We start from the raw sequence: 116,933 nt of genomic DNA on the forward strand, positions 1-116,933 counted from the left end.
GAAGAATTCGCTAGTCCCACAAGGGACAGTCTCCCCAGTCAGGAAGATTTTTTTCGGAAGATGCCAAAACCTCATAATACACAGAAAACAAAAGCTATGAACAATACAGAAGCCAAGTCAAATTAGGAAAGGCAGAGGGGAGGAGACTTCAGGAGAATGGGAACCAATGATAGGAACGCCAGCCGCCCTCTCTCCCCTCCTCCCTGTTGCTTTCTGAGAGTGTGTTGGCTTCATTCACGCAGACTAGCTTCTCCCCTGGGTGGAGACGTGGCGGCCTCCTTTCCAGGACCAGGGGCAAAGCCCTGGCACTCTGCTCCAGGTGAAAGGAGCTCCTCCTGACCTGGGTTGGGTCGAAAGTCCCACCACACCCCCTTCCCCGCCCCCTCCACCTACACACACACTTCCAGATCCCTGTGACCAGGGCCAGGTACTGTGATTGACCCAGCAGGTGTCAAGGGCCTGAGGTAGGGGAGGGCAACTCAAGGGCATAGCTAAGAACAGACCCCCTCTTCTAGGTCTTGCCCTTGGTCTTCCTTCAGCCTGGAAGGCTCTTCCCCAGACAGAATGGCTCCCTCTCCTGCTCTCCCTCGGTCTTTGCTCCAATGTCCCCTTCTCAATGGGACCTGTTCTCACCCCCTCTCCTGCAACTGCTGCTCATAGTCCACTGACACAGCCTTTTGTCTCTCCACGGCACGCTCCGCCACCTGGCTCCCATGCCTGCGTGCTTGTGTTCGCCCTGTCTCCTCCTTCCTGCACTGGAATACAAGCTCGCCGGGGCAGAGCTTTGGTCCGGGTTGTTCACTGCTGTATCAGCAGTGCCTAGAACAGTGCCTGGTGCGTGGCAGGTGGTCAGCAGACATGCAGATCATGTGGTAGAACAAAGCAGCGCATAGAGGAGAATTTCCTCAAAAGAAAGAGGAATAGTGCAAACATGGTGCTGGGGTGTCGTGGAAGAAAGGACACACCCTGAGCAGTGTCTCCTGGGGCCGGGGTCTAGGAGCGCCTCACCCTGAGCTAGTAGTCTCCTCGGGCTTCAAGGCCTCTGCCCTATTGGGAAGGCTCCTTCCACTTACCCTCCCTTCCCAAGGACAGAAGCTAGTCTGGGCACTGGGGATGAGAGGTGGGCAGTAAGGGAAGGGTGGGGGCTGTGTCCATTGAAGCAATGGATAGCCACCTAGCTGGCCCCTTGCAGGAGTCAGCGGTAAAGCCACGTGGACTTCTGGACACCTGTTCTAGCTGAGACATTCGTCTTTCATGGACAGAAAGCTGTCTTGGGACCAGCTGGGGATGGGGTCATGGTGGGGCGGATGATATTAGGTGAGGACTCAGAGTGCCCCCAGACAAGCCCCTGAGCACGTGGGAGCAGACTCCGCCCTGGAGAAGGGAGGGCAGGTAGGAACAAAAGTTAATGAGTGGTGTCTCTCCTGGTCCTCTGCCCTGCTTGGTCTTGCTCGTGAGGTGGGCTTTCATCCCTGCTGCTCCAATGAAGACACAGAGGAGCTCAACCTGAAACACCCACCCCCACCAGAAGATTAGCTCCAGGGGGCCATAGAGCTCTCTCCTTTGCTCACAAAGGTGTCCCAAGTGTGTGGCATGGGGTGGGCCCTTCATTGCTATTTGTGGGACCAGGGGAAGTATCTGGGCTGCTTGCTAAGCAACCAGTCCAAAGGGACCGTTGGGTATCCTTTGGGGGTGACCCCAAGGCCATAATATGTGGTCCATGCACCTTCTTTTCAGAAGACCACTTTCCAGCAACGGGGCTGCCCGGGATGGCAGAAGCCCACCCTGACAGTGGTCAGATCTTGTCTCTGGGGGTGCTGTGGGGGCCTTGACACCTCGGTGGGCCTATCTGTGGTGAGCTCCAAGGGCTCTGCCCTTGGGTACGCTTCTGGCTCCAGGCTTACCTGTCAAAGTGTGCGTGCGGCTGTTCCTGGTGTTGGGGAGGTTCTGTTTGACTCACCCTCCTGCCCCCGCCCCCGAGCTCACAGGACCCCCAAGTTCCTGACCTGCAGAGGTGAGCAAGAAATCTCCCGGAACCCAAACAGCCCCCAGGACAATGCTCTTCAGGGGAACCCTTCACTCATCAGTAGAGGGGAACTACACCTCAATACTCTTCTGACTTCTTTCACACCTGAGTCCCCTGGGAGCTTGTGCAAGACCCCAATTCCTGGGCCTGGGAGTCTGCTTTCCTAAGAGCCACCCCATGGGGCCCTGTTCTTCAAGGCTTTGTGTCAAGTGGCATCAATGTCTCTTGGCCACTCACCAGGAAGCTCCTCGGCCTGGAGCTGCAGCTGTGGTTCACCATGCTTCGGGTGGCCTCTCAGGCAGCATGTGGGGTGGAGGCCCTGGTCACCCCCAGTTGGAGGGTGGGCATGTCCCTCGGAGCTGCCTCCTCCTAGGAGCCCAATCTTAATGCCCACTGTGCTGAGAGACCCCCCAGCTCCACACAGAGGGGAGGGTAGCGGGCTGAGTAATAGCCCCCAGAGATACCCGGATCCTAATCCCTAAACCTATTAACGTCGCCTTATATGGAAAGAGTCTTGGCAGATGTGGTTTGATTGAGGATCTTCATGTGGGGAGATTACCTTGGATTATCTGGGCAGCCCTACAGACAACTACAAGGGACCCTATACGCGCAAGGCAGAGGGAGATTAGACACAGAAGAGGGAGAGCTGATGTGACTCTGAGGCAGAGATCGCAGCCACGTGGCCACAAGCCAAGGGATGGATGCCTGAGGCCCCCAGAAGCCGGGGGAGGCGAGGAACAGATGCTCTCCTGGAGCACCCGGAGGGACCCAGCCGTGCCGACGGCTGGACTTCGGCCCAGTGAGACGGATCTCAGGCTTCTGGCCTCCAGAACTATGAGAGAATGAATGCGTTTTTTTAAGTCTCCGGTTTGTGATTTGTTACAGCAGTCACGGGACATCTCCTCCAGGCAGCTGGGACCTGGTGTCCAGGCTGCTCTGTCAGCTGGCTGCTGGGGGGGACCAGCAGGGGCCTGGGGAGGAGTCCTCTGGGGGTGGAACCCAAAGCCAGAGCCCCGAAGACCTCCATTCCCGCTCAGCATGTTGTTTTTTGTTATCGGACAACCTGGGGGCCACCCAGACTGGCCCCAGAGCAGATGTCAGCCTGTTGGCACAGCTGGTTACCAAGGTCATCTGTAGCCCCGTTCCCTGGACCCCTGGGCCAGGTGGGTGACGCCCCCCGGGGCAGCTGTCTCCCGCTCCAGGCCCATCTGGCCATTTCACATTTCAGGGCCTCCACATCTGCCTTGAGACGGGGCCTCCTTGAGACACAGACTGTCCCCTCTGCAGCAGAAGGGTAGAACTTGGTGCTTGTCATGGGATTCTTGGCCCCCTCACGTGTCCGGGCTAAGCAGGCCTTGCTGTCTGGGGCCACGGGAGTGCTGGGCACCTGGCATGAGGACCAGGCCTGCCTCCTCCTCCCATTCTGGACCTGAAAGGCAGGGTCAGATCTAATCGGGTTTCTACATCCACTACCTCCCAGGGATGGGGTGAGCCTGAGTCTTTGTGGAAAGAGTAGTCCTATAGACCCAGAGAAAGCTGATTTATTCAGGAAAGCGCCCGACGGATCTGGGCATCAGCAGGAGGGGGGAGACCCTAGAACCCAACTCTGTGAAGGCTCCCTGGACCTCTCCAGGACCCTGCTTAGGGCTTCTGCTACCATCAGCAAATTCCTTCATTTCTTGGCTCAGGCCTCTGACACCCCCTGCTTTCCCCATCCCCCTGCGGGCGCACGCGCGCGCGCACACACACACACACACACACACACACACACACTTCTGAGACCACCTTTCCCTCCGCTCAGCCTCCACCTAGAACTTTTGTGAATTCGCATAGCCATGCTCCTTTCCTGCAGGACAGCCAAGCTCTAACCTCAGCCCATTGGGCCCTGAGCCTTGCTGGGCTCTTCTGGGCAGGAGCACAGGTTGGACCCAAGACAGAGGGCATTCATTGCTTGGGTTAGCTGAAACCCAGAGGGTAGACAGCAGGCATCCCCGGTCGGTGGCTGATGTCCTACCCCGAGGCCTGTGCGTCTCCTCGCCAGCCTGTCCTCTCCCCACTTGGCCCTGGCTTCACACTCAAGCAGGTCCGAGCATTGAGATTTCCTGTGCCCAGCTTAGCAAGCCCACAGGAAACAGTCCCTACAAAAGTCCCTAAACGATGGGACATTTCCTCCTGGGTTGAACCTCTGCCCACCTCAGAAGCAATAGCTTTGGCAGGGAATAGAATTCTCTGAGTCAGCCTTTGGGCCTGGGCCCTGCACCCATGGGTGCTGGGAAAGGCAATCTCGCTGGAACCCCATTTCCCGAGAGTGGGGCTGGGGAGATCTGGCTATGGGGCTGCGGCCACCGGATCCGCCCTTTGGGCTATAGAGCCTCGCCAGCACCTGCCTCGGCCCCAGCACGCCGGCTTTGTTCCTTTGTAGGGACCAGACCGAGCCAATCAAGTCCTACCACGGGACCGTCCTCACCTTCCCCAGCTGGAAGAGGCAGTGAGAGCAGCAGGACAGGGAGAGATATGCCTGCCACGTGAGACTGGAGAATTCAGTCTCAACCTTGCTAATCTTACCAGGAGGGGCAGTAATCCCGTTTACCCGCCTGCACTAGGATGAGGACAGCTGTGGAAGGATGCTTTGCAGGCTGAGTGCACAGCTGCAGTGTGTGCTGGCCAACGGGCCTCCAGGCAGTTCCCCTAAAGTGGCACTGAGCTTGGAGAATTTCCCCGGGCCTGGGGGGGGGGTTCCCAGATTGGCAGCTCCAGGAAGGATTGGTCCGTGCAAACTCAACGCCTACCTACCTGTTCATTTTCAGTGCAATAGACACCGGTCCATGAGAGGCTACCGGCAGAGGGCGTTCTGGAGCCTTCTTTGCCCTGCCTCTCGCCTCTGGGAAGGGCTGGGAGAGGCAGCGTTTGTCTTGGCTTCCTTGACTGACCAACATCCCACTCAAGCTGAAAAAGTCTATATTTCAGCCCTAATGCACTCCCAGGGGCCAAGACTGGAGGGTCGAGAGTTTCCAAATGTTTCCCTCAGCCCTGCATAGGCCAACGAGGTTGCTCACGAGTGTCCCTGATCTGTCCCTGAGAGCGGGATGCCCTGGAGGGTCCCTCAGAGCACACCAGGCCCACCAGCCAGTGTGTAGGCAGGTGGGGAAGGGGCTCATGGTAGCCACCTAGCCCTGAGCACTGGGCCAGGCATAAAGGAGAGACCCCGCACCCCACAAAGCACCGAATCAATGAATGGAGTTTTGCATAAGGCCCGATGTTATCCATTGCAAGTGCTATAAGTGGCACAGATAATTGGAGCACGGTCCTCAGAGGAGAGAGCCCTGGGGGTTAGGGTCATCAGGGAGGCTTTCCAGAGGACAAAGCTGGGCCTGGGGCTGAGAGAATGGGGAGCAGCTGAGGGGGCTTGTGGGCAAGGCCAGGGCGGTGTTGGGAAGGCAGGGTGTGGCGGCTCTGGCTGGAGCCCACGATGATCTTGGAATTCCCCAGGGCTTTCCAGATGCCAGAGAGCAAGGGTGGAGTAGGTTGTCCCTCCTGTCTTGCTCCTTCTGCACCAGCCACAGCGGGGAAGCCCTGGGCGGTGCCCACAGCCAGCTGGCACATTCTGCCTTTCCCGGAGATGCGAGGTGGGCTGAGAGGAGTGACGGAGAGGTATCTGGGGCTGTGCACTCCAGATAAGAATGGAGGCAGCTAAGGGAAGAGGTTGATGAAGAGGGACGCACCTCCTCCTGCCCCGCCGAGCTGTTGTGCAAGGAGAAAGGCATGTCTCCTGTCAAATTTCAGGGCCGGTGGGGATCATTTTCTGGTCACAGATCAGCCCCAGCAGGTGTCCTCCCCACTGGCCCAGAAGATCTAAAGTGGGGAAGTTGCGGGAAGCATTTGGCACTCATGGTCAGAGAGGAGATGCCTTCACCCCAGTTTACAGAAAACTGGGGCTCAGAGAAAGGATAAGGCACCTGAAGGTGCAGGTGGGAGCTGATTGCCGACACCCCATGGGGTGGAGGAGGGGCTGGATGGGCCCCGGATGGGAAAAGGCAGACCTCGGGAGCAGGTGTCATTACCGATCTGTATAATGGCATCTGAACGTCACAAAGCCTGACAGCAGTCAGGGCAGAGAAGCCAACGTGCGCTCAGATGGGGGTGTAGCAGGTCAGGAGGAGCAGAGCCTGGCTGTGGACTGGGCCAGAGGGCAGGGCTGGTCGGCGGGCTCGGGGCAGGGCCGGAGCAGGCAGCCCAGGAGCACTGCCTGAATCCAGCTCAGAGGCCTGGAGGCTTTCTGGGCCGGGCCTCATCACCCTTGGCGTTGACATCCCAGAACCCCCTCCAGGCATGTTCCACGACTCCTGTTGGGACACCTCAGTCTCTTCCCTCTCCATAAGCACGGTCCAGTCTCAACTCACAGTTGACCCTGCCTACGAGTCTCTGCTTACAGACTACAGCTTAGCTTTGCCCCCCTTTCCTCTTTATCTCAGGAAGGCCCTCCAGGAAGTATTGCCTGAATTTCTCAGGATCCTGGAACAGGTTGGCCAGTCACTGGACACCAGTAGAGACGCAAGAACGTGGCGGGCAGCCGCCGCCCTCACTGACAGTTGTGGGGTAAGACAGCCGACAGCCAGGAGAAGGAGCAGATACACGGCGGGAACTCTCGTATCTGCGATGAAGGAGAGGCTCAGTGTGTCAACAACGGAGCTAAGAAGCAAGTCATTTCCGAGCTGGGGATGCAGGGAAGGAGCCTGCTATGATCTGCAGGCACCCCCCCCCCCCGCCGAGCAGACCTGGGGTGCAGAAGGACGGTGGGGAGTGGCCCAGGCAAGTGCGACAGGCTGCTGGGCCTGGCATCTCACACACCGAGGACCTGGTGACAGGTTTGACTTTGTTCTTAGAGCTACGGAAGCCACCAGTAGACTCCTAGCAAAAGTGTGTGGTAACGGGTTTGCCTTTGGGAAACTCGCTCTGGCTGCTGTGGGCAGAGGGAATTGGAGAGGTCAACACTGCACTCCATTATACCGTGTCAAGCCATGGCAGTCCTCTGTTTAAAGATGATGTTCTTGAGAAGGAACGGTGGGAACGCGAAGTGGATGGATTTGGGGACCAGAATCAAGTAGGCTTGGGGGATGAGGAAGGGGAAATGCCCAGGTACAGCCTGCATCACTACGGGGAGGCTCAGACAGCAGCAGCCTCGGGGAGCAGTGGGCAGAAGGCCGTGAGTTCCGTGGGATGGATGTCGCAAAACCGGTGTGAGGGGTCAGGCAAGGTATGGGTGGAGAGGGCAGGTGGACTAGAGGTCACAAGGGATTGGCTACTCAGAGGAGGGGCCCTGGGCAACTGACACAAGCCCCAGAGTCCTCGTGGCACTAAGGACACTTGTCTGAACCACAAGGGAGTCCTGGCTCTCATCCCAGAGTCAGAAGAGCTGAGTTGAAGTCCACTCCATCACATCATTGGCTGGGCCACCCAGACACCCTCCTGGAGGGATTTGCATCTGCGCTTGGGACTTGAGCTGTCACAGGGGTGCTCCCGGCTCCCACACCACACCTGCACCTCCCGCTCCCAGGCTCAGGCACATGCCCTGGTCCTCCCAGACAGTGCGCCTGGGTGTCCTCAGGCACCCCCACATCCCATGGCCCCAAATGAAACTTACACAGTCTCTCCCACCCACACCTGCTCCCTCCTGCATTCTTTCTCAGGGGTGATGTCATAACAGCCAGAAACCTAGTCAGCACTCCAGATCAGGGCTGTACCAGACTTCGAGGTACGTATAAATCACCTGGAGGTCTTGTTAAACAGCAGGTCTGACTCACCAGGTGGGGGAGGCCGGAGATTCTGTGTTTCCGACAAGCCCCTGGGTGTTGCAGCTGCTGCTGGTCTGGGGAGCGCAGTTGGAAGCGTGTGGCTTTTCTAGGCCCTTCTCCCCCGCCCCACCCCCCGCCCCCTGCATCCCGCACACTTCCCAAATCTGTGCCCAGTGTTCCCCTTCTACCTCATCCCATTGTCTCTAACCTAGATGGTTGCAGCCACCTCTTCAACCAGAATTCCTTTGGTTCCTGTTGCTGATGGGTGTTCCCAGGAGAAACCAAATGTTCCACCATCAGTATGACTCATCCAGTCGCCTTGGCCAAAGTCAATGACATCAGGGGGACGGTGGGCCCAGGCAGGCTGCAGGGTCCAAGGTGCTTCTCACTGCTCACTGACTCTCTGCCAAGATCCAAGCCAGGAAATCGACTCTAACAGGGTCATCCCATCAATCGCAGGGGGGCATGTCCGATAGTGGGTCTGAGGGTCCGGAGCCAAAGAAAGGAGAGCCAAGGATGAGGCCCCACTCTGGAGGGAAGGAGGGAGGGAGGCCCCGACTCCCGGTGCTCTAAATCAGTGGTTTCAGATTTTCATCATGTGGACTAACATCCTAGCCACGGGCCCAGAGATCCTGATTCTCTCTCCCCGGGGGAGCCATTATTTTTAAAGAAAAAAACAACAAAGGAAAGGAACTCAGAGATGCAGATGCCCACCGGGCTGAGCGCCGCCGCTCTGGGTCACTGATGCCAATGGCCCCATCTGGCGGCCATTGGGAGAGTTACACGGCGCTCCTCAAGGAAGGCTCTCAGCGCATCCCCTTAGCCCCAGGATCCGCTTGCTACGCACAGAACCTCTTCTGATATCTCCAACAACCCTTTGCATGAGGGGTCCTCCTCCTCATGTCACTGATGGTGAAACAGAAACTCAGAGAGTGGAGTCGACGGCTCCAACATCACACACCTGGAGGTCGGAGAAGTCAGGGTTAGGTCCCAGGTCTGTCTGAACCCCAGCGCTGTCATGCATGCCAGTGGCTTGTAGATCTGGCTGGTAGGCAAAATCACCCAGGGAGCTAGAGGGGAGGACTTCAGGATCAGCCACGTGCCTGTGGCTACTTGCCCTCCCCAGCAAAGGCAAGAAGACCATGGCCCCCCAGGGCAGAGGCTGGCCCCGGAGCTGGGGTGGGCTCTGGACAGCCCTCCCAGCTAAACCAGGCCTCACCCCATCAGTTTCTGGATCATTAGGGGTGCCTCGGGGTCTCAGGGAAGGGGCAAGTGCTGTGGGGGACACTCGGGGGGGGGGGGCAGGGCAGCATCAATTTACCAACCAGAGGCGGGGAGGACACATATTTCAGCATTTTAACAACTGGCATATGTATACATAGAGAGAAATCTACATGCATGGGGAGAACAAACGAGGGGACAATAATAATGGCATTTCAGAAGCCAGAAAGCAGACACTTGAGTGGCAGCTGACCTAGTAGTGTGCATTGGCTGGGTGTCTGCTGTTTTCCCAAGACGCTATTAACATGAGAGTAAAGGAGTAAAGGCCCTGTGAGCCCCTAATACAAAGAGAAAGGGGGTGTCCACAGCTAAAGATTTCCACAGAGGAAGAGGGAATGGGTGAATTGAGTTGCAGCAGCATCTCCTGGGGTCCCCAAGGCCACCCAGCCCAGAAGAAGTTTGGGTGCCCAGGGCACAAGCTGCCTCCTGCAACCCTGGTCTCCAGGGACAAAGCCAGCCCCGTGATCATGGCTGCCAGCCAGCAAGCCCTGCCCCCCAATATCCTGGTTGTTTCTTCCCCTATATGTGAACGGAAGAACCAGAGCCACCGGACACTCGAGGAAAGCCAATTTCCTGACTGGGACAGATGGAGAGACAGAAGCCCACATGGACTCCCGGAGACACAGGGACAATTCTGGGAATGGGGAAGGGATCAGAAAGGAAACCTCTAGAATCCTGAGCGGTCACAGACACTAATGCATATTCTATTTTCACCTAAAAGATCTCTGCAACTTGCTTTTTCCTCTGAGCATTGTTTTTGAGATTTGTTCATCGTAAATGAATCAAGCAGTTAAATTTTTCAAAGTTCCTTTTATGCCTATTCCCCCAATTTATTGAATGACACTTAGGTTGATTCTGTTTTGCTTTGTTTTGGTTTTTCAGTTACACATAATGCCTAATTGCCCTGTGCCTTTGGAAAGTTACTTTGAGCCTCTCTGGGTTTCAGTTTACAGATACGTTCTCGGTTTACGGATACTTATCTGTAAAAAGGGGAACAGTAGAACCTACCACATCGACTTGTGATGACGATTCAATGCATTCATAAAGGTAAATCCACAGGGGATCTCAATCAAGGGCAAGTTTGTACCCCGGGGACATTTAGCTATGTCTAGAGACATTTTTGGTCATCGTAACTTGGCTAAGGAGACCACAGCTATTACCAGCATCTAGTGGGTAGAGCCCAGGGATACTGCTAAACTTATCCTACACTGCACAGGACAGCCTCCCACACGAAGAATTAACCCAGTCCAAAATATCAGTAGTGCCAAAGTTGAAAAACCCTGGAATAGTGCATGGCACAAAACAGGTACTAAGTAAATATTAATTATTTTTTTAAGGGTTGCAATGAAAATTCCTTTTCTTATCTTTTTTTTTTTAAGATTTTATTTATTTGACAGAGACAGCCAGCTTGAGAGGGAACACAAGCAGGTGGGGGTGGGAGAGGAAGAAGCAGGCTCCCAGCAGAGAAGCCTGATGTGAGGCTCGATCCTAGAACGCTAGGATCACGCCCTGAGCTGAAGGCAGACGCCTAACGACTGAGCCACCCAGGCGCCCCTCCTTTTCTTTCTTTTTTTTTTTTTTGTATTTCTTTTTTTTTTTTAATAATGATTTTTTATTATATTATGTTAGTCACCATACAGTACATCCCTGGTTTTCGATGTAGCCCCTCCTTTTCTTATCTTCTATAGGCAAGTGTAAGATCTCTCACAGAATGAGCACTGCCTTCAAATACTCATGGAACTTTTACCAACCTTGCTTGATTCCCCCATAAAGAACACCTCAGTAAATTCTAAAATGTAGAAATTACACAGAGTATTTTCTTACCTTGAAGCAATAATTGAGAAATTAACTACAAAAGGAGAGCTTCTTCCTGACTCACCCGTACCTACCACACCTACCAGAATTCCAGAGCCATCCAGAATTTTTACAATTTCATAAGTAACTGTTTTTTAAAGAAGAAACATAAAGTAAAATATTATTTTATAAAGTTTTATCAATGATAATATCTTATATTAAAAGCCATTGCATATAGCCCAAAGGAAAACTTATAGAAAAAAAAGTCTTGAATAACTTTATAAAATAAAAAAAAGAAAAAAGAAAAACAAATGACCTAAGCATTCCTTTCTAGAAAGAAAATAAATAATGAAACAAGTACCAACAGAGTAGTAGGAGGAAATTAGTAAACTTAAAAAAGAAATTAACGAAATAAGAAACGAGAGTAGCCCCAATAAATATTTTCCGAATATGAATAAAATGGGCAAAAAACTCTGACAAGTATGTCAAGAGGCAGCACCTGTCCAAGCTCATTCCCACGAAACCGCACGAATACTCCAGTGACAGGATGAGGACAGGTAAATAAGCCCACAGTGCAAAAACGGGGAGGACAGGGGCGCCTGAGCAGCTCAGTTGGTTAAGCATCTGCCTTCTGCTCAGGTCATGATCCTAGGGTCCTGGCATCGAGCCCCACCCACGTCGGGCTCTCTGCTTAGTGGGGAGTGTGCTTCTCTCTCTCCTCCCTGCTTGTGCTCTCTCTTGCTAGCTCTGTCACTGTCTGTCTCTCTCTCTCAAATAAATAAAATATTTTTTTTAAAAAAAGAGTCCCCTCACACAATAACCAAACTATGAAGGGTACTATAGAAAATTGCCCGTCATTCCCAGAACAAGGAAAACCACAACCCAAGTGAAAGAAGACAATCAAGGCAAGCCAATACTGAGATAAATCAGATGTTGGAAATATCTGAGAAAGATTTTTAAAGCAGCCAGCATAAAAAAACACGACTCAACAATCAATTACAGATTCTCTGGAAACAAAGGAAAAAATAGAAAGTCTCAGCAAAGAAAAAGAAGTTATAAGAATGAAAGAATCGAATGAAAATTATGGAACTAAAAAATACAATATCCAAAATAAAAACTCACGGGATAAACCCAAAGAACTCCACATCAAGACACATCATAATTAAACTTTCAAAAACCAAAAACGGAGAAAGAAAAGAATTTTTTAAAAAGATTTTACTTATTTATTCAAGAGAGAGAGAGAGAACATGAGTCGGGTGAGGGGCAGAGGGAGAAGCAGACTGCCCACTGAGCAGGGAGCCCGATGCAGGACTCGATCCCAAGACTCCGGGATTATGACCTGAACCAAAGGCAGACACTTAACCAGCTGAGCCACCCAGGCCCCCTCAGAGAAAAAAAATCTTAAAAACAGCTGAAGAGAAATGATGCACTGCCCCACAAAGTAAAAGTGATTCAACGGACAGTGGATTTCTCATATGAAAGAAAAACCGTCAACTCGGAAGGCTATATCTAGTAAAATTGTCCCTCCAAAATAAAGGGGAAGTAGAGACATTCTCAGATGAAGAAGAACTATGAGAATTTGTTGCTAAGCAGACCTACCCTTAAAGAATGGCTAGGGGTGCCTAGCTGGCTCAGTCCAGAGAGCATGTGACTCTTGATCTCTGGGTTGTGAGTTCGAGCCCCACGTTGGGTGCAGACATTACTTAAAAAAAAATTTTTTTTTTGAAAGAAGAAAAAGAATGGCTAGAGGAAGCTCCCCAGAAATAAAAAATATGATGACAGGGGTGCCTGGGTGGCTCAGTCAGTTAAGCGTCTGCCTTCGTCTCAGGTCATGATCTCAGGGTCCTGGGATCGAGTGAGTCCTGCATCAGGCTCCCTGCTCAGCGGGGAGTCTGCTTCTCCCCCTCCCTCTGCCTGCTGCTCCCTCTGCTTGTTCTCTCTCACTCTCTCTGTCAAGTAAATACATAAAATCTTCTTTTAAAAAATGATGACAGAAGAAACCAGGGTCCTCAGAAAGGGGAGGAAAATAATGGAATGGGTAAACAGAATAGAATGTCCTTCCCCTCGTGAGTTTTCTTCATCGTATCTTATGGTTGAGACAAAAGTTACAGTACAATCTGCTGTGTTGCTCAATGGATGTAGAGAAAATACTTCAGAAAATTATATTTTATAAATTGGAAAGATCAAGGAAACTGAGTGGAAGTAAGTTTTCTACACTTTGCTCAAAATGATAAAACGTTGACACCAGCAGGGTATGCATTAACTTACATGTGTAAACACATACGATAACCCCTCGAGCAAATGACTAAGAAAATTATACAGTGATACACTCAAAAACTTTATCGAGAAATCAAAATGAAACTCTAAAAAAATGTTCAGGGCACTGAAAGGAAGGCAAGAAAAAAGAAACAGAGGACGGAGAGAGGGAAGGTGAACATGCAGAAAACAAAGTGGCAGACTTAGCCCTAATGTAGCAAAAATTGCTTTAAATGTAAATAGTTTAAATACCCCAATGAAAAGATTTGGAAGAGTGGCTTAAAAATAATACCCCAACTATATATTGCATATGAGAGATTCACCTCAGACATAATGACATAAGCATGTGCAAAGTAAAAGAATGGGAAAAATAGTATCTCAAAATTGCCATGCAAAAATCAATTACACTTCTACACACTGACACTAAACAAGTAGTAATCAAAATAAAAAATACCAATTAAAATTGCTTCAAAGCAATGAAATGCTTAGGTATAAATCTAGCAAAACATACACAAGATCTGTAGGATAAAATATAAAATGCTGATGAAAGAAATCGAGAGATTGGAGAGACATACCATGTTCAAGATTTGAAAGAGTCAATATGGTAAAGATGTCAATTTTCCTGAATTGATCTATAAATTTACCTCAGTTCCTATCAAAATTTCAGCAAGGTTAATTTTATAAATATAAATATGCTTATTAAAAATGCTTATTATTTATATGGAAAGGGAAAGGCTTTACAATGGCCCAAACTATTTTTTTAAAGATTTTATTTATTTGAGAGAGAGAGAGAGAGCACAGAAGTGGGCGGAGGGGCAGAGGGAGAGGGAGAAGCAGACTCCCCACTGAGCAGAGGGCCCACCACCATGGGGCTCAATTCCAGGACCCCCAGGATCATGACCAGAGCTGGAGGCAGATGCTTAACTGACTGAGCCACCCAGGCACCCCTGGCCCAAACTATTTTAAAAAAGAAACATAAAGTGAGAGTAACCATTCTTCTGAATGTTTTTTTTTAAAGATTTTATTTATTTATTTGACAGAGATAGAGACAGCCAGCGAGAGAGGGAACACAAGCAGGGGGAGCGGGAGAGGAAGAAGCAGGCTCATAGCTGAAGAGCCTGATGTGGGGCTCGATTCCATAACACCGGGATCACGCCCTGAGCCGAAGGCAGACGCTTAACCGCTGTGCCACCCAGGCGCCCCCATTCTTCTGAATGTTAAGGCTTTACTATTAGCTACAGTAATTAAAACACTATGATATCAGCAGAGGGATGGCCACATAGATCGATGGAACAGATAGAGAATAAAAAAATAAATAAATAAATAAATCCGGGGAGCCTGGGTGGCACAACGGTTAAGCTTCTGCCTTCGGCTCAGGGCGTGATCCCGGCGTTATGGGATCGAGCCCCACATCAGGCTCCTCTGCTGGGGGCCTGCTTCTTCCTCTCTCACTCCCCCTGCTTGTGTTCCCTCTCTCGCTGGCTGTCTCTATCTCTGTCAAATAAATAAATAAAATCTTTAAAAAAAAATAATAAATCCACATCAATATGCTCAATTAGTTTTTGACAAAGGAACAAAAGCAATTCAATGAGGGAGGGACAACCCCTGCAGTAAATTGTGCTGGAACAGTTGGGCATCCATAGCCAAAACAAACAAACAAATAAAACCCTTGAACCGAGCCTCCCATTTTATACAATTGTTTTTAAAGATTTTATTTATTTATTTGATGGAGAGAGAGAGACAGCCAGCGAGAGAGGGAACACAAGCAGGGGGAGTGGGAGAGGAAGAAGCAGGCTCCCAACAGAGGAGCCTGATGTGGGGCTCGATCCCAGGACCCCGGGATCACACCCTGAGCCGAAGGCAGACTCTTAACGACTGAGCCACCCAGGCGCCCCCCACTTTATACAAATTTTAACTCAAAATGAATCATGGACTTAAATGTAAGAGGTAAAGCTATAAAACTTCTAGAAAAAAAAAAAGAGAAAATATTCTGTATTCTGGCAAAATATCCTGGCAAAGGGTTCTTACCATTGATACCGACAGCATGATCCGTAAAAGGAATAACTGATTAATTGGACCTCACCAAATCTTAAAACTTTTGCTCAAGAGTAGACCCTGTTAAGAGTATGAAAACAGGGGCGCCTGGGTGGCTCAGTCATTGGGCGTCTGCCTTTGGCTCAGGGCATGATCCCAGGGTCCTGGGATTGAGCCCCGTATCGGGCTCCCTGCTCCACTGGGAGCCTGTTTCTTCCTCTCCCACTCCCCCTGCTTGTGTTCCCTCTCTCACTGGCTGTCTCTCTCTCTGTCAAATAAATAAATAAAATCTTAAAAAAAAAAGAGTATGAATACACAAATTACAGACTGGAAGAAAATATTTGCAAGTCACATATCTGACAAGGGACTTGTACCTAGAATATACCTAAAGAACTCTAAAAACCTGACATTAAAAAGACAAAGAATCCAATTAGAAAATGGGCATAAGGCACACAGAGGCATTTTATCAAAGGAGACGTATAGATGGCAGATAAGCAGATAGCAAACGGAAAGATGTTCAACATCATTCACTGGTAGAAAAATGCCAATTAAACTACAATGAGACATACCCATCAGAATGATCACACTAAAAACTAATAATAATACAAATGCTAATAAAGACGGGGAGAAACTGATCACTCATACCTCACTGGTGAGAATGTGACTTAATACAGTGTAATATAATTTTTAAAAATGCTGTCTGACTTAAAAATGCTGGCTTGAGGCTAGTCTGTTCTCCTGTCACCTCTTTATTGGGGGCTGTCCGTCTCCTGCCCACTATACACCTGTCCTAATCACCCCAGGGCCAGGTACCAGACAACCAAGGACAGCCCCTATGCCCTAGAGCCCATTGAGATGATTCGGTTCAGCCAATCCAAGACTTGTTTACCGTGCCTTGCCCTTTTTTTCCAGCAGAAATCACAACAAAGCTGCTTGCCCACAGCTGCCCCCTCTCTCTGCCTCCTGACGAATCCTGGTGCTTCCCCGTGTGGCCCAATATGGAGTGTCATATTCTCCCCATTGACCTTTGAGCAAAGACAGTATAAAATTCTTTGTTTTTTCTCTCTTGACCTATGTCCAGCCTCCCCATGCCTCACCCAAGGTAATACAATTAAAACATACAGCCACTCTGGAAAATAGTTGGGCAGTTCCTTTTAAAACTAAAAATGTAGTTATTACGTAAACCAGCAATGCCACTCTTGAGCCTTTATCACAGAAGAGTGAAACTCGTTTTCACACGGAAGCTTGTACATGAATGTTCTAGTAGCCTCATGCATAATAGCCCCAAAGTAGAAAGGACCTCACTGTCCTTCAACAGATGAATGGTTAAATAAACTGTGGTATGTCCATACCATGGAATACTACTCAACAATAAAAATGACAAAACGATTGCTACAACAACACAGATGAACCTCAAGGAAGTTATGCGAAGCCATCTCCAAAGGCTACATACCACATAACTCCATCTGTGTTGTATTTGTGAAAGAACATAATTAGAGAGATGAGGTTAGCGGTTGACCCAGGCTAGGGGTGGGTGGGGGGGGGGGGAGATGCCGCTGTAAAAGGGCAGCACAAGGGAGTCTTGTGGTGATGGTACAATAAAGTATCTCGATTGTGGTGGTGGCTCCATGAAGCTACCCATGTAACAAAATTGCAAAGAGCTACACACACACACACACACACACGCACACACACACACGCATGTGCATGCACCTGCACACACAAGTGCATGTAAACAGTGAAATCTGAATAGCACACTCAATGCACTCAATGGTTTGTGCCTAATGTCATCTTTCTGGCTTTGATATTGCACTATAGCTATGCAAGATGTGAGCATCAGGGAGGTCAGGCGAAGGGTGCATGGGACCTCTTGGCACGTTTCCTTGCAATCTCACGTGAATCTATAATTCACTCAAAATAAAAAGTGTTTTTTTTTAAGTTGGAAAGGAACTCCTATGAAGGAAAATAAGCAAAGCCAAACTTCAAAATCCTCAAAAGTCTCAGAAATTGGCATCAGCTACATATTCGACTGAAAATGATACTTTTTTTTTTTTATTGTAAGGGAGGCTAAAACCAAGAACAGAAGAAAGCGCTCAGAAGAAATTAGACCCCAGGTCCCCTCCCCCTCTCCACTCAGCTGGCCGTCTGCCCCTCCCCCACCCCGGGGTTGTTCTTCTCTGATGAGAATAAAGCAGAGGGTGTCTCAATATTTATTCCTACTCCGCTGTAAGGATGCTGGCACGTGAAGGGATGTTGGAAAATTTCATCTCTATTCCTGAAGAAGAGTTATCCTGTGGTCCCAGGACAACTTACCCTTTTCGCTTCTGGAAAAACTTTAAAAGAGGAAAGTGGGAGGATGGTGGCTACTTGGGTGTCACTGGTTCTTGCCCGTCTGGTTTTCTAGGAACACTTCTCTGGAGGTAGAGTAAGTTATTGGCCCAACCACCTGGCAGTACTTTGCCCACTGGCCTCTAAAGCTTTATCCCAACCTTCTGGAAGGTCTATTTTCTTTTATGATCACATTTGACTTGGGAATTAGAGCGCTGGCTTCCTGCTGGTGCAGGTTTGAGAAACCGGGTGTTGTTTTCAGAGTTAAATGATGACGGGCCATATTGGGGGTTCCCTTGGCATATTTCCCTCCAAAACCTACGAGGCTTCCAGTCTATTCGCCCTTTATTAATTCCACATGAAAGTACTCATAGCCAAAGATCTTGCCTGGACACAGTTTTAAAATCTTAACACTTGAGTCATTTCCTTGTTTGCTTTTGTGGTCTCTGCTCATCACCAAATTTCACAACCTAATGAAATTGAGGCTATTTTTTAAATAATCAACTTAGTTTGGAAGGCAGCACTCTTGATCTTCTTTTCTGCCAGCAAGTTTTTGGTTTCTGCGTGACAGGGCATCAATCTTATCTCCTCGATTCTGGAGGAATTCAGCCTAGAGCTGGTATGGTGTCTCTCCTCCATGGAATGCTCAGAAACCAGGCTTCTTCCAGCTTCCATTTTTATTCTGACATCGTGGGCTCATTCCCATGGTCTAAGACAGCAGCTTCAAGCTCCAGGTGGCAGGACAGCAGAAGGGCTAAGGGAAGGAGGCAATGATAGATGGGGCCTTCCTTGGGGACAGGAAGAGGAGGTATGCTTTGTTGGAAGAGGTGTGCATGTGGATATCTGGTACACAGAGTGGTGACCGTGGCTGAGATGGTCGTTCAACAAAATTCATGTTGTACCTTCCATTTTATAGATTCATTGCTGAGAAGCAGCTGCTCAGACCAAATCAAGTAAGTTCTTTCCAAGCTTGTGAAATCTTTCCCCATCGTTTTTTGCACTTGGGATATGTGACCAGCTCTCGCCAGTGAAGTATCGGAAGGAGTGCTATGGGTGGCTTCAAGCTGATCAAGTTCTCTCCATCTCTGCCTTGTTTGCCAGGTGGATACAGAGGGCTCCAAAGCCTAGGGCAGGGATTCTTGACATATTTTATGCCATGAGCCCTCCCGGTAGTCTGGTAAAGTCTACAGACCCTTGTACAGAACAATACTTTTTTAAAAAAGATTTTATTTATTTATTTGACAGAGATAGAGACAACCAGCGAGAGAAGGAACACAAGCAGGGGGAGTGGGAGAGGAAGGAACAGGCTCATAGCGGAGGAGCCTGATGTGGGGCTCGATCCCATAACGCCGGGATCACGCCCTGAGCCGAAGGCAGACGCTTAACCGCTGTGCCACCCAGGCGCCCCAGAACAATATTTTTTAACAAGCATAAAATAAAATACATAGGATTACAAATGAATTCAGTTACACTGAAATACAGTTACCAAAATATTCTAAGTATTATGACATAATATTTACGCATTTGAATGGCATATCAAATAGCAAGGTCTACTGGAGGCTCTAATAGCTACCACATTTTCAAAGTATTAGATGAATGAAAATAAAATTTCAAGATCTCCCCAACATTTTCCGTTAGGATGATGACAATGGTTTCCAATTAGAGAGGGTTGCTCAACATTGCAAATGTACTAAATACCATTGAATTGTACACTTTAAAATGGTTAATTGGGGGCGCCTGGGTGGTACAGTGGGTTAAACGTCTGCCTTCGGCTCAGGTCATGATCCCGGGGTCCTGGGATGGAACCCGCATCAGGCTTCCCTGCTCCGAGGAGAGTCTGCTTCTCCCTCTCCCTCTGCCTGCCGCTCCCCCTGCTTGTGCTCTCTCCCTCTCCCTCAAATAAATAAAATCTTGAAAAAGAAAACGGTTAATTTTAAGTTATGTGAATTTCACCCCAATCAAAAAAGAAAAAAATTAATTGGGGGGAAAAATCTCCCCAATGACTATGATAGGATATTAAACTGTCAGGCTGGGGTTTCCACTGGTGAGAGTTATAGGTACTACTCATTCTCCTGGGATCGTTACCTAGATTCAAAATGGCAGGAAATGTGAACGTTTTCTGATCTGGGTTCACAATATCCCATCTTGACATCTATGCACAGATCCCTTGGGAGTATAAGGACCCTCCCCCTCCCCCCATAAGATCTTTTGTCCTAGGGGATGACAAACCCACAAGAGGAAGGGGCTCAGGTCTCCAGGTCTTTCCACACGGAAGAAAGTCATCTGCTGAAAGGGTTGTTACACAAGCAAGATATATTGTATCTGTTTATTAAAGCAGCTAGCATTACCCCGAGGCAGTAAGTTCCTATTTCTGCTTGAGTTATGAGTCAGGTTTCTATTCTAGAAACTGAAGAAATCCTAAATCCTAATGAATTCAGAAAGTGACCCACAAATCAAATGAAACATAAAGAAACTTGAGACTGTCACCTCAGCCCGGACTGAAGAAGCCCCGTGGCCCCAGCCATCTCTGGAGGGACCCGCATTCAGTCTCCTGCCATCACTCCAACACCCACATATCCCACAACAAGTAGCAAAGGAACAAAATGTTTCTCGTCCAGGGCAGGATCAGCGATTAATCTGCCCATAGGCTTTAAATCAAATAACCCTAATGGCCGTTCTACATTTGGATTTTCAGTCTCAGAGTCAGTAAGCACCTCATCCAGTAAGCATATTAGAAGGTGTTTGGGTGTGTTTGTTTGTTTTGTTTCGTTTTAAAAGGCCAAAGCATTGTAATCAATTCAAATCTCTAGGGAGTGTGGCTGGAGTAGGGCCAGAGATGAGATGTCTACTTTCTTTCATGCCTTTCTGCTGTTTGGTTTTAATCATTTTTAAAACCATAACCGCAAATTACTTTTTTAAAAAAGATTTTATTTATTTATTTGACACAGAGAGAGACAGCCAGAGAGAGAGGGAACACAAGCAGGGCGAGTGGGAGAGAAAGAAGCAGGCCCCCAGCGGAGCAGGGAGCCCAATGTAGGGCTCGATTCCAGGACCCTGGGATCATGACCTGAGTCGAAGGCAGATGCTTAATGACTGAGCCACCCAGGCACCCCCGCAAATTACTTTTACAGCAGGGAAAAGGGGGTTTGATCTTAGGAAAAGAAAACAACAACATACACTTAAAAACAGAAATGATTTACAGCTTTTTCCTGTTCCCATGAATTCTCTAACAGGAGTCTTCAGGGAGAGTGTCCAAGCTCTGAAATGGGAGGGCCCCACCCTGCCTCCCACATTCTGAGGCATGGAAACACCTTGTCCTCACTCTGTACTGAGAGAGAGAGCAGGACTAGATGGGTTCCTGGAGAAGCAGCTGGCAGGGGAGCTGAGCAGGTGCAGTTGGAGGTTTGATCCAGAGACCCTAGACCTCTGCTTCTTTCTGCCTTTCTTCATTATTCCTCTTTCTTCTGGCAACAGCATCCTCAGTTTTTCGGGGGACCCTCCCCCCGAATTCTTTCCATATGTGCTTTGAGTGAGCTTGAAGACAATCCAGATCCAAGAGTGGGCATGTGACTTCTTCCTGGCCAGGGTAGGACATTGCTATGAACGTGGCATTTGGTTCAGGGACGAAAATGAAGAGTCAGACCCAGGATGTCTATTCATCTGTTGAGGGAAGCTCTCTCTCCCACTGGGTTTGAACCTGGTAGGAGCTGGCATCAATTCTGCTTCAGTGTGGCCCCTGATGATAAAATCAACGTGGAAGTGAGCAGAACTGAGGGTGACATTAGACCCCAGAACAAGTCACACCTAAAGCTGGTGTGTATTTCCTGGCCTTTTAAAGCTATTTGGGCCAGTGAACTCCTCTCTTATCTTAAGCTATTTGAGTTGGGTTTTCAAGCAATTGCAAGTTAAAACAATGGACAAAGGACCTATCTGAAGAAAACTGTGGCCTGGAGGACTTGAGGCCAGAAAAGAAGAGACAGATGGCCAGGGTGGATCCATGTCTTCAGCACTGGGTGGGGATCAGGGATCTTGGTCATCGGTTCTGGTCCCTAGCCAGCGAGTCTCCACCCTGAAAGAAGGCATCCGACAGTCAAAGCTGAGTGGCCAGGGCCCATATTTCAGGCTGACCAAGCAACCCCTAGTATGACTCTGTGCTTCCTTATGGGCTGAAGATGTGTGAAGCCTCCACTGCAAACATTCTGGTCACACAGTGGTTGGCCTCGTCTTGCTGATAAACCTTGGAACCTACTTCATTTGACGGCCTCTTGTGAATTTTAGTTACTGTAGTCAATCTGACCAAACTTGCCCATCTCTTGACAACTCTAGTTGCTGGACCCATAAAATTATAGTCCACGTCCTACATTGACCCTGAGTTTAAAGTCCAATGCTCCAGCCACGGGTGAGATATAGACACCACGGCAACATCAGTGATCATGGCCAGCATTCAGTTGTCTATCTTTATTATTTATCCAATACATTTAGTGAGCATCAAATTAGAAGTATTTTGATCACAAGTGGCAGAAGCCCAACTCTGAAGCAAAAAATGCATTTACTGGACATGTACTTGGGATAGGTCACAGGTTAAAAGTAAAAACTACCGAAACTGGGACCTTGGCACCCAGTACCAAGGCTTTGTGTCACCAAGACATTCTCTCTTCATCATCTGTCATCTCTCCACATGGTGGGGAAGATGCACTGGTTGCCACCAACTCATACTGTCCTCACTTAGCATCCCAGTGGAGCCAGGATTCTCTTCCTATATCCATAAATCAATCCCAGATAGGTTCTGCTTGGGTCCCATGCCTACTCCTGGACCTGAGGGGCAAGGTTCTCATAATAGAGGAAGAACCTGGGAAAGCCTGTGTGTTGGAAAGGCTCAAAAGCAGCCCCAGTTGGTGGCATGAAGGCAACAACTTAAGTCGGACTTAGATGTGCAGCTCAGAGACTGGCAGGGGAGGAAAGAGCATCATCTGCTAAGTTCCCTCATGGAGGGAAAGATTGGGTGGGGGGGGAGGCTGAGGAGACAGTGACCAACTCTACCAGAGAAGCCTTCCCCGAGGGGTGCTCCTGTTCTCTGGCTATCCTCAGCTGCCCCTCAGGAACCCCTTCCCCACTCTCAATACATCTGGTTCACATGGGGCTGACTTCACACCTCACTGCAGGGGTAGAGATGGGGCTTGGGCCAGGCCAATGACAGCCTGTTCTGAGCTTTTTGCCGGAACAATGAGGAAAGAGGTACACTCTCTATCCATGTGGAGAAACTGGCAGAATCTGGAAGAAGGTGCTAGTGGCCATCTTCCCTGCCTGGTCACAAAGCCTGTGTGAGGACACTAGTGTGGGGGGAGCAGAGCAAAGGGGTGAGATCGATTCTTGATGACATCTCATGATGCCTGAACTTGTCAATTACAGGACCCCTGAATACATAAATGACCTCCTTCTTCATAAAGCCTATTTGAGTTGTGTTTTTATAACTTGTGATGGGAGGTCCTGCCTAACACGAAGGTCTCTTTGATGTGGACCTGGAAAGGTGAGTCACGTGGTGGTTTCTCTTCAGAAAGAACAGGATGTGCTCGGACAGGGCCACCACTGGGACCCTCTCTGTGGTACCTAGCCAACTGAGATGGCCCCGAATAAGTCCATTGTCCCTGTATGTGCACACAGTTCCTTCCTTATGTCTTCTCTTCCTGAATCTGGAAGATTTGCTTTGACCAACAGAATACAGAGAACGTGATATTCCTCAGAAAGGCCTGCCAGCTTCCCCTTCCTCCCTCATGGAACCCCAGGTTGCCAGGTAGGACATCCAGGCTAACCCACTGGGGGTAGAGGCCACAGAAAAGCAGGAGGATGAGACATTCATAACACAGAGATAAAGGTCTCAATGGGGGGGGGGGGCCTAAGGTGGCAGATACTCAGTCCCCAGCTACCACCTCAGGTATAGACATGAGACCCCCCAGTGAGACCGGTAGAACTGTCTAGGTGGGCACCAGAATCATGAGATATAAAAAAAAGTTGTTTTATGCACTAAGTTTTTTGTTATGAGCTCCCCTCTTCCATACACACTGTGCCAATTATAAAAAGCAGCTTCCTCTGGGCAGATGAATTACAAGGCTAGAGCACAGGCTGCCAGGGCATAGTACTCAAGGGGGTAGAGACCTAGATGGATGTCGGCCCCTCAGCCAGGTGATACTGAATAGCAGGGGCCACACAAGGCCAGTACTCAGTGGTCTGGGGTTGGAGGATATAGCGGGATGCCAAGAGCTCAGTCTGCACTTGTTTCATCAATCCCTCATCCCTGCTGGGCTTTGCTGTTGCCCTGCCCTGTCCAGTGTCCTCTGGCACTTGAATACTGGGCTGTCATTTGATTTCTTGGAAGAATACAGGTAAGGACCACCCCCAGGCCATGCTGGAGAGAGGGAAGCACGGAACTCCAACAGTTTTGGTCCTTCAATCTTTTTCCTGCTCTTTCAGCTCTCCAGTGCCCCAGCAGCAAGCAGCCAACCATTTCCCATATCCTTGTAGCCTAAGTGGGCCTTCAGTGAGGGGGTGTGTCTCACTTTGCTGCTATTGTTCATTCCTGGAGCCAATTTCACACCCACTTCTGCAGGGTGGATTTTCCAGGAAGCAGCCCATGGCTCATTCCCCGTAGGTGGGCAGGTGGCTATCCTTTTCCTCTGCACCATGCCCCCTCACCCCCCACAAGCGTCTCTAAAGGATTTGTTTGTTGGGTGTCTCTCTCTTCCCTAGACAGTGAGCTTACTCAGGGCAGGGCGGGGCCTGATTCATGTCTACATTCTGGCTTCAGCACAGGGCCTCGACCACCAGCCAGCTAACGTGCACTGAGGCAAGCACCATCCCCATCGATCTCTGCTCACCTCCAACCCCCACCTGAACAGAACAGTGTGATTCCTGAAAGCAGCCTCGGACAGTTGCTCGGACTAGGATCCAACCAGCATTACTGTCCCTTAACTTACTGAACTGAATGACCATTAACGGACGGAAACGGGCCACTAGTGAACTTTTTTTCTGCATATTTGAGGCAGAAAGCATCATACGACTGACTGTTCACGATTGAATGTCTCATCTTCAGGCAGATGGAGACACTGGCTCAAGTCTGAGAACTGGTCCGCGTTTCCACGTGACTGGCAGGAGAACGAAGGGGAAGGAGACCGAGGAAAGGGAGCGAAGAGAGGAGACAAAAGTGAACAGCCTGGGACATAAAAAAGGGCGGGGGGAATAAATGGGAAAACAGAGGGCGGCGAAGAAGAGGAGAGAGAAGGGACGGAGCGGGGAAAGAGCGACGGAAAGCGGGAAGAGCAGCGGCAGAGCTGGCCCAGGAGCGCGCCGGGCCGGTCCACCGCCACCCAACGCGGGGGGGGTCCGAGGGGGCGGGGCTAGGGCACGGCGTGCGGGAGCGACCCACCCCGCCGGACACCGAATGGTCGCGCCCGGAGGCGGCGGCCAATGGGCGGCCGGGATGTTGGAGCGGCGGCGGCGGTCGGGGTGCTCGCTGGCTGGGGGACGGCGGCCGCCGCCATGATGCTTGTTTGCTTTCAATGAAAACGAGGGGGGCGCGAAGGAGGAGGCGGCGGCGTCGGTGGCGGCGGCGTCGGCGGCGCGGAGGCGAAGGCGGCAGTGGGCGCAGCGAGGAGGGCGAGGCCGGGGGCCGAGAGGGCGGGAGGGCGTAGTGGCGGCCCGTCGGGGCGGCTGAGGCGGGCGGCTGACGCGGTGGCGCTCGGAGGGGGAACAAAGAGCGGCGGCTGAGGCGGCGGAGGAGCGGCGGCGGCGGCGGCGCTGCAGCAGCGGGCGGGACTGGTATGGTGGTTCCACAGGTCAGACCCCGCTGCACTCACAGGGAGGAGGCGGCGGCAGCGGCGGAGGAAGGCGGCGCACCCCGAGAGGTGAGCGAGACCGGCCCGAGGCCCGGCGGGGCGCTGCTCCCCGCACTGGCCGCGCACGGGCCCCGCTCGGTCGTGCCCCCCGGGACCGCGGCGCGCGGGGCCATGGCGCGGGCAACTTGAGTTTTGTGGGTGGCGGAGCTGGCGGCTGTTGGGGGTCTTCCGGACGCGCAGCCTTGGTGATCCGGCCGGGTCCCAGGCCGCGCCCCCCGCGCCCAGCCCGGGGGTGGGGGGCGTTGATTGACGGCGGGGGCGGGGGCGCGCAGGGGGCGGGGGCAGGGCGCCCTGGCCCTGGGACCCCGGCTGCGGCCACTCGGAAACGGCGAGTGGGTGTCCGGGACTCTTGGCCACGATGGGTGGCAACTTTGGCGGAGTGGCTGTGTGGGATTGTGCGTCGTGGAGTGTGGAACTTCGCAGTTACCGCAACGCGGGAAACCAACTGTTGATCCCCCCCACCCCAAAAGTATTTAAAATTCAGTTTAACGCAGATTTGGGGGGAGGGGATGGGAGTGACAATGATCTGGTTAAAGAGGCACTTAGCACCAGATGAAGAGATTTCTAGTATTGCTCAGAACTCGGAGATAGCCCTAATTACTTGAAGTAGTTTTCTCCCCTAACCCCAAGCAGTCTCTCCCTTTTTATTTCTAAACGCCAATCGTTATATTCTTTGGAAACTTTTTTCCCCCTGGGACTCTTTTCCTCCCTCCCCTTCCCCAGAGAGCCTGCTCACGAAGACCTGTAACCTTTTCTTTAACTGTTACTGCAGATGTCAACTTTGTGAATAGTCCTCTTGCTTGACCTTCTTGGATTTACTGTGTTAAACTGACGTGGTTTAAATAATCTGCTTGAATTTGAGTTCCTGTACTTACCTGTTTTCTAGGTGGATTGTCTCATTAGTGCTAGTGCGTAATTTCTTGCATTCTTGTGTCTGGAAATTTAATTTTGGGGAGGAAGAGAGGGAGTATGAACTAGTGAAGAATTAAACGGCCATAATAGCACTAGGTGTGTTTCACAGCACGCTGGGGTTTACCATTTCAAAACAGTTTTGTAGGCTTTCCGGGCTGGTATGGTCATGGATCAAAACGTTTTGAAGACTTTCTTTTGTAATTGCTGTCAGAGCAGTTATCACAGACTTCAGAATGTGATGACTTTTAGAATGAAAATTGTGTACTGTTTTTAGATCTAGTCCAGTCAACGTGCTGTAAACAAAATATTTGAAAAGCTACGAATGTGGAAACTGTGACCCAGAAAGATTAGAATGACTTGCCCAAGGTACTTGCTGTTAGGAGGGAAAGCACATGAGAATGTGAGGTATTTGCTGGAGATTACTTCTTTTGGGAGGGCAGAAGTGTTTTAATGGGTAGAAGTTATTTGTGGTCATTGTATCTCTTCAGTTTGCAGGTGAACAAGATACTAAATGAAGTAGTCAAAAAATAAGGATGGGATAGAAGATATTTTCTCATGAGACTGAGAGATTCATTCTGAAAGTTGATTCTTGCATAGTTTCAAAAGTATCTTGATCAGCGGTAATGTAGGGGAAGAAGCCCTTTTGAATGCCTGTTTGGTTTGTAGGTGTTTTCAGGTTTCTTAAATCTTGGTGGCACATTAAAACTACAATTATTGGGAAATTTCAGACTATTTTCTCTTGACTAGAAATGAAGTTGGTTATAGAACTTGGTCCTGACTTCAAATAAAAAAAAAAAAAAGGCATTGAAGGAATTTGCCTACTGTACTTGTAGTTTATAAATATGCATTTTGGTCAGTGCTTAGGCATCCCGCTATACGCACGTTAACCTTCTTATATTCTTTGAAGCATAAGGTTTTTTCATATCTTAGTGCAATGGAAAGGGATAATATATGTAAGGCATACTGGTCAGTGCTGCTCACAGCTGTAACCCTTGGGCCGTGGGGGGTGAGGGACCAATATCTTCACACTTGTAACTTTCCCAGATGCAAGGTACACTGGTTGGGGAGCTTTGCTTTTAAAGTGTTTATCACTTTGGAAAAGTCCAGATAGGTTTGGCTAAGGACATGTGTTTTAATGCAGAAAGACTTGGATTTGTGGGTGTGCAGTACTTATTTACACTTTTTGGTTGCGAGTGGAACTTTTGTTAATGTCTAGAAAACAGTTCCAATTTCAGTTTTCAAATCCTTAGCTTCCACTTTTGACGTACTTTTTTCTTTAACCTTGCCTGCTACTCACTTTACGAAGGTAGCCATTTTACAACAAAAGTGTGGTTAAGAAAACGCTGTGAAATTAAGAAATACCAAATAAATTAAAGTGTAATCTTATGGTACACAGAGTCTGGCGCATTAGAGTACAATGGAATGCACCATATTTTTGTGTTTGAATGAATAATTAAAGAGGAGAAAGTTATTTACGTCCAGAGTGGGGACTCCTATATACACTGCCTTAATCTTACCCTTCCCTGGCCTTTACCTCTCCCTCATCCATTTATATTTTCTTGATAACCTAATTTATATGTCAAGAAATAGTATATGCTGGACACAGCGTTGGACCCTGAGAATTTAAAAATGAACTTTACCCAGTTTTTGCCATGTAGTCTGTCGGTGTTTGGAGGCGTACAAAATGCTATGAGAGAACGGAAGAAAGGATGAATAAATTTGTGGAAGATGTGGGAACAGTCTACAGAAAATAACAACAGAGTAGGTGTTTGTCAAACTGGGGTGAGGGGGTCATTTCAAACAGGGAATGGTGGGTGCACTGAGGTGCCAGAAGTTGGGGTACGGCCAGTGGTGAGGGACAGGGAGAGTGACTGAAGATAAGCCTGCAAAGCTGTGTCCTAGATTTTGAAGGACCATGCTTGCTCAACTAAAACTGAAATTTGTATCTTTATCCCAAAAGAAGGGAGCCAAAATATTTTTATTAGGGGAGCAAGGTGATTTATAGACTACTTTGGCATCAGTGTAGAGGATTGAGTGGAGGCCCTACATATAAAAAAGTCACTTAGAGTATGGAGTTAGTGACTCTTAATCTTTTTAACTTGGTTATAGTGTATTTTGTGTTCTGTAGTTCCTTTTAAAATGGACTCGAGGGTTTGGCCAATTGCTCTACAATACAGGGTAATTTAAAATCAAAGTGTCAGAATATTTTAGAAGTTAAAAGCAGTCAAAACAATGAAACCCATAACATGGCACACTTGAAAATTCAGGCACTGAGAACTTGTTTTTTGAGTTAGGTTTAAGTGGACTGTAGAGCTTAAGAGAAAGAAAGAGAAAACTGGAGAAAACCACCCTCTGTTGACCAGAAGTGAGAGGCACCAAGTTTAAAGGTTGTGACTATCCTAATAGTTCACTAGGACATGGGCTGTATGTAGGTGAAACTTGGGGGAGGGCAGAGTTTCTCTCCAGTAACTTACTGCAGTTGGAATATTGAAATTTTCTTGAAGTCTAAGAGCTCATCATCATAAAGCTGATAATTTCTGTAGTTCATTCTGCTGCGAAGCAGCATGTAGGTTCCTGAAAGTTATCATGGTATGCAGAATTGTGCAGTAAAAACTACAGGCTCACAGGGAAAAATGAGATCGAAACACAACACTCAAAAACCTAGTGACTTACTGTTAAAAACGAACCTGATGAAAATGGTAACACAGTTTTACATATGTGAAATGGCTAAGGAATATATAAATACTATAATAATGTGGCACTTTACATTGAGAAAAACGTGGTTTGCTTGTGGAAATGGGCATGGAAAGGTTTGCTGCTTGTGAGTTCCTGTGAAATGGTAGAAATCAGGTTACCTGAAATCAGATGAAATGTTATAGTAACACCAGATGTGGGTGGGTGGGTGTGGCTCATATCACATGGAGAACTGAGGGGGCGGGTAGTGTTTGAGGTGTGTGTGTTTTGTGTATTTCTGCACAGCTCTCTGTTCAGCTGGGTGCAGTTTTCTACCTTCATCTAGTGTGGTAGATGCAAATGAGAAATGTATGCAAATTAGAATTTTGCATTGTGCTCACATTCCCTGATATATCAATCACGTTGGAACAAATTCATATTTCAGAACAAGCAATATAGCAGAACTAATTATACTTGAATACAGCATTTTAAAATAGTGCTAAAACTCGGTTCCAAAAATACTCAGACACCCATATGTCAGGCGCCATGTATAGGCTTGCTATCCTTGTGGGGCTTATGGTCTTTTGTCCCAAGTAGATTTATAGTGGGATATAAAGACGAATGAACCAATAAAGCACTCATCATGTTATACAGTAATGAGGAATATACAAAGCATTTGGGTCATACTAAGGAAGGAACAGCTAATTCTGCTTGGGAAACTTGATGGAGTCATCTCAGAGGTCTTTGAACTGAGTTTTGAAGGGTGAATAGGCACTTTTCAGGCCGAGTAGGACTTTTGATGGAGGAGAAGCATGTGCAAAGTCAGCTTACATATAACTTGGGCTGTGAAACATAGGATGCAAGAATGTGAGGGACAGGAGGAGTGGCCAGAAACAGTTTGTGAATAGTCTTAGGCTTTTTCTTGAAGTATTGGGACTTTAATGGGGATCCATTGAGAGGTTAAGTGGATAGGGGTGGGGATATTGTAACACACTTTTTTGGGAGAGACATAGTAAAATGTGGAGGTTGGATGAAAGGGGTCAAGAAACTGGGGCCAGAGAATTCTTTTAAGTCCTTGTGAGAGGTCAAGGACATAATAGGAGCTGGAAAAGAATAGGATAAAATTTGAAAGATATCAGAATTAAGGACAGATAAGCAATGAGTTATAAAAATAGGGTACCATTCAGAAGTTTTTTCTCCTGAGTAACTTGGTATGATTTAACTTGGGAAGTAGAGGAAGAAGAGCAGATTTGGGCAAGGAAAGTGGAATAGCTTGCTTTTGATTCTAAGTTTCACAGGGCCTGTTGGATATTTAGGTGGATATATCTAATAGGTATCTGGACCAGAGAGCGGTTGGGGATTTTATAGATTTGGTCCATATATAGTTAGTATTGGAAGTTAGAAGATCAGTTGGGAAGAGTGTATGAACAAATGCTTTTCACCTTTTTGGGGGAGGTATGGTCCCTATTTGAGAATAAGTTGAGAATTATGGCCCCTGCTGAGGAGAATGAAAGTATGCATACACTTAAGTGTGAAACTTACTCATGGAGCTCAGCTTAATATAGGACAGGAAGAGGAGAGGACCAAGGGAATCCTTAGGAGCAGCCAACATTACATTTTGGACAGGACTGCAATAAAATGGGTAATGAGGTAGGAGAATAGGAGCGAGCAAAATTACAGATGCCAAGAGTGCTGAGCAAGAGGGACTTTTCAGTGGCGACAAGTGACAGCCAGATTTAGGGTAGGATGAGCCCTGAGAATGGTTTAATAGGATTTGGTGATTATGTGAATATAAGCAGAGCAAATTTTTCTGGGACTGGGGAGGTAGAAGTCAGACTGTAGATTATGTTTTAAGCAAATGCAAGGTTAGGAAAAAGGTTATAGACTGCTGTTTGAAAAGTTTAAAGTGGAAAGAGGGTAATAGTTTAAAGAAGAGACAGGGTTGAGGGAAGGTTGACACCTATGTTGGTTACCAGCCTTATGTTTTCTTTAAGTCCAAAACAGGAAATACATTTCTAATATATATATTTATATATCAGACTCTCCCCTGATATATTGGCTTGAATGATTGACTTTTTATTTGGTTACATAAAGTTATTTTCTTTGTGGAATTTTATGGGATTTCAAAAACAGGAAAATCTTCCTCATTGGACATGGAGCTGATGTAAAATCATACTAGAACTTTCAGTCCTAAATTACTGGAAGACTAAAATGTAATTTTCATACACCTTGCTAGGTTTGTATTTGTCCTGTTCTCAAGAGTCCAAAGTTGAGTTAAATGTTTGATGCACTTTTATTTTTATTATTATTTTTTTGAGAGAGAGAGAGAGTGTGTGCACGTGAGAGAGCGGGGGAGGGGCAGAGGGGGAGAGAATCCCAAGCAGACCCCCGCTGAACATGGAGCTTGCCCATATCCCACAGTCTAGAGATCATGACCTGAGCCGAAATCAGGAGTTGGTCCCTTAACCAACTGAGCCACCCAGGTGCCCCTAAGTGTAGAATAGTAGCAAAGAAGGAATCATTAGGCATAGTAATTTTTCTTTCAAAGTTATTTGCTACAAATGTATACTTTACAAAGTAAGCATGTGGCAATCTAACAAAACAGAAAATAGGTGGTGATCTTTGTATCCAAAAAGAGTATTAAAGTTGATTCTTTGGATATGTCTACCTGTTGTAGATAGATTTTTTTTTTTTAAGTAGGCAGATTTTGAGTGGGGGAGGTGTGGTGGGATAGATGAAAAAGGGTATTAGAGGAGTCCCTGCTAATTGAAGACCAAACAAATGAAGATTTATTCACGGTAAGTCAAAAATATTATGTGCACTCAGCTTTTTGGGGGGGCAGTTTTTTCTTTCATAAGATTGTGTATAGTTGTATGCAGACACCGCAGCATCATAAAGCAGGGTCTGATGAAGCCAACTGCCATGTTTTGTGGAACAATAGCTCTTCATATATTTCCATCTAAGATTGTTGAACGTGAAAACTATACTATATTGGGGACAGCTAAAGAATTATCACTTGTTTTCTAATTTTAGGGAAACTAGAGAAACTCAGGGATTTGTAGTCACAGAAAAAAAATAGCTTTGTTGAATGCTAATGATGTGATAGGCGTTGTGCGTTACGTGTGTTAATCCTCATACCAAAATTGTGAGGTAGATATCATTTTATAAATGAGGAAGCTTTAGCCTTAAAGATGAATGTAAACATCCTCTAGACATAGGTCTGTTTGACTCTAGTTTGTATTCTTAATTTCACTGTACTCCCCCCCCCCCCTTCCATCCTACATACACGCATGGTGATGTGGCTTGGAATGGACCTTTGATACAGATTTGATAATACGGAGAGACCTAGTTTCTGCTCACTCCAGACTTAAAACCATTTACTTTAGTGGCTAATCATGTTGATAGACGAGAGCTACCTGTCCGATTCTTAATATTTGTGATTCTGTTTTAGGTTATGGCGCAAAAACCTCATGAAAGTCCCCATGAGAATACTATTCATGTTGGTCAAAAACCCAGTTTTAAACATGTCACTGTTTTAGGAAAAGGTGGTCACATAATGCGGTCAAAAAGCAGTGGATAGAGAACTCCCATTTGAACAGAGTTGCTTTAGATTTCTTTCCAAATCTTCTGAAACATCACTCTGTAGCTTTAGAGCAATATTCTAGTGTTCTTAAAGGCTTCTTGCTGATTTTGTAAGGTCAGCATTTCATGAATAATTTTCTTTTAGGGGAAAAAAAGGTCTAGTGGGTTAAAACTGATGGCTAGTACATTAAAACCTCCCAAGTGATTGTATATATGAATTAGCAGCTGGAATAAATGTCGAGTGCCTCACGGGACCAAAATCCTCTAAATAGTGGTAGTTAGACTATTATGAGTCATTGTAAGAGAGGAAGAAACAAATAGATTATGGAAAGTCTGACGAAAGAAATGAAAAGATTTCTGTTGGCATCTGTCGCTTGATGCTGAAGCCGTGAACCAGGTGGTTGTTGCTGATCTCATGTTAAGGAGCACATTTAGGATTGATGGCCTCGCTTGCCTTACTTTTTTGATCTTGGTGAGGTTTTACCCCACAAATCATGGCTTTGACTTAGCACCCTGCTTGTTAGTGGGCACTCAGCTTTTGCTGATTAGATGGCAGATTGTGTTTGTCTTAGGATGTTGTTCATTCTGTACTTTATGTTTGACTTCAAATACAGAGAATAAAAATCTAACTTGACAAATATTTGTATTTATTTTGAGTTGAAATTTGTGGATGACCTGTACTTGGGATATCTTTATAGTTGTATTTTGAGTTAATTTATTGGGTTGGATGAAATTGCTAGTATTTGAACCATTTTTGGCCTTTCAAATTGGTGGTTTTCTATGGGTTGTTGCATAGGAAACTTCTCTCTGTGCTTCTCGGACGGTATTTTGTATTCACTTGTGTGTTATTGGGCACATACACATGGTTAGACTTGCGTTTTAACAGCAGTGTAGTCACAGGCCGGGCACTGAGGATGCAGATGGGTATGCCAATCTTTTCCTTTTCGAGCTTAGTACTGACTACTATATCCTGCTGTTCAGCTCTATGTTTTGGAGGAATATTTTACCATAATTTCAAGATCTGTTTTCAAAGAGGTCTTATTGATTAGAAATTTTAGTTGAACCAATTTGTACTGAAACTTATTTTTGTACTACTTGATAAAGGATTTAAGGAAATTGTGTATGAGGTTTTGCAGGGAGGAGGATTTGGCTATAGAAACCTTAAGTTCTTAGAGATATTACTAAGATGTTATTTGTCTTTTTCATTCTTACTCTCTTACGAGTGTACAGTGGAGTTTTCCAGAAGCTAAAAAAATGATGTGTGATATCTGATCAGACTGACTTCAGAGCATATATGGGAATCCAGCTGTCTTTTAGTATGTCATACATTAAAGAGATTTACAGGAATGTAAGACAGTGTCCTCATGACATTTGACTTTGTTTTTGAAAGTAGTTACTTTTCATGAAGATGTTTATGAATGTATGGTAGGTTTGGAATGTCTGGGTGGCTGAGTCGGTTAAGCATCTACCTTTAGCTCAGGTCATGATCCCAGGGTTCTGGGATCGAGCCCCACATCAGGCTCCCTGCCCAGCGGGGAGCCTGCTTCTCCCTCTGCCTGCTGCTCCCCCTGCTTGTGCACTCTCTCTTTCTCTCTCTCTCTTTCTCTTTCTCTGACAAATAAATAAAATCTTTAAAAAAAGTGGTAGGTTTTATATTTAATGAGTTAATACATATTTTAAATTTTCTTCTAATTTCTTCTAATTCTGAATGGCAAATGTTGACAGGTATAGTCCCCAGAAATGAAAGCTCTTTGAGGTACTTGTGAATTTTTAAGTGTGTGTAAGTGTCCTGAGGTGATAGTATTTGAGATCTCTCTTAAAGTCTTCGGCAGAGTTTGGGAGTAGAGCAGGCAGGTGTGGAGTAGCTCGGGAAGATGATACATCTGAGAAGGAAACTAGAGGGCTCATGGTCTCAGCAACACAATATTTGGAGAAGGAACATGAGATCTTGGCTTTGTCAGTGACAGTCTTCTAGAGTTGTGTGAGGAGCTTTATGGCTGGATTGTCTGAGGTTCAAACCCCAGCTCTACTACTTTCGGAGTGTGTGTGACCTTGGGCAAATTATTGAAACCCTGTGTCTTCATCTAAAATAAAATGAGGATAGCAGCTACCTCATGGGTTGCTTTGAGAATTAAATTGAGGGTAATACAGGTATATGACTGTGTAGTGGTTGAGAGCACAAGCTTGTGATCAAACTTGGGTGAAAATCAGTTGTGCCACTAGTATCTCTGTGACCTCAGGCCGGTTACTCATTCTCAGGACCTTCCCTGTGTTTGTAAGGAGAATAATATATTTACTTACAGGAGTCCTGAGGGTTAAATGAGGTAATGTATGTGAAAGGGCCAGATAGGCCTGTCACGTGGTGTGTGCTCAAATAATGTTGGTTGTTACTGCCTAGTGCCTTGTGGCAGATTGGCACGCAGCAGTTTTGCCGTTACCCCCATCTGTGCAAGGTTTGCCTTTATTATGCTAGAGCATGTCACTGAGGTTATGTTTATACAATTTAAATTCCTTTAAGTCTGTCCCCTTGATTCTTATCCTGGGCTATCTTAGAACCAGTACTCTCAGTTTTTGGTCCTTTCTGTCTGGTTTTTCTAGATTTTGCCTTCAAGATTAGAAACCTAGATATTAGTTTTTCTTGTTGCTGGTGAAATGGGCACTGCTGATGGTACACTTGCCTCTTACAAAATGTTTGCTCTTTTACTTTTTAAACTATCGCAGCTTCTCTCTTCGAATTCTTACAGTTATTCACCAATTACTTAGCGATTTGTCAGGCTCTGAAGAGATAAAAAAGTATTTAAAATACAAAGGCAAGGAGCTATATTAGAGTAGGTGAGTGAGACGTTAAAAAAATTGAGGTGGAGTTAAAGATACTATTATAGAAATATCTTCAAGGTTCAGAATATCTCAAAGCAGGGAATGGTAATCAGCTCCTGTGTTTGGGAGGGATAGGGAAGAACGACTTTTTTGAAGTTGGATATCTGATTTGGCATTGGAAGATGACTAGAGTCCCTAAGGTATCTAGAGGGGAGGGAGAATGGCATTTCAGGCAGAAGCAATAACATATGCTAAGGCGTGGAGGGTTGTGAGAGGTAAGTGGGAGTTGGATAAGACTGGAGAGGCACACAGGAGTCAGGTCAGAAACTTTGTTTTGTAAATGAGCCTAGGTCTCCTCTGTTTAGTTCAACGCTAAAAAGGAGGTCTTTGAGCCTCCTTTGTGTCAGGTGCAGTGTCAGTCCACGGGTACAGAGATGAAGGAAATGTGCTTTTAGGACCCCAAGGTAAGTGCTTGTATTTTTAGGAGATAACTCTGGATTGTGTCTAGGCTGCATTTGAGTTGGGGGACGGCAGAAGAACATGGGTCTGAGGCTGTTGAATTAGATCATATCTCAGGGAAGATCCCAGGAAATGGAGGCAGAGTGGGCCAGAGGAAGATTTAGGAGGTTAAAATGGGCTTGTATCTAGGGACTGGATGTGAAGGCTGGGGTTGGGTGGGAAAGAGTTAAGCATAGTACTCTTATTTCTGGCTTGGAAAACGGGTGGGGATCATAGGGGAAGGGCAGGTTAGAAGACCAAGATGACAGTTTCACTTTTTAGTAAGATCCTTTTGGTACCTTGTTTTTTTCACTAGCTTTTGATTCTGTCTCCTGTGCAATTCAAATACCTGTTTTGAGAGATTACACGAGTTGTGAGATACCTGTGGTAGCATCATTGGCCGTTTATGAGAGTAGCCCTTGAACTGTACAGGTCCACAGTTAGGATTTAAGTTTGCTTTTTAGATAAGGATAGTCATCTTTGCAGAGGTTTTTTTATGCTTGCTTTGCCTGCCACAGGGAGCTAGTGATAGACCTGGTGAAAGTTTTGCCACTAAGGACAGCTTCTGAATGAAGTTTATTGTCTGTGTAAACTTTTAATTGGCCCATCAGTCATGGTGGAAACCTGGATAGAAGAAAACAAATTGTGATCACATTGAGAGTCAGGATGATTGGGGTTTAAAGTGAGATGTAGCAGTGCCTTAACTGACTTGAGGCTCTAACGAAGACTTGAGAATGTTGTCCAAGGGGTCTAGCTGGTTTTATTTACAGAGAGTCACATGTTTTTCATGTGCAGAATTCAACTAATACGCCGGAAAAAACAGAAGGTAGGTAGTTTACAGTAATTTAGGCCTGCTATCTCAGCCATAATTATTATCAGCTTAAAATTTCAGAGTATTTTCATTTTTCAAAGTATCAAATTATTATCTTTATATGACATTTTAAATGTCTTACGTTTCTTGGAACAAAATCCAGGTTAAATTAGTATTTATTGTTATGCACAATTTTTTAATGTACCTATGAATAAATTATTATTTGGGATGTATTCAAAGAGAGGTTTTTTTTTTTTTTTTTTAAGTGGCATTCGTGTAATGGCTTGGTGTTTTTGTAATAATGGGGAATAGAAAGAAGATACTGGAGCATATTTGAAGGATGGCCAAGGTATGTCTGCCAGTTGTATCAAAAGAAACAAAAGTATTGGAGTAAAGTATGGAAAGGTAGAATATTTTGAATTCTAAACTGACAAGTTTGAATGCTTTCTAAGCAGTAGAAAGGGGAGGTGGGGGCAGTGATGGGAGAGAGGATGCCATAGAATCATAGTTTTAAAGCTGCTATAGGACCAGAAATCATTCTAGGTGACTTTCCAGTTCTTTACAAAGAATGGTTCTTTCTCCTGAATTGTGCAGTGTAATGAGAACTCGATTTTAGGAAGAATAATTTGAGAGTGATACGTAGGTAGGTTAGTTGTAATCTTAAAAGCATAAATACCAATTATAATAGTCCATTATATTAGTTGAAAAAAGGTGAGTAAAGTCCTAAATTAGAGTGATGTTTGTAAAAATCAGGGTTGTGGTGTGATTACATGGTTGTGAAACTTTCGTTTGCTCCCCCAGTAGATTAAGCTCCATGATCATGTATTTCTTATTCTTTATTCCTAGCACCTGGCAGAGTACTTGGCACATAGAAAGTGATAAGTATTTGTTGAATGAACGGTTCCGTAAAGAAAACTGCCTAAGGACGCATAGTTCAGATGTACTGAATTGCTTTTGGATTTCTCTTTTAGGAAAAACTGATTCTGGGTCATGAAAGAAAGAATGTTTAGTCCAGTTCATTAGTGTAATGTGCTAGAGCTTACACAAGATGCTGGGAGATGCAGACTGTGGGTGATAGATGCTGGAGTAAATGTTTGGTGTGCAGAGAGAAGAGAGAATGTGTGCTTTTGTTGGGAAGGACTTTACAAAGGCTTCACCATGTGGCTTGAGTTTGCTTGAAGTTCGAGTAGGAGTTGAGGGTGAAGCTTGTCTGGTGAAGGGATTAGCCATACTGGAAGACTACGCCTTAGAGGTAGGTTTGCTTTAATCAGTTTAGGACTTTATAGGGTGGCATGTGTGTAAGTGGATGAAGAAGAGTGAGAAAATAGTTCGCTAGGTCTAGGTTGTAAAGACTTGAAAGTTTGGACTTCAGGTGGCTAGGCAGATTGGCCATCTTGGGTTTTTAAGCAGGAGAGTGATATGGGCAGCCATCTATCTGGAAGGTGGATGTAGAGGAGTTTGTTAATACTTGAAGCTGAGAAATGAGGAGGGTCTAAATTAACCTCAGTAGCAGTGAAAATGGGAAAACAGATTTAGAAATCCAGAGGAGGTAAAAATTAGTTGGATTTAGTGAAAATTTAGATTGGAAGAAGTAAATTGGCACTGAAGTTCGTGTCACTATCTTTTTCAAATATAACTGACTCTTGAACAATATGGGTTTGAACTGCATGGGTCCATTTATGTGTGGATTTTTTACAGTACACGTCTATAACTGTATTTTCTCTTCCTAATGATATTCTTAACATTTTCTTTTCTCTAGCTTGCTTTATTGTAAGAATGCCATATATACTGCATACAATATACAGAATATGTGTTAATCACATGTTTATGTTCTCAGTAAGGCTTGAGGTCTACCGTAGGCTACTAGTTGTTTTTGGGAAGTCAGAAGTTACATGTGGATTTTTAACAGTGTTGTTCAGGGGTCAACTGTATACTTTAACTCATAGCTCTAAGAGGAGTCTGATCAAATAAAAGGTTCTTTCTGCACAGGAGTTTATTTCTTCCTGGTTCCCTCCCTTCCTTTCCTCTGTCCCTCTCCCTTTTTCCTCCTTCATGTTTGAGAAAGAAGTAAAACACAAAGAATGGAGAAGAAAATGTAAAAAGGAAAAGAGATGTTTAATTTAGCATTTTATTTAGTCGGTTGAGAATGGCTGTAACTCCCGTTTCCTTGAAAAAGATCTGGCCAATATAATTAAAATAAATTATTTAACTTCAGAGTGCCTTTAACAACAATTTTTTATATGGCCAAAATAACATGATCTCATAATTATTCATTAATATTTTAAATATTAACTAGGCATTAAGTGTTTCTCCAGCTGTCCACAAAATGTCTTTCATTGCTGATTTGTGGATCCTATGTAGGGACCATTTATTGCATCTGATTATATCCCTCAATTCTTTTCAAATATAAAATAGTCTTGACACCAGCTTGTTGAAGGCAGCATACCAGTTCTCCTGCAGGAAAGTCCTGCATTCTCATTTTGTCTGATTTTTTCTTTGGCGTCATCTGGCCAATTCCTCTATTTCTTAGTCAAGGTAAACATTTGATGTGTGCTTCATGTTCCGTCATTTGAGAGACAAAGTCAGTGGCTGGTTCTCCCCCCATTAGTGTTGCGAAGATTGATGAAGAAGGTAACCTTTTATTCCTCCCTTGAACGTTTTCTCCCTTATGATCAGAAGACAGTTCGGGTGATGGAGTTACCTTAGCATTATACCAGTGCCAGTGATTCGTCTAATGGTTTTAACACAATTTATAATCCTTGCCTAAAGAAGGCATTATAAAATGAAGCTTTTTAAAAAAAATTTGTTTCATTTCTCATTTATTAGCTGTCGTTCTTTTGTAAAATAGGACTATTCAGCTGGGGCTCTTTGTTTGGTCAACTCTGAAATGCAGGACCTGCTGAAAAGATAAACACTTGAATCTTTCTCTTTAGAACTTACCGGTTTTCTTAGTTTAAAAGCTGCCTCAGATGGTGGCTGACGTGCACCAATGGCTTTCCCTTTCCTCACCTCTCACCTCTTGCTTTCTTCATGCCTTGGTTACTGCAGTAGTTTCCTCCTGCTACTAATCCCCCCTTTACAGCACCGCCAGCTCTGTTTTCTGCAGCACTGATAATGATCGTGTTATCCACAAATTTTTGATTGAACGTGTTTCATCCCATTATAATTATGATTCTTTTTGCTCCAATCGTCACAGCTTTGGCCAGCGAGGACCCCTTTTAGTAGGCTTCTGTGTCATGTTGACTTAGGTTTTTGGCACCAAAGGATGTCTCAGGCTTTACACATTTTATACATTTCTTGCCCCAGACTTGTAGTTGGCCATTTTACAAAGAACTTTGCTTTCTCAAAACTGAGGATTAGGGGTGCTGTTATTCCAGAGATAATATTGTTTCTAGAACATTTCAGTGTAGTTAAAAACAAGTTTAAAATCATGAGTGTATGGGCGCCTGGGTGACTCAGTCAGTAAGCGTCCGACTCTTGATTTCAGCTCAGGTCAGGATCTGCTGGTTCTGAGATCAAGCCCCCCTCTGAGGTCAGAGTGTGCTTGGCCCTCTCCCTCCGCCCCCCCCCTTGTGCAGGCTCTCTCTCACATAAGTAAGTAACTAAATAAAGTCTTAAAAAATAAAATCATGAATTTATTTTGATATTCTCAGGTCAACTTTGGTGTTGTTTTCTCCCAATTTCTTTGATTTATAAATGTTTTTTTACCCTGCAAATCTTGGTTCCTAACAACTTTAACCTAAGTACTTATTTGCTTAATCCTAAACTATGAAGTGAATAATCCAGTATAATACCAATAGTTAACATCATTCTTTTCACAGCTGCATGATTTTCCATAGTATGGCTGCACAGTAACTCGTTTAACCGTACATTCTTATTAATGGTCGCTTAAGTTGTTTGTACTTTGTCATAAACAATGTTGTAAAGAGTAGTTCAGAAAAGTACATGGTGTTGTATGTTTTGTTAGTAATTGCTTGTCTGCAAATGTCCTTTTGTTTGTCTTCACACTTGACCAAGTGTTTGAGTACAGAATGTTTTTTAGTTAAGGTAGAATTTATATAAAGTGAAATGTATAGAGTTTAAATGTACAGTTTGGGTTTTGATAACTATATGTACCAATATAAATCACCCATTGAATGCTTTCATCGATTCCCATAAGGGCAGCCACTGTTATCACTGCAAATTCATGTAAATGGAATCTTTTGGGTCTTTTTCATTCAGTGTAATGTTTGAGATTCATCTATATATGTGTATGTATCAGTAGTTCATTCTTTGTTTTTAATTGCTGCATAGTATTTGTGTGAATATATCACAGTTTGATTATCCTTTCATTGTTGATGGGCTTTTCAGTTTTCAGTTTTTGGCAACTCTGATTAAAATTATTATGCACATTTACATAAATGTATTTTTATGGAAATACATTTGTATTTTCCTTTGGTAAATACCAAAGGGGTGGTTTACTGAGTTACAGCATAGGGAATTACTCTCTTAGATGTTACGTTATCATCTCTTTTGTTTTTCCATAAAAACGTATGCTTAATTTTTGCCAATGTTTGCCTTGTTTTAGTAGGAATTATGTTTATGTATTCTGTGACTTTCCTTTTTTGCCTCAATCTTGTTTTAGAGATTCTAATATTCAAATACTTGTTCCCCCACTAGATCTGCATTCTTACCTTTTTATCTCAGTTTGTGTTGTCCCACAGTTGACTTATTTATTTATAGTTGTTTATCAGTGTTGTGTTCTCTTTAACTTCTTTAAGCACAAGAAACAATTTTTTTGTGGAATATTTTTCTATTTCTGTTGCTTCCCTTCCCTTTCCTTTCCTTTCTTTTGTAGTAGTGAGTTTGTATAGTCATTGTGCTGTGTGTGTTACACTTAACTTGTATTTGACCACTCTATGTTGACTTGCTTTTTATTCAGGTGTGGCACAGGTGGGTTCTTAGGCACTTGTTGGTTTCCCCTCAGATTGATTTTGAAGGTTAGGTGTAGATGAGGGAGAGGCAGGCTGTCGGCACACCGTTTGTCTATGGGTTGTTACGATTAGTGGATTTCAGGCCCCAATTGGTGGTTTTTGTCATTACATATTTTTTCCCTGGGGGAGCATTCAGATATTTGATTGTCCCTGATTTTGACTGAGCGTTAAGTTTGATTCCCGGCAGAAAATAGACCAGAGGCTCCTATCCCTTTCCTTAAGTCCCTGTCTCCAGCGGCTGTTTTCTTTCCACTCTTAGCCAGAGGATGGTTAAAATATATTTAATATAAAGGCTGTAATTACGAAACTATGAATCTATTTGGGGCTGTGGGATGGGGTATAAGTTTTTGCAAGGACCTTTGTGAATATATTCATTCTAGTCTGTTTCTGTAGTTGTTCTTGTCTCCTTTTCTCTCTTAGATTCTGATAAATCCCTCCCTGTGGGTTTTTATAAAAACCCTCCCTCCCTATGATTCCTGTCCCAGCCCCCTCACTGCACCTGTCCAACACACACAAACGCACACACGTGTGCATGGCATTTCTGGAATTGTAGTGTAGAGAATATGTGGATTCCTAAATTTTTTAACCTATCTAGATGGCAGTTTTTCTGTTTATGGTATGCAGTTAGGTTACTCTTAGTTTAAATGCTCCAGGATACTCTTACTAGTTATGTTATGGTTTGTAACTCTGCTTTGCAACACTAACTTTCCCACGATGGTTATAGTTCTGTGTTTTTAAGCCATTTCTTAAAATATTTAATTATGAAAGCATATTTTTCGGTGTTGGTAAATAATGTCCTGTGTTTCTTTAAGGTAAATAATTCTTCTAAGATAATGAAAAACTGTTTCTCTGAGATCTAGAGTGGGGACGGACTTCATGCTGCCAGGATCAGTAGTGACGCCTGGCCCTGGATTGGAGGAATAGGGGATTGACCAGTCAGGTGCTACATACCTGCTGACTCTGGCGCAGCTGTTTTTAAGTCTTTTGTAATCCTTGGCAGTTTTAAAGTCTGTTTTGGAAACCTTTCAGTCTTCTTAGATAAAAATACGGTATGTCAGTGCAGATTATTTAGAGGAGAGATCTGCTTGTTGATTTCAAAGTCTTGGGAAACATCCTAAATTGTATGCATTCTTATATCCTTTTCTCTACCAACGCTATGTTTTGCCAGACTCCCAAAAAAATGGGGGAAGGGCGTTGCTCAGTGGGCGGATGTACTCCTCTTGCTGCTTCTGGAATTTGCTACCTTTTTTTTTTTTTAACTTGACTGTAGTTGACACACAGTGTGATATTAGTTTCAGGTGTACACTATAGTGATTGGACAACTTGTGTGCCACCATTTCTTTTATTCTGTCATACTCTTTTCCCCCCTACTTCCAAATCGTCACTCTCAGGGATTTGGAAATAAAGATGATATCCTTGCTGCTTTTGAGTTTAATGAGCTGTCTCTTAAATTTTAAGACCGTCTGTCTTACATTATGAAAAACCAAGAAGAGGAGTGGTTGGCTACCTAGGCAAAATTATGACTCTGATGGTATGACCTCAGGTCCAGGGCCTGGTTTTCAGATTTCTCTTTCTTTCTTTTCTTTCTTTTTTCTTTTTAAAAAATTTATGAGGGAGAGAAAGAGAGAAGCATACCCTCGCTGAGCAGGGAGCCCGGGCTCCCTCCCAGGACCCTGGGATCATGATCTGAGCTGAAGGCAGATGCTTAACCAACTGAGCCACCCAGGTGCCTCTGGTTTTCAGATTTCTTAGCTTGGTAACACTTTCATCCATTCTCTGAAGTGTGATCAAACTCTGGACCTTGATTCAAACTAAGCTTACATGAGGTTGATAAATCAGACTTCTCAACTTCCACTGAGAAGTCAAATGAGAAGTCAAATGATTAATACTAGGACCAAAATACTAACCTCAGCTGGACAGAGCCAGTTTCTTACCATTTTTAAATTTTATTGGGAAAAATCAATGAAGATCAGATTTTTTTTTTTTTAAACTAGAATCTAGTTAGAATAATGGCATTTGGGTGATAGGCTGTTCTCATCAAGCTCTGGTAGCCTGACTCAACATTTTATATTTTCTAGGTTGTTACTGGAATATTCGTATCATTCAAAAAGGGCACTTGCTTTGCCAGGTAGTCCTCTAGAATAGGAACATTTTCTGACTCTGTAGCTCTCTGTGTTAGGTATTTTGTATCATTGGTCTAAAAACTTTAGTCATTGTATTTTGTTCTCAAGAAGTTAACATGTAAGAGAACAGTTTGTTTTATCAATAATATTTAACAAAACAAAAAATAGAAATGCTGTTTCTTGTGCAGATGATGAGTCTCACCATTTATATTTTTTCAAGCAGCGTTTTAAGGATTATTTACCTCCTTCTGTGTTTTGACTACCCAGTCAAAGCCCATTTCTATTTCAAAAATAGCTCTGCTTCCCATCACTAGGGAGGCAGCATAGCATAATGAAAGTTGCTTTGACTTTTTTCCAGTCTTTTTTTTTATTGTGGCAAATACACATAAAATTTACCGTCTTAAAACATTTTTAAGTGTAGCATTTAGTAGTATTATATACATTCATAATGTTGTACAACCATTACCATCATCCATCTCCGTCATTTTTCTTTTGTAAACTGAAACTCTACACACGTGCAGTAACTTCCCTTCCCAGCCACTGCAACTACCGTTCTATGTTCTGTCTTTCTGAGTTTGACTACTTTAGTACCTCATGTAAATGAAATCATACAATATTTGTCTTTTTGTCATTGGCTTACTTCACTTAGAAAGTGGCTTTAACTTTTAATCAGACACAAAGTCTAACTCTGCTACTTCTCAACCTTATAATGCTGGTTAAATTACTTAAACCTTTTTGGGCTTCAGGTTTCTGTTGGTAAAATGGAGTTAATTCTGACTCTGCAGGAAGAACTAGCAAAAGACTAAATTTAGTGAGATAACGAAAACCAAGATAAAAGATACCCTGGAAGCCAGTGACTAAGTGTCTACAAGGGAGTGATCATCTCCATCAAATGCCGACCAATAGGACAAGCAGAAGGAGGTCTAAGAAACGACCATTGGATAGAACAATGTGAGGTCACTGGTTTTCTTCTTGGCAGGTTTTGGTGGAACATTAAAAGCACATACTGATTTGAATGACTCTAACTGGGAAAAGAGGACTAGGAGACAGAGAGCATATACAACTCCTGGGGATAATTTTTGTGTGAAGAGAATGAGAAAAAAGTGTAACTGGAGGGGGAGATGAGGTTAGGACTTTTAAATAGAGGAAATAATACCATGTATATGTATACTGAAGGTAAAGATCTAGTATAGAGGGAAAGAGTGGTGTAGGAGAGACTCACCAGGTAATGTCCTTGAATAGGCAAGATGATGGGGTGGGATTGAGTGTTCAGAGGGCAGGCAATTTGTCCTACTGAAGGAGAGTGTAGATGGGTGGAGGTGGGAGTTCATAGAAAGGGCTCTTGTGTTTTCTGTTTCAATGAGAAAATAGAAGTAAGAAAGGGAAGATGAAGGAGTCAGTGTTGGAGGTTTGAAGAGGGAAGTCACGTAGAAGGGACTAGGAGAATTTACAGTATAATTTCCTGGCAGCATAAATAGTCCATTTGAGGTAAATGATTGCTGACTGGCTCACTTTAAGTCCACATGATGGTAGGTTTTTCTCCAGCTGTATTTAGCTGAGTAGGTATCCAGAGAAGGTGGAGAGAGAGTTGGCTAAAGTGGGTTTGGGCTCATCCAAGTGAATAAGGTGAAGTGAGACTCAGTCAAGGAGTTTGGGGGAATATGCAAAGGGAGCGAGACTTCATTTCACCTAAATATTTCGGAATGTATTGATAACATAAGGATTAAGGAAGTAACCACAGCTGAAATGAACAGTAGTCCTCCAATGTCAACTTATATTTATATAGTACTTCAAATTGTCTGATTCTCAGAAATGGTTTTTACACTTGGTTTTTCCAGATGTACCCAAACAGGTGTATATAATGCATTTGATTGCTGTGCCTTGTAAATTGTTTAAGCCATGTCAGTTTCCTCTTGTCTTATTTTTATGTCATTTATTTGTTGAAGAAATTGGGTCTTTCTCATATAGAACTTTCCACATTCTGCATCTGGCCAGCTGTATTTTTGTGGAGTTATTTAAGATTTTTAAAAAAATTTTTAATTGTGGTTAAAATATAACAAAATTTATGCCTTGACCATTTTTAAGTTTACAGTTCAGTAGTGTTCAGTATGTGCACGTTGTTGTATCTTGTGTTATTTTTAACATAGTCCTCTGTCTCCTTTATTTTGTTCAACTGGTAGCGGAAGTAGAAGGGCTTGAAATGATTCACATTCAATTTTTTGTTTTTAATATGTTTGATGAGGGGACAAGGGCATAATAGTGTTGGCACATAGATCTAGTTGTCCTAATGATGAGATTGGCCATTGGGTTTCATAGCCTAGATATCCATTTATAATTTATCCATTGAATTTTTTTTTTCACCTAATGCTTTTATTAATCATTGGCGGTCATTGCCTAGATTCATTTTTTTTCATTAGGGGTTGTGAAGTAGTGATTTTGTAATTATGTAACTCTTTCTGCATTTATTAGTTGGAATTCTGTTAAGAACATTCCCTTATCTAGTTTTGGCCAGAAATGCAGGATAAATGCTTGGTTCTTTCCCTTTTCCCACTTTTTTTTTTTTTTTTAAGATTTTTTTATTTGACAGAGAGACAGCCAGTGAGAGAGGGAACACAAGCAGGGGAGTAGGAGAGGAAGAAGCAGACTCCCTGATGAGCAGAGAGCCCAAGGCGGGGCTCGATCCCAGAACCCTGGAATCACGCCCTGAGCCGAAGGCATATGCTTAATGACTGAGCCACCCAGGCGTCCATTTTTTTTTTATTAAAGTTTTGAATTCATGCAGTTTATAATGACTCATAGTCATTCTTTTGATGTTCATGTTGTCTCACCTGTGGCTGCCGGGGACTTCTTTAGGCTGTGTGCTATGTCTTCCCCAGCCACAGCATCTGTTAGCATCCATCCCTGTTTTGTACTTTTCTGATCCTGGACCTGAAATCCTCCATTTCTCCAAGAAGCACCTAGTTCTTTTTATTGGGAAATGGTATTTAGAGATCATAATACGGGTGTTTACTTTTAAAAAAGATGTTGTTGTTTTCAGTTATTTGGTTCTTCAGAATACTGATTGGTTTTTTTTAATTCAACAGGCATGCCCAAAGAAAAATACGAGCCCCCTGACCCTAGGAGGATGTACACAATTATGTCCTCTGAGGAAGCAGCAAATGGAAAGAAATCACATTGGGCAGAGCTTGAAATAAGTGGTAAGACTTGCATGCATACATTTATGGTATGGAAATCAAGATATGGTAGAAAATTAAGTTTTCTAATGCCAATACACAAAAGTGGCAATGCTGTATTTTACCAGTGCTAATTTATCTTAGGGTGGGAAGGTTCAGTGCAAGGAACATGGTTTCAGTCACAGTTCAAAACCCATTCATTGCTTATTCTCTAAGTATCTGTGCCCTTTTATAAAGTGTGTTGGGGGGTAATAACAAGGATGAAATGAGAATAACACATGTGAGATGCCTAGTCACAGAGGTTTGTTCTGATACGTAATTTTTTGGTAAAGTAGGCTTGAGCTTTTGTATTATCAAATACCAGATTTCCAGTGGGGTGGGAAATGCCTGTCCTCGTATAGGTTATGTGATAGATTTGTTTCTCCTTATTTTCTTTATTTGTTTTTCAGTCTGAGTCCACAAGGATGGCCTTATTCAGAAACACAAAATCTTAAGAGAATTTAAAGCAGATCTCAAAGTTCCCTTCTACCTTAATGCGGTCTAGACATAGAGAAATAGATGAGCCTCCAGAGATATCCCCATAATCCCTGCCAGTGGGCATGCAGCCTCTTTTTTTAATACTTCAGAGGTGGTGATAGGACATTGTTACCTCTCAAGGCAGCCAGTGCTAAAGACGTTTTGTGTTAATGTTGGCCTGATAGGCCTCCCCATACTTATATTCCAATCTGTCTTGATTTTTGCCTTCTGAAATAATGAAAAGTTTTCTCTTCTTTTTCCTGGCGGTCCTGGATTTTCTTTCTTTTTTTTTTTTTTAATTTAATGCAGCAAACATACTGAGCATATGCTATGTGTAAAACATTTTGCCAGGTGCTGTACTAGGTATATGGAAGATAGATAGATGGGAAAAAAAACACAGTCCCTGTCATCCTGGAGCTTATGCATATTAGGGAGTGAGAAAAACAGAGTATACCAGTATAAATAACTAATAGACAAAATATAGATGCCAGTCTAGGTAGAAAAGTATTTACAGGAAGCAAAAAAAGGAAGTAATAATAGTAATATTCTTCCTTGTCAGCTCAAAATTTCTGGTTAACCTATTCAGTAAACCTAAACACTCTCCCTGGGTACCCACATTAGTCTCTCCTGGTTTCCCTCTCAATTAAGGTGATAATTAAGTTGAGTTCAGTTTCATAGAGTAGGTGTGGTAGAGTAAAATTTTTCTTTTTTCCCCTCTCTTGTCAGATTTGACTTTCTGGGTCAGGGTAGCCCAAAGGGAAATACGCTGTCTGATTTACCAGTTACCTTCAAAGCTTAGGCAGTCACCCATTCCTGCTTTCCCCTTTTAATTTCTTCAGGATTGGTATTTAATTGTATTTTTCTCTTTTTTTACCCTGTATTAGCAGTTTTTAAATTGTATGTCCTTTGCTTGTAGGGAAGTTTCCTTTTTTTTTTTTTTTTTTTTTTTTTACAATGTCAGGATAAGCTTAGAGAGTACTCACTTAGTGAGATGATATCTCTGAGGTTAAGGGCATTCTCCTCTACTCTTTCCTCCCTCTACCTCTTGTTGGGAAGTCCTTGCAGATGAGCTTTGGGAAGAAATCTGTATACAAGGTAGGAAGGAAGTATCATGGAGGATCAACTGTTGATTGAAGTAGTCTGCGGAACAGGATGTAATAAAGCCACTATCAGGAAGGTCAGTTTATTTGTCTTAGCCAGTCTTTAATACATACGCTTCTATGTGTAGAAATTGTCAAGACTGACTTCAGTTCATGCAAAGACAGTTCATATATATGCTTTAGCACCAGTTCCTTAAGATCTATGATGCAAAGTTCTAGGGATCTGAGGTCATTGAATTCTAGACCCACAGTTACCTCATGCACTCCTCTGTTTCAGGGTGGTGAATGGGTGGTGAGTTCCTTTTGCCATTTGGAGGTAACCAGATAAGTCAAATGACTACTGATCATTTGCTTTTTAAAGAAAGCTTTTTTTTTTTCCCATTGTAAAATGAAACACGTAAAACCACACAGACAAATCTATTAATGAATTGTTATAAGGCCAAAAGCTTTGTAAAACCACTATCCAGGTCAAGAATTAGAACTTTTTCATCTACCCCAGAGGCCCTTCCATTGAGCTTTAATACCAAATTTTGTATATCCAAGCATTATAGTTTAGTCCCCTACCCCGTTTTTATTTAGTATGTTTTAATTTACAGGTTCCCCCTCTGTGTTGAACTTGGGTGGTTTGACTTGTGTCCCCACAGTCTCTGTTTTGCTTACTGAGACTCGTGCACTTCAGCATGTTTTTCATCCCCTGCAAATGGGCATCTGGATGCAGAGGCTTGATCAGGCTCATATTTAACCCCCCGGCAGGACTCAGGGTGGTGCTGTGCTTTGTCTTCAGACAGCACGTAAAGTCTGAAGGTCATCTTTTCTACTGATGTTCAGTCCCTAGAGCCATTAATTCCTTCAGGGTGCAAAATAGTGATATTCTGATCCTGTCATTGTTTTTCATTAAGTGAGCTACATCCATAAAGAGATGTTTTTCCTTATTTACTGATTGATTACCCAGTGTACAGGTTATATAGGGAAGGCAGAAAAGAACATTTGTTTATTTCCTTTTATTTACTAGTTTTCAATATAAACCATCATCCTTTGAGGGTGACTAATTAGGTTTTTTAAAGTGTCATCAGTAACTACTGTGTCTGAACTTTTGGGTTTCAGATGTACGTCATGAATTCTAATTATTACTTCTATTGTGGTGCTTAAATTGTCCTGTTGTTGACTAATGGGAGAGCTTCTTAAATGATTTCTGAGTTTTTAATACAATTGTCTTTGGTGGTTTCCTTGCAGTCTGGTACAGCAAGATTTTCTTGACTCATCTTGTGTATTTCCTGCCTCAAACCTGGAATATGTAATTTTTTCCAAGAAATCTGTTTGTTTGGTTTTTTTTTTTAGTTGGAAATCGTATTTTAAGACCAAAATATCCGTTGCTAGGAATGCTTGTTGCTATTGGGTTCGTCATCGTTTCTAGATCTTTCCACTGGACAGAGCTAGGAAATAGGACTATACATATTATATCTTTTCATCACATATATATATATATAGAGAGAGAGAGAGAGAAAGGGAGTCATACATATTTATGATGGAAGGATTATATTTTTGTGATAAATATACATGCTTAGTATAAAATATTTTTAAATATATAAAATATAATTGTATATGTACAGGTAAAATATAAAAGTATACTGATACTTTTGATTCAGATTTAGAATAGCAGGGATTTTTAGTTAACTTTTCTATAATTACATGTGTGTCTCCTTTAATACCGAGTGTCCTAGTTCTCAGGGACATGGGATGATAGAATTTGAATATCCTGTAATTACTTATTTGGTTTATCCCATATTACATTGCAGTCTCAGAATAACAGTACTAAAAACACTACCACTACTATGAGTACTGAAAGCAGGTAGAACTGCTTAGAATATTATTCCCATTCCCCATTCCCCACCCCACTCCCATTAAATAGTTGTACTCTATATTGTGAGAGTATGTAGTCATTACATACTGTCAGGCTTCCCATTTAACCTGCATACAGTCCCCATTTGGACTTTGTTTTCTAAGTAAGTGTATATTCAGTGCCTCCCACTAGTTCATTTATCTCTAATTATTTTGGTTTTCTGGAATCTTATTCTCTAGATGTTTCCTCAGGAAGGACTCATGGGAGCAATATTCTCTGAATTTCTTGCATGTTGATAACAGTTTGTATCCTTTATATTTGAATGTCAGTTTGGCTGAATGTAAAATCAGTGGCTTACATTCTTTCCTGAAATATTTCAATTTTGTGATAGGCTTTGATGACAGTCTAATTTTCTTTCATCTATTAATTAGTTGTTCTTTTTGCCTAGATGCCCAAAGGATTTTTTTTTTTTAAATCATTAATTTTACTGGCGGTTTTATTCTACCTTGATATTCTCAGGTACAGTATATTAAGAAAAATGTGTACATGTGTAGTTTGAATTTTTTTTCTTTTAATTTCAGGACAGTGTGGATAATAACATTCAGTATTCTGATTCCTTTGTGTTCTTTCAGAGATTTAGTCTCTGAATTTGCATATATGTCTCTTGAATCATTTTTTTAAAAGATTTTATTTATTTTTTGAGAGCGAGCACAAGTGGGGTAAGGAGCAGAGGGAGAAGCAGACTCGAGTGGGGTGAGGGGCAGAGAGAGAGAGGAAGAAGCAGACTCTCCACTGAGCAGAGAGCCCGTTGTGGGGCTCAGTACCGGGACTCCGGGATCATGACCTGAGCTGAAGGCAGATGCTTCACCGGCTGAGCCACCCAGGCGTCCCTCTCTTAAATCATTTTTAAAGCTAAAAAAAAAAAAAATTAAGGTATAGTTTACAGGAAAATAAAAATAAAATGCGGTAAAACTCACAACACTTTACTGTTGTACAGTTCTTTTATAAATACACACAGTTGTGTAACCACCACCACAGTTACAGTATGAGTTTCTTCACCCCCAAAAAACTTTCCCATGCACCTTTTTTTTTCTTTTTTTAAGATTTTATTTGAGAGTGAGAGAGAGAGCACGCGTGCACTCTCACAAGTGGGGGGAGGGGCAGAAGGAAAAGTAGATGCCCTGCTGGGCATAGAACCCCATGTGGGGCTCCATCCCAGAACCCTGAGATTATGACCTGAGCTGAGGTCAAGAGTTGGATGCCACCCAGGCAGCCCTAAAATGACTTCATTTTTTAGAGCTGTTTTAGGTACATAGCAACTGTGACACAGTATTATGCATGACTCCCCCCTCTTTCAATGTCCTCTACCAGAATGGTGCGTTTGTTACAATCGATGAACCTACATTGACTGACACATTATCATCCAAAGTCCATACTTTACATTAGGGTTCACTCTTGGTGTTGTACGTTTTATGGGTCTAGACAAATACGTAATGACGTATATCCACCATTATAAATCATAGTATTTTCACTGCCCTAAAAGTCCTCTGTGCTCTGCCATTTTGTCCTCCTTCCAAGCTCTCCCTGAACCCCTGGCAGCCAGTGAATTTTTTTTTTTTTATACCATTTTCATAGTTTTGCCTTTTCCAGAATGTCACATAGTTGGAATCATATAGTATGTAGCCTTATAGATTGACTTCTTTCACTTAGTAATGTGCATTTAAGTTCTTCCATGTCTTCCCATGGCTTGATACTTCATTTCTTTTTAGTGCTAAATAATACTCCATTGTCTGGATGTACTGCAGTTTATTTATCCATTCATCTACTGAAGCACATCTTTGTTGCTTCCAAGTTTTGGCAGTTATGAATAAAACTGCTATAAACATCCATGTGCAGGTTTTTGTGTGGATGTAAGCTTTCAGTTCCTTTGGGTAAATGCTAAGGAGTGCGATTGCTGGATCATATGGTAAGAATATGTTTAGTTTTGTAAGAAACCACTAAACTCTTCTAAAATGTCTGTATCATTTTGCATTTCCGCTAGCAGTGAATGAGACTTGTTGCTCTGCGTCCTTCCCAGCGTTTGATGTTGTTGGTGTTTGGGATTTTGACCATTCTAAATGGTATGTGTAGTGGTATCTCCTTGTTATTTTAATTTTCATTTCCCTGATGACGTGTGATTAGGAGCATCTTTTCATATGCTTGTATACTATCTGCCTGTTTACTTGGGTGAGGTGTCCACATCTTTTCCCATTTTTAAATTGGATTGTTTTCTTATTGTTGAATTTTAAGAGTTCTTTGTATATTTTGGATGACAGTTCTTCACCAGATAGGTCTTTGTGTTTTCTCCTAGTCTGTGGCCTCTCTTATTCCCTTGACAGTGTCTTTCACAGAGCAGAAGTTATTAATTCCAATGAAGTCTGGCTTATTATTGCTTTCATGGGTTGTGCTTTTGTTGTTATATCTAAAAAGTCATTGCAGAGCTAAATCATAGATTTTCTTCTGTGTTATCTTCTTATCTTATTATGGCTAAATCTGTAGTTCTTCATTTATTTGTGAGTTTTAAAAACGTCTTTTTTAAAGCATTCCGCTTTTGTGGTTATTCATTATTAAGTTCTTGGTAGTTTAGTTTTCCTTTACTGAGTTTTTCTAATTCTTATTTATGTTCTTTTATTGCTTTTATCATTTTCTTAATGCCAAACTTTTAGCTCAGTTTGAAATTGTAAGTCGTAGTTTTGGGGGCATGTTTGTGGTATGCTTTCCTTGTCTGTAGGGAGTTATTATGGTAACTTTTTAAAAAATATTTATTTACTTTTGGAGAGAGAGTGAGCACATGCGCATGGGTTCGAGAGCACACACATGGGGGGGTAGGGGCAGAGAGAGAATCTCAAGCTAAGTACAGAGCCCAACTCTGGGGCTGGATCTCATGACCCTGAGATCACGACCTGAACCGAAACCAAGAGTCAGACATTTTGATTGAGCCACCTAGGGGCCCCATATTTTGGTAACTTTTAAAAAATACTTAATAACTTATGAGATTTGAGCATATAGCTTTTCTGTTCATTTTTATTTAATCTTAGTTTTTCCGAAGTTCCTGAAGGTGTGATTCAGGATTGTGTTTCTAACTTCAGAGCTCCCTCTTCTGGTTTTTGCATTGAAACTTTCTGATTGTGTTCCCTTCTCTCATTTTTATTCGGACCTTTTTTTCCCCTTCATCTTTTTTATGCCTTTCTCACTAAATTTTAATTGTTTTTTTTGGAGGTCCCCCCCCCCCCAGTGAGGGACCTTGGCTGATCAGTTTGTGGAATTCCTGCTTTCACACTTACTGTGGACACTGCACTGAGCTCCTCCTGGTTGCAGCGATGTTTTCAGATGGGTGCTTCCAATGGACACTACCTGGATTCTCTCTTCTTAGTTCCGGTAGTTGGGTTTAAATATGTTGTCATGTAATTTATCTTCAATTTTCCTGTCTGCTTTTTGTTGCCTTTTCTCTTCTTTTTTCCCCTTTTGGATTAACTAGGTATTTTTGGTGAAATTGCATTTTATCTCCTTTGTTGACTAAGAAGCTATAATTCATTTAATAACGGTTGCTTTAGGGTTTATAATATAAAGTGTATCAAGAATATGATATTACTTCATATTTTGTGTAAGAGTCTTAACAACAATCTACTTCTGTTTCTTTTCTCCTGATGTTTGTGTCATTGCTGTCATATATTTTCCTTATACATGTTCTCTTTTTTTGTTTTTTTCAAAGATTTTATTTATTCATTTGACAGACAGAGAGAGAGCACAAGTAGGCAGAGCAGCAGAGGGAGAGGGAGAAGTAGGCTCCCCGCAAAGCAGGGAGCCCAATGTGGAGCTCGATCCCAGGACCCTGGGATCATGACCTGAGCCAAAGGCAGATGCTTAACTGCTGAGCCACCCAGGCGCTCCTCCTTATACATGTTCTAAATCTCACACTGTATTGTTATTTTTCCTTTAAAGGGTGAAGTATTAGGAAAAGTTGTTTTTATTTACCCACGTACTTACTGTTTCCAGTGTTCTTCATTCCTTTGTGTATAGGCAAGTTTCTGTTATCCTTTTTCTTCCCATTGAAGGACTTCCCATAATATTTCCTGTATTGGAAGTCTGTTAGTGATTTTTTAATTCATGTTTCATGTTTGAAAAAGTCTTACTTGCTGTATTTTTTTGCAAGATTTTTTTCTGGGTATAGAGTTCTAGGTTGACAGTTTTCATCTTTCAGTACTTTAAAGATCCTGTTCTACCATCTTCTTACTTGCATTGTTTTTGATGAGAAGTTTCCTGTTGTTCTTATCCTAGTTTTTTTTTTTTTTTTTAATGTATGTCCTTTCTCTGGCTGCTTTAAGACTTTTTCTTTATTACTGGTTTTAAGCAATGCGATGATGATGTACCTTGGTGTCTTTTTTTTCCTTCTTGTGCTTTGGTTTTGTTGAAGCTCTTGAATCTGTAGGTTTATAGTTGTCATGAAATTTGCAAAAGTTTAGGTCACTCTTCAAATAATTTTTTATGTTCTCCCTTCCCCCACCCACCTTTTTTGGAGTACAGTTACTTGTATCTTGAAGTTGTCCCACAGCTCACAAATCCTCTGTTTAATTTATTCCCTTTCCTCCCACCCCCTTTTGGACAGTTTTTATTGCTGTATCTTCAGTTTCATTAATCTTTTTTTTACAGTATCTAGTTTGCTGTTAATTTCATTCAGTATAGTGTATTTTTCATAACTTGAGTCTTAGAGTGGTTTTTTTTTTTAATCTTCCGTGCTTTTACTTAACATTTTGTCTCTGCCTTTTTGAGGGTATGTAACACAGTTATAATAACTTTTAATGACCTTATTTGCTAATTCTATCTTTATCATTTCTGGATTGCTTTGATTCCTTTCTACTCCCCCTACCCATTTCTCTTTTTCTCTCTTTTTGCATGCCTGGTAATTTTTTATTAGATACAGTGCATTGTGAATTTTACTTTTTTAGGTGCTAGATGTTTTTATACTCCTATAAATACTTCTGAGCTTTGTTGTGGGATGCAGTTAAATTATTTGGAAACAGTTTGATTCTCTCAAGGTTTGCTTTTAAGTACCACCTCTCTAAATTCTCTGAGTTAGGAAATTTTCTGTCTGGTGGAATTGTTCCCTTTGCTTTTTCAGTTTGTCCTCACTCCCCCATCTCTGGCCTCAGATTTTCTTCACATGCATTTGCTTATCGGTACTCAGCCGAAGACTCAGGACGGTCCTCAGATCTTTAGAGCGTTTTATCTGTGTGGCTCGCTCTCCTCTTTGGCACTAAGCCCTGTGAACTCTAGCCACCGTGGCGCCTCTGGACTGCCAGCTTCATCTCAGTTTGCATGGACTGCCAGACTCCACCTGGTTCCATCCCCCTGCACTACTCTGAGGAAACTGTCCAGGCAGAACAGTCTCAAAGGCTCACATTGTTTGTTTCCCATCTGTCAATGATTGTTGTCCTGTGCTGCCTGGTGTGTAATGTCTGAAACTCTGTTTTTCATATATTTGTTTGGTTTTTAGTTGTTTTACGTGGGAAGGTAAATCCAGTCTGTGTCACTCTATCTTTGTTTAAAGTGTAAGTCCATCATAGTTTTTTTTAAAGATTGTGTTTCTTAACTCCAGTATCTGAATCTCCTGGGAGTTCTGTTTTATTCTTTCTCTTCTTCTTTTGGTTTTTAATCCTTTGGTAAGTTTCATTGAATGCTGGAAATGATAGGAAATGGCAGAATAATTTGATGGTCTGTCTGGATGGTGTTTTCTTCTTCTGGAGTGGATTTGCTTTTGTTCTCAGCAGGCAGTTGTGGTAGGAGCAGCTGCCTATAATCTAATCAGGAATTCATCTCAGTTGAGTGTGGTGTTGAGTGGGTTGGCTTAGTGCAGGTCACACTTATTCCATTAGTAGGTCTTAACTGGAATCTTGGTGGCTTAGCAGAGGCTTTTTCCTTGGTGTTTCCTGAATTCCTGTGTTGTTTCCCCAGTGGTGGAAGAGGGATTCTGCAGTACAGAATCCTGCTTTGCTTAGCTCCTCACCCTCTCTGCTTTCGCCTCATTTATTTGCCTTTGCTGCTTATGATTCTCCATATTTTGCCAAAGGTAGTGTGGGATCTGTCCTGCCTACTTCTTCTCTTTGCTTCTCTTCTGAGTTATCTCTCATTTCTTTGCTGTCTTCGTAGTTCTCCAGTGCTTTCAAATTCATTTTTGTATTTTGTACCCTATTTTCATCTAGGAGGAGGATGATGGGTCAACAACAAATTATTCTATTGTTACAGGAAGCTGAAATTCAGATGCATACACATTTTTAAATTCTGCCTAAAGAATCTGCAGATACCAAACAATTTTCATGTTTCTCTTCCTGTGCTTCCGTTGTGTGGTGGCAGCATTGTCGTTCCCTGCTCTTGAGGTACATCCGTAGCCCACAACAACTCCTCGTTCAAGGCCCGTGAGCTGGCAGTGTGGGCTAGGGAAAACATACTAACCAGAGCCACACTCAGGAGCCTTCCAGGGAAAGGGTGCTTGGGTCTGGACTCCTTGGTAGTCTTTTTTTAATTTTCAGGACTGCATATATTTATCTCTAGAAGATAGCCCTGGGCTGGCCTTTTCACTTTTCGTACTTGGGGGAGCCTGTGACTGAGGACTTCCACTTTTAGGAATCTGTCCAGACTATTGGTTGGGGAGATAACTCCAGTCGTAGACATCACGCACTGGTGACAAGTGTGTGCTGACTCACCACTGCCACCATCTGCCCCGGACCTTTCCTCCTCATTCTTCAAGCCCACAGTACAGCTGGCATGCTGGGCGATGTTTCTCGATAGGTTTCCAGCCAAGGGTGTGTGTGGTTCAGAAGTATTGTTGTTGTAGTTTGGTGATCTGGATTTTGTGTCTCCGAGTCTTTGGCTTCTCTGAAAACATCACTGAGAACCTGTATGTGTTCATTTGCACCTTGAAGGATATCAGCTTTGCTAGGTTTCCTGCTTTGGGGAAGAAGTGGCACAAGTGTCTTCAGTTTGGCAAAACCAAGGTTGAGATTTTTTTATCTGCTCGCGCTCCTTGCTGTTGGCCACGCACCCTGCTCCAGCAGCAATTGGAGGTCCGTCCTCGGTAGCAGAGTAGCCGCCCGAGGGCAGCCACTGGAGCTGGCGGATGGCGACCAGCTGGGGCAGTGGCCCGAACTGTTCCCGCAGCATGGCCTCCAGCACCTCGGCCTGCAGGGCACCCAGAAGAGCAGGTGCAGGTGCCGCGTCCCTGGCGGAGGGTGGCAGGCCTCCTCGGTAGTCCTTAAATGATATTGGAATCGGGTGCCTTAGCTATAGGGCCACACATTAGCCTTTTCTAGTTTGTGACATTTTCTGACCTTTTGAAGGCTTCAGTTGAGTGTGAGTTTAGTTTAGTTTGAGTAAACTCTATTCATATTTTTCCATGGAAGAGTGGCAGACACTCTTTCTCAAATTCTGGATCACGTTCTTCTGATTTTTTTAAAGAGAATATTACATTTAGCTATTTTTGATGAGTGTAACTTTTGGTAAGTGTCACTCCAGAGTCAAGCAGCTTTCAATATGTTATCAGCTCATATAGCTCTCTGCCCTCTGAGTGACCCTGGTGTCTGCTTTAGGGAAGTTCAGAGTGGGGACAGGTAAACAGGAGGGGAGGGAAACTCAGGTGGAGGCAGGATATCTGGAATAGGAGTTTTGAGGCCATCACTTATTACTGGAAATCACTTACATGTTATTCACTCATTTATTCTGAAACTTCTGATGTGGTAGGTGATGGGACATAAGATTGTAGGCTGTAGCAGAAGAGTCCCACAAGAAGAGAATTGTAAAACCATGATCAATACAGGACAAAAAAGCCTGACCTGTTATCTTTTCTTTAAGATGATCTTAGCCAGCCTGGCAGGATCAGGGAAAGCATCCTAGAATAGCTAGCAGACTACTGAGTTAATGATATTAGCCAGGGGAAAGTGGAGTTAAGCGCATCTCAGGAAGAGGGGACCTGGAGAACCTAAAAAAGCATACAGTAGAGGTCTCCCTTCATCCCCCGACCCCCGCCCATTACACCTCCCAGCATGCACACATGCATTCACACACAGGGTTAGTACTTTCTTCTGCATTCCTCTGGACTCCATCCATGCATATAGAAATATAGATTCTTATTCCACACCTCATTTTTAATTCAAAAGAGAATATATTATATACATATTTCTGCACTGTGCTTTTTTTCATGTGTAGTATTCACAATACAGTAGTATTGTGGCGAGATTTCTAAATAAGGATATAGACAGCTCTCCTGTAACCATATTTCTGCCTCTGTAATTTAATTAGTACTATAGTGATGGTCAGTCTGTGACAAGCTACAGTGAATAACCTTGTAGATTGGTTTGCATCTCTCCTAATACATCTGTAGGTCAATGTATATAATTTTGACAGATGATACTTGGCTATTTTTTTTTTTTTAATAATGACATTTAGAATCAACTTATCTAGTCCTGGCATTTTTATCACGATCATGTTATTTTATAAATTAGGATGATTTATAGAAGTCTCTCTGTTTGTTCTTTTTGTATCCTTAAGTCTAATGTACTTCTTATTAGATTTATTCGTAGGTATTTTACCTTCTGGTTCTTATTATAAATAGGGTCTTCTATTATTTTTTTCATCTGACTATTGTATACATACAAATTATTGTTGTCTGTATGTAATTTTGTTTGTTCTGTTACGCTATAATTTTTTTTAATGTAACAGTCTTACTGAGATATAATTCACATATCCTACAATTCACTCAGTAAAGTGCACAGTTCGGGGGTTTTAGTTTATTCAGAGTTGTGCATCCATTACCACAGTCACTTTGAAACCACTTAGCACCTCAGAAGAAACCCTGTACTTATTAGCAGTCGCCTCCCATTTCCCTCCCATCCCCTAGCCCTAAGTAACCAGTAATTTATTTTCTGCATTTATAGATTTGCCTGTTGTGAACATTTTGTATACGTGGAGTCATATCACATTTGTGACTGCCTTCTTCATTCGCATAATGTTGTAGCACGTGTCAGTACCTCATTCCTTTGAGTGGCTGAATAATACCCTGTTTGCGGGTATCATCCCATTTATTTATCTGTGGAAAGGCACACTCCCGTGTGTTTCCTGTCCTCTCAGTGCTCTGTTACGGTCCTTCACTTAGACACCGGATGTGTGGGTTCTCCACACATCAAGTTATTCTCTGACACCATCTCAGTTCTGACTGTAGTGTCAGGTACCACAGGTTACGGGTTCAGTCCCATGAGACTGTCCCCCCCCCAACTTCAGATGGTAATCACAAGTCCAGGTTGTTACCTTGTGCTTCTGACTGAGGAGCTATAAATCCAGAGGTTCTCAGGACCCCCTCCTTGGGTTTCATTTGCAGTATTGGCTCACAGAACCAGGAAAAGAGTTTACTTACTAGATTACTTGTTTATGATAAAAACTCAGGAACAGCCAATTGCAAGAGATGCATAGGGCAAGGTGTAGGGAACAGACAAGAAACTTCCATGTTCTTTCTAGACCCCCTCAGCCTCCCCATAGCTCCCTGTATTCTTCATCTTGGAAGCGCACAACTCCGTAGGTGAGGGATTCCTTCAGAGGCTTCATTAGGCACGGTTGATTAAATCTGGTGATTAGTCTCACCTCCTGCCCCTCTCTCCTCCCTGGTTTTGTGGGGGAGTGGGAGAAGGGGCTTGGTAGGGACTGAAAGTTGCAACCCTCTTATCCTGTTTGGCTTCCCTAGCAACCAGCCCCCGTTCCTGGGGGCTTTAAAAAAAGTCACCTCATTTAATGTTAAACTGGTGTCCTTGAAAGTGCACCTATGATAACAAAAGACACTTTACTGCTTAATCACTTAGGAAATTCCGAGGGTTTTAGGAGCTCCATGGAAACAGAGGTGAAGACCAAATGTATAATTCTTTTCTTTTTCTTTCTTCTTCTTTTTTTTTTTTTTTAAGATTTTATTTATTTGAGAGAAAGAAGAGAGACAGGGAGTGTGTGCGTGCAGGTGGGGGGAGAGAGAGGGACAAGCAGACTTCGTGCTGAGCAGGAAGGCCAACATGGGCTCAGTCTCAGGACCCTGAGATCCTGACCGGATTTGAAACCAAGAGTCTGATGCTTAACTGACTGAGCCACCCAGGTGCCCCCCAGATGTGTAATTCTTGTTATAAATAAAGTAGCACAGATTATTTCTATGTTTTGGCTCTAAAGAATAATGCTGCTCTGAACAGTTGTATACAAGTTTTTATGTGGGCCTTTTCATTTCTCTCAGGTGAATACTTAGAAGTGGAATAAATGCATCATACGGTAAATGCTTAAATTTTTGAGTAACTGCCAGACTGTTCTCCAAAGTTTCTGCATCATTCTATATTCTAAACCAGCCCTGTAGGAGGGTTCTCATTTCTCCACTCCTTGGCATCAATTGTTACATCTGTCTTTTTGATTGAGCCATCTTAGTGGGGGTAAAAGAAGTATTTCACTGTGGTTTTCATTAGCATTTCCCTGATGGCTCAGGAAATGGAGCATCCTTGTATGTGTGTATTGGCCATTTGTTTGTCTTCCTTGGAGATGATATGAACTTTTGCTAATGAGAAACTGCGCAATGAGTGAATGGGAGAAGTGTAAAATGATGATCTATTTCTCTTTCATTGTAGGGAATCAAGTTCAAAAGCGAAACATGCAGTTAAAACTGTAAGGATTCTAACCTTTAATGTTTTTAGAATCTCTCTTAACCTTAGATCAGTTAGAAAATAGAAAAATCTTTTATAGCAAAAAAAAGAAAGTTTGAAGGTCTATAGTTCAATCATTTTTCCCTTTTTTCTTTTTAAAATCACATTAAAGAATCATGTATAGTTCAACTCACTTTGATTCCTGTTTCTTTATATTAACGCAAATGCGATGTAATGGTAGTTACACTGGGTGATGGAATTTTAGTATTTTTAAACAGTGCTGAACTCTTTAAAGCATGTTCATTTAAAAAATAAATTTATTAACTGGGTGCCTGGCTGGATCAGTCAGTGGAGCACGTGACTCTTGATCTTGGGGTTGTGAGTTCAAGTGGAGATTACTTAAAGTCTTTAAAAAAATTAAGTTTTTTAGAAAAGTGTAAGAGGCATAACTGGCTAGGTGTTAGTCACTGAGCTTTGCAACAAACATTTCCTTTTCGTCATGTCAAACAGTTACTAAACGGTAGAACTCCTTGGCAGTAGAGCACAGACTGCCTTGGGCGTCCCCTGACGGGAGTGTGTCCCTGTGGTCATCTGCGTCACACCGCAGCAGTCATTAGGTATCAAACCTGATAGTCTCACCTTTCTCTCTAGTTTTTTCCCTAATACGTGCCTCAGTCTTTCCATTCTCAGGTTCTAGGCTTTTTACCTTCCAGCCTAACCTTATTTTACTTAAGCTAGGTCTGTTTAATTTGAGCAAGCTGCATTCTTTCATTGCATTTAAGGCCGGAATTCCTTCCCACCAGAGTTTAATGAGTGTACCTTTGCAGTTGTGTTTTACTTCATGGATTGAAACTTCCATTTGTTAACTCACATGCTTTGGTGTGTTAAGTATGTTTCCTTTCCTGTCAACTTTACTATGTTTAAATTAAGCGCTATCAATGTATTTGATCTGCCAACTGTTCTCTTTAGCCCTTCCTGTAATTCATGTAATTTAATCGGGGCCCTTTTCTCCCTGGTAATCCTGTTTGCCATTCTCACAACACAGTCTTCTTCCTTTTTCGAAGTTGCACTTCACCTAGCTATGAGCCTAAAATCCTGGTCGTTAACTTCATCAGGAGTTGTGAGTGGGGAAAATGTCAACTAGCCATCTTTTCCAATTACAGTGGAGTCTTGTTTTCACAGTAGTTATATTCTGTGTAGTCTCCTGGAGCATGGGATTAGCAGATACTGACTGAACCATTGCTCTCACAGGGGATACATGGTTAGATTCCTTTGAACCTCTGGCCACAACATTTTCATCAGCTGATCAGTACATAAGCTTGTGTTAGGTTTATTTTTTTTAAGATTTTATTTATTTGTCAGAGTGAATGAGCACAAGCAAGGGGAGCAGCAGGCAGAGGGAGAAGTAGGCTCCCTGCTGAGCAAGGAGCCCCATGTAGGACTCGATCCCAGGACCCTGGGATCATGCATGACCTGAGTGGAAGGCAGACGCTTAACTGACTGAGCCACCCGGGTGTCCCTTGTGTTAGGCTTAAAGACATTTTATTTAATGTATGTCGTCAGCTCATTAACCTTGAACACGTGGACACTGTAACTGATGCCTGAAGGAAGCTTACCTAAGATACTGGACACGTCACGGCCTTGTGCTTAACATTTCAGCATCATGCTTGGGGACCATTTAAAACCCCCAGATCACCCACAAAAAGCACAAATATGCAAAAACTGTGGCACTAAATAGTGAAAAAGGCAGTTGTTCACATTGTGAAAGGTGGAGCAAGAGGCCAGAATGCTGCCTTGTTGGACCTCATCTGGGAGCTGTTGGGTGACTGCTATCTCTGCCACTCTGCATTTTTGTGAATGAATGAGTGACAGCTACAGGAACTGCTTTTGGGTTTACTAGTCAACATGAGGGAGTAGAATTCACAAATACAGTCTGGGAATAATGGAGATCAACTGTAGTTGCTGTTTCTTCTAAAATGTCAGTTTTAGAGATTCAGTCAAGATTTTTCCTCGTTTTTTCTAAATCTGCATATGTGGAGGTAACAGTTTTGATTTCTTCGTAGGTATGTTAATTACACCTGGTCCCTTTAGTGTTTGCTAATTGCCCCTCTGATTTCAGGGAACACTAGATTCCCCCTGTCTCCTGGTATTTAACAGTAAAGGATTCTGGACACTTTAGAATGGAATTACTTCTCAAAACACACCTCTTAATTTAGGTCGGGATAATCCCAGCATTTCTCAAGTCACAAAGCTACTTAAAATTGAATGCAAATTTTTGGGTGCATATGAAAATGTACAATTTTATGGAGAAGTAAAAAGATAACCTTATAATTTCAAAAGGTGACTGTCCTTTGTTCACTGACCTCTCTCAAAAATTAGAGACCTTAATTTCTTAGATTACATAGTTTCACCAATAGAGATTTATCTAATTGAGGAATTGTGATAGGTCAAAGGATAGTCACATTTAAACTTTTAGTAGCTGTTATAGGATTGGTTTCAAAATACAATGGTAGTTTTCCCATAATGAGTGAGTGCATCTGTCAGCCTTCTTAGCCTTGTGGATACTGGATACTAATCTTATTTTGCTATTTACCTAAGTAGAAATGACTATTTTATTGTTTAAATTTGCATATGTTTTATTACTGAAATCAACATTTTAAAAATAACTGATCCTTTGTTTATTCTTGAATAATTTACTGTTCTTATCTGTTCATTTTCCTGTTTTTGTTTTACTTTTTGTTTTATTTTTCATCATGGAACTTACGTAAAAAATCCTGAGCTTAGGGACTTTGTATTTACCATTCTGTCCCCACACCAGCACATCAGTCACTGAAAGTTGACTGAATAAATGAATGTTCTCTCTTTGATTGCCATACATGTTGGCATCTCCACATTATAGAGGTTTTGAATTTAAATGAATTCAAACCTGACAGTGTTTTCATTTTTGGATTCTAGGTTTTGAGTTATGTTTAGAAATAATTATCTTCCATTACTTTTCTGGTTTTTGGCATTTAGAAATTTACTTCAGTTTTACTTTTCTGTATATGGTAGAGATCTGAGTCTTCCCTCTCCCTTCAACCCTGTATGATTGATGTATTTATACATGACTCCTTATACTTGATTTTCCCCTGCTTTCCTTCTTCAAGACTTCTTGGTTTCCTTTCTGGTTACCTTCTTGATTGAGAATTTTGTATCTTTCCTATTAAGTTCAAGTATAAAAATGCATTTCTCAAGCCCTTCTACCTTTTTTTGTTAATTGGTGTCTTGAGGATGAAACATACAAAACATGCAATCAATATTTGTGATGTTTTAAGTATTTATATTGAATATTAGCTGTGTGCTTTAGTTTTATGAACTGAGAAGTAAATAAATTTGTTTTACAAATAGGTCGTAGATTCTAATTATTACAGGAATTCTAATTATTAGAATTAGGTCGTAGATTCTAATTATTACAGGATTCTAATTATTAAGGAAAGACACTGTCTCAGATCAAGATCGATTTTATTACACAGCTGTATTGAGGTATAGTTGACGTGTAATAATCAGCATGTATGCAGAGTGAATGATGCGATGCTATATTTGGATCTGTGTGTACATCTTTGAAACCATCACCACATTCAAGGAACATATCAATCATTCCTCCAGATTTGTAATTCCTTTTCCCTACCTCCTTCATTTCTCCATCCCCTTCCCCAATCCCAGGCAGTCACTGTTATGCTTTTTTTAACCAAGATTGATTTACATTTTATAGAATTTTTATATAAAGGAAGTGATACAATATGTCCTTTTTTTTTCTTTTTGGTCTAGCTTCTCTACTTATTTTGATATTCATCCATGCAATTGTGTTTTTAATAGTTCATTCTTTTTATTACTATTCCATTATTTGGATATGCCAGCATTTGTTTATCCTTTTACTTGTTGAACATGTTTGGATGATTTCTAGTATTTGGCTATTATAAATAAGGTTACCTTTATGTACAATTCTTTGTAGAGGGTATAACTATTATTTTTCTTAGGCAAATACCTGAGAATGAATCTGATCGTAAGGAAGTTAAGGTTTAACTTTTTAAAAAACTCAAACTGTTTTTGCAAAGTTTTCCTCATTTTACATTCCTACTAGATATCTTTGATCCATATCCTCACCAACACTTGGCAAGGCAAGTCTTTTTAATTTTAGCCATTCTTCTGGGTGTGTAGTAGTATCTAATTGTGGTTTTAATTTGCATTTCCCCAACGATGCTGATGTTGAGCATCTTTTTCATGTGATTATTTGCCATCTGTATGTCATCTTTGGTGAAGTGTCTGTTCAAATGTTTTACCTGTTTTTGAAAATTGGGTTGTGGGCACCTGGGTGGCTCAGTTGGTTAAGCATCTGCCTTCAGCTCAGGTCCTAATCCAGGGATCCTGGGATCGGGCTCCTTGCTCAGCAGGGAGCCTGCTTCTCCCTCTCCCTCTGCCCTTGCTCTCTCTCACTCTCTCTCACATGCTCTTTCTCTCTAATAAATAAATAAAATCTTTAAAAAATTGGGTTGTTTTCTTAATTATTGTGTTTTGAGAGTTCTTTTTATAATAAGTCCTAAAATCAGGTAGTGTTAGTCTTCCAGCTTTGTTCTTTTTTCAGAGTTGTTTTTAATTTTAAGGCCTCTGAATTTCCATGTGAATTTTAGAATCAGTTTGCCAGTTTCAGACATGCTGGCATTTCGATTGTGACTGTGTTGACTCTCTATAAACCAATTTAGGGAGATATAATATCTTAATGATATTGAATCTTCTGATCTGTGAACACTGTATTCTCTCTACTTATTTAGGACTTTTTTGATTTTTTTCAGGGTGTTTTATAGTTTTTAGTACACAGGTCCTGCATATTTTTGGGGGGTTAGATGTGCCTCTGTTTCATAATTTTGATTCTATTGTAAATGTTATTTTAAATATCATTTTCTGGTTGTGTGTTGCTGTATATAAAGATAGAATAGATATTTTGTATATTGATATTTTATTCTACAACCTTGCTAAACTCACTTATTAGTATTTTTATAGATTCTTAGGATTTTACATAGATGATTATGCCATTTGCAGATAAACATGACTTCTGTCTTTACATTTTAAAATTTTTCTTGTGTTATTGCATTGGCTAAAACTTACAGCATAATTTTGAGTGGGAGTGATGATAGCGGCCATATCTTGCTTTGTTTCTGATCTTAGAAGGAAAGCATTCATTCCCTTGTCACTAACCTTCTTATTGATGCCCTTTGTTAAGATTGAAGAAGTTTTGTTTTATTCTTAGCTTACTAAGAGAGCTTTTTTTAAAATTTAATTCATGATTTGATTAAGTGCTGATTTTAAATGTTGATTTTGTCAGAAGCTTTTCTATTTCTACGTAGGTGATTCTCTTTTCTAAGAAAAGTTTTTTGAAACATTTTTTTCCCAAGTGTTTAACAAACCTTCGATTTCCTGGCACATATCTTACTTGGTCATTATCCTATTAATATATTGTTGGATTTGATTTGTTAGAATTTCATTAAAATTTGCATTTGGGCTCATGAAGGATTTGATTTGTAGTTTTTTTATACTAATTTTATTTGGTTTTGGTATCAATGATGTTGGCCTCATAGAATGAATTGGAAAGTATCTTTTTGTTTTCAGTTTTCTGGATCAATCTGTAGACTTGTTATTAGTTCTTCCTTAAATGTTTGGTTCGGTTCACCAATGAGCCTCTCTGGTTCTCGAATATTGTTTGTGGGAAGGTTTTTATCAAGTATATTTATAATGTTATGCTACCAGTGCTACCGTCCATCTCCATAGCTCTTTTCATCTTGTAACTTGCCTTCATATTTTTGCTGGGTTGCTAGGTTCATAGGATTTTTTTTCTTTCAGTACATTAAAGATTTTGTTCTGCCGTCTTCTTTCTTATATTGTTTACAAGAAGAAGTCTGCAGACATTTTATCTTTGTTTCTCTGTGTAATTATTTTTCCTTCTACAGCTCTTAAGATTTTCTCTTTATTATTTGCTTTAAGCCAATGATGAAGATGTGCCTTCCTGTGGTTTTCTTTCTTGTTCTTCCTGGAGTTTTCAGGTACTTGGGGTTCATTGAGCTTTTTGTGTCTGGGTTTATAGTTTTCATCATAAGTGGAAAATTTTCTGCCTCTCTTCATCATCATCTTTTTTTTTTCTTTTTGGTAATAGCTTGAGATATAATTTACATAATTCACCCACTTAAAATGCACGTTCAGTGGTTTTGTATATTCACAGAGTTGTGCAGCCATTACCACAATCAATTTGACATTTTCATTGTCTCCAAAAGAAACCCTGTACACATTAGCAGCCATTCTCCATTTCATCTCAGCTAGCCAGCCCTTGGTAAGCATTGATCTTTTTTTCTGTCTCGGTGGATTTGTTACTATTCTGGACATTTCAGATAAATGGAATCCTATAATATGTGGTCACCAGCTTTTTCCATTTAGCAAAATGTTTTTAAGGTTTATACATGTTTTAGCATGTGTTACTATTTCCTATATTGTTGTATGAATTAACCACATTTTATTTATCCATTAATCTGTTGATGGGCATTTGAATTGTTTCTGCTTTTTGACTCTTAATAATTCTGCTGTGAATACTCATGTGTAAGTTTTTGTGTAGAATCATGTTTTCCTTTCTTTTGGGTATATACGTAGGAATGAATTGCTGGCTGAGGTGGTAACTTGTGTTTAACCTTTTTGAGGAGCTGCCATACAATTTTCCAAAGTGGCTTCATTACTTTATATTTCTACCAGCATTGTATGAAGGTCCCAGTTTCTCTACTCCTTGGCAGTACTTGTTATCGTCTTTTTTAGTACAGTCATCTTAGTGTGTATGAAGTGGTGTATCATTGTTCTTTTTGATTTGCCTTTCCCCAATGGCTGTCAATACCGAACATCTTTTCAGGTGCTTGTTGGCCACTTGTATATCTTTTTTGGAAAAGTACCCGTTTGTTCTTTGCCCACTTTTAAATTGAATTATTTGTCTTTTCTTACTGAATTGTATCAGTTCTTTATATATTCTGGATACAAATGTCTTAATAAATTTATGATTTTCAAGTATTTTCTCCTATTCTGTGGTGTGTCTTTTCACTTTGTTGATGGTGTTCTTTGAGGCACAAAAGGTTTTAATTTTGGTGAAGTACAGTTTAACATATTTTTTTGTTGCTTGTGCTATATAAATATATCATATCTAGCAAACCATTGCATAATCTCGGGTCATGAAGATTAATGCCTCTGTTTTCTTCCAAGAGTTTTTGAGTTAATTTTTGTATATGGTGTGAGGTAAGAGTTTAACTTTATTCTTTTGCATGTGGATGTGTAGTTGTCTTTGGGTTTATTTCTTTTTTTTTTTTTTTAAAGATTTTATTTATTTATTTGACAGAGATGGAGACAGCCAGCGAGAGAGGGAACACAAGCAGGGGGAGTGGGAGAGGAAGAAGCAAGCTCATAGCGGAGGAGCCTGATGTGGGGCTCGATCCCATAACGCCAGGATCACGCCCTGAGCCGAAGGCAGACGCTTAACCGCTGTGCCACCCAGGCGCCCCTAGGTTTATTTCTTAAGATTTTTTTTTTTCTGTCCCCAACTCATACTTGTTTTGGGGACTCCAATTACAAATATATTAGGCTGTTTTAAGTTGTCCAAGAATTCATGGATGTGACTTTTTTCAGTATTTTTCTCTCTCTGTTTCATTTTGGGTAATTTTATTGCTGTACCTTCATTTTAGACATGGTGTTTAACTTTAGAAGTTAAGTTTGGGTGTCTATGCTATCTTGTATCTCTGCTTATGTCTGTGCTTATCATGTATCTTCTGGCTTCTGACCATATAGAATACAGTTACAGTAGCTTCTAATAACTGTCTACTGATTATATCATCATTATCTCTTCTGGACTGGTTTTGATTGTTTTCTCTCTTCATTAGGGCTGTTATTTTCCTCCATTGCATGCCTGGTAATTTTTTATTGGGTGCCAGATATTGTGAATTTTGCCTTGTTGGGTGATGCGTATTTTTGTATTCCTATAACCTGAATTGAGCTTTGTTTGGGGATACAGTTAGAAACAGTTTAATTCTTTTGAGGCTTGCTCTTTAACTTTCTTAGGTGAGACCAGAGTGGTCTTGAGTCTAGGGTTCATTTTCTAAGTCCAGGACCTCTTGAGTTGTGAGATCTTTTCCTCTGGTATTTGGGAACACGATCTAGCCTTAGCTCTGTGTAAATCTGGGGATTGTTGTTTCTACTCCTTTTGGGTGTTCCTCTGGCTCAGGCAATTTCTCACATTTTTATACTGATCAATACTCAGCTGAAAACTTGGGGGGACCTTTTCCCATCTCCAGACTTCTCTGCTCATCTCTCTCCTCTCTGGTACTCTGTCTTTGTAAATTCTAGTCATCTTGGCTTCCCTGTCTCCAGAACTTGGGGGAGATCACTGTGCTGCCTGTGGGATTCCCTGCCTGTGCTGCTGTCCACAAGCTGAGACAATTGTAGGGCCTGCCTTGTTTGTGACCTTCAGGGGTCACTCCTCTGCACTAGTTGATGTCTGATTTCTGAAATTTGTTGATTCATGTATATTGTCTGGTATGGTAGTTGTTTAGGTAGGATGGTAAATTTGGTCCCTGTTACTCCATCTTGATTAGAAGTCTCAAGATTGCTTTTTCAGCCAATAGAAAATCAGTTCTTAAAGACTAGTGTATTTCCATTACATCTGTTTGTTTTATTCTTTCTTAGACTAGATCCTGGACCATTAAAGAGATTGGGGGAAAGTTCTTAGTTCTTAGATGGATTGGTAGAAATGGTTGTCATCTTATTAAGATGTATCAAAGTACTGATTTAATGTTGCATTGAAAGAAATTATTCTTTTCTTAGTTACTGAATCCTGTGTTACTGTTTGATTATATATTTATGACTTCATAGCTTTAACATTTCTGGGCAAGTATTTTTACTTGTGATTATTCAGTACGGCTTTTTTTTTTTTTTTTTTTTTTTTTTTTTTAGTTACATGATTCTTGATGCAATTACCCCTTGGGTACACTGGTCTTAAAACTTTGCTGAGAATGTATTATTTACCTTTTGTTTTCAGGCAGAATTCTTGTTTCCAAGAGTGTAGATAGGAACAGCTTCTGAGATACTGGATTTGATTTTTTTGGCATAATTCTAAATTAATCCTGGTAAATACTGGATTTATCTTCAGTGGAAGTTATTTGTACCTTTTCTTTCGTGTCACAGCTATGGCAGCTTTAAAGGATAAAGTCTTAACTGTTGTGCTCTTAAAAATGATGATGCAGTCTAAATGTTGAGTTCTTTTTTAGTTTGCTAAGGAGAATTTATAACCTAATCGTAGCTTTTTCCTATTAAACCCTTCCTCACAATTTTTTTTGTATGATAAATTATTACTCATTGAAACATGTAAATGTTACTTAATCCAGGGACCAGATTGTAGAGGACACTATATAATCCTTTCCCCATTTTTTTTTTTTCTCTTACAGGAAAAGTAAGAAGCTTAAGCTCATCTTTGTGGTCACTAACTCACTTGACAGCTTTGCATCTGAGTGACAATTCCCTGTCCCGCATTCCTTCAGACATTGCCAAGCTTCACAATCTGGTGTATCTGGACCTGTCCTCTAATAAAATTCGGAGTTTACCGGCAGAACTCGGAAACATGGTATCACTCAGGTGTGCAGATTTGACTTCCTTTATGACTTTGTACCCCCTAAGAACAAAATAGAGCATTTATTTTGCCGGGAAACAGCACTACCAATTAAATGGTATTTGAACAAAAGCAAACCTTACTATATCCTTTATGTAAAGTTTTCTGGGAAAATTGAATGTCAACTAATAAATAAATCCAGTAATTCATTGCCTAAAATTTGTTTTATTGCTTTATTTTGTGTAATATACTTTATTCTTAAACAAGATTTTTGGACAAAGTGGAGGTCAACAAATAGAAGGCAGTTAGTTATGTTATCACACATACACACTCACCTGTGACAGCTGGTTGTGGTGCTTTTCCCTCTTAAATTCTGGTCTGGGGTACCATACCGTGGCTAACACAGGGTCCTAAGGACCACTGCTGATGAGTGAAACCTTTTTGGCCATCCCCGGGCTTGTATGCGTGATAGTAATGAAGCCTGGACTTGAAAGCAGCTAGAATTAGTCATTGGATTTGGGGGACTATAGTATGGAATAGAGGAGGTAGATAGGCCATGGAGTCACACAGTTCAATTTGGAATCCTGACTTTGCCATTTACAAGTTGTGTGATTTTGGGCACACTCCTTAACCTTGCTGAAAGTTTTGTCCTGTGTAGAGTTGTTGTATAATATTTACCCAGGCAGGGCTGAGATTAGATGTATCTGAAATAATGAGTAAGAAACTACTAGCACCCTGCCTGACACGTATTGTATGTATTTAATAAATGGTAATTGCTATTATTTTATTATCTCTGTTTTGTAACGTAGATGGAACCTACCCAAGTTGAATGTAAAGCTCATTTCCAGTTATTATGTTAATCCTGTTGGAAAAGCTTGCCCCATTTCATATTACCTGCCTTTTCTCTGATTCCACTGGCTTTTTTGCTGCCTTCTACCATTTGCTGCATAATAAAAAGGAATAAGGACATTGTGAGAGTTTCTTTATTGCTCCTAGTCCAGCCTTTTGACATTGTTTTAGGCTTAATTACTGAGTATATACTATGACCATTTTTTTTTAATCTCCTTAAAAGACTTCCTCTCCCATGTGATATATCTGGAAATAAATGAACAAATGATTTAGAACTAGTTGTTCCTGTTTGGTGTATGGCCTCACCAACCTCTGGTTCACTAAGTAATAACCAAGGTTCATTTAAATTCCAAGAACCAGGGATTATATAAGTAGTACTTATTCACATTTAAAAATTGATAAATAAAACTTACTGGAGAAAATTTTAAATGTCTCAACGTTGGGTCTTTTTTTTTCCCTACTTAAGATTCCTTTGATAGTTATAGTTATCTGTACCAAAAAATCATTAAAATAATCATTAGTAGTTAATATAGCTGCCATTATTTCTAAAGTGAAACTAGTTAATTTGGAGAAATATTAACGATAAACTTAATTTTTCAGCTGTCATAAGCTATTTTCAGTTGGTGCTACACAATCATTTTAATTCTCCTTTAACAGTTCACATGTTAGTTTGTTTTATCATTTCCACTTTCTTAAAACTGTGTGGTAGACTCTACGTGTGCTGGGTCAGTGCTGCTCTCGGGGTGGTGTGTGGACTGTGCTGGTTTGCAGACTGTGTTGTCAGCCTGCAGTGACATATACAACGTGTGAGAGTAGTTTTATATCTGTTGAATTTAATGCTCTTTAAAAGTTAGGGCTTGTTTTTTGTTGGTCTTATTTTTTTCCTCATCTCATTTTTCTAATCATTCATTTTTTCCTTGTGTTTTGAAAATGCATTGGTCTGTGGCAGTTTGAGGTTATTTTGTTTTGTTTTTTACCATCGATTGTTGGAGAAGTACTGTACTAGACATTGGAATATACTAGAACGTTTTGCCATTCTTTCAAGATTGTATTCTTAGAAATTATATTGCTGATTTTAGCTATGAGTTAAAAGGTAATATATCTTCTGACATGGAATTTTTACATCCACAGGGAACTCCATTTAAATAACAACCTGTTACGAGTTCTACCTTTTGAGCTGGGAAAACTGTTTCAATTGCAGACATTAGGCCTGAAAGGTATGACTTCCCGTATTTGTGTTTCTTGTGGTTTGTACGTATGTCTTTGAGTCTAGAGAAGCCGTAAGACGGAATCCTTTTGCCAGGGATTTGCAGGCTTACTCTTCCCCAAACTTCATCAGTTTCTTAGATACATCCCAGTGGTTTTCTGTCTTGTCCACCTGTAGACTATTAATCTTTGTATTCTTTTTTACTCCTAGCCCAGCTTTGCTTATTCTGTCCTTTGTTTCGCTCAGTTTTATGTTGTGATGATGCATTCCTGAGGTCATACTTTATTTATTTCATCATACAATAAACAGCTTTTCCCCCCTTGTATTCAAACCTCAGAAAGTGGAGACTCACAAAGCGCAGAAATCAATGAGTAAAAATTTTTTGATCCATTTGGACCTGCTAATAACAATCAGGTTTTGATCATTTTTTAAAACTTGGTTCATGAGGACTTCATTACTCTTAGAATTTGAGGGCAAAATTGATCCAGTGAGAACTATTGGGAAATACATTTTTTAAATCAGCAAGATTAAAAGTCATATTTTAATAATATGTCAATACCTAGAATTTTTTTCATCACATTGGTTCTTTGCCAATCTTGTATCCATCTTACTCTATAATCGAGTTCTAAAAAAAGGTCACATATTGAAGTCTTCAAGAATTGTACTCTTATTTCTTAAGAGTATGTATGTTGTAAAATGAGGTTTTATTCCTGTAAATCCATTTTATATCATAAAGGCAACAGTAATTTCACAAAAACAAATGAAATGTAAAAATATAAATAATACATTTACAAATATATGTAAAACCATATTCAACAAACATCAGCTTTATAAATGGTTCTTTGGAAAGTGTTTTCCGTGTGGGCTGGACTTGGCTGAGGCTTCTTAAAATAGAGGTCAGGGAAATGTGAGCTGTAGATCTGTTCTGTCTCCTTATGGTGAGACTACTTTCTTGTTTTAACTTTGAAAAACAAAAATGTAAAATATAGCAATGTGTTATCTGTATACCGAGCGTAAGAATTAACAATATTTCGTCTCTTTTATGTCCGTTTTCTAATGCAAAAGAAGCAAGACATTACAGAGTGTGAAAACCCTCTTTGTTCTTCTTCAGGTCCCTTTCTCATCCCAGAGGCAGCTACTATTTTTATGTCCTTTTAGTAGTTTCAGGTTTTGTAATCTTGCAGTATTTATTTTACAAACCTTTGACTGTATTCATTTCTCTAAGGATTCACAAACTTTATTTGAAGAGAGGGTCATCGGTCACAGATTTTCACAGAGTTAATGTGTACGAAAGCCTTTGAAGTGTTGGGGAGGGGAGGGCCGTCTTCGTGGCACCTTAGTTTTTGAGGATCCCTTGCTCTTCTGCTTCAGAAAGATCCTCTAATGTTTGACATCTAGGTTTTATGTTTCGTTCTCGGAAGGATAGTTTCACTGATCATCCCTTTTTTTGAACAAATCCTCTTATTTTCCTGAGTTTGCCCCAGCTCACTTGTTAACTTCAGACAACCACTGGTACGTTTTCCATTTCTATAGTTTTGTTATTTCAGGAATATTGTGTAAGTACAGTCATGCTGTATGTAACCTTCTGAGGTTGGTTTATTTCCACTCGGGTTAATTCTTTGGTGACTCACGCATGTTGTTGCATGTTTGCTCCTTTATATTGATGAGCAGTGTTCCGCGGTACGGGTGCATCGTGGTTTGTTTAACCTGTCACCTGTGGAAGAACACCTGGCTGGTTCCCAGTATTTGGCTGTTATGGATGAAGCGGTATGAGCTGTGTATGTTATTAGTGAATGTAAGTTTTTTCATTTCTCTAGGGTAAATGCCCAGGAATGCAGTCAGCTCAGTCATACGTTAGTGTCACGCTTAGTTTTCTAAGAATCGCCCGAACTGTCTTCTAGACTGGCTGTACTGTCGGACATTTTCACCAGTGCTAAATGAGTGATTCACTTTGAATCCTCACCAGCTTGGTGTTGTCACTATTGTTACTTTAGCCTCTCTGACAGATGTGTAGTGATGTCTCATTGTGGTTTAATTTGCATTTCCCTTTAGCTGAAGCTATCGCACGTCTTCGCATGTGCTTGTTTGTCATCTGTATGTCATCATCTGTGCCATAGTCTTCATGTCTTTGCCATGTTCTATCCAATTGGACTGTATTTTACTGTTGAGTTTTGGAGTCTGTTATATATTCTAGGTGCTAGGCCTTCGTCAAAGATGTGATTTGCAAATATTGTTTTCCCAGTATGTAGTCTTCTCATCCACTTAACACACCCAGTTCCAGTGCTGGGGGGGGCTTTCCCCCACACCAGCAAGCCATTCTAGGACACCAGCTAGATGTCCTGTAATTCAACTAAATTCTGACACCAACTCCCCAAAGATAGCGTCCAATTCCACAGGTAAAGTGTCTGTGCTTCTGACCAAGGTTCCCACAACCCCCTCTTGGGTTCGATTAATTTGTTAGAGCGGCTCACAGTAATCAGAAAGCCCGTTTAGTCAGGAGATTCACAGTTTATTATAAAGGACAGAACTCAGGAACAGCCAGATGGAGGAGATGCGTGAGACAGGGTATGGGGAAGGGGCGTGGAGCCTCCCTGCTCTCTCCAGGAGCACCACTCTCCCCGAGTCTCCATGTGTTCACCAGCCTGGAGGCTCTTTGAACCCCATGCTTTTTTGTTTTTACAGAGCCTTCATAACATAGGCATGATTAAATCATTGGCCCTGATGATTGAGCCAACTTCCGGCCCCCTTATCCTCTGGAATGGGACTGTGAAAATTCTCACTCTCTAGTCACATGGTTGGTTCCTCTGTCAACCAGTCTCCAGTCCTTAGGTGGGGTCTGAAGGTTACTTTCTTAACACAACAAGAGACACCTCTACAGCTTCTTCACTTAGGAGATTTTAAGGGTTTTAGGAGCTTTAGGAGAGTGGATGAAGACCAGATATATATTTCTTATTATAAATCACAATATCACACAGGATCTTGTATGTAGCCAAAGTTTTTAGTTCTGAAGAGGTTTATCATTTTTTCCTTTAATGGATCTTGCTTTTTAGTGTCAAGTCTGAGACTGCTTTGAATAGCTCTAGATCCCAGAGATTTTCTCCTGTGTTTTGTGCTAAAGGTTTCATGGTTTGGGGCACCTGGGTGGCCCAGTCGGTAGAGCGTCCGACTCTTGATTTCAGCTCAGATCATGATCTCAGGGTCCTGAGATGGAGTCCCCCATCAGGCTCTGTGCTCAGTGGGGAGTCTGCTTGAGATTCTCTCTCCCTCTCCCCCTCACCCCCACTCTCTCTAAAATAAATAAGTCTTTTTTTATAGAAAGTTTCATGGTTTTATGTTTTACATTTAAGTCTGTGATCTGTTTGGAGTTAAAATTGAGCTAAAAGAAGCGAGGATTAGTTGAAGGGTCGTGCTTTAGTGTATGAATGTCTAGTTGGTCTAGCACCATGTGTTGAAAAGTCTGTCCTTCATTGAATTGCCTTTATACCTTTTCCCAAGGTCAGTTGGACATACCTGTGTGGATCTGTTTCTGGATTCTCTCTTTTCCATTGATGTATGTGTCTATTCCTTTGCCAGTAATTACTTGAAAGTTGAAATAGGGTAATTAAGTCTTGAAATAGGATAGACTGATTCCTCTACTATAATTCGTTGTCTTTTTCAAAACATTAAGCTGTTTTAGTTCCTTTGCCTTTCCATATACATTTAGAATAATCTTGTCTGTAGTTACAAGACATTGCTGGGATTTTGGTCAGAATTGTGTGAACCCTGGAGATCAAATTGGGGAGAAGTGAGTCTTTTGATCCATGAACGTGCCATGTCTCTCCCTATATTTAGAGCTTTGATTTTTGTCATCAGTATTTTGTAGTTTTTGGTATATAAGTCATGTAGATGTTTTGTTAGATTTATTTCTAAGTCTTTTTGTTTGTGGGTTTGTGGTTTTTGTTTTTTTTTTGAGCAATTGTAACTGATACTGTATTAAATTTTGCTGTCCATGTGTACATTCCTGGGCATATAGAAATACAGTGGATTTTTTTTTTCTTTGCCTCTTCCATCCATCCTGCCATTCCCCCCTTACCTTTGGCAGCCACCTGTTTGTTTTCTGTATTTAAGAGTCTGTTTGGTTTTTGTTTGTTTGCCTGTTCATTTGTCTTGTTTTTTAGAATGTACAGGTAAGTGAAATCATGTAATATTTTTCTTTCTCTGTATGACTTATTTCACTTAGTATAATATCCTGTAGGTCCATCCATGTTGTAGCAAATGGCAAGATCTCTCTCTCTCTCTCTTTTTTATGGCTGAGTAATATTTCTTTGTATGTATATACCACATTTTTATCCATTCATCTATGGATGGATACTTGGGTTGCTTCCATATCTTGGCTATTGTAAATAATGCTGCAGTAAACATAGGGGTGCCTGTATCTTTTTGAATTGGATTTTTGTATTTTTATCTTGTATCTTCCACCCTGTTGAATTCACTTCTAGTTCTAGGAGTTCCCCCCCCCCCGTTTTTTTTTTTTTTTTTTTGTACAGTATTTGGTAAATTTTTTGGGAATTTTCCGTGTAGTAGAAAATTATGTCATCCGAAAATAGGGGTGATCTTATTTCTGGCTTACCAATATGTCTGCTTTTTCTTTCCTTTTCTTGCCTTATTGTGCTGACTAGAACTTCGAGTGCTGTGTTGAATAAGAATTGTGAGAACAGACATCCCTCTTTTTCCTGATCTTTGAAAGTATTCTGTCTTCATTGTTAAGTATAATGTTAGCAGTAGGTAGGTGTTTTGTAGATTGTCTTTTTCAATTTGAGGGAGTTTCCCTCTGTTCCTCTTTTTCTGGAGTTTTTAATCATGAATGGGTTTTTAATTTTGTCAAATGCCTATTTTGCATCAATTGATATGATTTGTAATTTTGCTTCTTTGGCCTTATAATTGATTTTTCCATATTGAACCAGCCTTGTATTCCTAGAATAAATCCCACTTGGTCATGGTTCTTTTTAATTTTTGCTTACTTCTGTATGCTAATATTTTCTTAAGGATTTTTGACTTGATATTCATGAGGGGTATTTGTCTTTAGTTTTATTTGTGTGCTCACTGTCTGGTTTTGCTATCTAGGTAATATGAGCTTTATGAAATGAATTTGAAAGTGTTCCCTCATCTTCTGTTTTCCAAGAGTCTGTAGAATTAGAGTTAATTCTTTAAGTGGTTAGTAGAATTTTCCAGCAAAACAATTTGGATCTGGAGATTTCTTTTCTGGCAGTTTTTAAGAATTTATTTATTTATTTATTTATTTATTTATTTATTTATTTAGAGAGAGCATGCATGAGCAGGGGGAGGGGCACAGGAAGAGGGAGAGAGAGACTTTCAAGCAGACTCCATGCTGAGTACGGAGCCTGATGTACGTGGGGCTTGATCCCACAACCCTGAGATCATTGACCTGAGCCGAAATCTAAGTCTGACGTTAACTGATTGAGCCACCCATGTGACCCTCTTTTCTGGTAGTTTTAAAATTATGAATTCATTTTCTTTAATAGGTTAAGGCTATTTAAATTATGTACTGGGTGAGTTCGGACAGTTCGTGTTTTTCAGGGAAATGGCCCATTCATATATATTGTTAAATTTATGTATGTAGAGTCGTTCATAGTATTCCCTTATCCTTTTGATTTCTGTAGGGTTTGTAGTGATATCGCTGTTCACTTTTTATATTGATAATTTTTGTCTTCATTTTCTTTGTCAGCCTTGGTAGAGGTTTACAGATTTTATTGATCTTTTTAAATAAAGAAACAGCATTTTAAAAAATTCCTTTTTTTCTGTTTTGAATTTCATTGATTCCTATTCTTTAGTATTTTTAATCTGACATTTTGCTTTCAGTTTATTTTGTTCTTTCTAGGTTCTTAGGATCAGAGTTTAGATTATTGAATTGAGATTTTTCCTTTTCCATTGTATGCATTAGGTGCTATAAATTTCCCTCTTGGCTCTGCGTTGGCTGTGTCCAGCCACAAATTTTGATATGGTGTGTTTTCATTTTCACTAATGCAGTGCATTTTAAAATTTTCCTTAAAACTTCCTCTTTGATCCATGGATTATTTAGAAATTTCCAAGTGTTTCCAGATTTCCCTTTTGTCTTTCAGTACTGATTTTTAGTGTGATTCCCTTGTGGTTGAAGAATTCTGTATGATTTGAGTTCTTTGAAATTTGTTCAAGTTGGGTGGTTTATGGCCCAGGGTGTGGTCTATACTAGTTTATATCCCTTGGGCACGCACAAGAATATGTATTGTGCTGTTATTGGGTAGAATGTTCTGTAAATCTCAACTGGATTCTATATATTAACCTAGTTAGTGTCTGTTAGATTGATGGTGTTTGGAGTTTTTTTGTCCGGTTCTGTCAGTTGCTGAGAGATGAGTGTTAAAGTCTCCCAGCATAATTGTGTATTTCTCCATTGTCCTTTCAGTTCTATCAGTTTTTGCTTAAAATATTTTTCAGTTCTGTCATTTTGTGGATGCATGCTTAGAATTCCTATGTGTTCTCCTTTATATTATGTAATGTCACTTTCTGTCTCTTGTAAATTTATCTTCTCTGAGATCAACTTTATCTGATACTAATTAGTCACTACTGCTTTCCTTTGATTAAGGTTTTCATGACATCTTTTTCCATCCTTTTCCTTTCAAACTGTTTATAGTGCTTCATTTGAAGTGAGTTTCTTGTGGAAAACATACAGAACTTATCAAGTCTGTTAGTGCTATCATTTTATCATTTTGAGTGAAATATAGAATCCGTAACTCTTTATGACTTCTTATTTTCTCCCTGTTTATAGTATCATTGTCTTAAATATTTTCTCTACATATATTTAGAACCAAACCAGTGTTACAAAAATATTCTGAATGTGAGTTAGAAAGCTTAAGTGAAGGAAAGCCTATTATATTTGCCCCCTTCTGAAGACCCTAGTCTTTGTTTCTAATGTTCCGAGTTTCCTTCTTTCATCATTTCCTTTGCATTTAGAGAACTTCTGTTCTGATTCTTCTAGGATAGATCTGCTGGCAGTAGATTCTCTTAGTTTTCTGTCCTCTGAGAATGTCTTTATTTCTCCTTCCTTCCTAGAGGCTGTTTTCATAGGTATTGGTTCTGGGTTGCCAGTTCTTTTCTTTCAGCACTTAAAAATCTTGTGCCACTTCCCTTTGACCACTATGGCTTGTGATGAGAAATCTGCTGTTATTCAGAATGCGTTCTCCCTAGAGGTACGGTGTTTTTCTCTGGCTGCCTTCAAGATTTTTTCTTTGTCTTTAGTTTTCAGAAGTGTAATTATGGTGTGGCTTGCTGTGGATTCTAAGTGTGTCCTGTTTCAGTTTTATGAGATTCTTGAATCTGCAGGTTTGTTTCTCTCTTCCAATTTGAGGAGTTTTCAGCCACTATTTCTTTGAGTACTGTTTCAGCTCAGTGCTTCTTGTTCTCTGCTTCCACAACTCTGAGGACATAAACTTTGGAATTTTATTGTGGTCCCACAGGTCCCTGAGGCTCTGTTCATTTTTTTCAGTTTCCTTTCTGTTGTTCAGATTGCCTAATTCTTACTGCTCTGTCTTCAGTTCACTGATTCTTTCCTCTGTTTTGCTGTTGAACCCATCCACTGAACTTTTTATTTCATTTATTTTTTTTCAGTTTTAGTATTTCCATTTTCAAAAATGTGTTTTGTTCATTTGCCAAACTCTTTTTCTTTGCTGAGTCTTCCTGTTTTTTTCATTAATTCCAAACATGTTTTTGCTATTTCTCATTTAAGCATTTTTTTGTCATGCCTGCTGTATTTAGATCAGATCATTCTAATGTTTTTGTCATCTTGATGTTGGAATCTTGTTTATCTTTCTTCATTTAGTTTGAAATCTTCCTGGTTCTTGGTATGATGAGTGATTTTCACTTGAAACTGAACATATTCATATTACATTATGAAACTCTGAATCTTACTCAACCTTCTGTTTTTGCTGGCTTTCTCTAACATTGCTCTGGCAGAGAAAGTGAGGGGGGGCAACATCTTTTGAAAATCTTTTTTCATTTGGCATGGTTAAGATCTTATAATCACTTTATAATGATTTGTAAATCATTTGTCTTCTTCAGTCTATAAAATTTATTAGTGGAGCTGTGGCATCAAGAATAATATACACACCTCTTGTGTGGGTAAGAACTTCACTGTTCAAAGCAGTTCATTGTACTGTTAATTTTCATAAGCACATAAGAAATCCTTCTGAGAGGATTTGAGACTCTTGTAGATACATGTAAATCATTGCGCTTGCTTTCGTTTTTTGGCTCTTAGGAAACAGTTATTGAATTTACAGATGGCTCACAGCCCTGGGGTATTCCACTTTCCTTAGTGACTTAGTCTTAAACCAAATCTGTCCCATCTTGTTATTACTTTATTTAGTAGAATTTTTAAAAATCAAAGTGCAGGTTATATTTGTCATTAGGATATCTTCTTGTTAGCTTTGTTGCATTTTAGATTTTGATTCTCTGATTCATTATAGTGGCTGTCCTCTTTCCCTTGTCTGACCCGCCTTCCCACTGTTCCCCTTCTAGTTTCACTGGATTTGATTGTCATAAAAGTGTTGTTGAGGCAGGGCCAGACACAGAGCACTATTAGATCTCTTCTAGGTTGACATCAGTCCACAGTAATCATTTTCTGGCTATGTCTGTAGAACATGGTATGAATCATTTTTATTCTTATCAAAAACTGGAACAATATTTTCTCTGGTTTGATATATTACTAGTAACTATATACATTGTTACAGATGATCTGGTAATTTTGGTATGTTTTTTACTTTTGAAATACTTTGTTACCTTTCTTGGTTTCATTTTATGCATTTTAAAAATATTTCCAGGAAATCCACTTACCCAGGATATATTGAACCTCTATCTGGAACCAGATGGAACAAGAAGGCTACTGAACTATTTGCTTGATAATTTGGCAGGTACTGCAAAAAGAAGTAAGTGGTCATTTGTTCAAACGACTTTTTTAGGAAGATGTGTAAGAATATTGCTTAATTTTGTGTTTTATATTCAACTAGTTTCAACAGAACAGCCACCTCCAAGATCTTGGATTATGTTGCAAGAACCAGACAGAACAAGGCCAACTGGTTGGTAGCCTTATATTTTTTAACTTATTTTTACTTGGTATTATAAATCTAACAGTGTTGTTGACGTGGGTTAGATTATGGGCTGTGTTACAATTGAATGCTTAAGATAGATTTGGTTTGAGAGACAATAATAAAGACTTAATTGCTGCTTACCTGGCCTCCCTACTATCCCATAGGTATGCCGTAGAGCCATGCTGTTCAACCAGAGGCATTTTCGTTCCCCAAGGGACATTTAGCAATGTCTGGAGACATTTTTTGATAGTCACAACCGGGGGAAGTGCTACTGACAGCTCAGGGTTAGAGATCAGAGGTGCCGCTAAGCATGCTATATCGCACAGCACAGCGCCCCGTCCCCAGCAAAGAATTGACCCACCCGTAATGTCAGTAGTGCCACTGTTGAGAAGCTCCGCTGTAAAGTACTGACCTAACTCATTTATTATAATAAATACACCTAAATCTTGGAATTGGAAGTTTCCAAACCCTAGTATGTTCCAAATGTATTTGATACTACAGAATTGTAAGACAGCCAAAACACTTACTTGAGAGAGAAATTGAACTAGTGGCCTCTGATTTCCTTTTAACTTAACTTGTATGAAAATAGTTTGGGAATTACATGATGTGTGTAACAGGATTTGGTCTATGAGACCTCTTTCCTTTCACATGAGTTAGTAATAGTTGCTCTATAGAGGGAAATTAGCCATGCCTATTAGGAAAGCTGTCAATTTTCCACATTCTTCATTAGCAGTTAGCAGAGTGGTGGAGGGAGTACAGATGTGATGAGCCCTGGTCTTAGAGGGGCTCAAGATCTTAGTCTTTTAGCTTCGAGCCATCTGTGGGTATCTCTGTAGCAGGTAACAATCAGCCATCTGCCCTTCCTTCCTTATTCAGCTTTATTTGTATCCATTATGTCTGGCATATAGTAGCTTTTCAGTGAGTATATATTGAGTGAATAAAGTCAATCTTAGCATTTAAGTGAAAACTATTGAAATTAATTATGTTTTTTTTTCTGCCACGTGTGTGAATAAGTAAAGTTATCTTTCCTACAGCCTTGTTTTCTGTCATGTGCTATAATGTTCTTTGTGATAAATATGCGACCCGGCAGTTATACGGCTACTGTCCGTCTTGGGCACTAAATTGGGACTACAGGAAAAAGGCCATTATTCAAGAAATTTTGAGCTGCAATGCTGATATCATAAGTCTTCAGGTAAGTCTTCAGAAGAGTGCGTGTGTAAATTGCACAAATGCCCCAATGTTGATAAGCAAGGGACAAACTGGGAACACATTACCCTGACACATTTGAAGTTCCAGCTCAGCAATTCTTAAAATACTGGCTCTGTTTTTAGCGACTCCGGGGAGCATTGACTACCTGCTTTGTTTTTGCAGCACTGTGCTGCCAGATGGAGCAAATGGGTTAATTTGGGCTTTAGGCATTTGCTCTGACAGTTAAATATTCATTTTTCCCTCCCAAATGCCCTTGCACTGTTTTTTAATAGGGTGACAGTGTTACTGAAATTGTGGCATTGTCAAGGTATAGTTTTGCTTTACCATCAGACTTAATAGAATAATTAGGGCATAGTGGAAAGCACATCGAGCCTGATGCATACTAACTTTGGGGTCTCAGTCCTACCCTCATAATAATTTACGTGACCTTGGGCAAGTCACTTTCTACCTATGGTCTGCAGTTAGAATCTGCGCAGTTCCTCCTATCTCTCTGATTCTTATTCCCCATCAATTCTAAAATATAAGAAAATACACACACACTGAGGTGTATGTACGTTGAAAAGATGTTACATTCCTTGTTCTGCAGATCAGTCCTTTGAAGTTATTTCAACCCCTCAAACTGTACATGTAAAGTTAATGCATAGGACTCATTTTTGTCTTAAGAAATAACTTTGCCGTTTGCAATTTTTCAGGAGGTTGAAACAGAACAGTATTACAGTTTTTTTCTGGTAGAACTGAAAGAACGTGGCTATAATGGATTCTTTAGTCCTAAATCTAGAGCTAGGACAATGTCAGAACAAGAAAGGAAACATGTCGATGGCTGTGCAATATTCTTCAAGACAGAAAAGTAAGTCGTCTTATGTTTAAGAAAGAAAAATTTATCCGTATTTGCAGGGAGTCAGGGGTGTGAAAATTAGTTGGCAAATCGGACAATGAAGCATTGTATTATTACTCAGTAAAACAACACTGTTGACCGAAAGGGTTTGGTTTGGTTTTGAAGCATCAGAAGTGATCTTGTTTTGGAGACTTGCTGAAAGTGCTGCTGTTTCTTCAGGTGTTCACTAGGGTTTAACTCCAATTGTTAATTGAAGCACCTTGTAATTAACATTCCCTCTAGGATGGTAGAGGGATTCTTAAACCTATAGTTTGGAAAAGAGTTATTTAAAAATTATAAGATGGAATATTCCAACATGAAACTCAAACAGAAGATGACTACATTATCTTAAGTTGTAAAAGTATTTCAAGATGTTATTTGTATCAGTAACAGACTGAGAACAACTTGAAACGGATGTGGGAAGCATGGTGTGAAGTGTGGAGGATTTTCCATAATGCGATTTACATGCCATCGTATTTGTTAAGGAAGTTTGGGAAAACTGCATTTCCCACAGAGCTAATACCTTGGTATTCCCAATTCTATGTTTGTGTGTGTGTTTTGTTTGTGTTTTAGATTTACTTTGGTTCAGAAACACACTGTTGAATTTAATCAGCTAGCAATGGCAAATTCAGAAGGGTCTGAAGCTATGCTGAACAGAGTCATGACAAAAGATAACATTGGAGTTGCAGTACTGCTAGAACTTCGAAAGGAATTGATTGAAATGTCATGTGAGTGACCTTTTCACTTCCTGTAAATTTGACCTCCAAAATTTAATAGAAAGCAAAGAATTGATTATGTATTAATAGTCTGGTCTAACACCTGAAGAAACTCAGTGAGAATTTAAGTCATTTCTAAAATACCATACCCCTTTTTCTCTACCACAAATCTTAAGATGAGAAGGCAGTGCCCAGAAAAGTTTTTCAAACTTTGAAAGGCATAAAGCCAAAGGAAAAAAATAGGTTTTTTTTTTTTTTTGCTCCCAATAATTTTTTACATTAAAGAAACGTTGAAGTAAATATTAGTTAAAATAACGGTTCAGAGAGAAGAACTCCGTGCCCTCCTGTAATTTCTTGGCAGCAAGGATACTCTGTAAGCTAACTTCTCTCCTGCCCTACTTGTAATCATTATTTTAAACGTTTTGAGTTTTGGATAAATGGACCACTTACCTCAAATTAAAGGTACATTTAGAGTCACCATGATGCCGAGAACTGGAACTTGTGTCACTTGAGGGACAGTTGGGACTGCAGATGTTTAACCTGAAGGAGAGAAAATAGAGATAGAACTTAGCGCCTGCATTAAATACATCTGAGAAAAAGGATGTAGATGTAATTTTGTGAGGCTCAATTTAGGACATCTGAATGAAGCGAGAAGTTTCATGGAGACAACTGTTTAAAAATAAAGCTGTCCCAAATAGAATGGGCTGTGTGTGTTCGAGCAGTGAATGCCCACCTCGCACTGTTCAGCCAGAGCATAGAGGAGTGTTTCTCAGGTTTGTGCTGCGGTGGAGTTGTCATCAGGTGGGTGGCTGTTAGGTAAATTTTAGGGTCCTTTTTTGTTCCTGAGATTCTGAGGTATGCTACTTGCTTTCAGATCCTATAAGAATATATGGGCTGATGGGCGGGTTTTGTCTGTCTCTTTGTTTTCTTTTTATCTAATATAGCTGGAAAGCCACATCTTGGAACGGAAAAACAACTTATTCTTGTGGCTAACGCTCACATGCATTGGGACCCTGAATACTCTGATGTGAAGTTGGTTCAGACTATGATGTTCCTCTCAGAAGTGAAGAACATTATTGATAAAGCCTCGCGGAACCTCCAGTCCACCGTATTGGGAGAGTTTGGTACTATTCCACTGGTGTTATGTGCAGATCTTAATTCTTTGCCAGATTCTGGTAAGAAAAGATATTTTATATAGAATGCTTTTTTTGACTTAAAATGTTTTTGTAATATATTGTTTTTGGTAATTCCAAATTTAGTCAAAACGAAAATTCAGCTTATAGCAGCAACTATGAATCAGGTTTAACATTTTTTGTGTGTGTGTAGTAGGGAGACTATTTTGAAAGCGAGATGATGTTACGAAAACGTAAGGAGGAAGGACGTTATTCATCTTTGATAAACATGTAGTTGATAACTTGAAATAACTTGTTAAAGAACATATGATTATATTTCATTATCCCAAAGTCACATATAATCCAGACTCTGAGAAGGTTATTAAGATAGCTTCTCTGGGATTCCAGCATGTAGTAATATGATGCAGTGTAAATGGCTATTTACAGGATCTTAATATCAGTGGGCTCGATACCAATACGCCTTAGGTGGCAGTTGAGATCCTTTATTTACAAAGATCAGGCTAGCAATTTGAACAAAAAAAGAACAGGGATCTTAATTTTTTATTACAACGTAGAAGAATACAGAAAGGCTTATTCTTGAATACTTTTCCACTGGATAGTACAGTCAACAAAACCGTAGTTCTTGTAATATCAGACTAAGTATTCCTTTTTGTATTTCAACTCCTCGTGCATACTCTGTCATTCGCACAAAGTACTTTTCCTTGCCTCTGCACATGTACCTGAGCACGTAAGTACAAGCACTCTTGGAGTGGTTAGTTCACAAGCAGTTCATTGCCATCATGATGGATGAGGGCCAGGAAGAAGATAAAAACTGTTAAAATTTGTTTTCAGGGCAGGTAAAGGTATCAGATCCATAATTCCTCCGGCCACCTCACGCAGCTGTCCGGGGATCACTGCTGCTGAAGCAGTGGGGGGTTGTTCTCCGACAGTCTCTCTACATGTGCTCTGCCTTGTTTAACTGTAGAGTCTCCGAGGGGCAAAGAGAGACTCTAGTCAAATAATACATATTAAGCCTCATTTCAGTGTTAAAAAAAAAATACAGTATTTTAATAGCAAACACACGAGAAAGTGTCCAACTTTGCTAACTAAATGAAAAGTAAAATAACTATTTGCAGAGCTCATCTAGCTGGTGGCATTCTCTTCCATAGTTGGCAATACGTATAATGGCACATTTAATCCTAATCTTGGCATTTTATACCAAGTAAATAATTCAACATACGCAGAAACCTAGATACTAAGATGTCGATTATGGAGTTAATTCTTTTTAAAAAGTAAAAACAAGGGGCGCCTGGCTGGCTCAGTGAGTTAAGTGTCTGTTTTCCGCTCAAGTCATGATTCCAGGGTCCTGGGATTGAGCCCCGTGTCCGGCTCCCTGCTCAATGGAGAGTCTGCTTCTCCCTCTGCTGCTCCCCCTGCTTGTGCTCGTTCTCTCTCAAATAAATAAAGTCTTTTAAGAAAAGATTTTAAAAAGCTCAATTTAAAAAAAACAAACTAGTTTAACAAATATGAAACAGCAGCACAGCAAAATATAAAATATTCAGTATACTAGGATCAAAACCATGTAAAAATGGACTTAGATAAGTTCTGGGAAATGTAAAAAAATGAACAAAGCAACAACAAACATTTTAGAAAGGGCGAATGTATGGTTTAAAGTATTTACTATTACATTTTTTTAGTTTTGTACACTGCATGCTATACTTGACAATGAACAGAGTACCTGTATTTTCATTATAGGTGTTGTAGAATATTTAAGCACCGGTGGAGTAGAAACAAATCATAAAGACTTTAAGGAACTGAGATATAATGAAAGTCTTACAAACTTCAGCTGTAATGGGAAAAACGGGACAACCAATGGAAGGATCACGCATGGTTTCAAGTTGAAGAGTGCCTATGAGAGTGGCCTGATGCCTTACACAAATTACACGTTCGATTTCAAGGTGACTTTTGAGATTGAGAAACTTTTTAAACCTCCATTTTTTGGGAGAGTTCTGTAACTTTATTATGTCTTTGAAACGTGGATGTGGGTTCAGACTGGAAGTAAGCCGTCTTGAATTAGTTGACAGCAGTATTCTCTTATTACTCTTCTGTGATTGGTGTCCCTTTCCTACTTGATAGGTACCCATTAGAATCATTTCCAGGGTAAGAAATCGGATGAAATAATGATAGGAAATCCTGAGTTTAACTGTCACTGTTTGCGGGCAGTTATGTTTCTTATATGCTCATTGCTAACAGCTGTTCAGAGAGTACCATGGTATCTAATTTGGTGTCCGTTGGAATGACATATTTCATCTCTCGTATTTTAATTTAACTGAAACTGTACTCCTTGAGTGCCAAAATGTGGTTTATATTAGCCATTTAAAAATATATCTTCTCTTTATATGCCTTCATACACAGTTAACGGCTTACAATATGGAGCCTTGCCTTAGTGCTTCTCCTCATTTTTAATATCAGTGGTTGTTTACGACTTGCATTCATCTGCTCTTTTTAACCATCTTTTGCATTTCTGCTCTTGAATCATAGTTTCTAACCTCGTGGAGGAAGAATCAGACTGTGTGTTGGAGTGCTAAATGCTAGTGTTAACTGAGTCTTAATTTCGGAGGGGAGGGCTGTTAGACTTGAGAAACTTGAAAAGCTTGAAGTTTTTTTAATTTGACTTTGGAGGAGCCACAGTACTGTAGGTAATGATTTAACCCTGGGAACAGAGTGTGTGGAGTTGAAGAGAGCCTCGAGCCGACTCTGGGGAAAAGGAGCATGTAAGTGACAGAAGAGTAACCAGAGAGACGAGGAAAACCAGGACAGTGTAGGAGCCCAACTGCAAAGACAGGAAGGCCTTTCTGGGGAAAAAGAAGTGTGCTTTCAGCTTCCTAATCTCTTGGTAAGAGATGCTTCACTGGAGAGCGAGGCACAGAGACTAGAATGTGGAGAGTTAATATTACTGGGCAAGGAGGTAGTAAAAACCAACGTTGTGATTGTTATTTGAAGCAGATTGAAGAGGAGGTGAGGGTGATAACCAAAAGGTAGGAGAGATTAGGGTTTTTTTTTTTTTCTTTCTGTTCCTGATACAGAGATAAGAGGAAGACACTTGAATTTGCTTAAATATTTTGGGCTGAAAGCATGTAGAGGAGAGGCTGAAGTTACAGGGAGGAGAGGGGCAAACCGAGAGGTGCTCACCCGGGTGCCCGGTGCTGGGCCTGGGTGCTGCTGGGTGCGTGCAGGGCAGAGATGTCCCGGCCCTTGTGGAGCTCACAGTCTGGTGGGAGAGACCAGTGGCCACCACGCACGTGAGTGTGTAGTTACACCTCGGGGTGCGCATGAGCAAGAGAAGAGACTTGGAGGTGGTAGCAGGTAGGAAGTGGGTGAGGGCAAGATTCAGGAAGGACTTTCGAAAGTGATTGAACTCAGCACGAAGATTGAGAAGAAATTAGCCAAATGACACATAGAAGAAAGTGATCCAGGCAGAGGGAACAACATGTAAGGAGGCCCTGGGGCAGGAAGGAGCTTGGCACCTGCAAGGAATGTCCTTCTCCCCTGCCAGCTCCCCCGCCCCCCGCCAAAAGAAAAAGGGCTAGTGTGATAATCGGTAGTGAGCATGGGAAAATAGTACAAATCAAGTTGAAGAAAGAAGCTGAGGCCATACCACGAAGGATCTTGTAGGTCTCATGAAAGATTGTGAAAAGGACCAGAAAGGAGGAAGAATGAATGATTATCATCCGTAAACTGTCTTCATTCTGCTAGATTTGACATCTGGGGGACCGTTCGGTTTATGGAGTACTGCCTCTTCCCACATGCTTGTGCCTTTCTCTGTTTACCAAACATGACTGTAAGGGTGTGTCTTGAAAGTGCTCAGTGTTTCAGGGTTGGCTTACGTGAGGCCTCCTCTCTTTTTCCTTCTGTTTTTCAGGGTATAATTGACTACATCTTCTATTCGAAACCTCAGCTGAACACTTTAGGCATCCTGGGACCTCTGGACCACCATTGGCTAGTTGAGAATAATATCAGCGGCTGCCCACACCCACTCATCCCCTCCGACCACTTCTCACTTTTTGCACAACTGGAGCTCTTACTGCCTTTCCTGCCCCAAGTTAACGGCATTCACCTTCCTGGCAGGAGGTAGTCAAGTACCTTCAGAGGACAACCTCAATTCACTTGTAAACTCATAAAATCTGAATATAGGGGAGTGAGGTATGGCCACCAGGGTTTGGTTTTGTTTTGTTTCTTTTTTCCTTTTCCTTGATGATTTGAATTTTCAACCTTGATTATTTGATAAGGATATAGTATGAAAGCCAGGTGCTAGCAACAGACAAATTCTGAGCCCAATATGCTTTATATACTGTTAGACAGGGATTGGTGTTTACACCTCTCTTTAATTTGTTACAAGTAATTTTCCTGTTTCTTCTATCCAATATAATATTTTCATGCCTTGAAATAGGAAAATGTTTGAACAGCATATTCTCTTTGCACAGAAATCTGTAGCACTACTTTTTTGAGGCCAGTAATAACATCCAGAGACCATTCTTCCATACTTTACTCCCTCCCTTTTCAGACTTGTTTGTAAAATAGAGACTTTGACTTTAGCCTTTATGATTGTATATGATCCACAGAAGACCTGATTTATGAAATTTTGTACTAAAAAAATCAGATTTGGAAATGATTGTATTGTAAACTAAGGCTAAGTTTTTTTACTGTTTCATGTGTTATAAAGGCCAGCGTGTAAAAGAAGTTGCAACAGACTTTCTCTGCTGATGATTTGCACTGTTGGGGTTCTGTTGGCCCTTTTGTACTACTTTATTTTTAAACTGAGAACATGGCTCTTTAAATCGAAATCTGCTTAAAGCTTTGGACATTTTCTCAGACCAGAGGCAACTTATCCATGAATCCTGGGTTTTTACACAAGCTGTCTACCAGGAGAGAGAAGCTGAGCAGTGAATGATCTGTAGGCATTTATGGACTGAATGTAATGGTTGATATATGTACATTCTGATATTTTTAAATCTTTAACTTTTTTAAGTTAAAAAATTAACAGCTGCTTGGATGCAGCTTCTTAACTCCTTTTTAAGACACTTCCTGTCCTCTCTCCACTGTGCCTGCCTAAAGTCGTTCTCACCGAGCACTGCCTGTGCATGCAGAGAGAATCTGTGCATCCTCTTTTATATTTTTTAAATACTGTTGAACATTTGTGAGAATTTTATGAAAACGCTTTTGTATAAGCTGCGGCTTTTTTCCCATTGTGAAGCATTGAATATCACATCTTGGAACATGTTCATGGGGTGGGTCCCTGGGTCTTTGCTCAGCAGACCCAGGCACTGTTTCTTGGTGTCATTGCTCAGTGCCGTCCGCCACCCAGAGTACGACTATCATGTGAAGTCTTTCTGTTTTCCATGGATTCCTTCGTCTCCGTGTTGTTTTTTTTTTTTTTGATCATTCCTTTTTTTTTTAAGTGAATTTTCCATTTATGAAGCAGTATAAATGAGATGTATTTTCAAAACCAGTCCCTAAGACAATTCTTCAGATCATTTATAAAGTGACAAAGTCATTTTAATAGGTCAACCAAGATAAAAAAGTTCTGTTGTACCGTGGACTTCACCCGTAGTGTCCGCAGTAGATTAGAGATTCAAGCCAACTTTTAACTTTGCAAAGTTAACTTGTATGTATTCTGTTCTCATTCATTCTTCTCTCAAAAATCATATGAATTCAGAGGGAACTTGGTCTAACTGCTTTTGTTTCAACTGCAGGCAGGGGAGCAAAAGGACAACATGTGAGCAGTAAGAAAAAAATGTTGAAATGTTATTAACAATTTTTATACAGAAAAGGAGTCATTTTGAATAATGACTTAAAATTTTATGAAAAATATTCAGCACTTAAATGTGCTTATTCTGTTTTTAAGAGAAAATAAAATTACATACTGTTAAAATAAATGATTTTTTTTTTCTTTTTTAAAGAATTTTCCCCAAAAGGTTTTGATCTTGAATCTTTGTCTGGGACCTGGTTTTTCCTTTGAGGTTTTTAAAGATTTCGTTGTGATGGCTTTTCATTTTTTGCTTTTTGTTGAAGTTGTGCTGACACCAAACACGTCCAGTTTATAATCAGTACATTGGAAAGCTGGTATTATTGATGTAGAACCAATGCATAACTTTTTATGGGGTTTTTGTTTTTTTTTTATTTTATTTTATTATTATTATTTTTTTTTTTTTGTAAAGTGTGAATAAAAGGTGTGTTTACTCATTTTTCCTAAACACTGTGTTGGTAATGTGCATCATGACAATTTCCAGCGAAGGCGAGCTGGAGCTGGTTGGACTGATGAGGCAAGGAGACCGCTTTTCCTACGATCTGCATTATGTGATAACAGGTCCAGAGAGCTTTATGGAGGGGGAGGGGAGAAGCACTTACTCGTTTGTATTTGTTAATGGAGGATGTATTCTTTTCATAGATGCTGGAACTAGAGTGCACTTGTTAGATGCTAAAGGTTTGAGCTTTACACAAAAACGTTTTCATCTGTATTTGTTATTGTCTGCAATATATTTGAATTTGGGGGCAGCATAGTAAGATATAAGGGCCTGTTAAGTCTTGAAACTTTGTTCTTGCCTCTTCTGGGCATACTGCATTCTGTGGGTCAGTTTGAACAGCCTCTCCATCTTCTTTAGGTAGTGATAAATTGAACCAGGAGTGTAGACTTACGACTGTAACCTTCAAAAGAGGAAGAAATATTTTGGGTCTGTAGGGAATAAACAGTCACACCAAAATAGATACTTCTGTTAAGCAAGGTTTTGTGTTCTAAATATTTTCTGTGTCCTGGATAATTTCCAATAATCCATACTCTTTAAAATGCAATAAAAACTAGTATGTTTTCTCAGTATAGATTTTTTTTCAAAATTCTGTAACAAATATATTTCATGTGGTGTTGCCATAATGTAATCTCAGTGTTCTTGCTGGATAAATCCGTTTTATGAATGTTTGACAGAAAATTTGGGGTATGTTTTCTGTTTTTACTGATCAGAAATTTGGAGGCACACAATTCCTTGTTGTAAATCTCTTGAAGTACATTTTACCGTATTGTTGGTAATTATTTATGCATTGAGAATTTAAATAATGTTCATCAAAATTAATTTATGGCATAATTTAAAGTTGTAGAAATAAATTGTTGATTGCAACTTTGCTAGTCCTAGAACACAGGCAAGGAACATCTCCAAGAAATGTGTTTTTCTTCTTGATTGGTGACCACCAGGAAAGCTTATTTTGAGTTAGCACTTTGAAACCTAAGGACATTATTAAATTGGGTTGGGATGCACTTCTAAATGTTGAAATTAGCCTTTCAAAGCTCTTCTAAGGTCCAGGTTTTCAGTAATAAATTCCAGTTGTAGTATTCCATTTTTTTACTGTTTAAATTCATGGAATTAGTTTCCATAGTGATTTAAGGTTTGGGGGTCATGTCCTATAGAAGACAAAAGCCAACCTAGGCAAAATAGTTACAGCAGTGTGTTCTTTTAATGAACCAATCAGAATTCTCAGTACAAATGCTGCAGATAATTCGAAGAACACCTTTAGCAAGTGTTTCTCCCCTACTTGTAAACAGTATTTTAAGATGTTCACTTTGCTCTTCTTTTTGGTTACATAAAATTTAATAACCGGTATGTTGAAGTAGCGTCTAAAATAGAGTAGTCTTTATTCACAGTACATTATATTGTGTAATGCACTGGACTAATTTTTGTTTACCATTCATGTAACAAAACCCAGCACATTATCTGCACTAAGCTCAAAGAATGTCGCATTTGCCTAGGCAGCTCTTTGATAAGGGTGATGGGAAACCGAGTATGTACCTATGGACTGGTGGTAACAAGGGCTTTTACTGTTCTTTTCAGTGGAACCTTCTTGGTCAAATTGTAACTAGCTAGTATTATATTTATATACAGGGTCTCTTTTCTTTACTGATGTATTTTCCTACTCATAGCCAACCAATAAATTCAATATCTGTTTCAAATATTCTAAAAGTGTAATTTGTATAGCTGTAGTACTGAGGTTTGAGAAGAATAAAGGTTAGCAGACCACATAATTAAAATTCTGAGTCATCTGGGACAGGGTTGTAACTCACCCTTTGAAAAGGGGGAAGGGTGAATGGGGACGAGGGCCATGATGCGGGGAGATGGTGCATTGGCTGTGTTTTTCTGGATAAGACTCCTATCTTTGCCAAAGTTCATTTTTATACTGAGGCAACTCATGGTCCATTTGCATTTAGGAATTTTGTCGTTGTTATCATATACCTCGTTAATATAAGAGATGGGCTCATGTGTCTTCCGTCTTTTGGAAGGAGTTTGACATTTTAAATAAATGCTTTTAAAGACGGTGACAAACATTGTGTTGGTGGGGTTATACTAATTGATTAGATGTTTTACTTTTCACATGTATATTTTATTGTATATATAAACTTTAAAAATGTGACTTCCCAACTCTTCAGAAAAAGTCTGTTTGTTTTTTAGAAACTACTTTCTATAACAAATGTGAATTTTTAATGTAGATGCTAGAAAAAAATCATTTAAAATCAGATGACAATGAATGTTTGCCAAGATGTCCACTTTTTAAAGTAGGCATTTTCTACCTAATCCTTAATATGTAATTTTACCTCTGTAACAGAAGTCTTATTAAAAAGTAAGTGTATAAAAAAGGAAATGAAGTATTACGCCCATGTTACTTTATAAATTCTAGTTTATGTTCTTGAGAGGAGCCAAGTACCTAAGGGAACACAGAAGTGAGATATATTTAGTAAAGCTTTTGTGTTCTCTGTAATGTTACATATACTGAGAATTCCCATTTTGGAGTATTATTTAGGTATTCAAATTTAAGTTGATTTTTAATTTCCTAAGTACCATAAAGACAATTTTAATAAACAGATTACGTGTTAGAAGAATCTTACAGAAGATAGAGTTTATTAGAATTTTATGAGAGTTTGAGAAATATCTAAGTTAATTTCCTCCAAAGAGTGAAACATAAAATGTTCTAAGTAGATTGCTCCCCAGATGACTAACCAACGAGTCCGCAGGAACTGGGAAAACTGCTGGGTGACAAGGTGGCTTGTCAACCAGTTTCTGTGGTTTCTTTAGTTACATTTTAACATTTTTAATCAAATAAGGAGATGGCAGTTTTTAAAGTCGGCAAACTTCAAATCACTCTAATGCATTAAAAAAAGCTGTTAAATTATTTGGGGCCCGTCGTAAGAAATTTTGCTCACTACACCAATGTGCCCAGAGGTGGGCGGGCTTGAGAGTTCCTACTGCAGGGTATTGTCAACCTTCCTAGCACAGTGAGTTCGCTGCAGGCCCCGAGGAGCCCGTCAGCACAGTGGTGTCTTCTTAGGTAATGCCTCGTCCACGAGCCCTACAGCCTGGTGCGTTCGGTATCTCCCCTGTGTGGCACACCTGCTTGTACTGTTCCCCAAGGGCTTTATGTAATTCTTGAAAACCTGGTCAGATGGCGTGACCAAAGCCAGGTGGAAGAAGCCTGCAGGGCGGGCTTGCTTCCCGTTTAATATTCACACTGTTGCAGGTGGCTGGTTCTCAGGGCAGCGATGCAGGTGTGAGGGGCAGGTGCTCAACATTGGGAGCTTTGTGAGTTACCAGGACCTTTCTCCTCTCCTCGTTGACGTGATGCTTGCTAGTGGTAACTTCGAACAGCCCTGATGGTGGGGGCGCTCTGTGTAGTTGGTCCATTTTGGTGACCAGAGTGGTTCTTTTAATGTACCTTTCTTGGTCACCATACTGATCCATACTTGGAATTTCTTCTTGTCAGACACTGCGCTAAGATTGGAAATAGAGATTTATCAGCCCTGGTCTCTGACTTCAGGTTACTCATCGATCACTATAATCTAAAGTAACATGTGCTAAAGGTGTACCAGGTATGGAGGGAGCAAATCTGTCTGCATGAGCCTGTAAAATTTCCCAGAGGTGACCTTAGAGCTAGTGTCGAAGGACTAAGAACGTGTTTCCAAGATGAATAATAGTAAGTTATTCATCCCAGATGAATATAGTAAAACTCTTTGTGAAATTGTGCGTAGTTATGAATTTCGAACACGAGGTGGGTCTTCAGTGGGAACCGCACTAGCGGAGTGCCTGGAAACACCGCAGATGCTTTTGGAACCCTGAGCCACATGCTGAAGTTTGAACTTAATCCTGTAGGTGGTGATAAAGAGCCTGAGAAGGGTTTTAAATAGAAGCGGCGTTACCAGGTTTGGATTTGAGGAATTTGCTCTAGCAGTGCTCTGGAGGGTGGATTAGAACAGGAAAACCAGTTCATTGGCTTCTGGCATGGTCCAGTTCACAGAGGATAAGCTGAGAATGGCGTCAGGGCAGTAAGAGAAAAAAGGAAGGAGAATTTGAAACGTTCAGGAAACAGAATCAGTAAGAATCTCGATTTGTCCCTCATCACTTGTGGGTGAAAAGACAGGTAAGTGAGTTTTGTTCGGTCACTCATTACTTCGATTAGGCAAACCCTGACTCACCGTCCCTTCAGGTGTTTGCTGCCAAGGCCCTCCTTTCTCCTTGACTGACCTCACAAAAACATTTAGGCTAAGAATTTTGTTTCTCAAGCTTACACTTCATTTTGCATTATTTTTCATTCAGAGTTTAGTCTGCAAAAGAGATCCAGTGTGTCCCTAACTGAATAGTGAAGTAATTCATAGGCGTTAGAAGATGGGTTAATAGAGCAACCCATAACAAATGGCAGGAATCCAAGAATTCGGAGTTTCCCTGTCATGCAGAGGATTAGACCTGTGTTCAGTCTGGTAGCCTCTAGCCACGTGTGCCTTTTGAGCACTTGAAATATGGCTAGTGGGACGAACCGTAAGGTGTTTTTTGGTTTTAGTGAAACCATTTTGTTGCGATAGGACCAAATTTCCCTTTATCTGGCCCATTGTGTAAGATGTGAAACCAATGTCTTGCTCGTGTCACACATAAACACATTACCAGTTGATGTCAAAGAACTGATTCTATCCTAACAATATTTTACTAACCAAAGTAACTATAATATGTTTGAGTACTTTCTGCCGGCAGCATGCATTACTGTGCCTATGTAAATCATTAGTAATTGAGATGCCTTTGTTCATTTTAATATAAATTATTTTTCTGGTTTAAAAAAGTAAGTATGGACCAATTATTAAGTTTAAAATCAGTGCGGATACAGAACTGAGCTAGTCCCACAACTGGAACAATAAAGATTAGAAGGTATATTACGAATTTCATGGTGAATGACAATTACAAGTAGTTGCATCAGAGGAAAAGGAAAACCAGTGTAAAAAAAATTAAAGGTAGTAAAGTGAGCAACAGTAAGATACATTTCCTTCAAATACTTACTGAGTTTAATGTTTCCCGGCAACAGTCAAAAAAGAATAATAGGTGAAATTAATCAGCTGAAATAAGAATTAGAAGTCCAACGGAAAGTTTTTTTTATAAAAAGCTATAACAGGGTATGAGCTTGTAGATTTGGTCAGCTATAAAGTGTTTGTATTCTTCCACGGGAAAAAACATTTTAATGGAGATATGATATAAAAAACATATTTCTATTATGGAAACTTTGTTAGAAAATGGAGTCTTTTCAGTTATACCAGCAGTTACCTATAGAATAGAAGACCTTCCTGATACTCTTAAAGATTGTTCAAAATTTAATAGTTGAAAGTACTTACTAGCTTTCAATGAGTTGTGTGATATAAAAGACACCAGGTAATACTTTGTGTATGCTTTTTCTTAAAGGACTTTCAAATGTACAAAGAAATGTGAACTCTTAGCCTAAAATCAGACTTACGACATAGAAATTTTTGTGTCTTTTACACCTGCCAAAGAATTTCTTCTAGATATGAAGAAAGATCGTTTCTATCACTACAGGCAATGCTCAGCTATGTTAGGTCCAAAATCTGGGTTTATTGGAATTTTAATGAGCCTGGATTTCCTTTATTGTTTTGCTTCACCTTATGATGCTTATTGAAAATAGTTGCACTTTTCTGAAACAGACTGAAAAGTCGTAGTTGTTAAAATTAAGTTTATATAATTTCAAATCAAGGAACCGTCATCACCAGTTTGTGAAGACTTCGGAGGGCTAGACAGCAGTTTAATGATCTTGTTTTCTTTACTAATGCTCATTGGTTAAATTATGAAGGAACTTTAACAATGGTTTACTGTTGTTGTAATACCAATTTAAGATTATCTTGCAACAAAAGAAATGCTTGCTAAATATTCAGTGATCAAAAGCAAACCATGTCAGTATGATACACATTTTCTTACCAGTATCAGTCTGTATATGAGTGAACCAAAATTGAAGCTCCAAGGAGCGGAAAGAGTATTTGTGACCTTCACAGACAGGTACAGGAATTTATATTGAACTTCATGATACAAACCAAGAATGCTGATTTTTGTATATTTCCAACAAATTTTAACCGTCACCACATTTTGTAAATTGGCTGCTAAAACTACAAGAAAAATTTGAAGAACGCTTTGTTGATATCTTGCTAAGAGTTGCTTTTCAAATTATGCAAATTTGAATTTGATGTTACTCCAGAGCTGACATAAGAATTGAGTACTTGAATGAAAATGTTCTTGGAGACAAGTTGATAAGCTTTTGCTACAAAGTTAAATAGATTATAAAAGAATAAACGGGTTTTGTTGATGTGGTTTCAAAAAAGTTTTTTAATGATTTGACTCACGGGAAAACAACTATATTTGGGATAATTTGGATATATGAATCTACTTTTTAAATTATGTTTTATGTAATTGTTAAAATCATTAAAATATTACACTAGAAAATATTAATGCAAAAAGTGGTAAAGGAGGAATAAAGAGCGTGAGACTGAAAAAAAGTAAAATGGCAGGCATAAATCTGATAATATTAAATGTGAATGGATTAAACAAGATCAGACTGGATAAAAATAATCGAACCATATGCTAACTACAGGAGACACACTTCAGATTCAAAGACGCCAACAGTCAACTTTGAAATAAAAGGATGGAAGAAGGTATGCAAACAAACTAAGAAAGTTGGTGTGGCTATACTAAGAAGATAAACTAGACTTGAAAACCAAAAACATTACTAGAGATAAAGAGGAACGTTTTATAATCACGAGCAATGCTAAATGATAACCACAACCTACATGAGCAAAACTAACAATGAAAGGGATAGACAGTCAACATTAATAGTTGTCCAATACCCCATTCCCAATGGGTAGAACAAGTAGGCAGAAGATCAACAAAGAAATAGGATACTTGAACAACACTATAAACCGAGTAGACTTAACAGACATGTATAGAACATTCTACCTCCCCATACCAGAATACATATTCTCAAGTGTACATGGAACGTTCTCCAGTAGACCATAGGCTATGCCATAAAACAAACCAAGAAGTTTAAAGAATTGAGATTGTACCAAGTATATTCCATGATCATAATGAAGGGGAGCTAGGAAGAAAGTTGGGAAATTCGAAAATATGTGGAAGTTAAACTACACTCCTAAATACCACTGGGCCAAAGGAAGAAAAAAATCTGAAGAGAAATTAGAAAATACGTTGAAATAAAAGAAAAGACGTAACACGCCAAAATTACATGATGCAGTGAAAGCAGTAAAGGGAAATTTGTAGCTGTAAATACCTACATTTTAAAAGATCTCAATAACCTAATCGTCCACTTCAAAACAGTGGAAAACAAAAAGCAAGTTAAACCCAAAGCAAGCAGAAGAAGGGACATAATAAGGACTTGAGCGGAAAATAATGAAATAGAGAATAGAAAAACAGTAGAGAAGTCAACAGATAGAAAAGTTGATTCTTTGGAAAGATCAGCAAAATTGATGAGCCTTATGCTGAGCAGGAAAAAAAAGTTGATTCTTTGGAAAGATCAGCAAAATTGATGAGCCTTATGCTGAGCAGGAAAAAAATATTACTAGAATCAAGAATAAAAGAGGGGACATTACTACCAACCTTACAGAATAGGAAGGATTATTATGGAGTACTATGGACAATTGTCAAATGACTGAGATTGTGTAGATGAAATAGACAAATTCTTAGACAAATTACCAAAACTGACAAGAAATAGAAAATCTGAATAAATGTATAATAAGAAATTGAATTAAAAATAAAAACTACGTAGAAAGAAAAGCCCAGGTCCAGATGGTTTCACTGGTGACTTCCTTCAGGTACTTAAGAATAAGTTATTCTTCACAATCCCTTCCAAAAATTAGAAGAAGGAACACTTAGCTCTTTCTGTGAGACCAGTGTTACTCTGATCTCAAAGCCAAAGAAAGATGTCACATGGAAAGAAAACTACACACTAATGCTGCTTATGAATAAAGCTAGGAAAATCTTCAGCAAAATATCAGAAAACTGAATCCAGCAACATATAAAATGACTATACACCATGATGAAATGGGATTTTTATCTAAAAAATGCCAGGTTGGCTTAATATCCCCACTTAAGGTAATATACTCTATCAATAGTATGAAGGCGATACCACAGGATCACTTCATTAGGCACAGAAAATGTACTGACAAAATTCTATAACCTTTTATTTAAAAACAACAACAAAACACCAAATTAAGAATGGGAGAGATCTTCCTCATCCTGATAAAGGGCTTTTTCAAGGAACCTACAACTGACATCCTACTTAATGGTGAAAGAGTATGAAGGCTTTCCCTCTAAGATCAGAAAAAAGACAAGATGTTCACTCATCACTTCTCTTCAACATTGTACCAGAAGTTCTAGCCAGGGAAATAAGGCTTGAAAATGAAATAAAAAGTAATAAGATCAGAGAGGAAGAAATAAAATTATATTTGCAGATGACATGATCTTGTACATAGAAAACCCCAAGTAGTCCATACACCAAAAACCTATTAGAACTAATAAATGACTTCAGTAAAGTTATTAGAAACAAGATCAATATACAAAAACCATTGTATTTCTATTCACTACAAAGAACAAATAAAAAACTAAAGCAATTGCATTACAATAATAATAGAGTAAAATACTTAAGAAGTTTAATGAAAGAAATGGAAGACTTGTACACGGAAAATTATAAAGCATTGAAAGAAGACCTAAATAAGTGTTAAGACTTTTCATGTTCATGGACTGAAACACCTAATACTATTAAGATGACGATACTCCCCAAATTGATCTATAGACTCAGTTGTAGTCCTATCATAGTTCCAGCCAGCTTTTTGTTTGTTGCAGAAATTGACAAGTTGATCTTAAAATTCACAGAAATCCAAGGAACTCCAAAGAGCCAAACAATATTGAAAAAGAACAAGTTGGAAGACTCAAACTTCCTGAGTTCAAAATGTATTACAAAGCTTCAGTAATCAAGAAGTGTGGTGTTGGGGGCGCCTGGGTGGCACAGCGGTTAAGCGTCTGCCTTCGGCTCAGGGCGTGATCCCGGCGTTCTGGGATCGAGCCCCACATCAGGCTCCTCCGCTATGAGCCTGCTTCTTCCTCTCCCACTCCCCCTGCTTGTGATCCCTCTCTCGCTGGCTGTCTCTATCTCTGTCGAATAAATAAAAAAACAAAATCTTTAAAAAAAAAAAAAGAAGTGTGGTGTTGGCCTAAGGATAGCATATATACATCAATGGAATTGAATCGAGAGACCAGAAATAAACCCTTACATTTATGGTCAAGACAAAGGTAACCAAGACACTTTATTAGGGGAAGGAATAGTGTCTTCAACAAATGGGGCTGGACAACAATATCCGCAAGCAAAAGAATGAAGTTGGACCTCAGTCTCACACCATGTACAATAATTAAAAGGGATACAAAAAAAAAAAAAAACTAAATGTAAGAGTAAAACTAAAATTCCTTAGGAAAAACATCAGTATAAATCTTCATGACCTTGGGTTGAGTCATAGTTTCTTAGATAAGACATCTTAAAGTACAAGCAACCAAAGGAAGGAAAATAGATAAATTAGATTTCATCAGAATTGAAACTTTTGTGCTTCAAAGGAAAAGAATGTGGAGCAATAGTTCACAGAATGGGAGAAAATATTTGTAAACCGTGTAGCCGATGAGTCTAGAACTCCAGAATACATAAAGAACAATTACAACTCAACAAGGAAGAAACAGCCCAATTTTAAAATGGGTAAAGAATTTGAATAGACATTCTCCAAAGAAGACCTGAGTTTCTCTTTGGAGTGATAAAAATGTGAAATTGGATAGTAGCGATGGTTGCACAGCATTGTGAATATTCTAAAAACCCTCTAAATGGTATACTTTAAAATGGTAAATTTTACAGTATATAAATTATCTCAAAAACATAAACAAAATCATTTCATATGATTTCTTCTGGGACTTGAATTCTTTGAGATTCACTCCTGCTAATGCGTGTAGTTGTAAGCTGCATTGTGATACTGCTTTGTCTGCATATTCCAACATCTACCCTTCTCTGCAAGTATCTTTGAGTCGTTCCTAGTTTTCTTTCTCCTTCCCCCAACCCTTAACAAACCATCTGCTCTGGACATTCTGGTAGGTGTGTGTGAGCTTCTCTGGAGTATAATCTCGAGGGTTGGAATTGCTAGGAGTTGGGACATGCGTGTGCTTGACTTTACTAGATATGCTTACTCCTGTCCAGAGGGTTTCTTACTGCCCCACCAGAAGTTTATAAGATTTTGCCATTGTTCCCCAACTTTGCCAATGCTCGTTTTCATCTCAGTTTTAGGCAATCTGATGGGTATAATGGTAACCCATTGTGATTTCTGTTTATATTTCCCTTATTAAAACAAGCTTTTTTTTTTTTTTTTTTTTTTTGCTATCTGGAGTTCCTCTTATGATTTTATGCCTGTTGAGGATTTTTGTCCTTTTCTGGTTAATTCATGATTCTTTATGTACTCAGGGTACTTACCCCTTATCGGCTAATGTGTATTGCATATCTTTTCTCAGTTGTCTTTTAATTCTTATTTTTTTAACTTTGTACTTTGAAATATTTTTCAGTTTTCAGAATAATAGGTTGATTTTCTTGTGTCCTCCAAAATTTGCCAAATAGGCTATTTTTTCCCTTTGTATTAAAAACATATGGATTTAAACATATTTGATGAATGTCACTGCACTTCCCACCATTACTGATGTTCAAATTACCCCATCCTTGGCCAGTGAGAGACGTGTTCAGACTGGTCCCTGTGTCTTTTTGGCACAATTCTGGCAGTCTTCAGCAGCTTCTATTCTGTTATAAAAAAATGTTCTAGGTTCATCTTTTATATTTCCTGCCCCATATCTGGAACCAGCCATTTCTCCAAAGACTCCTGGTTCCTTCAGTGAGAAATGGTATCTGGAAGCCACAATCCGGGTACAAGGATTCTCATCGCTCCTGGATTGGTCGGTTTCTGAAGTTTCTAGAAACTTTCAGGGGACAGAAATAAGAGATTTTTCCCCCTTACAGATCGAATACACCAGGCGATTGTACTTTCTGTTCGAATTTTGAGTTCTAAAGTTTTTGTGAAACCTCAATTAATTTTATATCAGCACCTCCTTTCCACTTTGCCAGACATCTCAGGTTTCAACGACACTCATGTAATTACTCGTTTGTCTTATCACAGAATATACAGAGAACGGCAACACCACCACCAAGAAAAGCTCAATTGTTATTACTGTTCTTCTCATCCTTGGGATGCTACCCACCCCATCCCAGGATGTAGACTTAAATCACAATATTTGCATGTTACTGGGAATAGTTATTCTTTTTTTTTAAAGTCTATTTATTTATTTATTACTGATTTCCACACTCACTGTGGGACTTGAACTCACGACCCGGAGATCAAGAGTCCCACGCTCTTCCAACAGAGCCAGCCAGGTGCCCTGGAAGAGTTACTCCCCACCACTGGAAACGAAGCTAGGTTCATTTCTCATTTCTTATTATCTCAATTTTTAGAAGTTGTTTTTTTTTTAATTTATTTTGTCTTTTAGAATCATGTAAAATATTTACATAGTTACGAAGTCAAATGGGCAAAATATTTAAGGACATCTAGCTTTCCACCATATTCCCTCCCTCCCCGGGGATTATGGTTGGTCTCTTTGCAGGAATCTACAGCAGGGAGGAAGCCATTGCATTAGCCTCGGGGCTTCACATGCTACTCCCGGACTCCCTCTTCTACTAAGTGCTGTGATTGCCCGTCCAGTGCTTGCCTGGGAAGGCTCCAGAGGTAGAAAGCTGCAGGGCCATCTCAGGACAGGGTCCTTGGCCGAGCCCCCAAGCCCACCGTCAGTTCCAACAAGCTCCCATAGTACGAGCGCCCTTCCCGCGATCCCCTCAAACGTTTGAATCTGGTGCATCAACCGAGGACCATATGTAATGTCGGGAGGAGTTGGCCTGTGGTCTTTTCAGGTCCGGTCACGTCCCCACTGCCTTCTTCGCCAGAGATGCAGAGTGATTCATCTCATTACTGGTTCATGTTTGTCCAGACCAGAGCCATACACAAAGATCCAGAACCCTTGAGAATCTCGGGGGCAGTGGTGTTGATGGGAGATTTAAATTTGATCAGCGTCCTGGTGAGCTGCCTGTTCTAAGTTGGCCTGTGAACTTGTCAAAAGGCATCCTCCCCCATTTAAATCCAAGTGTCCTTGTCAAAGTAGGAACAGAAGAAAGCCAGACCCGTGTTTTCATATAAAACAGATGCAAATGTAGTCAGATTGTCCGTGGTGGGTGGGTTGCTAGTCAAGCCAGGGGGAGCCCTTCCCAGGAAACGTTATCATGAGAAAAGGATTTACTGGGAAGTTTCTCCTGAGACAGACGTCAGTATCCTGCTCTGGGCCCCTTCCCATCAATACCGAGAATCTGTCCAGAAATGCTTCTGGTAGAAGCCACTAAATTATTTCATTGAAACTACCAGAAACCACAGGGAAAAACCAAACACAAGACAGACTTCCTGCAGCCTTCAATCCTGCCTTGTTCCAGGGAAGAAACAAAAACAAAACTTTCGTGTATTAGCAACAAATGGCTTTGTTTGGACGGTTAGGCACAGCCTAACAGGTGGGGAAAAAAATCCCAGTTTTAACCAACTAACGCTTGCCTGACGCCCAACACCTTTAGTTGCTGGCTCTGTGTCACCCGCCAAGTGTCATAATGTCCCTCACACACATATGCACACACTCCCCCCACACACGTAATCTGGGCACAGCGCACCTCCTGAGGGGTAGGGACCATCCCACCGCCAGCCCCCTCTTTCTGCAGCACCATCGCTCTGGGCACGGGGAGGAACGGGGATTGGTATCAAGGCAAGAAAGAAGAAATCAGCCCCAAAGCTGCTGTTCTCCGTGTTTATTGCGAGTAGGGGAAGGGCTCGGATGGTCGGGGCGGGGCGGCAGGTCCCCAGCCTGCAGGTGGCAGCATCTTGTCTCCCCCTCCCCCCTCCAGCAGCGACACTCCAGCCTCGACTCAGCCAATGTACGTCAGGGCCCCCTGCAAAGGAGACGTCAGGTGTGTGCTCTCCTCCAGCCCACTGCCCCTGGGCACCTGAGGGGACTCAGGGTGGGGTTCCTGGAGGGGTCACACCTTCCCCCTAGGGGCCCTCTGCAGCCCCCCTGCCTTTCCCATGGGGTCAACCCCGTCCCCACCCAAGGCCATCCTGCTTCTCCTGGGGGCGGGCTGTAAGGTTTCCCTGAGGATGGCTGGGGAGTGCGCAGGGTGCCCCCATTACCAGCAGCGCCTTCACGGCCCCCATGGCCTCCATGGCCTCAGGGCCCAGCTCGGCCACGCACTTCCTGGAACCCTCCACGAGATGCTCCACTGGGATCCCCAGGATGGTCAGCATAAACTTCAGGGGGTTGAAGCCTCCGAGGAAGGGGGGGGCCATGGCTCCTGCCTCGGCCATGGCTCCTGCCCCGGCCACCGCCGCTGCCCCAGCCTCTGCAGCAGGGTTGAGGGCATGTGAAGCGGAGGCCACAGGCTTGGCCATCGAGCTCAGGAAGAGAGTGGCGGCTGCAGACACGGTAGAGAAGAAGGCCCCCATCTGGACCGGTGCTCCACGGAGCCCTGCCAAGGGCCTGTCTCCTCCAGGAGGTGCCGTGCACCCCTCACCCTCGACCCCCTCCTTTGCTGACAGCTGCCCTGTGTGAGCTGGGGGATCCCAGCTGGCTGGGAGAGGCAGCCATGTAAACAGATCGGCGTGGCCCAGCGAGCAGGTGGCTGGGCAGGGGCACATACGAGGCAGCCCAAGAGTGTAAAGAGGAGAAGAAAGCTCTGAGTGGGGGTCCAGGCAGGCTTCTCGGAGGAGGGGACACCTGCACTGTGCCTTGAAGGATGAGGCAGAGAGCAGACAGGTAGTTCCAGACCGGGGCCCGCCTTGGCATTGGCCCACCCCGGTGTTGGGTGAAAAGGAGATACCAGGGCCCGTAGGGACATGAGAGGAAGCCTGAGGGCCCCGGGCAGGAGCAGGACTTCCTGCTCAGAGGAATGGGAAGCCCTAGGGGGTAGGAGGCCAAGGAGTGGGCAGAGACGACAGGGTCAGGACCGGCTACCGTTGGGGCCAGGAGACGAGCAGAGCCACCACCAGGGCCCCACAGCGAGGAGCTGGGAACTGAGGCAGGCAGCACTCACCGGGGTGGCCGAGCAGAGCCACGCAGAGCACCAGGAAGGCAGCGGTGAGCTTCATGGCTGGTCCTGGGAACAGAGACAGGCTTTGCTGTGGGCTTCATATACCCTGTCCTCACCCCTATCCACGCCAGGGCCTCACCCACCACGTCCTCCCGAGCAATGTGCTGTTTGCTCAGCTAATAGAGCCCTGGCCAACTTCCTGCTCGCGCTGGTGGGCCCTGGGAAGCCCGTGCCCCCTACCCCGCCTGGGTCTCAGGGACTTCCTGTTGGCAGGGACCCTGGGCCCAAGGGCTGGGCTCTTCAGCGAGAGCAGGAATGCAGGCTACGCTCTGTGGGCACAAGGCTCACCCAGGCCTTTGCCTTTGCAGAGAGCTCCCCGGCTGGCCCTCCAGCAGTGCTGTGCCCCCTGGGGGAGGAAGGGGCAGATGGGTGCCCCAGTCCTTCCCCCTGCTGCCAGAGCATAGAAATGTCATGCAGTGGGGGTCCTCCTGGCTCCTCTGGTCCTGGAGAGGCAGGAAGAAACTCCAGATGGCAAACCGGCCCCCTGCCCCCAGGTGAGGCCTTACTCCTGGTCACCTCACTGGTGGGGCCACAGGCAGCCACCAGCGAGAACAGAAGGACCCAGGACATTTTTCCATCTTTGCAATCAGTCTCCATGCCAGAAGTTTCTTTAGAAGTCCTCACACATCTGTCACTACGGAGTATGACACTGGAGAATAAGAAAACGTATTTAGCCCCGTGACCTTTAGGCTCATCAGTGGGAAGATCTGAGTTTTCAGGGAGTGTCCCGGAATACCCCCACTTTGGTTATGAGGGCGTCTTGACCTTTGCAGCCAGTGGGTGTCCAGCCACTCCTGAGCCCCCCACGGCCTGACTCACCTCTGCAGACAGCCCAGGGCTTTGTAGTAGCTGTGATCAGTGCATGAACATTCACACGGCCTTCACACAATTCTTCCACTTTTCCCTGTTTGGGGAGGGAGGCCTTTGCATTATAAATGTATGTTTTGTTGATCACTGTGGAAGTCATTTCAATAGGAAATGCACTTTCAACGTGTAAAACATGTAAAACGTCACCTTCGAGGGATTTTTTTCCGAAGTGCTGCTGGGACGAGCCCTGACAAGAGCACCAGATGGGGTTAAAGGGGCAGCAGGGTGGGAAAGGCAGCTCGCCCCGGGCCGCGCCCACGGTGCCGGTGCCCCGAGCCTCATCCTCTCCAGGGGGAATTCACCAAATGGACCAGCCCCCCTCCCACAAAGCCTGGGCGGGCAGGTGGGATTACCTCCTCCCACCAGTCGGGGTGACCCTGCCTCCCCCCACAGGCCAGAAGGGTTTGTTTCTCTGTGATGTCATGCACTTGGGGGAGGACACGTACTTTGACGAGAAGCGGAGGCAGCTGGGGATTGTGTGTGGGTCGGGGTGGGGTGGGGGGTGCTGTTGGAATATTCTCAGAGGCCTCTCGTTCCTTTGAGACCTGGTCACGTGGATCTCATAAGAGTGGGCGTGGCTCATCCCGGCTTGGGGTCCCAGGGTCGCCCAACCACTCAGGTGCAGCCGCAGCCAAAGGACCCCAGACCCCTGGAGCCTTGGGGGGCGGGGAGCATGGGGAGTCATAGCTGCAGAGCCACGTGGAGAGACGGAGGAGGGCCGAGCTCAGGCTCCATTCTCCTTGGCGACTTGAGCCATGACTTTCAAGTAACATTTGGTTGTGGGAAAGGCGGACGGGGCTGCTCTCTTGTCGGTCAAACTCGGCACGTGGTGGCATTGTGGGCTCCAGCCAGACCCCGTGGCTGTGGGGCACCAGAGGGCACTCCTGTCTGTAAAGCTCGAACAACACAACTGAGCATAGTTCCAAATCAGAACTGGGATGGCGCAGGGTGCTGGGTGACTGGTCCTCAGAGCCGACTTCATTACTGACCCATTTCACGGTTCCGGGGGCTGTATCTTGGTAGCAGTCGTCAGGATGCAGGGGAGCCATGCACCTGTCGGTGATGGCAGGGCGCAGGAGGCCCCGATGCTCTCCACACCTGGTCACCCTCACCTCTAGCTGCTAGACGGAGTGTATTTGCAGAAGAAAGAAAAGGACAGACCATGTTTCTTGCAGGGGTGGGAGCTCTAGGCCTCTGCTTGCGCTTGGCCTGTCGCTGTCCTCAGTGACAACGGCTCCTGCCAGCTGGTCCATGCCCTGCAGGGTTGAGGGGTCCTGCTCACTGGTGGGCCCACTGCTCTTCCTCTTTTGTCCAAGTAGCTGTGGGTCAGCCGGTGCTGGTCCTCTCTGCCCCTCGGCTCACCTCTATCACAGGTACAGGCTGGGAAAGCAGCCCCTCGGGCCTGCAGTCTAGGCTCTGGGCTCTGGCCCAGGCTTCAGGGTCCATAGTTCAAGGCCCAAAGTCCTCTGGTGTCTTGTTCTTCTCTGCCATTGCTCCCTTGGGGGTCCCAAAGGGATGGCGGAAGGAAGGCTGACTTCCTTGGGTTCTTGGCCAAGACCCATCTAATGGCCCTGCAATCGTAACATTGGGGGACAGAGACAGATGGCTTTTTCTTGAGCTTGACCTTCTCAAATGCACTCAATGACGACCCTTCTCTGGGCCCAACCAGAGAAGACAGTTAAAGGAGTTGACCCAGAATCATGGAGCCAGGGTACACGGGATCTGAACCTTCTTGACTTTCCTCGCCAGAGCCAAGCCACGGTCACTGTGTCCCCAGCTGACCTCTCATCTTTGCTTCTGGTGCCCAGGGCAAGGACCCCCACAAATATTCATTACATCTGAGATAAGAGGGAGTAATAAAAGTAGTTCATGAGGTCACATTTAATATTTTTTTTGGTAATTTTTTTTCTGATATCAAACACAAGTGCCTCATACTTTTATTTGCTAAGTTTTGTCTACTGCTCTTGCTGATTCTTCCCAAATTCTCTGACAGAAGCCTTCACCAGCGTCCTCTACGGGATGTGGACATTTACAGAGACACCCTTGACAATCCTCTGTCCTCCTGTTCCATTCTAGCGAGGGGGCACCAGGGGCGGCCCCATCCTGAGAATTTCGTCCAGGAAATTACCTCCTCCTGGCTTGTGTGGGTCCCATCCTCTCCTCCAGTTTCCCTGGAGGGTCCAGGTCAACCTCAGGCTCCAGCCAGGATGGGGCCGGGGTGGTCACTGGCTGTGTGGGTGGGAAGGGGTCCGGGGCTTCATGTGCTCTGCTCATAGGACTGTCAACAAGACAGCCCGTTTCCATCCCTGGTCCAGCCTCCCGTTCTGAGCCCTACGTGGGGCAGCGCCACACAGATCATGGGGTTCCCCGTCCTTGGCACTGCCAATCCCTCCACCTACCACTCCCTGCCAGACATGATTGTTCTATTGTTTGTCTAATAAAGTTAAAAAATTATTATTGAGATGAGATTCACATAACACGAAATTAACCACTTCAAGGTGAACCATGTTGTGCCACCATAACCTCCATCTAGTTCCATGACATTTTCATCACCCCAAAAGGAAACCCCATCCCCATTAGGCAGTCCCTCCCCTTCCCCACCTCCTCCCCGGCTCCTGCCAAAGCCTCAGTGCATGGTCTGTCTCTGTGAATTTGCTTATTCTGGATATCTCACATAAATGTAATCACACCACACATGACTTTGTGTGTCTGGCTTCTTTTGCTGAACATATTTTGAGGTTCACCCAGATTGTGGCAGGTGTCCATTCCTTCTCATGACTGACTGTTCCATTGTACGTACAGACCACCAGCTGCTTTCCCACTTATCCACTGATGGGAGCTATTTCCACCTTTTGGTTATTGTGAATAGTGCTGCCATGAACATGTGCATACAAGCAATTATTTGAGTACCTGCTTTCACTTCGTCCGGTAGATACCCAGGAATGGAATGGCAGGATTGTTCTATGTTTAACCTATTGAGAGATCTCCAAACTTGTATGTGTGCATGCGTGTGTCCTGTTTTATATGAGATTTCCAATTTTTCCACATCCTCACCAACCCCCTTTCTGTGTTTTTTTATTCTTCCTGTTCTAGCCATCCTAGTGAGTGTGAAATCGTACCATAATTATGTTTTTGATTTGCATTTCCCTAATGACTGATGGCCATCTGTATATCTTCTCTGGAGATATTTCTACTCAAGTTCTTGGCCCATTTTTATGTTGGGTTCTTTGTCAAATTTTTGTGGTGAGTTGTAAGAGTTCTTTATGTATTCTGCATACTAGACCCTTATCAAATGGTTAGCAAACCTTCTCTCCCATTCTGTAGGTTGTTTTTTCCCACTTTCTTAATAGTGTTCATTGATGCACAAAAGTTTTTAATTTGGTCAAGTCCAATTTACCTATGTTTTCTTTTCCTGCTTGTGCTTTTGTTGTCATTTGTAAAAATCCATTGCCAAAGTGGAGATTTGGTCATGAAGATTTACCCCGATATTTTCCTCTGAGAGTTTTATGGGTTTTGCTATTATAGTTGGGTTATTGATTAATTTTGAGTTAGTTGTATATGGTGTGAGGTAGGGGGTCAACTACATTCTTTTGCATTTGGGTATCCAGTTCATCCACTTTTTATCATCCAAAATTTTTTTGGCTTGTTTCGTCATTGTTGTTTTCTGGCCGGTTGTCTTTGCTTTTGTAGGTTTACAACTTGAAACAATTATTATTGGTCCAATTTTAGTAGAAACTTGGGAAAGAGCCAAGTCAATGTGTATGCTTAATGGTAAATCACAAGATTGACCTTTGAAAAGTTCTCTGGTGTCTTCCTACCAGCTTTGTTCTCCTGGTCTCTCAGCGATGGGTGCTAACCTTCTCATCACTAATGACCATTGTCAAGGCAAGCATGGAGAAAGCAAGCCCCATGTTTTCTCAAGCAAGTAATGACTAAAATTGTTTTGAAATGTTTAATGGCTTATTGATAGAAGGCAAGAGAATACTTTGGGGGGAAAATGACCAGGGTTTACAAGTTCTGTAGACAACAGAAATCCCTTGTGGGGTTTGAGAGTCCTCAGGGGTCAAACCCCATCTCGTTAATCTCCCCGTGTGCAAATCTAATTCTAGAAGTTAATCCTACAGACATAACCAGACATGTCAACAGAAATGGCTTGTGACAACATCCGTGACGATTAGTTATAAGAGGAGGCAGGCCTGCAGGGTGCCTTTTGTGGGGTCCTCAGTACTTTTGCCTTGGTGGGTGGATTCTTCTTCCATAAATTTAATATATATATATATATATATATATATATATATTTCATGACTGTATTATTGAATCTAGGCTGGATGCATTATTATACATATTCATTACTATTATATTACTTTTATTTTTATTTAAAGAGACACTAAAATGAAAGCCTTTTTGAGGCCTTAAGTGCCTCACCGGCCCTTTGCTCTGGGCCTCCTGTACCTGGAGCAGAAGCCATCGGTCTTTTGTGGAACTAACTGGAGACAATTTAGTGCAGTGTCATGGAAACCTTGAGTCCTCTGCGTAATGTCACTGCCAAAAATGATGCAGGGAAACATTGCGCATCTGGACTGGGGTGGGATGTGTGGGGGATCACCTGCTGGTCTGCTCCCCACCCTGTCAGTGATGCTGCCCGTGAGCCCCGGTGTTGCCTGAGCCCACGTAGCCTGGTCCGCGGTTGCAGCGTTGTAAAGGCAGGCACTGTGGCCCAGCTCTGGGCCCGGCTCTGCCCCGACACTCGCTCCAGGTTCCAGGGTATTGATCAAGTCCAACCCATGCTTCACTGCCAGGATGGTGTGCCCCCCACCAGCACCCCAAGCCCGGTCCAGATGAGGGACATCTTCCTGTGTCATTTTTGACCATGGCATCGTGAAGAGGGCCACTCGGAGGGAAGGCTGACCGAAAAGGGGAGGGTCCTGTTCTCTGTGCCGAGAGAGCTAGAATGGTCGCCTGGTCATGTTTGCTTTGCTGGCCTGTCTGCCTCCAAGTCGGCCTCAGTACCGAGGCAGCTACCCTGTTTCTACGAGGGGGCTGAGCCCAGCCCCAGCTGACTGGAGAGGATTGGCACCGAACTAGGCGGGGATCCTGCAAGCCGGGGCCCCACCCAGGATTCCGTGCTGGGGCCCCCGAGGTGCTGGCCTTGACCCAAGTGATCAGGGTGGGTAGACCTTGGGACCTGACCTGGGGATGCCTTGCACCGTGCAGACAGGACCAGAGACAGCTGACGGCCGGGCAGGACCAGAGTGAAGCCGGAGGAGGAAGAGGCAGGCAGTGTGTGGGTTCCCAGCAGCCCTGGCTTCCTGGTGGTGACCCGGTGGTCTCCCTGCCTCCCCTTCCTGGAGTTCTTTACCTTTAATGTACTGCCCCCTCCTCCGTGCCCCCTTCTGGCCCATGGTGGTCGGATTGGCCTGCTCCTGGCTCCCCACGAGCCTGCACAGTGATGGTAGGCCGGCTTCAAATGCACCCCAAGATTTCAAACCCCCAAAATATGTCCCATACATCCCCACAGCTACCCAGCAAACTGTGTGTCACAGTGTCCCCGTTTCACCACTGAGGCCAAGGGATTGGCCTCAGGCCCCTGAATCGTAATGGTCAAGGCCAGGACTTACTCAAGGCCTCACCTCACGCCAGCTTTCAGAGCCCCTCCCGCCCCCCCAGTCCTCAGCGAACCTCTAGCAGCAGGTGCTGGGGGAGGAGCTGACGCTGTAACAACTCACCACACACTTGGTGGCTGAAAACAGCACACAGTTATTCGCTCATAGTCTGGAGGCTGCAAGTCCAGGATCTCTGGGCCGAAGTGCGGGTGCGGTCGGGGCCAAGCTCCCTCCAGAGGCTCAGTGAGCCTCTCCCAGCTTCTGGGGGCTGCCCACACTCTGCGGCTGCTGCTGGTACCACTCCCCTCTGCCTCTGTGGTCATGTAGCCCCCTCTTCCCTTCTCTGTGTGTGCGTATGCGTGTGCATGTGTGCGTGTATGTGTGCATGTGTGTGTGTATGTGTGCATGTGTGCGTGTATGCGTGTGTGCGTGTGTGCGTGCACGCGTGTGCACGTGTGTATGTATGTGTGCATGTGTGTGCACGTGTGTGTGCACGTGTGTGATCTCTATGTGCAATCGCTTTTACTCCCTCTTTAAGACTACGTGCCATTGTTTGCATTCAGGGCACCAGGACAGTCTCCTCATCTTCATTTCAAGACAATTAACTTAGGGCGCCTGGGTGGATCAGTCGGTTAAGCTTCTGCCTCCGGCTCAGGTCATGATTCCAGGGTCCTGGGATGGAGTCCTGCATGGGGTTCCTTGCTCAGCAGGGAGTCTGCTTCTCCCTCTGCTGCTCCCCCTGCTTCTGCTCTCTCTCTTTCTGACAAATAAATAAAATCTTTAAAAAAAAGATGATGAACTTCGTCACATCTGCCAACACTCTTTTTCTATGAGATGACATTCAAAAGCTCAGGAAATAGGGCCTGGCGAGTTCGGGGCTGCTTCTGCACGCATCACAGCCTCCGAGCTCGGTGCAGCCTCCTCCCCGGGTCAGGCCGGTCGAGGGCGTCCGAAGGGGCGTCGGAACCTAGCTGGCATGAGGCGAGGGCACAGGACAGGCAGCAGCCGGCTGTCCCCCTGGGTCCTCCCCACACTGGCTGCTGTACACAGCTCCTGCTGACAGAGGGTCTGTTGACAAGGAGTGGCCGCTCCTGCCGACGACACAGTCAGCCTGTCCTGGGCCACGTCGGCAGGACCTCCTTTGGGCGAAAACAAACATTGACTTGCTCTTCTGGGAGTGAGATGCCGAAGGGGGACGGAACTGTGGTGGCCCTGGGTGGGTGGGTTGGTTACCAACTGTCGGGCTGCAGAAGGACCAGGATGCCCACCAGACCCCAGAACCAGGCGCTCAGGCAGCCAGCCAGATGCCCCCGCCTGGGCCCCCTGGCTGTGACTTCAGCAGACACAGACAGGGGGCTGCCGACAGCCGTCCCCGTGCTGTGACAGACAGCAGCCCCTCACATCTGGTTGGGGCCACTATGCACCGCATCCTCCATCCCTGAGGTCCCAGGAGCTCCCTTAGTCTCTTCTTCCCCTTGAGCCAGATCATCGTCTCTGCTTCTGCGCCCTGCCTGGTAGCCTGGCTTAGCAAACGGAGCAGATTGCCGTGGACCATGACAGCACTTCTCTCTCTCTCAGCAAGGAGCGTGGCCACTTGGGCAGATGGGTCCAGCCCTGCCCTGCACACCTGTGCGTGGCTGGAGACCACCCCCCCACCCTGCTGGTGGGCGTCTTGGTTACCATGCATCTCCAGAGCTCACCCGATCTCAGGGGGCCCTCCATGCCCACCTGGTGCTTTTTTTTTTTACCATAACTCACCGTTGTGTGGTCCCCTTGGGGCCACTCATGTCTGGGGGCTGCTGAGGCCAGCCCTGGCAGTGTGATGGGCTCCAGGCCGTGACGGGAGGCTGCCCCAGCCTGAACTGCCTGTTTGCATCTCTGCAAGCCCGTGCACACACAGGCCATGCTGCCCTTCCTCGTTCCTTCTGGGCTCCTTTCCCACATGGGCAGCCCTGAGGGGTTCCTGGATCCTGGGGCCCCGCTCCCCCCCAGCAGCCTGGTTTCAGAGGCCCCTCCCCTCCAAGAGGCATGGCAACCCTGTCTCCTCCCAGGGAGGTCCTCCTGGGCCAGGACCGCCACACCAGCTGACAGAAGATCCCCCACTCTCCTGCCCTGAGTGGTCACCACGAGGACAGGTGGGCCTGGCTGGGGCTCCTCTGGGAGCCAAGATGCGGCCATCCCAGTGGGGCCATGGAGTGGCTTGAAGACAAGCAGGCTGGGTGTGGGCTGCTGGCCTCACCTGCCAGGAACAGAGCTGTGGGGTCATACCACGAATCTCCACCTTCACCCTGCCTCGCCCTGGGGGTCCTTCCTCTTCCTCATAGCTTGGTCACCCGGGCCCTGGGGCCCTGCAGCTCTGGGAAGTGTCCCTGTCTCCGTGGGGCCCTCACTTGGGTCAATATTGATCTGGCTTCTTCAAGTACTTCCTTCTGCCTCTTTCTTGACTGGGGTCCCCTCCCCACAGAGCCCTGTTGCAGGGGAGGGTGGGGAGGGTCAGCTGCTGGCCACATGGCGTTGGCTGTGTGGGCTGGAGGCATTAGTGAAAGTGATGGGAAAGCTGGCCTGCATGGCTTAAGCAAAGACTGGAGTCCCGGGTTCCCAGACAGCTGTCCTCCCCAGGCCTGCAGGGGTCCCAGGATCCCCAGCACCAAGCTGCCCACATTGACGGGGCTCTGGGGGGCCCGCTCCACGAGGTTCCCTGGGTCTCACTGCTCCGAGCGCTATGCTGACCTCAGCAGCTGGACCGAGCCATGTCTTGTACAACCAGGCCCCGTTTTCCTGTTTCAGCCTGGGCTGGAGTGAGGCCCTAGTGTCCCGGGACCCAAGGCACTGCCGGTGGTGTTTCCCTAAATGGAATGGTGTGGGGTGAGGGGGTGCAGAGTACCACGCTCATAGGTCAGAAGAAACGTAGCCCAGAGAGCGTCAGCAACCTGTCTGAGGTCCTGAGGCGGGTTGGTGGGTCTGCACGGTCCCCAGGGCCCCTCCCCATGCCAGGTGCCCCTTGGGACTAGAAAGCCCCCTTCTGACCAGCTCTGGGGTGGGGAGCAGCCACCCACCAGGTGACGGGTGGGAGTTGGATCAGACCTCGAGGGATGTCCCAGCCTGGACTCCAGACCAGGGCCGCACTCACATAGACAGGGCTCGCTGCCGTCCCAAAGTGAGGCCAGCTCGAAGCAATTCAACAGCTTAAATCCCAAGGGTTTAATAGCAATCCCTTCAGCTACTCCCGTTTCTCAGAGGCCATGGAGGGATCACCATACCTGGCTGTGCCCCAGGGAAGGGCAGCTGGAAAGAGGAGCTGCCTCCTTCCAGGGGGAGCCACGCCCTGCCGCCCCTCTGCACCCACGCCATCTCTGATGGGCTTCTGGAAGTGTCCAGGGCAGTGCAGAGATGTCACCCCCGGGGGGCCATGCCCACTTGGCCCACTGGAGCGCGCGTCCCATGGAGGGCAGTTGAGGCCCTTGAGGAGGCTGCCCCACCTTCCAGATCAATTCTCTATCTAGCCACCCTTCAGGATGACCCCCACCCCAACATCTGGTTATGGCAACCTCTGGTAGAGCTGGAAAGTAACAGGGTTTCCATCTCTCCCTGCAAATACTGGCTCTGAAGGGACGGTGGCGGGCTCCCCCTCGGCCCTGCACAGCACAGGAATGACCTGCTCACCCTACAGCGGGGAGGACGCCAGTGTGTCCAGAGTTAACAGGAAGCAGATCTGCAAAGGGTGCCCGGTGACTTTCAGGACATTCTCAGCAAGGGATGCATTTCCCCCTCTTACCACCATTTTGACTCAAATCCTTCTTAAGACAAGACTTCCCACCTTCCCTGCCTGTTCTCTTCTCCAGAGGCCCACCCCACTGGGCAAAGCCGGTTGCTCCTAGAGCCGGCTCTCCGGGCCTGTTGAACATTTTCTTCTCTCTCTGGGCTTCGGCACCTTCCCAAGCCTGAGGAAGCCAGGAAGACCCTTGGGGGTGGGTCCAGGTCTGTGTCCCATCCTGCCTTGCCC

General features: G+C 42.5%; 2 protein-coding genes and 1 pseudogene across 4 annotated transcripts; 1 reads left to right on the forward strand and 2 right to left on the reverse strand.

The window, feature by feature from the left end:
* The first annotated feature begins 25,022 nt into the window (after nucleotides 1-25,022).
* CNOT6 (CCR4-NOT transcription complex subunit 6) lies at nucleotides 25,023-93,848 on the forward strand. 2 transcript variants are annotated; one of them, XM_045795011.2, is made up of 12 exons: nucleotides 25,023-25,409; nucleotides 46,873-46,986; nucleotides 70,607-70,793; nucleotides 72,748-72,833; nucleotides 81,673-81,762; nucleotides 81,859-81,927; nucleotides 82,974-83,131; nucleotides 83,841-83,995; nucleotides 84,596-84,750; nucleotides 85,683-85,913; nucleotides 87,606-87,808; nucleotides 89,773-93,848. In XM_045795011.2, the coding sequence occupies exons 2-12, from the start codon at nucleotides 46,875-46,877 to the stop codon at nucleotides 89,983-89,985; spliced, it is 1,659 nt and encodes a 552-aa protein (XP_045650967.1). In that variant the 5' UTR covers nucleotides 25,023-25,409; nucleotides 46,873-46,874; the 3' UTR covers nucleotides 89,986-93,848. The 2 variants fall into 2 exon arrangements, with proteins under 2 accessions (XP_045650967.1, XP_045650966.1); XM_045795010.2 differs by having other exon boundaries at nucleotides 25,024-25,409; nucleotides 81,673-81,777.
* On the reverse strand, nucleotides 49,235-68,855 carry LOC123790505 (factor in the germline alpha pseudogene; annotated as a pseudogene).
* An 11,270-nt stretch (nucleotides 93,849-105,118) lies between the features above and the next one.
* On the reverse strand, nucleotides 105,119-106,637 carry SCGB3A1 (secretoglobin family 3A member 1). 2 transcript variants are annotated; one of them, XM_087861904.1, is made up of 3 exons: nucleotides 106,404-106,637; nucleotides 105,505-105,713; nucleotides 105,119-105,266 (listed from the first exon to the last, which is right to left on the reverse strand). In XM_087861904.1, exons 1-3 carry the CDS (start codon nucleotides 106,456-106,458, stop codon nucleotides 105,243-105,245), a joined length of 288 nt encoding a protein of 95 aa, XP_087718030.1. In that variant the 5' UTR covers nucleotides 106,459-106,637; the 3' UTR covers nucleotides 105,119-105,242. The 2 variants fall into 2 exon arrangements, with proteins under 2 accessions (XP_087718030.1, XP_045651048.1); XM_045795092.2 differs by having other exon boundaries at nucleotides 105,505-105,785; nucleotides 106,404-106,630.
* Between the last annotated feature and the right edge of the window lie 10,296 nt (nucleotides 106,638-116,933).

The sequence above is a fragment of the Ursus americanus genome, chromosome 5, assembly GCF_024610735.1.
Source record: "Ursus americanus isolate L20-20 chromosome 5, mUrsAme1.1.p, whole genome shotgun sequence".
Classification (NCBI taxonomy): domain Eukaryota; kingdom Metazoa; phylum Chordata; class Mammalia; order Carnivora; family Ursidae; genus Ursus; species Ursus americanus.

Coding starts and splice junctions, on each gene's coding strand:
- CNOT6 (XM_045795010.2), top strand. CDS start 46,875: ATGCCCAAAGAAAAATACGAGCCCCCTGACCCTAGGAGGATGTACACA. Junction 83,132..83,840: donor CTGATATCATAAGTCTTCAG/GTAAGTCTTCAG, acceptor GCAATTTTTCAG/GAGGTTGAAACAGAACAGTA. Junction 83,996..84,595: donor ATATTCTTCAAGACAGAAAA/GTAAGTCGTCTT, acceptor TTTGTGTTTTAG/ATTTACTTTGGTTCAGAAAC.
- SCGB3A1 (XM_045795092.2), bottom strand. CDS start 106,458: ATGAAGCTCACCGCTGCCTTCCTGGTGCTCTGCGTGGCTCTGCTCGGC. Junction 105,786..106,403: donor GGCTCTGCTCGGCCACCCCG/GTGAGTGCTGCC, acceptor CCGTGTCTGCAG/CCGCCACTCTCTTCCTGAGC. Junction 105,267..105,504: donor GGGCCGTGAAGGCGCTGCTG/GTAATGGGGGCA, acceptor TCTCCTTTGCAG/GGGGCCCTGACGTACATTGG.